The 118,342-nt window shown below is 45.4% G+C and overlaps 6 protein-coding genes and 1 pseudogene across 7 annotated transcripts; 5 read left to right on the forward strand and 2 right to left on the reverse strand.

Moving 5' to 3' along the window:
- The first annotated feature begins 7,086 nt into the window (after window positions 1-7,086).
- On the forward strand, window positions 7,087-29,653 carry ANKDD1A (ankyrin repeat and death domain containing 1A). Its single transcript, XM_066635885.1, has 15 exons — window positions 7,087-7,152; window positions 10,871-10,978; window positions 12,306-12,400; window positions 13,483-13,581; window positions 16,802-16,906; window positions 18,037-18,135; window positions 19,158-19,256; window positions 19,923-20,021; window positions 20,794-20,892; window positions 21,811-21,909; window positions 22,736-22,834; window positions 23,581-23,676; window positions 24,959-25,160; window positions 25,993-26,124; window positions 26,819-29,653. The coding sequence occupies exons 1-15, from the start codon at window positions 7,119-7,121 to the stop codon at window positions 26,878-26,880; spliced, it is 1,527 nt and encodes a 508-aa protein (XP_066491982.1). The 5' UTR covers window positions 7,087-7,118; the 3' UTR covers window positions 26,881-29,653.
- Window positions 29,654-30,651: 998 nt separating this feature from the next.
- SPG21 (SPG21 abhydrolase domain containing, maspardin) lies at window positions 30,652-50,796 on the reverse strand. Its single transcript, XM_066635979.1, has 9 exons — window positions 50,660-50,796; window positions 45,426-45,519; window positions 37,882-38,043; window positions 36,236-36,316; window positions 34,131-34,276; window positions 33,396-33,504; window positions 33,092-33,199; window positions 31,999-32,139; window positions 30,652-31,311 (listed from the first exon to the last, which is right to left on the reverse strand). The coding sequence occupies exons 2-9, from the start codon at window positions 45,486-45,488 to the stop codon at window positions 31,177-31,179; spliced, it is 945 nt and encodes a 314-aa protein (XP_066492076.1). The 5' UTR covers window positions 45,489-45,519; window positions 50,660-50,796; the 3' UTR covers window positions 30,652-31,176.
- A 1,617-nt stretch (window positions 50,797-52,413) lies between these two features.
- On the forward strand, window positions 52,414-82,101 carry CLPX (caseinolytic mitochondrial matrix peptidase chaperone subunit X). 2 transcript variants are annotated; one of them, XM_066635402.1, is made up of 14 exons: window positions 52,414-52,526; window positions 56,399-56,559; window positions 57,444-57,561; window positions 63,428-63,582; window positions 64,581-64,740; window positions 68,128-68,169; window positions 72,572-72,748; window positions 74,120-74,284; window positions 74,571-74,659; window positions 75,600-75,764; window positions 77,015-77,314; window positions 78,330-78,422; window positions 78,919-79,025; window positions 80,212-82,101. In XM_066635402.1, the coding sequence occupies exons 1-14, from the start codon at window positions 52,457-52,459 to the stop codon at window positions 80,300-80,302; spliced, it is 1,893 nt and encodes a 630-aa protein (XP_066491499.1). In that variant the 5' UTR covers window positions 52,414-52,456; the 3' UTR covers window positions 80,303-82,101. The 2 variants fall into 2 exon arrangements, with proteins under 2 accessions (XP_066491499.1, XP_066491500.1); XM_066635403.1 differs by lacking the exon at window positions 68,128-68,169.
- A 2,789-nt stretch (window positions 82,102-84,890) lies between these two features.
- PDCD7 (programmed cell death 7) lies at window positions 84,891-91,487 on the forward strand. Its single transcript, XM_066635316.1, has 5 exons — window positions 84,891-85,439; window positions 86,206-86,344; window positions 86,816-87,052; window positions 88,470-88,557; window positions 89,561-91,487. Exons 1-5 carry the CDS (start codon window positions 84,891-84,893, stop codon window positions 89,676-89,678), a joined length of 1,131 nt encoding a protein of 376 aa, XP_066491413.1. The 3' UTR covers window positions 89,679-91,487.
- Window positions 91,488-94,966: 3,479 nt separating this feature from the next.
- On the forward strand, window positions 94,967-105,153 carry UBAP1L (ubiquitin associated protein 1 like). The gene is made up of 5 exons (XM_066636679.1): window positions 94,967-95,098; window positions 97,548-98,303; window positions 100,925-101,134; window positions 103,210-103,311; window positions 105,019-105,153. The coding sequence occupies exons 1-5, from the start codon at window positions 94,967-94,969 to the stop codon at window positions 105,151-105,153; spliced, it is 1,335 nt and encodes a 444-aa protein (XP_066492776.1).
- Window positions 105,154-107,788: 2,635 nt separating this feature from the next.
- On the reverse strand, window positions 107,789-111,493 carry KBTBD13 (kelch repeat and BTB domain containing 13). The gene has a single exon (XM_066635996.1). It carries the CDS (start codon window positions 111,337-111,339, stop codon window positions 109,978-109,980), a length of 1,362 nt encoding a protein of 453 aa, XP_066492093.1. The 5' UTR covers window positions 111,340-111,493; the 3' UTR covers window positions 107,789-109,977.
- LOC136659545 (5S ribosomal RNA) lies at window positions 108,838-108,954 on the forward strand (annotated as a pseudogene).
- Window positions 111,494-118,342: the final 6,849 nt, after the last annotated feature.

The raw sequence follows: 118,342 nt of genomic DNA on the forward strand, positions 1-118,342 counted from the left end.
GTACTGATGATTATTGTGTATGTTTTTTTTAAATTGAATGATGCATGTTGTAATCTAGGGCCAATACCCTCATGTGTATCCTGTGTTGTACCAGCCCTAAGTATAACCCATTTTCCTTACCTGTATCTGAAACAAATAAATAAAATATTTATTTAAAAAAAAAAATGTAAGGTCTCACTGCATCAGATGACTGCTCCTCAAGGTCCCACAGAAGCTCCCTAGATGCAACTGGGAAGCCCGCTAAAGGGGCAGGAAGGCAACTCCCTACCTCTGAATGCAGAGGCTCCATGTAGTCTTCCTGACTGGTGGCCAGCTGGCCAAACTGGAGCGCTCAAGAATGTAAGTAGCAACTGTTACCCTGCACATGCCTGATCTTGTCTGATCTCAGAACCTAAGCAGGGTCAGGCCTGGTTAGTACTTGGGTGGGAGACTGCCTGGGAATACCGGGTGCTGTAGGCTTATACCATAGTCTTTCGAGACTGAAGGTTGCCAACCATTAAGAATGTAAGAAAGATCTCACTGCATCAGGTGATTGTTCCTCAAGGTCCAGCACCGATTCCCCACAGAAGCCCCCTAGATGCAACTGGGAAGCCCGCTAAAGGGGCAGGAAGGCAACCCCCCACCTCTGAATGCAGAGGCTTCCTGACCGGTGGCCAATGAGGGACCCCCTCCTTACCCATGAATGTGTCTTGGAAGCCCTTGAAAAACCACCAAAGCCAGTAGCATCACATGCTGTGTTTGTTCAGCATTGCATGAAGGGCTTCCACTGGTCTGGCCAAAGGAATCTCCCACCAATCTGGCACACCCGTAGTTCTATTGTCCTGAGTGAGAAAGAGAAACCTCTCCCCACTTATCTACACTGGGTGCCACTCTGTAAGCCTCCATGGTGCGCCCCTCCCAGCCAGCTTTTCCAGAAACTGAGTCCCGAGCATGTTCTCTTTCCTTATCACAAGAACTTGGGGGGACAGAGAGGAGTTGCATGGGGGAGGGGGCTGCAGTCTGCTTCCCTGCCTAGTGGAGGCTTCCAGACTTTCTGCTGAGGAAGAGAAACTAATTAGGGGGTTTCCTCTTATTGACATGAGTCCAAATGCCTCTTTGGAGACCGTGACTTTCAAAGTAGAAAAGAAAAAGAAGAGGCGAGCTCCAGGCGTACCAGCTTTTGCCACACGTCAGCTGAAAAGAGGGCGATAATTAGAGCGAGAGCATGAGTCGGAAAGCGCACACACCATGCATATTTCATGGCCCTGCCAGGCCCGTCATTTACACCATCGCACAGTGCTGCTGTGCGATGCGTTAAATCCGGTGCAATGCCTCCCTCGGGGACTGCAGGCTGTGAGGGGCAGGTGGCTTGGGCTTAATTTGGGGGAGGGGAGAAGCTGCCTTTGATGAGCAGCCTGTCTATGCTGAAGACAGAGAGCCCAGAAATCGGTGCTTGGGCTCAGGACAAGAGGTGCGCACTATGGAGGGCCCCAGGAGACCACTGGCTGAGGATTCGTTGGCCTTACTCCACCCCTTGGCATTCAACCAGCAGGGTCAAAGTGTTGTTTGTCGCAGTTTTCTCACCCTTTAGGTATCTATTTTTGAGGAGCTAATTGGCTTCAGAGATTTTAAGCGCAGGAGCACTACAAGGTGGGTCTCCTGGACCAAGCAACATGGAATACAAGGGAAGGACCTTTGGACTCGCCCCCAAGCAAAACAAAGCCTCAGCCTATGTCACTTGCATCTTTCACATTTATAGAAATACAAATGTCAGAATCAGGAGGGACCTTGGAGGTCACTTAGTCCTCCCCCCTGCCCAGTTCAGGCAACTGCTACCACATGCCTGACAGATGGCCATCTGGCCTTGGCTTACGAACCTCCAATGAGGTAGGCTGTTCCAGTGTCACACAGCTTTCAGAAATTTATTCCTCATGCCTGGCCTAAACCTATTTCCCTGTAGTTTCAACCCCTTGAGTTGAAACTTTGTGACTTTGGGTCCTCATGTTTGGTAACAGGGAAGAAACAAGGATCCAAGCAGTGCTCCTGGTGTATATAGCAGCATCTTTCTTCCCTAAAGTCAAGGTTCAATAGCAGGCTCCTTGGGGCAGAGAGCCACCTATAACCACCATGTACACTGACAGTGCTATGTTAACAAGGCTGCGGATAACCTGAAGCACAGATGCTGCAACCAGATCTTCTCTGGTTCTGTTCTTCTCAAGGACTGTTCTGTCCTTGAACAGTGAAAAGGCTTGCAGTCTGGAAGGGGGCAGGGTGAATATGTAATGTGTAGCCAGGCAGTCAGCAGTCAGAGGAGTGGGGGGGGGGGGGAGAGTTGCTCAGACAACAGTCCAGTGGGATCTGGGCTCTTGCAGGGAGGATATGTGACCCCAGAATAATGCCATGTGACAAAAATGATAGAAGCACAGCCCCAGTGCTTTTTTTTTTTTTAATGCAAGCCATCCTGAGATCCTTTTTGGGTCAAAAAGTGGGATAGAAATCTAATAGAGACTTCTGCTGGTTTGCTATGAGAAAGAGGAGTGGTTTTCAAAGGACGTTGTATAGCAGCTCCACATGTGAGACAGCACAGTTGTCTGGGCTTTGCTCATTTGCATGTGTTAATTCATTTCTAAAGAAGGAAGAGATTTCAAATCAACAGTTATACTGACTCAGGCATTCAGAACAAGAAGACCCACCCAAGACAGCCTGAAAAGAAAAGGAGAGTTGTCTATTGAGTTGCTGTTTCCAGCTGTTGTGTCTTCTTTCTTTCTTACACTTGGTTAGAATTGATTAAATAAGCAGTCATTCACTGGGTCCACAATTACCATGTCACCATGATATGCAATTACTCTGATTGGCCTCCTCCCTGCCTCCTGCTCCTTGGCCGGCAGCAACCAGTCCACAAAGTCTGCCATCAGCACACTAGCTGCAGTGCAGATGTCGGGTAGAGAGATTTTTCTCCAAAGAAATATATGTGCTGCAGCAGGAGAGACCCAAGACAGAACAGAAGGCAGGAAGTGAAGCTGCTTCCTGAACAGCAGCACCCCCTAGAGGCAGCAAAGAGGAACATCACTAAGAATCCATGAAACTGGGGCCTTTTTGGGCCAACCGTGCGTGAATCTCTTTAAAACCCTTTTTGCCCGGCTGACAGGTGTACACATTTGATCCCTGTTGCATACATTGGGCAGAAATAGCTTGAGCAGGCTTTGTACTCTCTCCCTCTGTGCGTACATGCGACAGGGTAAATGTATGTCATTTTATAGTACACTGCTGCATTATTTATAATTTAATTCAAAAGTGTTCTGAGTGATTCTCTGTCAAATGCTCAGGTCAAAGGACAGGAAGATACTGTAACTCAAAAAGACAGGCGGTTACTAATTTAGCTGGTCTTTTGGTATGTTTGCCTCCAGTATACCAGTATCACAGTGGTTCTCAAACACTTTAAGCACCAGGATGCAATTTTTAGAATGACAGTATGTCGGGACCCACCGGAAGTGATGTCATTAACCTGGAAGTGAGGTCATGACCAAAAGTGGTCTCATCAGTTTAGTCTTCAAACCTCAGCAGCCATCAGCCAAAGGTTCCCTTACTCAGTGTGCTCCTGTTGTCATTTTGCATAACCCTCAGAATTCAAACATTCTAGCTCAGAAGTCAAAGCAGAAGGCAGACTTGGATCCTTCTCCAGCCAAGAATCCTCTGCTCTCTCCAAAGGCCCCTGGACAGGGGTGGGGGACACTTGATAGGGGGGCAGCAATCTGTCATCCTGGCCCCAGGCAGCTCAGGAGCCAAATCACCAGTGGCAAAGAAAGCCAGTGCTTGCAGGATCCGAAATCTGGCCCTGCAGTTCCTGTTGCTCAAGATGCTCTGAGTGTAAGAAAAATCATTAAAGAAATGGGTTCATAGCTGACTCAGAGCAGAAAATGCTGAGTTTGGAGCATGGCGGCAGCTGGGAGCCAAGTCAGCAGACATTTCCACCTCCCTCTGAGAGGGAGGTCTTCCATTCTCCTGATTCCATATATGCTGGGCTGGGTAGCATTTTCAGGATAAATCTCTTGTTTTAAGGACATTGTGTAATATTAGCTGAAAATTCATCCATTTTTGTCTCAACAAACACGAATAATTTCATATTTTATTTTACATTTTGAGACGGCAGTCAGGAAAAAGAACACCTTACTTTGGGGAAAATAATGGAACCTGGGATGCTCAGGAATCAAATCTGAGGCTGACCCCATTCCAGAGTTCTTTGGCAGACCATAGCTCAGTGGTAGGTGCCCATTTTGCATGTGCTGGGTCCCAGGTTCTCAGCACCTTAAAAGGTTTAGTATTGAGTGACAAAGGGAAGGACCCTTCTTGGCTTAAGTGCTACTCGTCCTGGGGGCTTAAATTCATTTACAGCAATGATTTTCTCTTTTTCTTCTTCTAATGACACCCTGACCTTTGTGGTCTTCTTAGTGGACTTTGTTTCTTGTGATGTCACTTCCAGTTTCCAGATTTTTCCAAGGTCTGTGGCTCTGTTTTTAGGACAACTGTCTGTAGTAACAAATTGTCCCTCTTCCTCTGCCGATGGGACAGAGAATTTGTTATTACAGACAGTTACCTTAAAATAGAGCCACAGAAACTAGAAGAGTTTTTCAGTGATTTTCAGCCACTGTGCTCTAAACTTCCGTGGCACACCAATGAACTTTTCACAGCTCACCAATGTGTAGGGGTGTGGTTTTTTGGTGATTTCCCCCCCCACACACACAAAATTTCTTGATTAAAATAGCAAATTGTGGTGTTATGTGTTTTTATTCCAAGGGCACATTTTAATAACTATAAATTATACCCACTTTTAAAATGTACTAGGTAGGTGATATTGGTGATATAGTGTCAGCAGGAGCTGCCACAGTATTATTTCTAACTCGAAAAATAATCTATTTTAATTTCTACAGAACATCTTAAACGCCAAAATGCAATGTTTTGTGCTTTATTTGAATATTTTAACACCAAAAAGGCAATGTTTAAATGCGTTTTTAACACAAAAAAACCAAAACCCACCGCTTTCCTACCAATGAACCACTGCACACTGATTGAAATCACTAATTTACAGTATCTACTTGTTCCCTTCCCAACTCTTGACCTATTTGAGTCATGATGCCCCTGTTTCTCATAAATCCAATGGTTGTTAAGTTGGGCCGCCTTCCCCCCTTATGAGAGAAGACACAGACAAATCTTAATGAAGCCACCTTGGCTTCTCTCTGCCTCCCATCTTCCTTCCCCATGCAACAGGCCTTCTGCTTCCTTGAACTTCCTCTTCTTTCGAACATAGCCAAAAAGCCCTTTTTAGTGTCTTCGACATCCCTTAGCAGCCTCAGTTCATTCTGTGCTTTGGCCTTCTTGACCTTATCCCTTCGAGTGTGAGCTACACTTGTGTGAGTTCCTTGCTTAACTGACCCCGCGCTTCCCCTTCTTGTACATGTTTCACTTGCTTCTCAGTTTTGCAGAAAGCTCTTCATGCAGCCACACTAGTTTCCTTAGATATTCCTTAGAATATCCTGTTAAGAGTGGGCTGATTCTTGTGTGGCTTTAGCAGATGCCATCTGTGAACTCAGGTGCCCTATACAGAAAAAAAAAAAAAGTAATTTAAGAGTCGGTATCTGCAGTGAACAGGTTGTGAAAATTCTGGTACATGTTGAGAATTGCTGAAAGGTTCCCTGGGTCTATGGGGGTGGGGGATTAATTTTGGTTAGCCAATTGAGGGAAAGAGATTTGTATTGGAAATGTGAGTCTTTTTGCATTTGTGGCTGCAAATCTCTGGTAACATTTAGATGTTCGAGTGGGTCATTGCTTTTATGACCACGGAATGACCCAGTTTAGATGTAACACTTGTTCAACATTAAGGAAATGTGTTACAGTGAACCTGGGGCTCATGTGCTCTCCCCTTCACTCTTCAGTTGCAGGCAATTAGACACTTCATTTATGGTTGAAAACCAATTGTAGTTCCCTGTTTTATCCAAATATAGGAAATCCTAGTCTGATACCCTAATTTCCTGCATCTGGATGAAAGATAAAACAGTGATTTGTAGCGAACTGTCAACAAATGATTCTGGGACTCATACCCTCCATTTTGCTCCCACCGCCCAGAATGATTCTGAAGGGGAGGGGCCACTGATACAGCACATTCAGGCACCTGCAAAACTTACTGCAGTGGTTCCCAACCTGGGGTACATGTACCCCCAGGGGTACTTGCCAAAGAATTCAGTAAAGGCAGGTCTGTATCAGAATGCCTTGTGGGGCTGGCAAGGCAGGAAAGATGGCAGCTAGTTAGCTAGCTGCAAAAGCCCCACCAAGTGCTAGTTTTTGGTAATCAATTGGTATATTATCAGATATGAATCAGTGGTTGAAAACATCAATTTGAAAGAATAGCAGCTATATTAATTACTAACATTGCACTCATATGAGGGGTACAATTTAGAGTCAATGGGGCTTACTCCCAGGAAAGAGTGGATAGGATTGGACCCTATCCAGTTTTTCAATGCAGCCGTGCCAATGAGCCTTGCGCTGCATCCTGTGGTGGGGTCACAGGGTCCTCCTCAAGGTATGGGAACTTGTAGAGCCCAATCCTATGCGTGTCTACACAGAAGTAAGTCCACATGGGGCTTACTCCCAAGAAAGTGTGGCTAGGATTGCCGCCTGCTTCCCTTACCTTGGGGCTGGATTGCGGCTGCACGGGAGCTGGAAAGTTGGAGAGGATTGGACCCTGAGGCTACAGCCCTGTCCACACTTTCCTGGAAGCAAGCCCCATTGACTCTAATGGGACTTACTTCTGAGTAGACATGCCTAGGCTGGGGCTGTGGGTGCTTTGCGCCCCCTCTCGCTACGCCACTGCGCCAGGGGCGAGGCTGCGACCCCCCTTCAGCAGTGCACGTGTCTGTGTGTGCACACACCCGCCTGGGGGCTCCGCGCCCAGCAGCCTGCTGCCCAGGCTATTCTTAGCAGATTTCCCACAAGCCCGGCTGGGGGGAGGAGGAAGAGGATGGCGGAGTGACGTGCCGGCGCCTTCGCCGCAGCCTGCGCGGGGCGGCGGCCAGGTGGGGAAGGGAGCGCGTTCGAATCCTGCGGGCGGAGCCGGGCGCTGCGGGGATGCTCCTCCGGCAGTGAGCATGGAGGACGACCTGGCTTCCGAGGACGACACCTGTAAGTGGGGGGGGGGCCCCGGCTGCCGAGGGGGGAGCATCGCTGCTGGGGCTGGGCTGCGCCAAAGCCAGGCATCTGGCTCGGTCCCCTTCGGCGCCCGGGAGGTGCACCAGCGGCACCTCCCCGGGCTTGGGGGGGGGACATGACCAAGGACCCAAAACCAGCCGGGTCAGAGGAGCTGTCCAGATCAGTGGCGTAGCTTGGGGGGGGGCGAAGCACTCAGCCCAGGATGGCTCCGAAGTGGAGGGACCGCTTGCACGCCTCCCTGCGAGACTGAGTGCTTTGCCCCCTTTGGCTACGCCACCGATCCAGATCGCCGTTCTGTCCTTTGTCAGTGGCGGAGCTGGAGGGGGTGCAAAGCTCCGAGGTTGCAATCCTAGCCACACTTCCCTGAGAGTAAGCCCGCTAGGACTTACTTCTGAGTAGACCTGGTTAGGATTGCGCCCTAAGCCTTGCAGAGAGCGCGATGTGCAAGTGACCCCTCCACCTCCCTTCAGAGCCATTCCGGGTGGGAGGAGCAGGTCGGAGCCATAAGGGCAGGTGCTGCTTCAGGCACCTGCCAAACTTAGTGCTTTGCACCCTCTCTGGCTAAGCCACTACTTGGACCCCCATCCTGCTGGCGGGACTTTCTCCAGAGTAGCCTTCATGCTGCGGCATAAGCTATTTCTCTTTCAGGTGGGATCATGCCCACCCTGGCCTCTACCCAAGTGCTCATGGAGCCATGGGTGCTCTCCACCCAGTGGAAACTTTTCCCATCCGAACTAGCATGCTTTGGAGGGAGGGGGGCAATTGAGCTCGAGCTTGTCTCTCTCAGCCTCAGCAACCTAACAGGGTCGTGGGCGAGAGTCACAAGTGAACAACAGCCCTGCAGTGATGGTGACGAAAAAATCTGGAGGGAAGAGATCAAACATCAAAATTGAACCGCTGGGGGGAAGTATTAAAGCCCCCACCCCTGCCTCAGTTTCAGCCTGTTTCATGTTCAGCTGTCCCGTGTGTTCGTACTCAAGAGTACCAAATTGAGAGCGGGGATGGTGGAGTGGTTTGGAAGTTGGACTGAGACCTGGAAGAGCCAGGTTCATAATCCCACTCAGCCACAAAGCCTCCAGGATGACCTTGGGTCTTGTCAAATTCTCAGCCTTGTCAAATTCACAGAGATGTTGTGAGGACGAAAGGAGGGAAGGAACCATGTACTGAGCTCCTTGGGGGAAGGGCGGTATAAAAATGTGAAAAATAACATAAATTCCCAAAGGTCACATGACATATTAGGTTCGTTTGACCCTTAAAGACTGACCAATTGCCTGGTCTTGTAAGAACCTTCTCTTGGATGCTTTTAAGCATTTGCAGGTTCTCTTGCAATGGACTCTGCTGCCTTCACCTGCTAGATGAGGACCACAGTTCATGCCTCTAGAGAAGTGGGCTGTGGACCACAAAACTTCTGCTGCAATAGTCTTTTCAGGGCCACCAGACCAGATTTTTTAAAAATTCAAATGTGCAATTTTAATTTTTTTTGCTGAGCAAAAAGCACCCCCCACCGCCATATGCCACTTCATGACTTCCTCTTGAAACTCCCATTGGTTGAATTTCCGCCTAACCCATACAAATGCCCCAAATTTAACAAGGAAATCAAGATGGAAACCATTTGTGTCCTGCTACGTAAATCCACTCAGATCAGTCCTCTGTCGGTGCTGTTATTTTTTCGGAAAAGTCTGTTTGTCCTACCTATCGTTTATGTTACGTATAAATGCTGATTGTGGGTCTTGTTAAAGGCAGTGTCAATAAGACCTCTCCTTTCTATGGCTGACAGGCACTTCCTTCTGTAGGCATTTAAGGTTGAATGAAGACTTACTGGAGAAGCGCAGAAGTGTGGAGCAAAAGTGGGTCATGCCCCAAATAACTGGGGACATCACCATTTAAACAAAATGTGAAGGATGCAATCCAGCAGAATCCATGGCACCTCCAAGCATGTAACCACCAAGAATCCATGTAACTGTCAAGACAGTGTCCACCCAGCATCTCAGCTCTGGTTTGAGAGAAATAGGAATGTCACTTTGATGTCACACCCACCCAGGGCTTTTTTTGTAGTGGAATGCACTGGAACTTTTTTTCCCCTCCTCCCTCCTCCCCGCCCCCACCCCGCACTGCTGGCTAGGGAGGGATTGGAACCAGTTCCAAAGCCTGCCTGGGATTGAACTTTGAGGAGTTTTGCAGCCTCAACTGGCCCCCCTTTTGGCAACTGGCAACCAACGTTTATATTTTGCAGCCACGGAGCACCTCCCCACCTAAAATAATAATAATAATAATAATAATAATAATAATAATTTATTCCTCATAGGGATTTGAACCCCTGACCTCTGGCTCCACAGACCAGCACTTTAGCAATTGAGCCATAAGAGCTCTTAGGCTCAAAGTGTTTGGAACTAATACATGAGGCGCTGATAGCCACCAGCTGAGCCCAAGACCTTGTATATTAGTTCTGAACACTTTAACTATAGGCTTTCCTATAGCCCAATGGAGAGAGTTTCCTATAGCCCAATGGAGCACCTCCCCGCCGAAAAAAAATGGGGTGTTTCACTCCAGCTGTGGCAGGAGTGCTTTTGCTATCAGCGAGCTCACACGGGATGGACATGTGTGTGTGTGTCGTTATTGACTACGTCTAGTTGTATCTTATTACTTATTTCTCTGATAAAAAATGGCTTATAAATAAATAAATAAATAAATAAAAGATTAACAAGTTGTGAGTTCCTGCACCTTTTTTTTTTTTTACAAAAAAACCACTGCACCCACCCATTATTTTTTTTCTTTAAAGCACTGAAAGGAGTCCTCTCCTTCCAATTTAGACAATTTAGAGACAATTTGTGGATAAATGAAGCCTGCTTAAGCTCCAGTCTTCTTTCATGTTGATGTTAACCTGACAAATATGCTTGGTTCCATGGGAGCGCATTTGAACATTATGTTCAGAGACCCTTCTTTCCAGCCCATCTCCATTAAAATATGGTTGGCAGGTGCCAGGGATGGGGCCTTCTTAGTAGTGGCACCGCAGTTCTGGAATTTCCTTCCTGAGAAAATCTGACAGGCTCCTTCTTTCTCTGCTTTTGGTGGACTGTGGAAGAAGAGAGACATTTGGGGTGTTGTGTTTGAACCTGCTGAATAGGTTAATGCTGCTGCAATCTGTCTGGTAATTCTAGAGTGATTTTTTTCAAGGTCTTTTAGTATTTTGTATGCCATTTGAAGTGCGTTTTTTGTCAAAAAGATTAAATAATTCAAGGCTCCGGTGAATTCAAGGCACCTGCCCATGAGGAAGCGGTCTGTTGCATCTCCACATGATGAGCATCTCTGCCTTTGCCTGCTGTCAATAAGCTTCTGCAAGGGGCAGAACATTTGGCTGTGATTGGATGCAACTGGGGGTACAAGCAGGTAGCTAAGTAACCTGCACACAGAGGTCCTGGTCTGGTGTTGTTTCTTCCAGTCGAGCTTTTGTTGGGGTAGCCGATCCTTCAGTCACTCCCGGTACAGGCACACAGCAGAATTACACACCCTGAAAGGATGACTGAAGGCTCCAAATGGACTGTGTCAGCCATCTGTTCCATCGGCACACGAACAAAAGCTTGTTGGGCTTTGTCACAGGCACGCAGATTTGAAGTCTGTCTTTTCTTTAGCAAATGGCCCCCTCAAATCCTTAACCCAGCCTTGTGTGTTTTTTATCTTTCCTTCCTCCCAGTGCTTCTTTCAGAAAAAGAGTTCCACGATGCAGCCAGGCGAAATGACACTGGGCGCATGGCTGAGCTGATCAAGAAGGGGGTGGATATCCAAGCCAAGAATAATGTAGGTACTTATTGGAGGGGCTTGTACTCCTACAACATGCCTCCACCTCCCGCAGTTTGAAATCCTTCCTCATAGTACACAAGGAATGGTGCAGTTCTGTGCATTTGGAGCAATAAACAGATTGGGGAAGGCACCCCTTCACACACCATGTCATCTGTTTTGTCAAGTTCTGCGCTGCAAGATGCAAGTTTGGCCTATGGGGATGAGACAGTTTCAGGGAGGAGGAACAGAGGGCTATCAGTAGCTATTAAGCACAAGGGTTGTGTGGACCCTCCATATTCAGATGCAGTCTGCCACCAGATTCCAATTCTTGTGGGACAGGAAGACAGCAGCAAGTGAGGGGATGGACAGAGTGGATAGAGAGATGCTCTTTACACTCTCACATAACACCAGAACCAGGGGACATCCACTAAAATTGAGTGTTGGGAGAGTTAGAACAGACAAAAGAAAATATTTCTTTACTCAGTGTGTGGTTGGTCTGTGGAACTCCTTGCCACAGGATGTGGTGATGGCATCTGGCCTGGACGCCTTTAAAAGGGGATTGGACAAGTTTCTGGAGGAAAACTCCATTACAGGTTACAAGCCATGATGTGTATGTGCAACCTCCTGATTTTAGAAATGGGCTATGTCAGAATGCCAGTGCAAGGGAGGGCACCAGAATGAGGTCTCTTGTTATCTGGTGTGCTCCCTGGGACATTTGGTGGGCCGCTATGAGACACAGGAAGCTGGACCAGATGGGCCTATGGCCTGCTCCAGTGGGGCTGTTCTTATGCTGGTGAGCTTTCCAGAGGCCTCTGGCTGGCCCCTGTGGAGCAACAGGATGCTGGACTCAGAGAAGCTCTGACCAGGTTCTCTGACAGGGCTGCCCCCTTTCATCCTGCCTCACAGGCTGTCTCTTTGCACAGGCCCAGTGAGGGTATTGCTGCTGGGAGCCTGACCATCCCATTCCTGAAAATCCTGGGAGTCCCATTCCTTTTGCTGGGGTCTGTGCTGTAGGCCGAGTGCCTGGACCCAAAGAGTTTCCTGAAGACTGGTACCACCCATGCCTTCCACAGGGTGAAGGTTGTCACTCAGCATAGGAGCACCTGTGTCACCTGCAGAAGAGCCCAGGCCAGTTCATCTCCTGTTGAAAGGAGCAGGCATCAGAAAAGACTTGGCCTGAATCCTGCAGTGCAGCTGCTTCTCAGCAGAGACTCTGGATTGAGCCGAGGGTGTCCAGTGGTCTGACTCTGGCTTGTTTATGCTCTGGCTAAAAAATGCACTGGAGGATATCCTGCTGCGGCTTGCCTTCCTCTTTGTTCTGCTTAATCTCTTCCTTCCCTTCCAGATAGACAGGACCGCTCTCCACTGGGCTGCTGGGGCTGGGCATGAGCAGGCAGTTCGGCTTCTCCTGGAGCATGATGCCTGCGTGAACGATGAGGACAGTGTAAGCGGGGGACGGGGGGACAACGACTGTGGTTGGAATTAATGGGAGACGTGGCTTGCATGTTGCCATTGCTGCCCGGAATGGCCCAAGGGCAGGTGGGAGGGGCCACTTACACGACGCATTGTGGTTTCTGCAGTACTTACCACACTTCCACCCCCGTAACTATGCCACTGACATGACCATCTTTTCATGAAGCAGCTAGTGACCAGAATACCCCAGAAACCAGCCGGTCCACATGAGCCTGCTTGGTTGCGGAGGCTGGCAGCAAAGCTTCCTGGTATACAAGATGGGCTGCCTTAGTGGATGGGCCAAGAGGATGGAGTTCTTCCTTGTTGAGAGCCACTTGGCCTTGCATCTAGTCAGTGGTGTAGCTTGAGGGGGTGCTAAGCACTAAGTTTTGCAGGGAGCCTCACCACATTGTATAAGCAGCCCCTCCCCCTCCTCTCTGGAGCCAGCCACTTGCCTCTGTTTTGCTCCCACTGTCTGGGATACGGAGGGGCCACTTGCATGCTAAGGTGAGGCTCTCAGCAGAACTTAGTGCTTTGCACCTCCTCTAGCTACACCACTGCCTCTGCTCATTGTTGGATGTCTTTTAGGCACTATACACACTTTCCTGGACACCAGGCAATTTCTTTATGAGTAGACAAGCATAGGATCGCGCTCTTAATAACCTTCCTGTTTTCGAGAGCTTTTAATGTACAGTATTGCTCAACATGCACTGCCACTTTTAGTGTGGTCATCTGCTTATTTATTTGCTGGTTGTTTCATTTTATTGCTGCTGCTGGCAGAATTTTATTATTATGTGTGATTTTATTGCATGTTTCTACAGAAAAGCAGGTAGGAATATTAATAATTAATAACAGTAGTAAGAATAGTGATAATAATACCTTCAATAATAATATTTTTTATTAACAGTTAAGCACATAAAATAAGTTTTAAATGTTTGTTTTCAGTCCCCAAATCTGCGGCTTCCTAGAAACGGCCCCTCTCCAGGGAAAAAGAAACAAGGACTTGTGTACTAATTGTCATTTTTTTCCAGAACCAAGATGATGCTTTTTTTCTGTTTTTCCCTGGCTACCCAGTTTGGGATGAACGCTCTTCTCCTGTCCGCCTGGTTTGGCCACCTGCGTATTCTTCAGATCCTCGTCAACTGTGGAGCCAAAATCAACTGTGCCAACAAGGTGGGATCATTTCTTTAGGTTCCTTTTTATGGCCCGCCTGCTGAGGTGTGACGAGGAAAGTTGAAACCTACCCATGTTCTATTTGTCTGCATTATTTCCTGGGCTGATTTTTCAGCTTCTTTCAAGAGCCTATACCTGTTTTAAAAAAACTGCTCTTAAGTGTATTCACCCAGCCTGGTGATTCTAATTGTGCAAATCTGTGGCAACTTCTTGGTCTGGGAGGCCCCCCAACCCTTTGGAGCACTGCAGAGTTTGTACTGCTCCTTTGTTGGCATCCATGACAGTTAAACAGGTTTGAAATGGGTCATGTTTGTAGTGTAGATTTAGCCTAGAATAAATGCAGGTGTGATGCCAATAAAGGTTGTTGTTGAAGTTGAAATCCAGGTGTGAGTCCCACCTGTGGGTGGGCGATATCCAGGTAATCCCTTTGGGACTGGTCTGCTTGACCATGGAGATTGTCCATCCATTTCAGACCATGCCAAGTTGGCTGTGTGGTGGCACAAACTGCCATGTGCTTTATTTAAGCATGTAATCCTCCCAATCCTCAAGGCTTAACAAAACAAAAGCAACATTCATTTATTTATTTATAGCCTTTTTTTCCAAGGAGCTCAGGACGGCATACATGGTCCCCTCTCATTTTTAACCCTCTGAGGCTTACAGAACAACCCTCTGAGGTAGGCATGGCTGAGAGGCTGACCTGGTAAGGTGTCTGACAGAGTGGGAATATGCATGTCGGTCCCCAGCGACACTCTGCCTCTCGCCAGTCGACTACGACAGCAGTGGAAGAGCGCCATCTACAGTAGCTGACTCCACAGGCCAGTCATGGCTCAGCAAGGCCTATAAAGCCTTGGCTTCAAATCTGGCCCATCAGTCTGAGTGTCACTGTGAATGGCAACTGCCACCACCTCAGGTGACTTGTAAGTATTGCAGGTGCTGCAACATGCCACGTAAGCAGCCCCTCCGACTCGCCGTCAGAGTCATTGGGACAGTGATGGCAACAAGCGCCTGCGCATTGCGATCACTGCCCCAGTGGCTCTGATGGTGAGCGGGAGGGGTTGTTTACCAGTGTATTACAGTGCCTGCAATATTTACCATATCATCCCCCCTTTGGCTATGCTACTGGTTCAGAGAGAGCCATCTTGTGATGCTTCCAGAAGTTTCTCCAGCTTGGTTTTAGAGACGTCCCAGCCAGGAATGAGTGAAACCCTTCAAGGACTCCCTGCAGTGTGTAGTCATGTCACCAGCTGCAAAAGTTCCCTAGTGCACAACTGCATCCACTACTAGAGAAAAGATGAACAATTCCTGGATCCTCAGTCCAAAAGCCAATCTGGTTAGGAGATCTAAAAAAGTGATGTGCAGGTGTGGCTGAAGCTGTTTGAGAACCTGCTTGTTCAACAAACTGCAGTGTGTCTCTCCCCCTCCCCCCGATGTTTGCAGTGGCACTGCAAAAAACCTAAACCCTTGTTCACTGCAGCAGGTACGAGCAAGGGATTTGGCAAGGTCTCAAACAGCTTGGGGACCACACTGGCAAGTCGGTCTCTGAGACATTCAGGAATGATAGTGTCTGTAGCCCCAGAGCTGTGGGGATCTTCAGTGTCGGCACTGACTAAGCAGGCAGTGTTTGTTCATGGGGTGAGCCTGCGGTTTGCAAACATTTGCACTACGATTAACGCAAGTCTATCTTATTTCTTATGTGTTATTCTTTAAGAAAGAAGACCTTCAATGATGACTGTAAATGATAAGCATGGACTTCCCCTCATAAGGAGTTTGCTGCACTCAGCCTGACTCTGATGGCTGCACAGGGCAGAGTCAGAAGGGAAGGGCTCGGATGTTCACTAGAAGGGCTCATGACTGCCCTGTTCCTGGAATCCCCATGTGAAATATGTTCATCATCTTCCCCTCCTTCCTCTTGGAAAAAAACGCCTTAAAATCGGGGCTGCTGATGCAATTTGTTTTTTTACTTGTCTGTCTGTCTTTTAATTGCTTTTTTGAAGCTATTGAAGGCAGGGCATTGTTTCAAGTAAAATAACTTATGACCCAGCAAGTCGTTTTGGTGGGCAAGGGGGAGAATCACATGGACAAGGGAGTGGAGGAGTGCTTCAGCCCTCCCCAGTGACTGACTGCTCCTTCCCATAGATGCTGCTCAGGCACCCAGTGAGCTCCAGTTGAGTGGGAGTCCACAGTTAAGTGGGGGCCCACAGTCCTAGTCGAACTATTATACTGCACTGGTTCTCTGAGTTTAGAACAGACCAAAGAACAGATTTATTTAGCCAGCTTATAATTGGTGGAACTCCCTGCCCACAGGATGTGGTGATGGCGCCTGGCCTAGATGCATTTAAAAGGGGATTGAATAAATTTATGGAGGAAATGTCCATCACATTTTACATGGTTACAGGCCATGATGACTATGTACAACCTGCAAGTTACGAAGATAGCCTGTCTCTGAATGCCAGGTGCAAGGGAGTGGCCGCAGGGATCTTGTTGTCGTGAGTGCTCCCTGAGATATCTGGTGGGCCACTGTGAGATACACAAAGCTGGACTAGATGGGCCTTTGGCCTGATCAAGCGGGGCTGTTCTTATGTTAGTTAGCAGTTAGTTAGTTAGCAGGTAGACCACAGCTGCGATACAAGGACATCTGCAAGAGGGATCTGAGGGCCTTAGGAATGGACCTCAACAAGTGGGAAACCCTGGCCTCTGAGCGGCCCGCTTGGAGGCAGGCTGTGCAGCATGGCCTTTCCCAGTTTGAAGAGACACTTGGCCAACAGTCTGAGGCAAAGAGGCAAAGAAGGAAGGCCAGGGAGACAGACCAGGGACAGACTGCACTTGCTTCCGGTGTGGAAGGGATTGTCATTCCCGGCTTGGCCTTTTCAGCCACACTAGACGCTATTCCAGAACCACCTTTCAGAGCGCGATACCATAGTCTTTCGAGACTGAAGGTTGCCAATACAATACAATAGCAGTTGCAGGGAGGGGCAGGTTGCATTATTCAGGGGCTAGATGAGAGCCAGGCAGCCATCAGTTGTTAATCACTGATTTCCAGTTAATAAGCAAAAGCTGATCCCTTTATTAACTACACTCAAAATACTCCTGCGATAAGAATGATCTTATCTAGTACAGCAAAAGCAAAGAGCGGTGGATTAAAGGGTTTCCAAAAGTCAACCTGTTTGGTCTGGGAACTGAATCCTGTCCCCATTTTTGCCTCTGTTTTGTTTTTCCCCAGAACGGTCGCAACCTGCTGCACTGTGCAGCCCAGAGAGGGCACATCAAAGTGATCGAATTCATCATGGAAGACCTGGAGGATGTGCGGCTGGATAAGAAAGACAAGGTGGGTGGGGCGGCAGCGCAGCCGAGGGCAGCATATGTTAAGATGAGGACTAGGGGTCCTGAGATTCTGGGCTCAATAGGGTCTGACCAGCAAGCAGTCAGGTCTTGGGTTAATAACCTAGCCAAGGATGGATAAGAAGCAGATCCAAAGCAGGTGGTGTTGGGCCTTCAGAGGTGGAGAGATCATGGCAGGCCAGGCGAAGAGTCTGTGGGAATATGAGGGAGGCAGGAGGGGGCAGCCTTTGTGAATGCTCAGCTTTCTCAAACTGAGGAACTAAACCTGAGGCAACAACCAGAGAAGGTGAGTAGGCCCCTCTTGGTTCTCCCCATCCCCTGACTGGGCTAATTAGAAGGAGCCTCTTTGGTCATTGCCAAGGAGGCCCTATGGCACAGCAACCATTCTTTCTGCCTGCCTGCCTCTCCAGGGGCTCAGAGAAGAGGCAAGAGGCTGTGGCTGCTGGGGGACCTTGGGTCGAGACAGCTCCCCAACCACAGCCTCACGTGAACTTCAGTACAGGTGAACAAGTTGTCAGTCCAGAGGCAGCAGGCAAGTGAGGCACACAATTCTAGGGGTCACCTACTTTGACAAATGACTTTGATGCCTGAGTCATGGAGTTATGCCTGAGGCAGGAGTTATGCCTGAGTTATGTTATGCTAAATCATGCCTGAGGCAGGAGTTATGTATGGGCAGCAGGGCCCCTGTGAGATGAGCTACAAAGCACAGTTGTAGTCAGTATCTGTATGGTACTAGATAGGAGTCAGAATCGGCCTAGTAGTTCCTCTAGCCTGAGAGACTAATGAGCCTCTGAGTTCTCCTGTGCAAGAAATGTGCACATTTTGCACTTCTCCTTAGTGGCTCAGAATGAATGTTGACTGTCAGTGGCAATCACGAGGGGTGCAGTCCCCCTCTCCAAGATTGGCTGGGAGTGTCCAGGAACCAGCACCAGTCTCCAGGTAACCACTGAGAGCAATCCAGGAGATTTCAACAAAGCCTCTAGGGAATTTCTGATATACATCATGTTAGGGAAACAAATCTTGAAAGAACAGTTTCACCTGGAGCTGGCTGCCCCAGCAGTTGTGGCATCGGTGGCTTTGCCTGCTGCACTTACCTGTGCCTTGTTTCTCTCCAAGATGGACAGGACCGCATTCCACCTGGCTGCAGAAAACGGGCAACTGGAGGTGGTGGAGTTCCTGATCCATTTAGGTTGTGTTCACAGCATCAAAGACAAGGTATGATGTGGAAGAGGGGTGGGTGCCCCCTTCTCTGTGGAATGGCTGCTGTTCCCAGGGTCTTCTGGACTCTGCCTCCACTTAGTCCTTCAGCCAGGCTGGCCTTAGATTAATGGTTCTTGGGCAGTCACCATCCCTAATTGCCCTGCCCACTGGGTCCCCACCAGTGGCGTAGCTAATGAACGTGTAGCCCGGTGCAGAGCTCAAAACGATGCCCCGGAAGTGTTGTCACAACCGGAAGTGACATCACGTCTGGGCTTTTTAAAAAGTGCAGATTGGGGGGGGGAACCTACCTCCTCCCCCCTGCAGTTCACCACTCACTTGATCTGCCACCTTCCCCCAGCCAGTGGCATAGCTAAGGTATCTATCTACTACCTGGGATCAAAGAAGATTTTGTACCCTCCCCAAAACAAAATCAAATTTAATTAAGTAGATAAATAAATAAAAAGTGTGCTCCTTATTGGTTAGAGACACTGTGTTGGAGTGATGAGGGACTGTTATTCCCTCCCTGCTAAATATAAGACAAGCACCACTTGAAAAAGTGCCTTTTTACCAGTTAGCAGGACTAGCTGTTTTATGATACATGGAAATGAGAGCTGGCTCTTATTAACACCATATTGGTTCCATGCTGTATCATAATAACATCTCATTGGCTTTCAGAACAATCAGTCTCTTAGGTCAGTTTTGAGTTAAAGAAATCCACGTTTTGTTCCTTAAGAGAGTTGTGTTTTTGTTTTCTGGTTAATTGACCATAACTTTTGATAGAATAGAGATATTCTAATGTGGTTTGTTTCATTGCATTCTGGGGTAAATTACCTTTCCAATGATATGAAACATGATGGTATTATTCATACATACCAAGATTTTCACAATTTTGGCCACTAGTGTCAAGCTCAGCTTGTTGCCCCCCTAAAGCTTGTTGTCCGGTGCAACTGCTACCCCCTGCACCCCCTTAGCTATGCCACTGGTCCCCACTGGGTCCTCTCTTTCCCTCTTCCTGATCCTGCCATGTTGCTTGGCAGGAAAAGAACACGGCCCTCCATTTAGCTGCCAAGAATGGTCACACAGAAGTGCTGCAGAGGCTGGTAGACATTGGAATGTCTCTTGAGGATAAAAATACAGTAAGTAGGAAAAAAAAGTCTGAAATTGTTTTCTCTTTGGGGAGCGCTTTAAGCTCCACCCCAGCCCTTTTGCCCTGAACAGGAACATCTACCACCACCTCTTGGCCACAGCAGGTGTTGATCACACAGCTGCACTTTCTGGCCTCTGGCCAATGCTAGACCCCCAACTCCAACTGTAACCATCTCTTTGCCAACACAGCCTCCCACAACTGTGGGAAAGTTTCCTGCTCTCCGAAGCAACTCTGCCTGGTCTCCCAACCCTGCCTGTCGTGTCTGGTGCTCCCTTCCAGAGAAGCTGCATGGTGCAATTTCCCCAGGAAACCTGGACTCACATCCTTTGGTCCCCAGTCCAACCCAAAATGAAATGAACTGCACTTCTTCACGTTCATCTCTTGTTCCTCTCCCTTCTTTGCTTCGCTATGGTCTTTATCCATACGATAAAGACATTTCCATGCACACACACACACTATCAACATTTATACTGCAAGCTCCTTGGGGCAGGAACCTCTTTCCTTGCCTGTGTCACTTTGTAAAGCGCCGTGTACATTGTTGGCCCAGTACTGGCACAGATCAGAAGCCAAGTCTTTCCTCTGCTCCCAGTGAGGCACCTTGTTGTTGCCCACAGAATGCAACAATGGGGGTCTCTTTCCCCTTCTGCCTCCTCAGGAAGGTTTGACTGCATTGCACTTGGCAGCTGAAGGGGGACATTGTGACTGTGTGAAGCTCCTCCTGGAAAGTGGCCATGGTGTGAATGCCCAAACTCAGGTAAGTGAGCTTTGTGGAAAGCTGTTGTTCATCTCCTTTGCTGTGTAGGAAAGGTGGCTAGGGAAACATTTGAAGTAGCTAATAAGAAACTAATTAGACATGTCTTGGTGCTTCTGTGTCTGGAACTCCCAGTGTCCTTTCTCCTGTTTAACCCCCCCCCCCCAAAAAAAAAACCACATTGGAGGTTAACTTAGATCAGGATCATGAGGCAGAGGAGGAAGCTGAAGCCTTTGTTCCTGTGCTGATTCCCTAATTTTACCCCTCCCAAGTTAGTATTATTAATTGTGGAGGGGGAAACCTATTGATCAATCTGCACTTGTTAAGTTTTCCCTTTCCAATTAATAGCAGCTTGGTAGAGGGGTGGATTTGAATCAGGGCTACAGTAGGGGGAAGGGCTATGACCCTCCCCCATTGCACTGCATCTTGATCCAAATTCTGGGCTGCACCACTGCTTTCTGAGGACATTGGGAGATGCCAGATACAAGGGAGGGCACCAGGATGAGGTCTCTTGTTATCTGGTGTGCTCCCTGGGGCATTTGGTGGGCCGCTGTGAGATACAGGAAGCTGGACTAGATGGGCCTATGGCCTGATCCAGTGGGGCTGTTCTTATGTTCTTATGGAGTTGGAGAAATCCCTCATCACATTTAGTCTGGCCCTTAACAATCCAGTTTTTTTGCTGATCTAGTTGGGGCTGCATGGATCGTTCCTGTATTATTGCCTGTTGAATGACAAACCACACTTCTTCACATTTTTCTCTCCCTCTCTCACACAGAAAAAGATGACCTGCCTTCATTATGCTGCACTGAATGGCTATGAAGACATGGCCAGAATCCTCCTTGAGGCAGGAATCCAGACAGATGCACTGAATTATGTAAGTGGCTCATTCAGTCAGTCCACACCTGGAACATTTTTGCACCTCTGGACAGAAGCAGGAGAACTGATCAATCCTGTCAAACTGGGCTGCCTTTGTATGTTAAGAAAGTCTGAAGACAGGCATTTGGCTACCTGATTCAAGTCGCTTTGTATAATTTCACCTCTGCTGTCCTTCAATGTCACCAGGGCCTTTGTGTTCCGTATTTCTGATTCTCTTGTTCTTGATTGACTATGAAGGGCCTGTAGTTCAGTGATGGGGCAGACTTGGTGGGCAAGCATTCTTGGGTTCAATTCTTGGCTGCTCTAGTTTTAAAAGTAGCAAGGCTGGAACCTGCGACCAGAGGACAGTGATGGCCCCAGAAAAAAAGATACCGAAGACATGGAAGGCACAAACCCCATTTTGGGGAGCAGCAGGTTTGGTCCCACGTGTTAGATTTCAAAAGAGTAAGGATTGTATAGTTCATATTAGCATTCCGTCCTAAAAATGTATCTTCCCTGAGGGAAATCCTATTGGAAATAATGGAGTTCTCCTCCCCACTCCAGTTCCATGAGTGATAGATTGCGTGATCCCACAGGGAACTGTTCTTGCTATATATTGATTGGGGATAATGGTTATTACCACTTTTCAACAACAGCAATAATAAAACAAAAAAGCACTCTGAGTATATAAAAAGTACCTTTCCTCCATATAACCACAGGGGCCAGCAATGGAAGGAGATGGCTAGGGGTGATCTCCCTCCTCTTTGCCTGTGTTCTGTCTCTGAGTTCTCAGTCCTGGCACCCATTTTTAGTGCCAGAGCACCGTATTGGAGCATTTTAAAGCCCCAGTGTACTGAGTGCTTCATATGCTTGAGGGAGAAACCTTAACACAGTACAGAATACAAAAGCATTTCATTAACCCTGCATCTTTCTGCAGCAAAACGCATCAGCTATGCATATCGCCGTCCTACAGAACTACCCGGCCATCGTTAAACTCCTCATTGACGCCGAATGCGACCTGGATGTCCCTGACAATGTAAGACTTTAGCTATGTTTACCAGCTACAGTACCAGCCCTGTACCTACTTGGATGTACAGCTCAAGTTGCTTTATGAAACGACTGCAGGGGCTGCATAAAAGGAGACACTAACTAGTAATGGAGAACTCTAATGTAATGTAATGTAATGGAGTTCTCTATGGAGAACTCGTGCAAGGAAAGCGCCCTACAGGTAGACCACAGCTGCGATACAAGGACATCTGCAAGAGGGATCTGAAGGCCCTAGGAGTTGACCTCAACAAGTGGGAAACCCTGGCCTCTGAGCGGCCCGCTTGGAGGCAGGCTGTGCAGCATGGCCTTTCCCAGTTTGAAGAGACACTTGGCCAACAGTCTGAGGCTAAGAGGCAAAGAAGGAAGGCCCATAGCCAGGGAGACAGACCAGGGACAGACTGCACTTGCTCCCAGTGTGGAAGGGATTGTCACTTCCGAATTGGCCTTTTCAGCCGCACTAGACGCTGTTCCAGAACCACCTTGCAGAGCGTGATACCATAGTCTTTCGAGACTGAAGGTTGCCAACAAACTAGTTATGTAATAGCAGGAGCAAAAACTATTATTGGCTAACAATGGAAAACATAGAAACATAAAATGTAAGATTTGGAAGGGACTTTGGAGGTCATTAGATCCTACCCATCTGGGATATTGGGGTGGGGAGATGAGAGAGTGGCTCGTCTGAGACCACCCACTGAGTTTGTGACAGGTACAGGTTTTGAACTGGAGGCTTCCTGCATGCACAACTTGTCCTACTGAATGACAGCCCTTCCCTCAAACTGTATCTGCTTGTTAATGCCGCCTCCCTCTTTTCCCAGAGGCAGCAATGCCCCCTCCACATTGCTGCAGAACATGGAAGACAGGACATTGCCGAGATGATCCTTATCGCTGGGGTCAACTTAAAATTAACTGACAAGGTAGATAATCCTATTGCAGAAATCCTGTGTATGTGTGCTTGCGTGTCTGTGTGTGGAGTGTACCTGGTTTTAAATCCTTCTCTTTGTCTGCCTGTGGTGAGGGGTTTTGAGAAAAAACTTTGGTCAGATTGGGTCACTCGTATGGTGACAAACAAGTACTGCATACATAAAAAAATGTCCTGGACCAGCAGACAGAGAGGCTCCCATCATATAGTATATACAGTACAGCTGCCTTCTTTGAAGTCAGACCAAGAGCCTCTGATTCATTGCTGCTTATGCTGGCTGCTGGTGGTTCCCTGGGGTTTGGGGCTGGGGAGTTCTTTCTGGGAGATGTTACTAGGGACTCAATTTGGGACCCTCTATATGCAGATTAGGGCTGTGCAACTGAGCTACAACCACTTTAGCTGCAGGGATTTCAGAAAGTGGTCCAGGAAATTCTCTCCCCTTTCCAAAATCATGCGAGAACCCCATTTTCATGCCTCTGCTCAAACAATGTTTTGGGAGCTCATTCCTGCAAGCTTCTCTCTCGTTGTATTAGTTGAAAAGCATCAGTTTTAGAAAACTGATTACAAAGCTGGGGAGATATTTTGTGCATCCCCCATCAGTGGTGAGCTGTGGGCACTCACGAGATGCCAAAAGTCAAATACTGTAATTACAGCACATTAATTTAAGAAGGAAGTGGTACATCCATTTTTCTAAACATGTGTGATCACGGTGTATATTCTCACTTTTCCTTTTGATTTCAGCAAGGAAAAACATCCCTGGCTCTCGCTGCCCGCAGCAACCACATCACCACAGCAGATATGATCATCAAAGCAGATAGATTTTACAAGTGGGAAAAGGTAGGTGGGCATCTTTACCTGCCATTCCAGATCTTTAAAGGCAGCCTTTAGTACAGTAGCGGGCAAAAAGTTGATCTTTTTGCCCGTTACCAGTTGACCTTTGAGTGATTTGCAAAGGGCTTCTAATTCCCAACTGTTTAACAAAGGCAAGTAAAATTGCAAGATGAACAACATTTTCTGCCAAGGCTGGCCTTGTGCTTGTTGTGCCACAGCTCCTCCCCACTGGGCCTTGTGCCCACTTAAGGCTGATTAGTTTCCCTTGTTAAACTCACAAGTGCAGCAAGCAAAAGTCAGAGTCAGGTCCCAGTCCAATAAATGCAGATTGCCAACTCACAGTCCAAAGTCAATATGCCGAGTCACAGTCCAAGGACAAAGTCCAAGTAAGCCAGGTCAGGTCTCCTCTGGGTCAGGTAGCCTCTCCCTCTGGGTCAGGGTAGCCTTTGGTCCTTCTGAAGCTGCCTTTTATCCTTGGATGTCTCATAATCCAAAATGCATCTCAGCTGTGAGCTACCTTGTTAAGTCCAAATTAGGCTCAGCTGTCCATTCAGAGTCCCATCAAGATCAAATGAAGCTCAGGTGTCCATCAGAGTCCCATTGGCCTTGATTGATTACAGCTGTGGAGCCAGCCCTGCCCTTCCCAGAGCTGTCAACCAGCTGTCAAAACATGGAATCACTGTCAACACATCATCCACCTGATGATCTTCTGATCTTCCATTACAGTGCTCATTGCTTCTCTCTCAGCCTCCTGTGAAACAGGAACATGAATTGCTCAAACCAGGTCTTTGGTTCGTTCTGCTGGCCAGTGTTGGAGTTTTGTGAGAGAATATCTGTAGTAACTTGAGTGTGGACCTGTACTTGTACGTACATGCCAGTACGTACATGCTGATTAGTTGCAAAACATTCAGTAACTGACTCTGCCCATGAGCTACCATTTTGGCTCTTCCCCCAACGCTTACATACCTACTTTGGGTTGGTGGGTCTGATTATCCTAGTTAAAAACAAGCAGATCTGACAAGTGTAACCATCTCTGCTCTAAAATTCTTTCCATAACTTCATCCAGAGCAGAAGCAAAGGATTGGAATATCAATACAATAAGAGCAGAATGAAGGGAATCTGTTCATCTTTATTTGTAATGTATGAATTGGTAATGAGAGAGCTCCCTGCAAAGAGAGTTCAAGTCCTCTGCCTTTACTAGAGTGATATTCAGATGGTACGAAGTTCTGTTAACAAAACAAAAATCAGTCTCTAGTTAGCAATGAAACAGACCATGACCTTTTTGCAGGATAATCTGAACAGTGATTCCGACTCTTGGGTAGCCAAGCACTTGACATTCAAGCAGGACCACCGAATGGAGACAGAGCACATCCGCTCTGTCATCTGGAGGCTTGCAACCAAATACCTCAAACCCAGTGAGTGGAAGAAGCTGGCACATTACTGGAAGTTCACGGAGGCACATATCAGGGCCATTGAACATCAGTGGGCAGGTAATAATAATAAATAATAATAATACAGGTATTTCTGTACCGCCTTTCTTGGTCCTCAGATTTCTCCTTAGACTTCATTCAAGGCGGTTTACATAGGCAGGCAAATTTAAATCCCCATAGGGATTTTTACAATTGAAAGAAGGCTCTATCTTTCAAGAGCTACAACAATTCAGATGTTTCGTTCTGATCTGGCCGCACATTCTGGCCTCTGGAAACAGCTCAGAGCAGATGGAATAACTCGGCTCAGCTTGTCAGCTGCTTCAAGGTCACACGGTGCCGGTGGCCTCGAACTGGCAACCTTCGGATGTTATCTTCAGGCAAACGGAGGCTCAACCCTCTAGACTAGATCTCCTGCCCTATGAGTCATGCTAAGGTATATGAGTCATGCTAAGCATCCTCTCACCCATTTCTGATTGCTGGAGATATTTCCCAGGACTGCATACCATTAGTGGCCAAGGGAGCTTCCTAGGTAGTTGTCAGTCATCCATAGCTGCAGGGTTTGACATGCGAGGGGGTTGGGAGTATAGAGCCAAATGCCCTTTGTGTTCTGCTGCTGTTTGTTCTAGAACAGTAGTTCCCAAACTACATGCCTGAAAAGGATTGCATGGATTCTGTTAGTTATACTGTTGCAACTCCTGACCACTTTTCATTTTAAAAAATAGTAGCCTAGCAGGGGAGGGTGTTGTTTACTGCTTGGATCAGAGCTTCAGCAAGGGGAGTTAACCTTTTCTTTTCGTGCCTGTTCCCCAATTTAAACCCCTCTAGCCCCTAGTGCACCTGCCATGAGGTGAAATGATGCTCTCCTGTCTGTGTCCCATGTTCCCATTTCCAGGCACTAAAAGCTACCGAGAACATGGTCATAGGATGCTGCTCATTTGGCTTCATGGTGTGATCATGGCAGGAGAAAATCCAATCAAAGGACTGTATGAAGGCCTGGTGGGCATTGGGAGGAGAGATTTAGCAGGTGAGAAGCCTACCTCCATAGTTATTTGAGTCAATCACTTGTAGTCATCCTCCTTCCAGCTACAGCAGCTCCCACACATCTGTGTCAGTTTAATAACCTCCTGCAATCTTGAGCAAAGAAAGTTAATCCTGCTTAGGTCCCACTGATTGCAACCTTGCCACACTTACCTGTGGTCTGATCACATCAAGGTTCATTTATTGTCATGTGGGACACACGTGCTCAGACTGCTCTGATAGATCTATCAATCCTACATACAGTAGCAAGGCTGACTAGGGGGTCTCACAAGGTAAACACGTTACATATAATGCAAAATCCTCACTGACTTCTCGTAGTGTGTTTTCAAGTGCAGTTCACAGTGCTAGCTTGCATCCTGTGAAACCCTGAATGACCTGGCCCTGCTTCTTCCTGTGTGAACCTGCCTGTTTACTTAGTTTGACTCAGGATACTCTTCTTCAGATCTGCCTCACCCAGTTAGGTGACGAGGCTTTGTCTCACTTCTGGAATTTCCTGGGCCAAGAACCACTCAATGCCAGCTTTTAGGCACGAAGAGAAAACCACCTATTCCTGGTATCTTTGCTTCCTTCTTAGTTTCTTGTATATATTTATACCCCTCTTTCCCCCCACCCTCCCTTAAGTTTGGCTAATGAGGGTGGCTCTCAAGACAATAAATCTACAATTTTTATTTTAAAAACAGAAAGCATCAGGAAGCAAGCAAATGCAGACCCTGGTTCTCCAAGAAGATGTACTGCAATGTGATCCTTGAAAAAGGACAGAAGCCCCATGTGTGCTGCTGCTTCAGAAGCCACCCAGGAACTAAAGGATTTGAAACTATTGGCCAAAAGGTCTCTATGATTCTCTTTAAGGGCTCCTAGTCATCTCAAATGGCAATATTTTCCACTCCAGATCAGGTAAACGCAAGACGTTCAACCACCAGTCCTAGTCACAGAAATGCACTCTTACAGAAAAGTGGCTACTTGCTTTTCTGTTTCCTCAAACATGGATACCAGGAAGGGAAACATACATCTTGTTATTTTTTTAGATGAAGGCTGCAGTCTTATACTTACTAATACTGAAATCAACAGAACTTACTTCTGAATATATGTGGTTAGGAGCAGACTAAAGGGCAAGTATTTACCATGTTTCTAAAAACAGGAAAATCTCACTGTGAAGTCAGGAACCGCTGCAGTTCTTTTGTGGCTACCTGTTCCTCCAGTATGGTAGCCCAGATGCAACCACAGGAAAAAGGTCATACCTGGAAGGAATCTCCTGATTGCATCTCATGTTTCATTATGGACGAGTGCATTTATGAAGACTTTTTGTAAACTGTGCAAAAACAGATATCGCCAACCAGAGTCCCATGATCCATGTTTACAGTGTAACTTGTTTACATCACATGTCTGTACCTGCTCTTACTTTTCTAATGGTTTTTATTTATGAACTGGTTGAAGGTGCATGCTTTACCCAGTCCACCCAATCCTCTCCTCATCCTGCCTACCCACCCAAGCAGGATTCCTAGCTCACCACCTTCCTTTTTCTACAAAACACCATGGGTCCAACCTAGCCACATTTTAAACTTTTTTAAGCATACAGGCTGTTGCAATGCATTGTGCATAGGGCTGCCCTGGAAGACTACCCAGAAATTGCAGCTTGTTCAAAACACAGGTGCTCGGCTTCTCAGTGGGGCTGGTTGAATGGGAAAAGCTCTTGCCCCTGTCAAAACAGCTCCATTGGCTCCCAGGGCATTTCCAAACACAATTCGAGGCACTGGTGCTGACTTTTCAAGTCCTACACAACTCAGGGCCTAGGTAGCTGAAAGGGTGGTCACTTTCCTGCTCATGAACTTGCCCTTCCACAGTCCTTGTCCAGGTGCTCCTAACCTCAGGTGGCAGGTAGGTGACAACTGGAGAGAGGGGCTGTTCTCAATGGTGGCAGCTGTTTATCAACACTCTTCCCCAGGGAATCTTTGATGTCAGCACACTTTTCTTCTCCCAAAGCCTTTAAACCAAAATTTCAAATGCTTAATCCCTGGTTTAACACTGCTCTTTCTGTTCTTGTCCTGGTCTTGTTTTATCCATGTTAAACACAAGAAAAGAGAACTTTGATCAGTTCCTTCTCTGCAGAGGCATGGAGGGAATCTTGGAATCACTTGCTTTTTAAATCTTCATTGACTCCAAAGGTGATTGACAGCAGTCTCCTGAGCTAGGTAATGGGGTGCTCCCCTTCCACTGGTGTTTACTGCTCCGGCAACATGTGAAACTGCATGCTGCTGGAGTGCCAGCAGGAAGGCCAGAGCTTTCCCTCACACAATGCAGCAGCAGAAAAATGGACATAAGGTGACTGGGGGAAAGCAGATTGAGTCCAGGAAGGGGGCAGCAGAAGCAGCTACTGAATCCTAACCCCTTCCTAGACCAGATCCCATGGCACAGGTCCATGTGGACCAGAACCAGCTATTTAGCTAGCACAGGTCTGAGTAGACCCTCCTCCCACCCCACACTGGTGGGAGGAGGAAGCAATAGGCTTGGGCTCTGAGTCAAGCTTGAACTTAAAGGTGCTTATCATCTGGTTGGATCATGATCTAGATTTTTAGCTGCATTTGACCATTTCCCTTTAGCTAGACTTTTGTAACTGCAGAAATGATGCAGCAAGACACCCTTCGGCACAAGATGCCCTTCCAGTGGTGCAGGAACAGACTCTAGCTGGAATCCTATACACACTTACTTGGGAGTATGTCTTATGGAATTCAAAGGAACTTAATTCCGAATAGACATGCAGAAGATTGTGCTCTAAGTCGGGGGTCTCCAAACTTTTTGGCCAGAGGGTGCATCAAATATCTGGTGTGGTGTGGAGGGCCAGAAAAAAAATTTAAATATAAAATTTAAATAAATAAGAAATGGAACTTAGATGAGTGAATAAAAGGGCTCATTTATTCAACCTCTCTGGCCCTCAGAACACCCTCCAGAATGTTCAGTTGAGTGGGCCAGAGGCTTTCAGGTACAAGAGGTTGGCCGCGGGCCGGAAAGAGGCTTGCTGCAGGCCACATCTGGCCCCCAGGCCAGGGTTTGGAGACCCCTGCTCTAAGTCATCAGCAACTTTTCTGAAATGCGTGAAGCAGCTGATGTAACAACTCACTTCCCCACATGAGAATGGAGATTTCAGGTAAACTACCAGGTTGCTACTGTTGTGGTTATATTAATTCTTGATTAGTTAAATGGACCATGTTTCTGGAGGGGCAGCTAACTTAACCCTTACAAAATCGTGGGGGGGGGGGAGGTATTTGAGGTAATACTGTACTGCATACCACGTTGAAGAAAAAAACTGTTTTACAATCAAGCCAGTATTTTTGTAATTCATGCTAACCTCTTATTTTATACACCTTAGCTACGCACCTGGAGATACGTAGCCTTTCTTCCTCAGCATAAAGATAGCTAAAAGGGATGGAGATAAAACCGATGCTATATGGACAGGCAGTCTTGGCTTCAAGGCTGCCATGTTGACTTTGGTCAACTGTTGTCATAGTCACCTGTTTGTATTGACTGACAAAGTTCATTTTTCTTAAATTTGGCATTGTTTTTGTATTTTTTAAAAATCTGTTCTCAAATAAACTACTTTTCCCTTAAGTAATTTGTTTTAATTGAGTAAAACCTTTGTGTCACCAGATCCTGGTATCAAAGTGAAAGACTTGGGGATGTCCAATGATCCAAATCACTGTAGAACAGTGGTTCCCAAAATATGGGTTGCCAAACGGTGATGGAAAAGTTCAGGGAACTAATTGCCTCAAGCCCTGAAGTTACTGAAAAATCAGATGCAGTACTGTAGCTGCTAACTGCCCTACAAGGAGCTGAGCTCCTGAAGTTTGCAAGTGTGTGTGTATGTGTGCACACGCACGCGTGCGCGTATATATATATGGAGATAAATATTTGAGGGTCTTTTCTGGTTATTACTTATAAATAACATTTCTTTCAAGATCTCCCTTTTTTAAAGTCTGGTAAACCTAGGTGGGTTCCAATCGAATGTTTTAAAAAGTGGGTCCCAGTGCTTAAAAGTTTGGGAACCACTGCTGTAGAATATTGTGGATGAGCTGCAGTGTGTATCCCCCTTCTCTTCCTCCTCACTGCATGGGGGAAGAACAGCTTCTTCTTTGGGTTTTGAATAATCGGCAGTTTCCTATTGAGTCACTAATTTGGGAAAGATTCTTCTATTCCAAATGTAGTTAGTTAATAAACTAGAATCTGCCACCATGGTTTATTCTAAACAATTAGAACAAACCAGCATTTCCCTCAAGTTCAGATTTAACAGGAAATTGGTTTATTCAAAACAAAAAATGGAAGGCTTTCAATCCCCCTTTGAAAATGAAGGGGAGGAAAATGGACAAGCTTGTTCTGGCTCATTCGCAATCTAAAACATGGTTTTGGTGTTTTGCTAAACGTACATTATATTGGAGGTTTAATTCATGTATACAGCTACAAAGGCTGACCAGTCACCATATGCACTCTAGCTGATATCAGAGAAGCCTGTTTTCATCTGAAATTTAATTCAAAAATTTTTATTTGGATAGCAAGGCAGTTTTACAAAAATGAATGTTCAAATGAAATCACTAACTGCAAATGTAAAAGAAAAAAGAATAGCAACAGTGGCACCTTTAAACTAAATATTCAAATCAAAATTATAAAAGTTTCAGACATACGTGATTTGCTCATGATATAAACACATACATACACACACACCCAGCTCAATAACGTGGATATTATTTAAAAATAAAAAGATTATTCTCTTTAAGAAAACAATCGTGAAGGCTTTGGTAGCAAAAGTTGTCTTGGATTCATTTTTTACTGAGTCTTCCACAGCTGCATTCTTAGCTTATCACCCACCTTTAGCTATGTCAGCCAGAATCCACAGTTGTATTTCATTTAATGAAATTAGTCCAGCTCACTTTAAGGACATGGTTCTAACTGATTAAGAAATGAGGAGGCAGATTGCAAAGCTGCGATTGTAAAGGAAGACTGCAAAAAAACCCAAGACTTCCTGGATGAAGTGACACTGCGAGTCCAAGAACTACGACAACTGTGGTGGTATCTCCTGCTCACTGCTGGCTTGGAGGTTGGCTTTCTGGATTTCAAGTTCTTCTGCACTGACCATGGAGGGATCAATTGCAGCGTACCTGGTACCGTGGAACTGAAGTAAGTGTATCTGCAGGACAGAAGAACAGGCAGGGTGGTACCTACTCACACTTCTCCAAACCCTCAGGAGTCCACACAGCATTCAAAATATTTCTACTGTGATAAGGTGTAGGTGTCACTCAACCCAGAGGCACCAGTGTGAGGCTGCAGCTGACAGCAGCATCCTGGGCTTTTCAGGAAGTGCTGCAGTGCCCAATGAGGAGCCTATGTTGTGATCTAAGACAGCAGGAACCTCTCCAGAAACGCCTCCACAATGTAGCTGAGCACATTCTAGACACACGTGGTGTGTTTAGAGATCCTTGAACAGCTTCTGAATGTAAAGTGGAGATGGGTAAGTCTTATGGAGAGTGTTTTGTTACCATTACTGCTGGGAGGAGGAGGACACAAAAATGTCAGTATTTCTTAAAACTCTCCCACTTCTCAGGCAGCCCCAAGTTAACTTCAGGGAACTGTGGCATCAAAAGCCCTCTGTCACACCCTCCTTTATGCAACTCATGTCTGTCCCTAGCAGTAGGTCATGGTGGGAGTTCACCCTCTCCTATTCCTGTTTACGCATCTGATACTTCGACAATGCAACACCAGCATGCAACATGCACTACTGCTGGGACCAAGCCCATTTTCCTGACAATGCAGGCAAAACTCTGGCTTTTCAAGCAACTGTCCAACACAAGGCCAGAAGGCAGAGATGTAAACTCACTTGGATATAGAGGTTGACTTCAGCACTTCTGCAAAGATAAGGGAAATTGCCTCCTGTCTTGAGGTGGGCTCTTCTGGCGTTGGGATACAGCTTATACATTTCTTCCTTCGCTTCAGTGGAAAGAGCGCTCTGGTCAAACACCTAGAAGCAAGCAGTGGGTCAGCTCTAACAGTTGTCTGCAAGTATCACAGGATCTGGGGCAAAGTCTGGGCATTTTGGAGTTTGACACCAGGCTACTACAGTCTCCCAAAGGTTGTTTGATTGGGAAAGTCTGCCTGTGGTCCCTCCTTCATAGCTTCCAAGTTCCCCCCTAAAAAGGTTTGCAGCATGACCAAGAGGTTCGGTCAGGGCACTTGATGCTTGGCCCTTCTGCATGTTCTAATTCCAGCAGCAGTTCTGTGGGCGATGGTGCCAGGGAGGGCCTTCTCCACGGCAGGAGCCTTGCCTCCTCTTCTATCTGTACTCCAACAGCATCTATTTATTTTCTTTAGCTTTAGGAGGTTCAGTTTAGTCTTTGCTGCCCTAACACAATTGCTCAGTTCTCTGCTGCTCTGATGTTATATCCACTGCTTGGGTTGTTTTAGTTTTGGTTCCTGTTTTAAGATTTTTGCTGTATTTTAATTTTTTTTAAGACGTTTGTCAGCAGCCTTGGGCACCTTCTAGATGGGGGAAGAGTGGGATGTGAATTGCTTTAAATTGTGTCCACAGGCACTACAAATTGCTCAGTGGGCCAAATGTTGCCCACACCTTACCCTAAACCCTCCTCTGTACTACCTTTAAGTGTGTGACAACATTAACGCTGCAGGGCAATACGCTCTTCAAAATATTTGTTAATTGCTGCAGTCAGCTGGCTTGCTGATTGCCATAGCTGATGTGGCTGAAATGAATCTACCTCAACAGCATCTGGTGCTGAGAAGTCCTATTTCCTGACCTCGTATAACTGAGGAAAGGCAGGTCAGGTGGCAACACTGCCCTAACCTTTTCACATTTTGTTCCTCTCATGGAACTAGGCATCTTCTCAGGAGAAAGAGCACCTGCTGTGCTAATCCAGTCCCACAGCACCAGAGTGAGAAATCTGAGTGAGATCACTTACATCCATGATAGTGACAGGAATGTCTCGGATTTTGTGTGGTTCCACATATGAATTTTGGCAATTGAGAGTAAGTCTTGAAGCAAGCTCACTTTGACCCAGGCTTTCCAACTGTCAGAGAACAGAGAAAACACAACAGTCCCCAGCATTATGAATTCTGTTTCACTTGTCAAGAGACGGCAACAAAACAAGAGCTGCCCACAGCGTACAATAGCACTTGCTTCTCCAGCCCTTTAGAGTCTGAGTATGCAAGCTATATCCCCAAATCACAGAGATGTCTTTCATTGCAACATTTCAGAATCCTTACCCTGTCAACCATGAAATCAATTCCATCAGCCATTTCTGGGTCTACAGGACCAGAAGCAAAGTTCCCAAGAACTATTTTCTTCAGCATAAAGGCAGGTAGTAGCCAAAAGCTGCAAGAGATCAGAGGCATTGAAGGTGACTTAGGTACATTTCCCCTGCCTCCAGGAAACTGCCATACAACATACTGCGTACAACATACTGGGCCATACAACATCACTGTTATGAAGGTGCAACCAGACTCTAGTAACTCTGTAGCCCAGTTTGGGTAATCTAATAAGTGGTAAGCAATTTGTTGGACTGGGAATGGGCTATGAATGCATGTGGTGCACTCTTCCAACTTCCCCTTGTGCACCTGGTTGAATTCAAGGTTTCTTTATTTCAGTTAAAGCACAGTTTTCAAACCCAGAAACTGTGGTTTCAACATTCCCTACAAACCAAATTGCAAAGTAGGATCACAATGGGCAAGCCGCAGTTTAACAAAGAAAGAAGCTCTGAATTTAGCCCCAAACAAAAGGGGGGAGTGGAAAGGGAAGGGGGAAGCTTATTGGATATATTTCATGCTGAATCAGGCTTTTGTGCTAATGTGACTAAATATTTTTTAAAGACAGTTTTACAAAGGCCAATAAATACTTGCTACTAATTCAAGGTTCACAGGCAACTGACAAGGAATGGTCTTTACACTCATTTAACTTCACTATGTGAAGCCCAAGCCCTATACGCTTTGTCTGATTCTTACCTGTTTGCTGTCCATGTCTGGTTGAAAATCGAGGTGTCACTGAAAGCATTGCACAGAACCAGAGACTGAACTCTGGGTGATTTATGGGTGTATTCAGCAAACTTCTGAGCAAGGAAGCCTCCCAAAGAAGCACCAAAGAGGTGGACCTAATTTAGAAGACAAAAAGATGCCTCCAAAGTGATGTTGTGCATATTTTAGCAGTAACAGTAATCGCCACCTTTTTATTTATCATTTATATTGTCTTTAGAGCAGAGGGGGGAAGAAAGGAGATCAGGATCCCAGAGTTATTTGCAGTAGATCAGCAAGTCTCTACTTCCAGGTTGTTTAACAGAAAAAACAGCCAAAAACAAAACAAAAAACAGCACCCCCCTCCCCAAACCATGAGACTCCTAAAATAGCAGAACAAGGAGTGGGGGGGGGGGGGGAAGGAAAACAGATTGGCATTTTGTGAGAAAAGATGACCAGCTCAGTTCTGCACAGCAAACAAATTCCTGGGCTGAGCATATGCTCAGAGGCAGCCTGTGCCTCAGTCCCACGCCCACCCCACCCTCTGAGCTGCTATGTTGCACCTGGCCACAGCTGGTGGACCTCAATATCCCAGCAAAAAACAAGGGACACCCCAAAAAGCTTCAAGTCCACCTAGTATTGCATTTAAATGTTTCACAAATGTCATCTTGCTGGAATTCTTACTGTTACCCTGCAAAAGAGGCTCACAACACTGTCCCCCTATCGGCCAAGAGAGACCAACTTGCCTAAGGCACTTCACAGGTTCTTGGCAGAGGCAAGATTCAAGCCAGAGGCTTCAACAGCCAGGGTTCATTTTCAAACCATTCCCATCCTTCACCACCTAATATTTTCTGATCATCACCAAATTATTCATGTTAAAAAAAATGATTTCCCCCACAGCCATAATAAGGGGTCATTTTGAGATGAATGCATGCATTCATAACTACAGTACTTACATCAGCTATAATGAAACAACTATTACAATCCATTTTACATAATAGCTTTGTCAAAGATTTGTTACAGTTAAGCTCCCTCAAATTACTACCAAGAAACAGAACCAAAATCAGTTCCTTAAAGCCAGGGGTGCCCAAACCCCGGCCCAGGGGCCACTTGTGGCCCTTGAGGCCTCTCAATGCGGCCCTCAGGTAGCCCCCAGTCTCTAATGAGCCTCTGGCCCTCTGGAGATTGGTTGGAGCCCACACTGGCCTGACGCAACTGCTCTCAGTGTGAGGGCGACTGTTTGGCCTCTCATGTGAGCTGTGGGATGTGGGCTCCCTCCACTGCTTGTTGTTTCACGTCTGTGATGCAGTAGCAGCAGCAAAGGAAAGGCCAGCCTTGCTTTGTGCAGGGCCTTTTATAAGCCTTGAGCTATTTCAAGACCTTCATTCATTCATATAAGTTTATCTTTAATATATTCATTTATGTAAACTTATGTAAATTTATTCAAATTTAAATGTAAATTAATTCTTCTTTCCCCCGCCCCCCCCAACACAGTGTCAGGCAGATGATGTGGCCCTCCTGCCAAAAACTTTGGACACCCCTGCTTAAAGCGGTGGCAACCCTTGCTCCTGTGTCACCCAGGGCCAGGACCCCAGAATGCAGCACTCCCTGAGGAAAACGCCCCCCCCCACACTGGGTAGGGGCCTTCTAATGTAATTTAATGTAACTTCCTAAGAAAACCACAAGTGACATTTTAAGGCCCCCCAAAGGTCTTCTGAGGGCTAGGCCTTTTAAGGCCTCCAGAAGGCTGTCTAACGTCACTTCCAGAAAACAGAAATGATATTTTAAAGCCCTATGAAGGGCTATGAGAGACTGCAGGGCAAAGAAGGCAACCAAGGGAGGGGCCTGAATGGTTTCACAGCCCCTGCAGGCATGGTACAGTGGGGTATTTGCCCCCCTTGCTCCCCCCTGGTACACAGTACCTTAAAGTAGTCCTAAGAACAGTGGCAAAGGTTAATCCAAAGAGAACAGCAGCAGTGGTTTTTTCCCCTTTGCTGGAGGACTTTATGTTTTTTTTTTTTCCTGAATGAACTCCATAGACTTTTTACCTAACACTTTTATTGCAAGCACAGTCTATTTGTCAATCTCAGAGCACTAACTTTGTCCAGCTGTAGATGATCTAATAACTTTCTGAATCCATCGCAGAACTCAAGAATATCCCAGTAAACTGGATACTGCAACTAAAACGAAGAGAAAAGAAAGGTTAACACCAGGAAAGATCAAAATACAGACACATATCAACAGAAAAGCTGCCTTCTGCTGAGTCAGACAATTAGCCCACATAGCTCAGTATTGTTGACATGACTGGCAACAGCTCTCTGTTGTTTCAGACAACCGTACCCCGAAACACTGTCAGGGACTGAACCTGGAACCTTTTGCATGCAAAGCAAGTGGTCCAACACTGAGTTATGTGCTTTTCTCTCACTCATCCCAGATATTAAATATCTGTTTTAGCATCCATTCTTAGGTCTGCAATAGCAACAAACAGTTTATGAACCAGCCGGCAACCTGAAGAAGAGATACACTCATATTCTAAAAACGGGGTGAGGGGTGTAAAAACATGGAAGGCCAAACAGACCGTTGATGAGCATTTCAGCATTTTACAATGCAAGTACTTTTCACATTTCATTTCTCCTAAATAACCACTTCATTGCAACAGGACGATCATGGATTTCAATGTTTTGTTAATTACAGTTCTCCCTACTAGACCCTAAAAGGTCACCCTAGTTTTGTATGGAATGGCAACAAACATTGTAAACCACTGTACAGATCTCTTAGAGAGAGAGCACAAATCATCTGAAGAAATAAACTTAACCCCTAGTGAAAGGAAGATTCAGGAGCCTTGCCCTGCTTGCTCTTGCAGGAAAGGAGTGTTTGAATAGTATTGAGAGGCTGTCCTCAATCCATCACTGTGGACCAAGGGGAAGGAAGTGGGTTTAAAAGGCATGTATAACTCAAATTGTTATGCTTCACTTTGATGAAAAGCAGACCCTCCCCCCATATCCACTGTCAGAATCAGCAAAAGGGTTGATGTGGTGCTGACAATACAGAAAAATGATTTCCCATTGGAAAACACACACCAGTTTGAAAACTTTTGGTATCAAATCCAAACGTTAACCCATGCACAAGCACATCAGGAAACTCGAGACAGTGTTCAAGGGGAGGGACCTGGAGACCCTGAGTAGAAAGCTAGCATGACTCAGAACAGGGGTGTCCAAACTTTTTGTCAGAAGGGCCACATCATCTCTCTGACTGTGTGTTGGGGGCTGAATTAATTTACATTTCAAATTTGAATAAATTTACATAAATGAATATATTAGAGATGGAATTTGTATGCATGAATGAAGTTCTTGCAGTAACTCAACGCCTATAAAAGGCCTTGCGCAAAGCAAGGCTGGCCTTTCCTTCGCTGCCGCTGCTGCATCACAGACATGAAACAGCAAGCAGTGGAGGGAACCCTCATCCCACAGCTCATGTGAGAGGTCAAACAGTCATCTTCACACAGCAGTTGCATTGGGCCAGCAAGGGCTCCAGCAAGTCTCCGAAGGGTAAGAGGCTCACTGGAAACTGAGGGCTCCCCGTGGGCCAGACTGTGAGTCCCTGAGGGCCGCAAGTGGCCCCCGGGCCACGGTTTGGGCACCCCGACTCAGAAGATCATAAGAACGCATGGGGGCGGAATATGGTTTTTGTTGCTTGGCAATGGTTCAAACACTGAAAATGTTAAGATTGCGCTGAAGATACTCACAGCAATGACTCTGTAGCCCCATCCAGACAGGGCCAGAATCTGTTGAAAGAAGACATCTGCAGTTCCACTGACAGGTGGGAGAAATATCAGGGGGCACCGGATATTCCGGGGTCCTGCATCGTAGAGCGACCAAACTTTACTGTCATCATCATCGACTATAATCTGGAAGACAATTCAGAAAAGGCCAGGGAATCATTTTCCAGTGTATAACTACTTTGGATACAAGTGGTAGACATTTTCCAGTACATAAGATTCTCCTTGAAGCAAGCCCATTCTCAAAAGTCTTTTCGGCAATTATTCCTCCAAAGTTTTATCGCAGCAGGAGGGTTTGCCATTCCACAAAAGAAAATCCTGTTGGGCGTGTCCAAAGTTGGTCTTTGAATCCCAGTCCATATTCTTTTCCCAAATACTACAAGTGGCTCTGAGTGAGGCACACTACATTTTTGCAATATTCAGCTTCCTCACCAACAGACCTGAACAACAGTCAGATTTTTGTGCTTTCAAAATGGGAGAACAGTCACTTTACTTGTCCCAGCAGTTCTTGGCACAACTGGGAATCTCTTTTCCACCTAGTAGAGTTTAATCCAACTAACACAGCGCAAAAGTTCCTACACTCCATCGGAAGACTGTTGCAAACTGCAGGCTTCAACACCACACTCACCCTTTTCTTCCCGTCTTTTACTTAAAATTCAGCCTCAATAAGAGTTCTGAGAAACTTTGCTATGTTTTATTTGGTCCTACTAAAAGGTATGACCCTTCTGTGGCTTTTGGATTTGTTTCAAATGGATTAACACAGCTGTTGTGTGTATTTCTACACAATGATCACTTAGATACTGTGGTTGAAAGGTACTGTGAAAGAGACCACGATAATATGATCCTGTCTAACCAATGTCAAGACCCTGGCTCACCCCATCCTGGAAATCTCCTGAGGAGAGCAAGATCTCCAACATGGTGATCTTATCCAGAGCTGGAATGTTCACAGGACAGCAGTCTCCAAACCAACACAACACCCCCCACCAAATGAGAATTTATGGAAACTTCATAACACCACAACCAAGTCAGGGCACAATGCAAACACATTTAGTAAAATGTTGCCTTTCACTCTATTTGTGCATGTCTAAGACACCTGCCAGCTGACACCAGTTGATGGAACATACCAAGATCCAGGTCTACAGAGCTTGCGTCCTGAGTACTCTTCTGTACTGCAGCGAGTCATGGACTCTTCGCTCACAACAGGAGAGGAAACCGAACGCTTTCCACATGCGCTGCCTCTAACGCATCCTCAGCATCACCTGGCAGGACAAAGTTCCAAACAACACAGTCCTGGAACGAGCTGGAATCCCTAGCATGTATGTACTCCTGAAACAGAGACGCCTGCATTGGCTCGGTCATGTTGTGAGAATGGATGATGGCCGGATCCCAAAGGATCTCCTCTATGGTGAACTCGTGCAAGGAAAGCGCCCTACAGATAGACCACAACTGCGATACAAGGACATCTGCAAGAGGGATCTGAAGGCCTTAGGAGTGGACCTCAACAGGTGGGAAACCCTGGTCTCTGAGTGGCCCGCTAGGAGGCAGGCTGTGCAGCACGGCCTTTCCCAGTTTGAAGAGACACTTGGCCAACAGTCTGAGGCTAAGAGGCAAAGAAGGAAGGCCCATAGCCAGGGAGACAGACCAGGGACAGACTGCACTTGCTCCCAGTGTGGAAGGGATTGTCACTCCCGAATCGGCCTTTTCAGCCACACTAGACGCTGTTCCAGAACCACCTTTCAGAGTGCGATACCATAGTCTTTCGAGACTGAAGGTTGCCAACATGGAAGACACCTGCCCACATTTTACCTTCAAAGACTGCTAGTGATTTGCTGCTACTAGAAAGGAGATAAGCTCTTCTCTATTTTATTTGGAAACAGAACAGACCTGTAAAGTACAGCCTCACCACAAGCCTTCTGATGTTTACACTGCCTGCCTACACAAACCGGGAGGCAAACAGTTGTGAAATCTAATCGGCTGCTTTTCTGTCGGAAACCAGCTCCATAACTAAAGCCACACAGTTTATCAACACAAGATATTATGCCCCAACACAAAGTCTCATATTTTGCAAGAGCCTACACTGCAGAAAAGCAAGATAGTTATGAAGGGGGAGGGATGAGGCAGGGCACTGGATCCGGCCCTTGGGCCAGAGTCTGGAGAGCAATGGGATAGACAAATCACTAGTTAAATGAATACAGCACTCTTAATCAGCCACATGGTAGGTTCTCCTCTGAAAACCATTCTGGACAGAACACTTTCTTTGATTATTTTGGGTGACTCCTCTTATAATGTTCTATTGAGACACCATTTGATTCTGACAACAGAGCATAATATTAAAAAGTGGTACAGATAACATTAGAAGCTGTTTTGGTTCTTCTCAGTACACTAAAGTGGATTCTTCTCTGCTTTCTCAAACTGAGCAGAGCAAGAAACTCCACTTGACAGAACATTCCAGTTAGCCGAAGCAGCAGTTCAGATAGCCTTTAAAAATATGTTCAGCATTTACTCTCGGCAAGAGCAACATACAATACTTGCTGAAACAGGAATAATGGTAAGTAAAGGGTGCAATTCTCATCCTCTATTGAATTCAGTGACAATATCCACAGTGGTGTCAATGGCGGCCCAAGATCTGCTTGCACATATAAATGTTTACTTTATTCACTCTTTAGCCCTCAGAACTTTTAGAGCTCTGAAAACAGCAGCAAAGATTCCGCTTTTCCTCTGCTTCAGTCACACAAGTCCTCTGCTGACATTTAAAAGGAAAACATCTCATAAATCCTTAGAGATGGTTGGCTAGACAATTGCAGTTTACAAAAAAGTTGCACTTGAGAAAGCATGTGAAAGATCACATGGTCCTGAAAAATCTTGTGCACAGAGACACCCCCCCCCCCAGCGCTCTCCAAATCCTAAACAAGGGGTACATGCCAGGAATTCAACGTTTCTCAGCATACAAAAAATAACCACTAGTCACACTGTACAATTATAAAAGAAAGCAAAAAGCCAGCGTAGGCTACTAACAGATGACCTACCACAAGAACCCCCCACAACAAAATGCTGCAACTCCCCAGGCCTAACACCAACCATCTCCATCATAACCAGCCAATCCCAGGACACTTGCACTCTGAAAGTGCAAGCAGGATTGTATTGAAGAGAAAGGCAATGTCCTGGCAATCACAAATATTGGCTTGGCTAATACAGCTAGACCCCTGCTACAGTTTTAGGAATGCTTCTCATACCTGAACCCCAAACTCCCTGGCTCAAGAGGTGGATTGAAAAAAAAAAAAGAACTAAACATTTCACAGAATTGGTGACCAACATACAACATGGAAAACCACACAGCACGCTTCCCAGACTCCATAGATTTCTGACCTCCCACAGTTCCTTAAAGCACATGGACACATGCGCCTTGTTTCCTCGGCAGAAATAATTGATTAGTTCACATTCAGATGGCATTAACCCAGTAGCCCATGGATACTCCCAAGACTACCACAGCCTTAGTAACAACTACAACTTTGCTATTGTGGCTGCATTACTTACCAGTTTGCTTCTGGGAACAATTCAAGTTGATGGTTTAGGGCAGGAGTGTCAAACATGCAGCCCGCAGGCTGGACATGGTCCCAGGAAGCAATTTCTCTGGCCCCTATGATAACTACATTCCCCCAGCAGGATAATTAGGCTCTCTTGTATCTTGAAATTAGGAACAAGATTTGCACATTTGCTCTTCTGCCATATGCAGCTAATGAGTTTCTATATGAGAACAAAGTGCTCATTCTGGCCACCACCTGCTTAATGGTGTCACTTCCTGCTTAATGACATCACTTCCAGCCCTCCATGTGTGCTATTCAGCCCATTATATGAAATAAGTTTGACACCCCAGTTTAGGGCTTTAGAGTGCTAAAAAGCTTAGACTCAAAATACCTGAAAGACAATCTTCTTCCATAAAAGTCTCTTTCTACCCCAAGATCTGGGGAAGACCCTTTTACATGTCCTACCACTGTCTGAAGTGCAGGTTGTAGAGACACATGAAATGGCCTGCCCAGCAGTGCCACCCTCCCTATAGAATTTCTTCCCACAGGAAGTTTGGTTTGTTTCTTTTCTCCCAATTTTCTAGAGAAGGCTAAAGAAGCATTTGTTCCAGCAGATCTTCTCTAATGATTTTTGATTACTTCTGTATTTTTACTTTTATCTCTCTCCACTTTTTCTTGATTTTGATATTTTTGACCATTTACATAAGAACATAACATAAGAACAGCCCCACTGGATCAGGCCATAGGCCCATCTAGTCCAGCTTCCTGTATCTCACAGCGGCCCACCAAATGCCCCAGGGAGCACACCAGATAACAAGAGACCTCATCCTGGTGCCCTCCCCTACATCTGGCATTCTGACTTAACCCATTCCTAAAATCAGGAGGTTGCGCATACACATCATGGCTTGTACCCCATAATGGATTTTTCCTCCAGAAACTTGTCCAATCCCCTTTTAAAGGTGTCTAGGCTAGACACCAGCACCACATCCTGTGGCAAGGAGTTCCACAGACCGACCACACGCTGAGTAAAGAAATATTTTCTTTTGTCTGTCCTAACCCGCCCAACACTCAATTTTAGTGGATGTCCCCTGGTTCTGGTATTATGTGAGAGTGTAAAGAGCATCTCCCTATCCACTCTGTCCATTCCCTGCATCATTTTGTATGTCTCGATCATGTCCCCCCTCAAGCGTCTCTTTTCTAGGCTGAAGAGGCCCAAACGCCGTAGCCTTTCCTCATAAGGAAGGTGCCCCAGCCCCGTAATCATCTTAGTCGCTCTCTTTTGCACCTTTTCCATTTCCACTATGTCTTTTTTGAGATGCGGCGGCCAGAACTGGACACAATACTCCAGGTGTGGCCTTACCATAGATTTGTACAACGGCACTATAATACTAGCCGTTTTGTTCTCAATACCCTTCCTAATGATCCCAAGCATAGAATTGGCCTTCTTCACTGCCGCCGCACATTGGGTCGACACTTTCATCGACCTGTCCACCACCACCCCAAGATCTCTCTCCTGATCTGTCACAGACAGCTCAGAACCCATCAGCCTATATCTAAAGTTTTGATTTTTTGCCCCAATGTGCATGACTTTACACTTACTGACATTGAAGCGCATCTGCCATTTTGCTGCCCATTCTGCCAGTCTGGAGAGATCCTTCTGGAGCTCCTCACAATCACTTCTGGTCTTTACCACTCGGAAAAGTTTGGTGTCGTCTGCAAACTTAGCCACTTCACTGCTCAACCCTGTCTCCAGGTCATTTATGAAGAGGTTGAAAAGCACCGGTCCCAGGACAGATCCTTGGGGCACACCGCTTTTCACCTCTCTCCATTGTGAAAATTGCCCATTGACACCCACTCTCTGCTTCCTAGCCTCTCCAACCAGTTCTCAATCCACGAGAGGACCTGTCCTCTAATTCCCTGATTGTGGAGTTTTTTCAGTAGCCTTTGGTGAGGGACCGTGTCAAACGCCTTCTGAAAGTCCAGATATATAATGTCCATGGGTTCTCCCGCATCCACATGCCTGTTGACCTTTTCAAAGAATCAGGTCAATTTACAGTAGATTGCTGCTTCTGTACTGACAGTTTTATATTTTAAATCTTTTACTGTGAGCCACCCAGGATCTTTGGAGAAAGATAAAATATAAACAAGACAGCCAGGATCCTAAGAGAATTTTCCTTTCTCCTCTCCCTAATCACTTGAGAAACATATTCAGATTGGATCCCAAAGCTCAGTCCAGTTCAAGTGATCCAGTCATTTTAAGCACCTTCTGGCTGTGTTCCTGGAGCTGAAGACAAAGAGGCCAAAGAACAGGGACTGGGACAGAGGGGACTTCACAGCTAATTAGGCAGAGAGGTCACCAGGGGCAGAGGTAAGAAAAGGAAATGCATTTCTAAGATTCTTTTAGAAACAGGAGGCCTAAAAGAGTTTATTTTTAATGCTACAGTAGGATTCTTTAGCACAGTGTAAAAATTAAGGGCATTGCCCTGATATGCTCTAAATAAATGAATCTTGAGATTACAGTGAAGAAAGTGCATTCAAGTTGCTATTCACAGATGCCTTTCTGTATTCCACTTTCCTAGGTCAGGTTTGCTAATGGTACTAAGTCAATTTTCCATCCAGAAGCACAATCTTCCCTTTGGCAAAGACAAACAGGCTGATTTCTCTCCCATTCAAAGCAGAAGGAAGCATGGACCATGTGGGGCCTACTCGGGTGCCTTGCTGAAAAGAGTTTCTTCTTCCAAACAAGGTGAAAACTTGTTACTGTATGCAATAACTTCATAGAGCAGCTGCTGGGCCCAAATGTGGGCAGTAGTCATATGATACTTATTCAACACACTTCACTGCAATGAACTTTTCTACCCAGATTGCAAAAAAAACACAAAAACCACAATCAGGAAGAACGTTGGCCACATGGCTGTTGTTCAGCTGCGTAGGAATTCTTTGCATTACTGTAAAGCAGGCTGATCAGCAGCTGCTTAAGGAGGAAGCCAGAACTTCACAGCAGAACAAAGTGAGAGGTGTGTGGGTGAATTCGTTCAATAGTAAGCTGAGGACCACTGCCGTCTGCAGAAGCAGCTGTAGAGCCTGCCATGTGATTTACTCCAGGCACTGTTCCTCTTCTGGGCACAGAACTTCACTCCAGTTGGCAAGCCCACACTTTCTCTGGGCATGGGACAAAACTCTTTTCACAGAAGGCAAGCTTACACATGTCTATTTGCACAACCTCCTTTTGTGTGGGTGCCATGCTGTATACAGAGGAAGCATTAACCAAGACAAATTGCAACCACCTATAGGTGCTGCTTTGTAGAAGGCGCCCACATTTCTTTGCATATGTGCACCAGAGAATTTCATCAGCAGATCTGGGGTCCACCACACTGCTATCTTGCAGTGAGTGGGACTGCAACTCCTCCAATCCTATGTATGTCTATTCAGAAGCAAGTCCCATCATAGTCAGTGGGCTGACTCCCAGGTAAGTGCGGATAGGATAGAAGTCTAAATTCTGCAACATCATACTTAAAACTTTAGTAGGCCTCAAATGCTTCATGTGGCACAGAACTATGACCCAAAGGAAGAGCATGAAGGAAATTAAACAGTCTGGTTTGGGCTGCAGGAAGAACATGCAATCCCGGAAAGACAAACTTTCAATATCATTCACAACTTCCTCCACCTCTGAGTAGCACAACCTTCCTGAAACAGGAGCAAATGGGTTTGCTGAGAGTCCTTGCTCCAATGCCTAAAATGGTACAAATCTATAATTCACATGAAAAGGTTAAGAGACTTCATAGGGCCTGCACAGATTCTACACATCACATCAAAACATTGAACAGAACTCCACACGTGTAAAATAAGATGGGAATAAAAAATTCTTTCAGCTCTCGAATCCTGATTTAGAGCAAAGCTGCTGAATAAGCAGCACCAGAAGCTCCCCCATATGCAAGATGCCACAGGACTGACTCCTTGTTCAGGCAAATTGAAAGTAGAGCTTACCTTTTTAAGAGGAACTGTACTTCTGAACCAGTTATAATCTGGAGAGATTTTAATCTCTCCCATGATGGTAAGATGAACCCAAAATAAGGAAAACCTGAAACACAAAGGGATAATGTTTCAGACACAGAAGGCAACCTCTCAATTTTAAAAAGCAATATGCAAAGGATTATTCCAGCTTCCATCTGTTGATTATAGTTCCTCTTCTAATTGTTTTTTTAACCTATCCCAGTTCATAAATGATGTAAAAATATTCAAGGGGAGGGGGGGAGAGGAAAAAATGATACCTGTTTAGACCGGAAGTGATTTATCACTTGGTTTCTAGCCCAAACAGGGCTGCTGAGAGCCCACACAGCGCCTTTGTGTGAATTAGGAAAAGGCACCCCCTTCTTCACTGTGCTTGACAGCGGAAACAATGTTCCACTGACGACATCCTCCTGTCTACAACATGAATGACGCCCCCTTACGTGTAGCACCTTTGTGCAGTGCACAACCATACATAGTGGCCCTGAGCCTGATACTACAAGGTAGCACAGACACCAAACACCTTTGCGCTATAACGTGCCACCTACATAACTGCTAGAGAAAGGGAAACTGTAAGAGAAAGCAGACAACTGTTGCTGCTCTCCCTGTAACAAAGAATTTAGTCAAAGCTATGAAGCACACTGTGGTTATGATAGTTAACAGTAAGAAAATGGCACTCCAAAATCTTAATGTGAAACCAGTAATATTGTATATTGCAATTGGAGCTGTACTCGTGGGTCAGTCCTCCCTGAGCAAGAACTGGAACAGTGCATCTGAACCAGATCTTGGATTCCTGAGAATTCAGCCCAATACTCCCCTTGGCAAATAATCTAATTTCAATGGTGGGAAACAGCATTTTAAAACTACATAGGAAGTCTCATTAAAGCCTCCAGTGCTGATGGAGGTGACACTTCCACAGATATGCTTCTCCCACAGCCTCTAGGTTCCCCTCACTTCTTCTGATCAGACTCAACAAACCCAGAAAACACTTCTACAGATTCTGCAAACATTGAAATCAAAGCCAGAATCCAGAATGCAAATTCTTCTTTTTAGGGACCGTTTTGGAAAATACAGAGCATAGAAATGGAGACCAAACTTTTTGGACATGGGACCTTAGGTTTTCAAGCAAGTTCAAGGTTAACCATGTTCATATGTGTGTTACAGTAACTTAAAGGTTGCTTAAGGGGAAAAGAGAGTCCTAGTGACATCAGGAAGTTCTTCAGAAAGAGGGTGTATCTGCTTTGCCTTCTCCAGTCTAATAGGCACAGTAAAGAGCTACTCTACTTTCAACCCCATCTTTCTCTATAGCAGTGGTTCTCACACATTTAGCACTAGGACTCACTTTTTAGAAAGAGAATCTGTCAAGACCCACCAGAAGTGATGTCATAACCAGAAGTGACATAATCAAGCAGGAAAATTTTTAACTATCCTAGGCTGCAATCCTACCCACACTTACCCAGGAGTAAGTCCTATTTACTATCATTGTTAAAAGCACATATAGAATAGCTTGTTAAAAGTACAGGTCTGTAACATTTCCCCAAATGCAGTCACATACCATAGTACCATCAAGTCTAATATATTAAAAACAAAACATTGAAATAAATGAGGACCCACCTGAAATTGGCTCACGACCCACTTAGTGGGTCCCAATCCACAGTTTGAGAAACACTGCTCTATAGACATGCCTTGAACCAACTCAATAATCAATCCTGAACATTAATCTGAGCTCTGGGAAGTATACAACCAGCAGTGTTATGTCAGACACTGTCAGACAACCTTCAGAACCAAACAAGCAGGTTCTTAAATGGGACCTTGATCTCAAACAATTTGGGAAAGACAACATCTTAAGTAAACCACCAATGAGATCCCAAACACCACTTTCCATCAGATCAAGTGTGCTGACTTGAGCTAGAAAATATCCAGAAAAAAACCATTTCAGGAATGCAGTACAGGATTGCTTTTTTCCTGGTGATAAATCCTATTCAATCGCCTAAGTATGGAGTGAAGCAAAGTCAGCTATTTGTCTCACGATTAATTATACATGCCATGCTAATAACTTTCATTTTTACCAGTCAGACTTGTTTGGGCTTTACTCCCAAAAAAGGATATCTCCAGCTCCCACCAGGAAGGAACTTCTTGCGTTGACTGCATTCTAACCATTTTCAGAAATTCAATATTAAAGCAAAAGGTTTAACCTGGAGGCACAGGTACTACCTGGATAGGACCCTGCCCTGAGGAATTTATAATTTAAATACTGACACAAGAGATACAGAAGAAGGCATAGACTGGAAAAAAAAAACATGCAGTTGTTTCAGATATAAGTATTTAGTTTAGCTACAGTAAGAGATCTTAACATGAAGAGCCAAACATTTTGTGAAAAAATAGGTTATAAGAAGGGATTTGAAAGAAACAAGAAGGGAAGCATCCAGCAGGTGTTTTGCAATTTCAGATACTCTTCCTGAAGTGCTTGGCACAAAATCTTTGGAACCACCAATTCCCATCATTGTACTCCTCCCCCTCACTCTTGTAATCCCTAATCTAATAGTCCCAGGCACTGCCCCATTCAAGTTTTGCCACCTTCCACCCTTGATAACTTCCCAGATTTATCTCCACTTTACCCCCAAAGCTTTGCACCCTTCCCACTACAGGACATCTAGTGAATTTACTCACTCCTGCCACATGTACACAGATCAGTTTTGGTTGTTGGATGCCCAAAACACTTTTTTTGGGGGGGAGGGGGGGAATCTGAGAGAATTAGATTTCAGAGTGTGAACTTTCAGAACAAGGATCACTCTGGTTTTTTCACTTTGTGTAAAGGACCACAAAGATAGTACTGCATACATAAATAAGAAGCAGGGTGTCCTGAAGCCTTTTCTATTTAAAAACAAAATTTATTAATAAGCTGTAAGCCAGGGGTGCTCACACTTTTTTGGCTCGAGAGCTACTTTGAAACCCAGCAAGGCCCGGAGATCTACCAGGGGGGAAGGAAGCGTCTGACAGACACCCCCTTTAATGTATGGAGCCCCTGCTGGAGTCTAGTCAGTTTCGTCAGTTTTGTTGCTGCATGCTTGAAGAGCAGCTAAAGTGTCAGTTTAGCTAAATATGTCAGTTTCGTCTAGTCACTAGATGAAACTGACATATTAACAGTTTGGAGAGACAGGGCTCCGCGATCTACTCATTTTGCCTTGCGATCTACCGGTAGATCGCGATCCACTGGTAGATCACGATCCACCTATTGAGCACCCCTGCTGTAAGCAAAAGGGCCTTGCACAAGTAGAAAGGGACATGTGAAGGCAGCCTTCAATTATTCTGTCAGTCTCCCCTTCCTGCTACTGCAGTCCACAACAGCCCCTCCTGCAGCAGATATTTAACAAGTGCATAGGGAGAAACAGTGGGGGGGGGGGAAGGGGGAGACACCCTTTCTGCATGATGCTCTCAAAGCAACCCAACAGTAACTTTAAGAAATTTCAACATCTGTGCGTTTCATTGTACTGCATAATTCATTGGTGGGGTGCAAAACACAGGGAATAAACCCCTGCTAACTTTGCAAACAAGGGAGAACAACTGTCCCTTCTCATCCCAGCACAGCATTTTTTCTAGTGGCTGCTTGCAAGATGTTCCTTCCACATCTTTTTAGACAGTGGTGAGCCCTTTGAGGACTGGAAACCATTTATTTATTGTCTTTGCTACATAAAACACTTTCAAAAAATTTTTTTAAAACAAGTACACTGAATATTTGTTTGAGAGATTTCTATCTTGCCTTTCCCATGCTGAAGCAAGTACCCAAGGCGGCTTACAAAGTACAAAATATCATAATAGGTAAGGAAAAAAAACACCAAACAAAGCATTAAAAACATTAATTTTTACATTAGACAATGAAACATAAAACAAAAACAAAACAAAACTGAACACAAATCGTTGCACCACTGGGAGAACAAACAAGGCCAGGGAGGCAATGAAGTCACCACAGTATTTCAGAGGTGCAGAGGGCAAGGTCTGCTCAGCAGCCAAATGCCAGATGAAATGGGTATGTTTTGAGCCTTTGCTTCAAAGCTATGAGGGAGGGAGGAGCTCTCAGTTCTCCAGGAAGGGAATGCTGTAATTCTGGTGCCCAGAGAATTACTTTGTCCCCAGAGAAGGCTTTGTCCCCAGGTTGCCACCCCCTCACTTGGGCAGAGGCAGCACTTATAGAAGAGCCCCCACTTCTACAAGTATACAATATTCTTATTATTGTTATTAATATGCTTTTAAATTTTAACATTAACTTATATTCTAAAAACTAATTTTTGAATTCTCTGTTAAGGATTTCACAACCTATTTTAGGAAACTGCACAACAACCACCAGGTTAAACAACAACTTAAATACTAAAATAGCATAATTATTTTGTCATAATTGGTGATAGAAGATCCCAAATAACATTTGTGACAGCCTTTTATATACAAACACACACCCAAAATGGCAGTTGATACCATAGAATACTGCACTGCTCTATAGAATTTATAATAGCCATTTTTTAAAATAATAAGAGCACTCAAAGCCACCCAATTAATAGATGCTTATAGCAACACTCTTGCTGTCTTTCAACAGGAGGAGGTGTGGAGGGGGCTTCCAGATCTCCCTGACCCTGCCAGACTCCCCCCGGTTACATCTCATACAGGGTCACCCTTTTTACATGCATGTCATATGCATTGAGACACATGTGTAAAGAATGTAAACATACATGTAGCCACATGTAAACACACATGTCGCACACATGTAAAGACATAAACATACATGTAACCACACATGTCACGCACATACAAAGACATGAAATCTCATGTGACCACACACAAATGCACATACCAGAGACGTGCAGACGTGTAAACACCATGCGATGTGCATGTAAACATGCATGTCACATGCATGTCCAGATATGTGTAGCTACATGTAAGCACGTCGCACGCATGTAAAGAGACATGAACATGCATGCAGCCACACGTCACACACGTGTAAAGACATGTAATAATGTAAACACACATGCCACAGACATGTGAGAAAAGCATGTGGCTACATGTAAACACACATGTCACACACATGTAAACACGTGCAACCACATGTGAACACACGTCTCACACACATACAGAGCAGGGGGCAGGCAGCCTCCTTCTCCCTCAGGGAGGTGGGGGGCGCCTGCCTGCCTGCCTGCCTGCCCCTCCCCTCACTCCTTCCTTACCGGCTTTCCCTCACTCAGTCACCGGGGGGGGGGGGAGGCCGGTCTCGGCACACTCCGCCCCACCTCAGCGGTACCTGCCCAACCGCCGTCGCTTCCCCGTCTCGCGGCACAGACCAAGCCTCGCCCCGCCTTCTTTCCTCGTGACGTCACACTGCAGGAGGCGGGCTCCCTGGACGGGGATTGACGGGCGTCACGAGGCGGAAGAGACCGGAGACGCCGAACGCCCGCTAGAGTGACACAGCCCAAGTCTCTACGGGGCACTTCCGGGTTTGCATCAGGAAACTCTGCAGGTGTGCGAAGGCGGGCTAGAATTAAGTCCAATAATAGTGTGCGGAAGCGGTGGATGGAGGGCGTTCTTTTCCCTCTCGCGCTGCACCAGAACCAGAGGACACCCACTCAAATGCAGTGGTTCGGGCAGACAAAAGAAAGCATTTCTTTTTCCAGTGTGTAGTTTGCCTGTGGAACTCCCTGCCACAGAATCTGGCCTAGATACCTTTAAAAAGGGACTGGATGGCTTTCTGGGGCAACAGTCCATCACAAGCCATGATGGGTTATGTGCCACCTCCTGGCTTCAGAAGTAGAATGCCAGTTGCCAGGGAGGGCATCAGGCTTGGAGGTCTTCTGTTTTCTGGTGTGCTCCTGGAGGCATCTGGAGGGCCACTCAGAGATACAGGAAGCTCAACTGGATGGGCCTTTGGCTTGAACCAGCAGGGTTTAGTAATTCTGCAGTTTTACCGTGTAATGCCCAATACATAATAATAACACTAATTAAACCATCACTTCCACCTGGTGGTGTCTCTGAAGATAGTTGGGTGGTGCCACTCTCAGCTCAGACTGGTCACAGAAAATAAACTGCCCTGGGGGGGCGGGGGTGAAGCTGGCAAGGAAGGTGTCTCACACACACGCTTTCTCAGCCTTGTTGTGTTGCGATGTTTTTTATAGACACGGTTATTTTCTGTGCTTTCATTGTGTATGAAACGTACAGTATATGAACCAATTGAATCAGTTAGAAAACTGGAGAGTTGGGAAAAATGGTGATGACCGTGAGCCAAAACTGAGCATAAAGTTTTAGTAATTTGACTCCATAATGACTGCAAACAGCTTTCTCTAGTCCTGGTCTCCTGGTTTCGGTGAGGACACTATGGGATTAAAGAGCCTACGTGAAAACTGTCCTCATGCACTGATTGCAGTCAGGTTTCTTTTGAGCCCTGGATGTGGCTGCCACCCAGAGGAAAAGATGGTGCATGTATTAAAATGCATGTATTAAAATCACACTTTTATTTTGTTGTGTCCTCCATTTATCTGGGACCCACATTTTGGGGTGCCTGGTTCTCTTTTGGGGTTATGACACCTGGTCACCCTGCCTGGAGAGCCACCCCCCAGTCTGGGTCCACCAGGGTAGGTGGGAGAGGAGCAGCAGTAGCTTAAGTGCCTCTAGGAAGAAGTAACCTGAACTACATTTCCCAGCAGGCACTTGTGCTCCACGCGCACTACAAGTCCCATCAGGCCTGGGAGACGCTATATTGGTCCCTTCCAATGCCCACGCCACAGCCCTCAGAACTACGCATCCCAGCACCCAACGCGCGCTCTCCATCATGCCCAGGCGCCGCAGTCGGGGCGTGGAGCATGCTGGGAGGTGTAGTTCTGGGCGTCCTGAGGGCGTGGCGGAGTGCCTGTGACGCCTCCCTGAGCGTCGAGTGCTGAGATGCCTGAGTGACTGGCGGGCGGGCGGGCGGACGGACGGTGGGCCCGGGGGGGCGGGCGACTGAGGGAGAACGAAGCGGGAGCAGCACGGCTATGGCCGCCTGTCACACCTGCGCAGCGGCCGCGCGGCTGCTCAGCTCCTCGCTGCCCTCAGCGCGCAGAGGTGAGTCCCGGCCCGCGCTCCCCCCTCGCCGCGGGCCAGGCCTCGTCTCCCGCCAGGCCTTTGCCACGCCCCTCGAGGGCCAGGGTGACCCCTCCCCCACCCCAGGCCCCACTCCCAGGCCAGGCCCCAGGTGTCCCCCCGCTTGGGGGGGCTCCTTCAACACCCCCTCCCCACGCCATGAACTCACAGGGTCGCTACAGGCACCTCCCCACAGGGGGCGACAGTGGTCATCCTCCCACTGGCCTACCTTGCAGGGTTGGTTTTTTAAATACTACTGTAATAACCCACTTTGCTGCTCAGAAGTGGGTGAAATAAGGCTGCCATCCTATCCACACTTACCTGGGAGTAAGCCCCCTGACTCTAATGGGACTTACTTCTGAGTAGTCATGCCTAGGGGGCTGCGCAAGAGGGAGGGAAAGGGGGGACACACTTGGCGTCTCTAGTGGCAAGGAGTTCCACACACCTCATGTCAGGGCTGGATTCCATTTGTGGTTAGGCTCTTTGTTTATGTAAGGCTTCAGTCCTATCCGCACTTACATAGGAGTAAACTCCATTGACTCTAATGGGGCTTACTTCTTTGCAGACATGCATAGGGTTGAGCTGTCAGCTGAGGTTTATAAAAAAAAGTGTGTGTGTTGTTTGTGTAGTCCAAGTCTTTACACCCAGACTGCTTCCTCTGATGGGTCACGACCTGATTTTTCACTCTGTGTACAGAAGCTTTATATAGTGGGGTGTTGGGGTGGACAGAGTGCTTCATAGTATATAATACTATATATACTATACTTTATACTATATAATACTATATATATATACTTTATATAGTATTTAGTGTTGGGGTGGACAGAGTGCCTTCCCCAAACTTTGCCGCTGTTTGGCACAATACCAGTGCAATCCTGTGTATGTTCACACAGAAGTTCTACTGAGCTGGGACTTATTCCCCAGTAAATGTGTTTAAGTCTGCAGTTTTCATAGGCCAGGGCTGTGGGATTTCTCTTCTTGAATTTTCTGTGTAACTCCTGCTGAGCTCCATTCTGTCTGCATACAGTTCCTTACAGTGCAAAAAATGTGTAGATTCTTTACTCATTGCAGAGATGAGTAACTTGAAAATTCAACTCTGGTGTCTTTCTCCACCCCTCAATCTAACAAGAAAACTCTGTTATTGCTTAAGAGAATTCTTACTTCAACATCCTGTTCCAACAGCCACAAAGACCCGCAATTTGGAAACTATTGTAACGCATCATGGAAGAAATCAAAATACTAGACTACAAAATAAAACAGTGACCCAAATATTTGATATTGAATTATTATCCAAATAAATTAGTATTTCTGAGTTGTCTTTGGTACCTGAACCGAAAGTGACCAATGCTCCTCTCCAGGTTACATACTGGAAAATATTATTCCCTAATTTCCTCCCTAACCTGTGTCGGCACTGGATCAAACACTGATATTATATCTATAATAATGTATCACTAGATATGCCATAATTTTATACTAGTCAGTGTACTTATCATCCTAGCTGTTGCTCATAAATGCAGTTTAAATGTAATCGTGCACACACCAAGTTACTGAACAAACCATTCCAGCTGACTTGGAAGTTGGTGATTCACTATGACCTCTGCCTCTAGGGCCAAAGCATGATTTTATTAAAGTCTGAATTCTGCTATTATGTTCAACTTCTGCACACCTTTTTAGACAAAATTGTAAATGATTCTGATAAATACAGGTTGTATTCTGTTCCAGAACCCCCAGTGGATTAAAAAAAAGTGGATACCAAATCAGTAGGAAAATAACTTTAAAAGACCCATTTCCAGATTTCTTGCTCCTCCATTGTCAACCCAGAATGCATTGGTATAGCTAGTGGTTCCCCAACTGGTGGGTTGCAACCCACCAACCAGGGAGTGGGGGAAGGCAGCAATGCAATCTTCAGAATTGCGCTGCTGCCGGGGTTGGGAGGAGGATTTTCACTCACCTGCAGTCTGCGCTGCAATCCTGGATATCGAGGTCCTGTAAAAGCTGAAACATCCTAAGTACCGTAACACATTTTGTGCATGGGTCATCTGTCTTCTATTACTAGTTTCTCAATATGAAATGTATAGTGTGCTTTCTGATATTACCAATAAAATGAAATCAACCTTAAGGTACTACACCTAATGAATGATTGTGCAGGTTGTGGAAAAAATTATTCATTAGCATAGTGTGGTGTTGTAGATATGTTGCCATCACTTGCAAACTCTAACATATGTTGCACGTTTTGAACGTGGCTTGGATTCTCTGTTGAAGGCAAGCAAAATTCGTTACTACCCTATTCAGATGTAGCAGCAAACTATAATTTGTACTAAAGAGGAAGTTAATTTCCTGAATCTAAACATGCTAGGAAGAAGTGTGTGAGCCTGGGATTCACTCATGTGCTGCCAAACCATGGTTTGCCATTAGCAATGAACCAGTCCTTTGGCTGATTTTGAGTTGTAGCGAGAAGCTAAAATAGCTAATTCTTGATATTGTCTCCTGTCACTGAGGATGGATGAACTTTGGAATACCCTGTCAGAGTTTGGACAGGTCAAGATTTCCCAACGTTGCTGTTAAACACTATTTTGGGTAGCCACCAGTTAGTAAGGTCAGGGTTAGACTTGCATGCCTTTCATCAGTCCGTCTCTTGTTTTCTTTTCCTTGAACCAGTCATCTGGGATACCCTTAGGAGTAAAAGTGAGAACTTTATTTAAAATGCCATTCATAATTGTTATGAATTGCCTAGCATTATGCCAAGAATAATTATTTTGAAAATTTAAAATAATTATTGTGGTGGTCAGTGAACTGCTTCTAATATGAATAGGAGTTCTAGTGCATTAACAGTGACAGCAACTTTGAATGTCTGCTTTTAACAAGCAATTTTTAGGAGTATTGGAAAATACAGTATAGCAGTATTAGAAGTTTGTTTTCAAACGTGGTTGTTTTGGCCTCTTGTGTAATGTGGTAGAATGTAATTAATGAGAATTTGCTTTCTTTGTTTAGTTTTTAGTATTCTAATAATGTAACCATCCTAAGCACGCATATTTGTCTACCCGTTTTATGTCTTGTTACTCTTCCAAACCCTTCCCCCATTGTATATGCTTTTAAAGTACTTACAGAATTTCTCCAGTTCTGCGTGTAGAACTCAATAATTAGTTTTTAAAATAGTGTTTAAAGAGACCTTTAATTTTCCACCCTCTCAGCCTTATCTTCATTCAGTTAAGCCATTTCTGCCCAACGTCACATATACGCAACAGGGATCAAATGTGTACACCTGTGGGCTGAGCACAAATGTTAATTATACTAAAGTTTTAGAATCTAAAAAGTTCCAGGAGTTAGCATGATCCTTTGCCCAAACAGGCATTGGTTCCTGGTGCAAAAGCTCCCTCCACTCAAAACAGTCTCCCTTTCATTTCAGCAGAAAGAGCTAGTTCTCATCACATTCCTTGCTGTGTGTGGCTTGACTCTCCTCATCAAGATGAATGTTTCCATCAGTGTTATTGCCGTGTCACACTTTGAAACGCTGTGGTGGCATTGTTCACCACCCTGTATTTATGCACTCTGTGCTGCAGGCTTTATATTATGGCAGTAATTGTTCAAATTCAGCTATTCAGCGTATGTCCAGCTCTGAAAGTAGTGGGACCATCCAGTGGAGAAGTTCCATGCACCAAATGCTTGCCGTGGAGATGGAAAGAGTCCTCTGTGGGGGGTTGGATGATAACCCCCTTGGTGGAAATAACATTAAGTGGCTTTGTTGCAATTAAGTTCCATCTAAGTGGCCTTAGCCTGGTGGTGGCGGCATTGTTTCTAATGCAGGTTTGGTGAGTTTGTTGTGCAAAATACAAAGATGTTTGTTTTTTCCTCAGGTATTACATGTGGTCGCTCTCATCTCCCTGCTTTAGGAATAATTGGGACTATTGAAACTCGATCTCTAAGACTTGTTCCCATGAGAACATTTTTTGAAACGCCAGCATATTTTGCTGCAAAAGATGGCTCAGGCAAAGACGGTTCAGCAGATGGTGGCAAGGTACGTGAGCATTTTCAGAAACCTTTGGGTCTCGTGGAGAACGTTCTCTTTTTAGAAACATAGAGCGTCTGAAGTTTGTAGATCTTGACCATAAAAGGGTTCAGCATGGTTGATGTGTATATTTAGTAATATCCTTTGAATCAATTTGCGGGAATTACTTCTACAGGTACCAAGCACAGAAACACTGGGGTTCACATCATGCTAAGGAAAACACATTCAGTGAAGGAAAACTTAGCTGTTCTTTAGCATGATATTGTGTGAATTGACAAACCATATTTCTGGTCTCACTCCACCTCCAGTGGCTGCTGCACCATGGAGGTGAGAAGGACCTTCAGTGATCTTATGAAGCTGAGTGTTGGGAAGGTGGAGGAGGCAAACAGCTTTAAGCCATAGTTTGCCTGTGGTACATTTACATGCTCAGACTATGGTTGGCTCAAACTGAGCTCCTAGTCAGGCCAGGAAGTTTAGCTATAAAGCCACAAAAATGGATGCCCCTCTAATTTTAAACACCTGAGTGCTTTTTTGTCAGAGTTGTAACTCTTAGTTTTGTTATGTGAATTGGAGCATTCATTGCAGACCTGTAAAACTCCTGTGATTGGGGTGTGAGTGTGGGTGTCATTTATGAGAAACTTCTTTAGATGAACGATTACTTCCAGTTTTTCAGTGGGCAAGCAGATGAGGATTCTTCTCTGTGAGCATTTGATTCCTCTGCTTGGTTGGAAACAACACGAAGGAGAGAGGGGAACAAAGCAGAGACAACTCCCTTCTGTTTCTAGTGGATCAGCCTGTTGATGGAGTGAGGTGGAAGAAAAATATTAAGTGCAGCATTTAAGAAATATTTTGCCTATTGAGAATCAAACTCCTTTGTTGTTTGTTCTACTTAGAAATCTGTCGGTGAAGGCAGCGGTAAAAAATCAAGTTCTGGAAGCTCCGGCAAAGGTGGAAACCAGCTCCGTTGCCCAAAGTGTGGTGACTTGTGCACACATGTGGAGACCTTTGTGTGTAAGTTGTAGCAGGGGACTCCTTTTCAGATTGACTTGTCACTCTTCCTGTGAAATTGTTTATTTAAATTATTTTTGTTTTGTCTTTTTATATCATTACTTCCTGGAGGATGAGTTGCATTCTGATTGCAAGTAAATGTGAAAATTGATTCTGGAACAGGTAGAAGGTAACTTTCTAGGAAATTGAATGAATCTGTCACAGTAAAATACAGAGTTGATACAGGGCTTTCTCACCTGGTATGATGGTTCAATTCTGTATGCTTTGACATTGGTCCTGTATCAGTGACCAGTGGTGTGCAGCAGAAATAATTTGCTGCTAGAAATAGCTGTAGTGCAGTTCAGCAGTAGTGAACCAGTAGTGGATGATTACTATATTTGCAGGTTTTTACCCTGCACATCCCTGATCTTGTCTGATCTTGTGAAGCTAAGCAGGGTCAGGCCTGGTTAGTACTTGGATGGGAGACCGCCTGGGAATACCGGGTGCTGTAGGCCTATACCATAGTTTTTCGAGACTGAAGGTTGCCAACCAGGTTTTAAATGAATCACAAAATGGGATCCAGGAAGGCCTGCAGATTTCTATGGTATGCGAAGAGCATGGTCTGACCTCTTTCTGCTTTCTTACTGATTTCTTACTCTGTTCAACTTGCTTTGTATTATGAGCACCTCTCCTTGTGTGTACGGTTCTGTGTTGCTGTGAGAGGCAGTCTTTGTTGCATAATTGCTAGGAGATTACTGGATTCTCATCCTTGACACCCTCTTCTTTTGCAGCATTTGAAATGTTTTGGGCGGGTGTGAGTATTTCTTCCATCCAGGGGTGGAGTGTTCAACAATTGTTTTGGTGATATGCAGAGCAGCAAAAGTCGAACCTTATCTCTGCAAATACTGACTCAGCAGTCATTCTTGCAACAAGCAGCTTTCAACATGCCTAGAAGCCTGAGTCACATTGTAGCTTTTTTTAAAACTCACCATAATTGCATCATAAATACAGGGTGTCTCAAGAAAACGTACATACGCTCCATCATGTCAAATTTATTTTGTAGTATATGGTATATAAAGAAGCAGTTGCTTGACCTAGTTAATTAGTTAATAAATTAAATAAAGTGCTCACAATGTTCCCCATTAACATCTATACACTGCTGACATAGTTGACTAACAACCCAATCCTATTCTTCACTGGAACAGGTAGGCTGACTGGCCTGCACTATATCAAGCGCCGGGTAGGAGGTGGCTGCCACCAACTCAGAGTAAGGGTATTTATTTACCCTTGCCCTGTGTAGCATGGCAGCCACCTCCAGCCATTTTGCTGGCGCAGATCCAAGTACCCCAGTGTAGCGCCAGGCTGCTTGGGAGGGGGTTTAGGATATGGTCTAGGTCGGTGTCCTCGCACCAACCTCTCTGGCTTACAGGGAGGCACAAATGGCATGTTTGCGACATTCCTGGGCTGGCGCAAGGGATTTGTACTGGCCAATCGAGCACTTTGGATTGCACTCTAAGGAATCTGCAGACATCCACCAACGCTTGTGCTGGGATGATTCCATGCATCTTTTCAATAACTTCCCTGGTGTTCAAGTGTTGCAAGTTTTCTACAAGGAAGTTCGTTTGAATTAGAGCTTATTAAAATGTGTATAATTTTTTTAGACACCATATAGTTAGCAGTAGGAATGGTTGGAAAGAGACCATTCAAATCATTTGAAAGAGGGTGTCTGTGTAGCACTCTTATGCTTGCTTTGAGGAACAGGAGACTCAGGGCTAGGTTGCCATGTTATGATTGCTTACTTAATTTTTCTGCTTGAATTTATATTCTGTCTTTCTTACAACATGCTTAAAATGTATGTACCACATGGGGACTATCTCATTTATACTCATTTTAATAGTAAATAAATAATAAACTTTATTTATATCCCGCCCTTCTCCCTAAAGGGACCCAGGGCGGCTAAAATTCCATTTTAGCCTTGTGGAATTGTTAAGTGCAGGTCTTGCCCAGTCTGTTCATTATTTAGTAAACTACTTGTAACCAGTCTTTCAACTAAAAGTTTCCTAGGTAGCCAACAAGACCTATCAAAAATATTAATATTAAAGCATGTCAAATGTAAAAATGTCTGCCCACTGGCCCACTCATCTTGAAATACCTCTGCTCTGCCTTTGCCCTGCACCAGTCTCCTGAAGCTGGCACTTACGAACTGTAGGGCTGGATATGGCTCTGGGAGCCAGTGCACATCTATGCACTAGCTCAGTTGGCTCTCTGGTCATCGTGGACATACCTTACAGCCTTAAAGGGATTTGTGCAGTCCCAAAGAATGCTCTGGATTGCGCTCTAGGTCAGTGTTCCGCATAGTTTGTCCCCTGGTGTCCCCTGGACATCATCACCAGTTACTTCTGGTTGGGAGGCTAGATATGGCACAACAAACACTAGTAAGAGGCTCAGCATGGATGAGGGGGCTTTTTTGAGCATGAGAGAAGCATGCTTTGGAGCTCTGTTCATCAAGCCAAACCTCCTACTGCTGTTATGTCACGTCACTGGTCTTTCTTCTGCGGTTTCCGGCAGGCTTCCAGGAATCTCACAAGTACCAGGAGAAGGGCAGGAGGTCTGGTCTAGAGGGTAGGGCCTCTGTTTGCTTGAAGATAACATCTGAAGGTTGCCAGTTCGAGGCCACCGGCACGGTGAATGGTGAGACCTTGAAGCAGCTGACAAGTCTAGCTGAGTTATTCCACCTGCTCTTTGGCCGCCCTTCAAGTGAGATATGAAGGAGCTGCTTGTCAGCCTGCATGGGTGGAAACCGGAGGCCAGAATGTGATACCAGATCATCAAAGATCCATCTGAAATGTTGTGGTTCTTGAAAGACAGAACCTTCTTCAATTGTAAAAATCCCTACAGGGATTTAGAGCAGCCTGCCTATGTAAACCGCCTTGAATTAAAGTCTGAGGAGAAATCTGATGACCAAGAAAGACGGTATATAAATACCTGTATTATTATTATTATTATTACCACCAGATAAAATCCTCAAGTACCACCAGAGGTACCTGTACCTCGGGTTGAGAAACACTGTTCTAGGTCTTGTCAGAGTCTGAGATGTGGGTCTGAAATTGGAATGTGGGTTTCTAGAAAAATCTGTGAGCAGGGTTCTTGGTTTCAGCTGACAGAACTGTCCCCTTACAGAACTGTCTTTAGAAACACCCTATGGGCTAAGAAAGTGACATTTCTCATGTTGTTATGCTGGGTTCACAGTTTTGTACAAGACCTGGCAGCACAAAGCTGATGTTGCTGTTAAGATACAGAAATGGTTTTCAAGCCTTGCATCTATGTGTTCTGCTTCCATAGAAGAATAATTTCCACAGCGTGCCTGTGGAGACGGGTTCCAGCAACAGTCCCAGGAGTGAACAGCTTCTGCACATTTTGCTCTTGTCATTGCTGAAGCCAGTTGTATTTATTGTGGTGTGAGAAATGGCATGCAAATATATCTGCTTAAGTGACTTGTTCTGATTGCTCTGGTTCCAGGTCTTCTACTGAGCTGTTAATTTCTTTGTTTACCTGTGAATTTACTTGAATGCAGAGTTGTTGAAATGGCCAAATATAGCAGCATTTCAGCAATCTGTTTACACCTACAAACATAGGTGGGGTCATCCCATTGACCAAGAATCTCCCAGTGTCCATGGCATAAGCTTGCATAAATAATTGACATGTGACTTGCTATAGGTCCAAAGTAAGCTGTAAAGTAAGTGGTATTTGACTGTGTACTCTGTTTTCACAATAGCCTTTAACGGTGCAAAGGTCTGAAATGACTATTTTCATGTGACTAACCTGTTATGCAGAGGACACCAGAGCATTCAAGGACAATGGTAGAAACTGAAACTGTCCTGCTGGAGCTTTGTTCTGTATGTTAGCAGTGCTTGTTCTGTGGAATTTTATCACATATGTTCTGAAAAGAGGAACAATAGTTTTAGCACACTATTTTTTTATCTTACTGCTTTGTCTTTGGAGTGCCTTTTGTCACTTGAATCCTCTCAGCAGGGATGGACAATCTGCAACCAAATTTACACAGTGTCTGCTGCAACCTCCTGCTGCTTCTCTTCTGAAAAGCAGCTGACTGAGCTGTGGAATTATCATGCTTTGTAATGGAACACTGAGGCACACGATTCTGGCAGTATAAAGAGTCATGTACCTTGGGGTGAAATATGCCTGTTGGGGGCAAAACCCGTTCCTTGGATCCCTGGCTATAGGCTTTGGTTGCGGACATACAGTTGACTAGTTCGTGTTTGTTGCAGCAGGAGGTTGCAGCAGACACTGTGTTAATTTGAAACAATTCAAAACAGTACTAATAGCAATCCTTCATTAGAAGAACAAATTTAAAGTAAGCAAGAGATTACCTTTGGCTGCATCCACAATTCTTTGGCCACATGTGCACAACCAGACACCTTCAGTGGATTTGTCTGTACATCTGAACATAGTACATATTGGCATTTCACTAGAAAGTAGTGTGAACCTTTGAGGAGAGTTGGGGGTTGAGCAAGATACAAAGGGGCAACAATTTATTCACATTTCTGCCCAAGCCATGTATAAAGCATAGGGGTGGGATCCAATTAATATAAGCCTACATATGGACGAGATGAGCTGAATCTGCTATTAGTACTGTTTTGAATCAATTGTTTTTTACAATTTAATTTCATTGTTATATTATTTTTGCTTTACATCTGTTGCTGTGATAGTAAATAAAAACTAGAAAATGTAATTTTTAATTAGTGTTTCTTAAAACAAAAAGTCAGCAATCTTTAGATGTTCTTGCAGATATTTCTGTGCCTTTGGAATTTGAAAATGTATATTTTCAGATTTGGAATTTGAAAATGTATAAAGAACCTCGGTTTTGCCACAGGAAAACTGTGAAATTAAACCATGGTTGTATGTTTAGTTTGGGCAACGTATTTGAAATAATCTTGGAAAACAACAAAGAGTCTACTGGTACTTTAAAAACTGATCAGTTGATGTTACTTAACTCTTGTATTTGCTGCAGCAGACTAATACAGCTACTCCTTTGAAGGTTCCTAGTAAATAAGACATTGAAAAGTCTGCTTGGTAAATGCACACATTGAAACTGTGTTGCTGAATGACAGCCCAGTCCTATCCAAATTTCCAGCACTGATGTAGCCATGCCAACAGGGTGCATGTTGCATCCTACAGTGTGGGGCAGTCATAGAAGCCTCCTCAAGGTAAGGAGACATTTGTTCCCTTACTTCGGGGCTGCATTGTGTCTGCACTGGTGCTGGAAAGTTGGGTAGGATTGAGCCCTAATATTCTATGGGAATGTCCCTGGACCCCAGCAAGCACTTTCCACAAACAAATTAGTTCTGTATTGGGAGGCACACATGTAGGGCTGGTGTAAGATTTCTTCTTGGAAAGTAGAAAGCAATTGCTGTCCTCCTCCTGTTAGAGGCTTTGTACTTGTGGATCCTGTTACACTTCTGCTCAAAACATTTTCCATTATGTTAAGTGCCTTTGGAGCCTATTTGAGCCAGTTGCATACTCCCTGTTCTAGATCTGGCATGCACCATTACAAGAGTATTTGCTACTTGGGTCATGATGAACACTTACCAGGGAAGGAGGTTTTCCTCTGTTGACTGAGACTACAATGCACAAACATGAGTTAACAAGTTAGAGCCTAGATTAATTCATGTTGGCCAGTTTAGGGTGCCTGCTAAATAGCTTTCTACCTCTTCTTTCCTTTGTTAAAGCCCACCCCCTCCGAGCCATTTAGGGAGGAGTAATCTGGTGTTGATCCTTAGTTCTGGTTCAGATGGGAGATGTTCAGGATGCATCAGTTGTCACCAGGCAGCTTTAAACTTGTGTGTGTGTGTTTTTTTTCTGGTCTGTGCAGCTTCCACCCGCTTTGTGAAATGTGAAAAATGCCATCACTTCTTCGTTGTGCTGTCGGAGGCAGACTCCAAGAAGAGCATCATTAAAGAGCCAGAGTCAGCTGCTGAAGCCGTGAAGTTGGCCTTCCAGCAAAAACCACCACCTCCACCCAAAAAAGTACAGTGTCTCTACTTGACCTGGGTTTGACTGCCTTGTATTATGGCTCTCTTGTTTAGCTGATGGAGTTCACTTCATAAACCCAGAGATGACAAAAGTTATAGATCTGCCACTCAGTTTGTTAAATGCCCAACAAAATTCTCCTTTTGTTTGTGAATCCCACAGTTCCTTATGAACAAAGTGAAGAGAATGAACAGTGCTTAATTGCTTAATGAACAATGTGAAGAGAAATATTTGGAATGCTACCAATAGCAGCGAGTCCTCAATGCAATCATTCTAAACTATAAAATTCAATTTTTGAATATGTTCCTTATAACAGAAATCTTGGTTTTAGGTTCACATGGCTTAATGCTGCCCTCTGCAATATTGGGTGTGCGCTTACTTGAGAATAAGCCACATTGAATTCAGTGGGAATTGCTTACAAATAGACATGGTTCCTAAATCAGGATCTGCACTTCTCTGCAAGTCCAGAAACTTGTGAATATGACCTTCTGTGAACTGTGCTGCTGATTTATTGCAGTGTAATTTGTCTAGCCTGGGGAGGGAAGTAGCTTTCTCACGCCAAGACATCAACAGATCTCAATTAGGCAGTATGTCATGTAACATTAGGGCTATAAAGTCTGAGAACCCCCCCCCCCCCCAATGCAGTTAGTATAGAGAACAGCCTTTCCAGTTATTCGGGAATTGTTTTTCTCCAAAAATGTTTGTGGGCAACCTGTTTTTTGCACAGATTTTTTTTCAACCAGTACTACACATGAACCCACAACCACTAGTTTCTGAGCTTATAGGACTAAAGTGCTCCCAAGACAGGGGGACTAATCCTAGGAGCTTACTGCATCCTTACCAGAGAGATATGGAGGAGGAGACTGTGTCTCTTGATGTTGGCTCACCTATAAACACTATAGTAGGCCCTTAGCAAGGGGGATTATCACCATCCCACTGAAAGTGACTTTTAATTGGTCATCTGAATTACCTGTGTGATCCTTCCTCCCCCCCAGATTTATAACTACCTCGACAAGTATGTTGTTGGCCAGTCTTTTGCCAAGAAGGTGCTTTCAGTTGCTGTATACAATCATTACAAGAGAATCTACAACAATATCCCTGCCAATCTGAGACAACAAGCTGAAGTTGAAAAACAAACATCACTAACTCCAAGAGGTTTGTATAACGTTTTGGGTTGTATGTGCAAGTTTCTTGGCACCTTTGTTCATGTTGAGTCCTAGTGCAGTCTTCGCACAAGTGGTAACTGTTTAGTAGAAACCCTCTTGTTAGAGGTATGGTAGTTTGTGTGTGCAAGAAGCATAGAGTATTGGCACCAAAATGACTTTTTCATTGTTTTTGCCTGACCTGTGCATTTAACAGAATAAATACACTGTTTTGTTAATACCTATTGTTTAAAAGCTGGTTTTTACGTAGATGTGAGTACTCTGGTCGTACTTCAGTCTATCCTTTGTGTTAGTGAGAATTACCCCAAGTGTAGGAGCTTTGGATTGAGATCTTGAGTAAGTTCTTGTTCTTCGTTGGAATTATGTTTTGGTATAATCCAACAGTTGTAATTTCGAGGTACTGGGAAGATGTAGGCTTAAAGCAAGAAACTGAAGTTGTGTATCTGATGGTAGCTGGATTTTTATAGCACAGTATTGGAAGCAATTGGCAGTCTCAACAGTAGTGGTTGTGGATGTCAGTTTGGTTGTTGTTGAAGCATTTAAAACTCATTTTATGCACAGAAAGGAATATGCAGGAAATATGGAATGTGTGCAGTCTTCTTGGTTCTGAAGTAAGTGTAATTAAATGTGCATTAATAGTGGGTTGAATTTTTTGGCTAAATACAAGCACAATGCTATGCTTGCCTACTTGGAAATCCCATTGAGTTCAATGGTATTTTCTTCCTGGTAAGTGATTGTAGCTTTAGTTTGCAATCCTAAACACATGTACTGGGGCAGAACCCTCACTGAACATGTAGAGACTTAGAGCCCAATCCGGTGGTCTGTGCTGTGCCTCCACAGCACGGACCACAGTTGCAAACGTGCCGTAAGGCACGTTTGCGGGGCTCACCGCCGGGCTCCCACCGGAGGTGGCTCTGCTCCGGCCGGCGCTGAGTCACCACCCTACGGGCGCCCGCATTCCGCAGCTCGGCGGTGCCTACGCCCGCCGGGCTGCGGAACGGGGAATGGGGCGGAGACGGGAACGTTCCGGGGGGCGGGGAGGCCAACGTGATACAGGGAGGGGGCGGGGAGGCCGGCATGATGTGGGGAGGGGGGGGCGTGCCAGAGGCATGCCCGGGGGTGGGCAGGAGGAGGATCCGTGGAGCTCCGCGCCGCAAGATCCTAGGCGCTCGTGAAGGCTGCATGCCTTACACAAGGGCCTTTACTTTAGCAGCGCCCTTTGGGCACTGCTAAAAAGAGTAGCCCCATTGCAGGGCTGCCTCCCTTACCCCGGGGGAAGGGGAAGAACATCCCCTACTCCTGAGGCGCCTCCCGCAGTAGCGCGGGAGGCACTGGATTCGGTGGCAGCCCTTGTGGGTGCGCCCCGGGCAGCTCAGGATTGGGCTGCCCCTTAGGATTGGGCAGTTCGTGTGCAATCCTAACCAACTTTCCAGCACTGTCATAGCTGTGCCAGTGGGGCATGTGCTGCATCCTGCAGTTGGGGGGCAGTCATGGAGGCCTCTTCAAGGGAGGGCAATGTTTGTTCCTTTACCTTGGAGTTGCATTACCCTTATGTCAGTGCTGGAAAGTTGGTTAGGATTGCAGCCTTAATTTCCTATTCAGATGTGTAGGATTGAGTGCAAGACTATTTCAGGACGTTGCAGTGTATGCCAGTGGTTCCCAAATTTACCTGGGTCATGACACCCCCGCTGCCTGTTCTTCCTGGCTCAGCCAGGTGCTGCCATCTTGGGTCTTGCAAGATCTAAGATGGTGGCACCTGAAGGAACAGGTAGGAGCGGCAGCTGGGGGCATCCCATGGTGCCCCTACAAGTGTGCTGCGACGACCTACGGGAACCCCTGGTGTATGCCATACTTAATAAGTTATTTATTATATTTATATCCTCTTTCAAAATAGAAAGCAAGGCGGGTTGCATGAGGTTCCCATGTAGTCACCTATCCATGTACCAGACCTCGACTTCTTTTGCTTTAGAAAGGTTGCATTATATGCCTTCAGACTATGCCCTCAGACTCTAACCCTAGGCAATATCCAATATTTTATTTTATTTTTTTATTGGATTTACATGTTATCCAATTTTATTTTTATTTTTATTAAAATCTTGTATTTGCATGTGAACCAAAAGGTGACATTCTTTCAGTTAGTGGGTTTTAACAACTTACCCGTCAATGTCTCAAGTTTAGCTCAAAGATTCTATAAAATGGACTTGTGTATTCAAATTGGACAAACAGTTCATTTCAACTTTGCTTTAGCAATAGACCATAACAAAAACCACATCTAATTTAAAGCAGAGTCAAGAGGCCATTATCATCCTGATACAATTATTACAGTACTAGCAATCTTTTGAAATGTAAATCGTAATTTCCATGCATACTATACATTATTTAAAAATCAACAGCTCCCTTGTACTTGGGAGAAGAAAAACATACTTCGTTGTCAAGATGAATAAACTAATAACTCACTTTTTTAAAAAAGTGATAATTTGACAGTAGTAATAGTACAGGGGTACAACTATTGCGGCATGGCCTCAGGAGTCTCTGAAGAGTGCAGTATATGCTTTGTTGTAAGGTATATGCTGCACTCCTTACGCTGCCATGTTCCCTAACCTTTGAAACTCAGGGGAATTTCAAATGCGGTTACCATATGTCACATGACCTTTTTTTACATGGCAATAGAAACTCTTGATCTTGAGCAATAAATATCAGGTCATAAAACAAATGCCTTTTGATCCATTTAATTCTGTTCCATTTCAGCACAGTTATTTATTATACAGTTCTTGTCTCAAGCTGAGATGGAATAGTAGCCTCTGTTTGCTTTGTCCTTGAGACAGGATTAAACTATGTCTCTTAACTTATCCAAAACTTCGTGTTGGGTGTTATTTTTTTTTTTTAAGTTGCACTTCAAGTTTTGGGGTTTTAGGCATTGGCTCTTCAGAACCAGTCCCCATTTTAAAATTAAGTATGTTTAGATTACTAAGGGCGCAATCCTAACCAACTTTCCAGTACTGGCATAGCTGTGCCAGTGGGGTGTGTGCTGCATCCTGCAGTAGGGGGGCAGTCATGGAGGCCTCCTCAAGGTAAGGCAAAGTTTGTTCCCTTACCTCAGAGTTGCATTGTCCTTATGTCAGTTGGTTAGTTGGTCAGTTGGTCAGTTGGTCAGCTGGAAAGTTGGTTAGGACTGCGGCCTAATTCACTGATATAACTATTTTAATATGGAGGTGACTGTAAAACTACAAACATTTGCCAAAGTGGGGGCTTTCTTGTTGTCAATGAAACCCATTGATCCATAAACTTGTATTCAGAAGAGGGCAAGAGGTGAAGAAAATGTAATGATTTTTAATTTATATACATCTATCTGTAATACTGTTTTCATCCTCTCTCTTAGAATTAGAAATAAGAAGACGGGAGGATGAGTACAGATTTACAAGTAAGTGGGCTCTCCTCATGTCCTCCTCTAAATATCTTATTTGAATTTAACTATGAGCAACATTTTCACATCATCTCTGGAAAAACAGGACCAGCTAGATAGGTGGTGCTGAGGATCTCAATGCATGGATAAGATAGTGGTGTCAGGTGACAGGGTTTCAATTTGTTAGGTACTGCAGGACAGCTTGGGACAGTTCAAGCCTGTTACTAAAGGGACTGTCTCCTCTGGAACCAAAATGAAACTTATTGCTGGTGCATAACATCAAAAGCAGATTTTAAATTGACCTCTGGGGGAACACCTCATCCCTATGGGATGAGGGTATAAATGTGCTAGATCAGTGTTTCTCAAACTGTGGGTCAGGTCCCACTAGGTGGGTCATGAGCCAATTCCAGGTGGGTCCCCATTCATTTCAATATTCTATTTTTTAATATATTAGACTTGATGCTGCCCTGGTATGTGACTGCATCTTGGGAAATGTGACAGATCTGTACTTATAACAGGTTACTATGTATATGCTTTAACAGTGATACAAAATGGGACTTAAACCTAACCAGGTGTGGTTAGGTTTACAGCCTAAGATTGTTAAAAAAAAAATTTCTGCTTGATGAAGTCACTTCCGATCATGACGTCAGTTCCATTGGGTACTGACAGATTCTCTTTGTAAAAAGTGGGTCCTCATGCTAAAAGTTTGTGAATCACTGTTCTAGATCATCTGCAGGATACAGTTTGGAAACAGGCCATATGAGAAAAGGGGCATACTAACAAAATTTGGAAGAGGACACAGTATATGACTGCTTATAGTATATGTAAATACAGAAGCCTCTGAGCCAAGAGAGGAGATCTAATTGTACTTGGTTGCAAAGGAGAACATAGATAGATGTAGTGAGAATAGTGGAAACCTGGTGGAATGGAAAGAGCCAGTAAGATGTGACTATTCCAGAATACAAGCTCTATACAAAGTTTAGTAGGGATGGAATAGCACTGTACATCAAAAAGGACATGGAATCCAACACATTAGACAACTTAGGGGTATCAGACTTCTCCAGAGAATCATTGTGAGTGAATCAGATCCAAATAATAATTTAGTATTGGGGTCATGCTATTGCCATCTTGATCAAAATGCTGAGAGTAGTCTTCACTTGAGGAAATCAGGGAGGCATCTAAACTGTTGTGGTAATGGTGACTTTAATTGCCCTCACATAAGACAAGGCAAATTCATGTTCAAGCCATGGTACAAAGAGAGAAGAATTCTAGATACACCAAATGACTGTACAGGTGGTCTTGGCAATGGCCCTAGAGTCTAGACTTAATTCCATGGGACACCTAGGACTTCGTGTGAAAAGTAAATGTTTTTGAACTGATAGGGAACAGTGACCATAGCACTGTCCAGTTCAGCATTCTGTATATGTAGTTGGAAAAACTTAGAGGAGATCCAACACAGGCACACTGAACTTCAAGAAGAGGGCTTTCCAAAAATGAGGGTACCAGTAATAAGGAAACTAAAAGGAAGGGTTAAGATGATAAATCTGTCCAGAAAAAATGCATGTTATTTAAAACCACAATAACAGAAGCTCAGCTAGAATGTATACCACAGAGTTCAGAAGACACTACCAGGACTCGTGTGGAGTCAAGGAAGCTACAAAAGGCAAGAAGGCAAAATCCCATGTCTGAACTGACTTTCTCAGGTCAGGAGTCTGAACAACTGAATCATAAGGAAGTGGCAAGGGATGAGGTTTTAGAATGTTTTAACAAATTTAAATATTAACATATCACTGGGTCCAGATGATATCCACCCAAGAGTTCTTAAGGAACTCAAATTTGAAATTGTTGATCTTTTAACAAAAATATGTAACATGCCCTTTACATCAGCCCGCCATGCCAGTGGACTGGATGGAAGGTAGCCATTGTCAACAGACATGTGGCTAGAAGTGATCCAGTTGACATTATATACTTGGACTTTTCCAAAGTCCCACATGAAAGACTCTTGAGTAAACTTAGCAGTTATGGAATAAGAGGGCAGGTCCTTTTATTGGATTGGTTACCGAACAGGAAGAACAGGAAGCAGAAAGGAGGAGTAAATGGGCAATTTTCACAGTAGAATGAAGTATGGTCCCTCAAGGATTTGTTTTTAGACCAGTGGTTGTTAATGTTCATAAATGATGTGGAATTGAGGGTGAACAAAGTAACAAAGTTTGCAGATGACACCAAACTATTCAGAGTGGCAAAAACCAGAGCAAGTTGGGAAGTGCTTCAAAAGGAGCTCTCCAGGCTCAAAGACCAATTGATAAAAGCTACTCGTTGTCAAAGTGAATGCATATTGGGGCAAAAGGCCCTGACTTCACATACACAGTGATGGGATATGAGTTGTTGGTGACAAATCAGTAAAGAAATTTGGGGTTGTGGGGGATAGCTCAGTAAAAAATGTTTACCCAGTGTGCAGCATCTATGAAGAAGGCAAAGACCACACTAGGTTTATTAGGAAAGTGACTGAGGATAAGACTGCAGCAGCATAATGCAAATCTGTGGTTTGAGCACCTTTGGAATACTTTGTCCAGTTCTGGTCACCACAAGAAGGATATTGTCAAGCTGGAAACAGTGCAAGGAGGGCAACTAAAATGCCAGGATGGTGTAGTGATTCAGGAGTTGGACTTAGACCTGGAAGAAGATCCAGGTTCAAATCCCTGCTCAGTCATGAAGCTTTCTGGGTGACTTTGGGCCATTCGTTATCTCTCAGCCACACTAACTTCACAGGATTGTTGTGAGGACAAAAGGAAGTGAGGAATTATGTGCATCACCCTGAGTTCCTTGAAGAAAGGGTGGAATAAAATACGTGGAAAAAACTTGAAAATGATCAGAGGCCTGGAGCACTTTATGAGATAAGGCTACATTTTTTGAACCATTTTTGCTTTGCAAGGAAGGGTCATAATTGAGCATGGTAAAGGTAGATAAGGTTTTTCTGCCTCTTTTTGCAATATTAGGACCAGGCTGGGTCATCCAATGAACCTGATTAATGGGAGGTTCAGGAAGGGCAAAAGAATGTACATCTTCATATAATGTGTGATTTGTCTGAGAAATTCATTGCCACAGGTTATGGTGATGGCCACTAGCCTCGTGGCTTTAATTGGGGCCTGGACAAATTAATGGAGGACAAGTCTATTAATGGCCACAGTGTGGTTTGTGAGACTAAAAGAGAGGGGAGATAAAAACTGAGTGTGCCACCTTTTGCTCTCTGGAGGAAGGGTGGGATACAGTAAATAAAAAGAAAAAATATATGCACAGGTTGCATTAACAACACTACAGGGGGGAAATAACCAGTGAAATGTCCCTGCTTAAGGGATTTTTTGTTTGACTTATATCCTCCTCTGTTTTAATAGTTTAATGCATTCCATTAAACAGCAGGGGCTCACAGTCTGAAAAAGTAATGCCTTGAGGGAATAAAAGTAGCAAAATGAATTCAAACAACATTACAAACAACAAATACTTTAAAAAGCAAAGGGGGGCAAGAAAGAGTCAGTGCTTGCCGAACCACAATCTCTAGCCTCTGTCCAGGAACTGCTCACAGGAACCAAGAAAGCTCTTCCTTCGCTAATGGCTGCACCAGCTACCAATGGCAGCTGTTTGAAAAGATGCTGCAGACTGGGGTGCTGCTGGGTGAGAGCACCTCTAGGTGAGCTAGAGTCCCTAAGTTCTGTCTAGGAGGCAGGCAGATCCTAGGAACCTTGGATCCCACACTTCCTCCACTAGTTCTGTTCTTCCATCTGAAAAGGATTGATTAAAAAAAATATGGCCAGTATTATTCAACAATTAAGGCCCACATCCTAACGCACTTTTGAACTCTGGCATAGCTGTGTCAGTGGGGTGTGTGCTGCATCCTGCAGCTGGGTGGCAGTCATGGAGGCCTCCTCAAAGTAAGGGAATTTTGTTTCCTTACCTAGGAGCTGTATTGCCCTTACGTCGCTGCTGGAAAGTGGGTTAGGATTGCGCCCTAAGTCACGTTTGTATTGTCAGTGACAATTGTCCGTCTGTGTTAATTATCTGCCTTTAAAAGATTTTTAGATTTTTGTGTTTTGTGCATTATCATGGCACCTAGATTCTTCTTAGTCTCTAGAATAAATCATTTGATCTGTTTGCAGCTCATAAAATTTTGTGTGGAAACGCCAGTGTTTCACTCCTAGTTTCAAATAGTGAGTTTCTACACTGCTTCTTATTCTGAAATATTTATTAAAAGCTAAATCACCCATGACTTTGGCTTCGTTGCACTCCTGTCTTCTGTGTTGCAATTTCTTATGATTTGCAGGTTTCTTGGAAGTACATTAAAACTCTGTTAAAAAATATGCATGTTCTTCACCAAATTGGATTTAGTTAATTCGTTTCTCAGTTCAGGTTCCTTTGTAAATTTCAGAACTTCTCCAGATTGCCGGCATTAGTCCCCATGGCAATGCTTTAGGAGCATCCATGCAGCAGCAGGTGAATCAACAGATGCCCCAGGAGAAGCGAGGTGGAGAAGTCTTGGATTCAACACATGATGACATCAAGCTTGAAAAAAGTAATATTTTGCTGCTTGGACCAACTGGCTCAGGTACATATTGGGAACAGACTGCTTCTTGCATACAGTTCAGGTGAATTGTTAAATACCTTTGACAATTAAAATGTAAACCAAGCAAGTGGTATTTGAGACAGACTGTAGTAGTCAAATGCAAAGATTGCCCAGGTGCAACCTTAAGTGAGCCTAGCATGCTGACCAGGATACACAGCCCTCAAATTGAGCAGCAAAAAAATACAGAAAAGGCAACTGTTGTTTCGGCTTGGACAGAAGTCCTGAGCCACTCGAGTGCTTGCTATCTTTCCCTTCACAACTCTGCTCAGTGTAATAACATTGCCACAGTTCTGGGCCCCCTGTGCCTGGTTTGAAATGTAGTCACTTTATAAGCAAGGCAAACTGAGTGACGGCCCAGTCCTATCCAACTTTCCAGTGCTGATACAGCAGGGCCAACAGTGTGTGCGCTGCATCCTGTGGTGGGAATGGGCTGTCACAGAGGCTTCCTCAAGGTAAGGGAATATTTGTTCCCTTATTTCAGGGCTGCATTGGCGCTGGAAAGTTGGGTAGGCTTGGAACCTGAGATAGTTTAGACTGCAGCTTGCCAGTGCTGCCTACCCTTTTGAGTGGTGGCCCTGAATCCACCCTTGAAAAGACTGTTTTGTGCAGCGTTTTTCAGTTTCTGCTGACAACAGGCCACTTCGTTCAAAGCCTTCATTTTGAACACATCTTGTTCCTAGACCGAAATAGAATGTCTTCATCCAAGAACAGATTATGGATTTAATACACAGAGACCATGAACCATGCGACATGGGGATTTAAGCGTTTTCCAGTTAGTAATAAACGCGTGAGCCATGGCTGGAATCCAGAATGGCCGTGGTTGCTGAAATACAAATCATTTAAATGACAATATATGTTCCATCAAGTCTAACTTTGTATATATATATATATAAACTAGGTTTTGGTAATTCCTTAATCCACCTTTCAAATTTAGTGACAATAATGTGATGGATTATGTCGTCCCCTGTATATTGTCGAATGGATTTCAGTGGTCTGGCCTTTTATTTTATTTTGGCAAATTTCTTCTGGACTGTAAATATTCTTTTAATTTAACTGTTGTATTTGAGAAGTTGATGGAAAAAGTGTAATGAATGCACATTTGGAACACATACAGCTTGGATTCAAATAAATAGTAGCAGTGTTTAAATGCCTCTTTTAATAGACCTTGCATTCACTAGTATAGGAAATTCTTGTGAATTAAAAGCTGTTGACATCCAAGTGACCTGAAACAAAGCAAAGTGGTGGTAATGTCACTTTCTGGAGAAAAATTTTTAAATTAAATTTTAAAAAAAAATTTTTGTGAATAGTTAACATTCTGTTAATTTTAAACACGGTATTTTGTTTTAAACCTAGGTAAAACCCTGCTGGCCCAGACTCTAGCAAAATGCCTTGACGTCCCTTTTGCAATCTGTGATTGTACCACTTTGACTCAAGCAGGCTATGTGGGTGAAGATATTGAGTCTGTCATTGCAAAACTGCTGCAGGATGCAAACTACAGTGTAGACAAAGCTCAACAAGGTAAAGTTCTGTTTCCCCTCCCTCCTACAAAATGCAGCAACCAAACCTCATTTGTCACCCAGGCTGTTACAATCTAAGTGTTCATGCCTGTAGATAGCGTACTTTTCAATTGTTTCTTGGTAATGTTAGGGCTGTTCCTTTCAGATGCGGATTATGTAATAGGCAGCATTTCATAATACTGTCACAGGAAGTTTTTCTTTTTAAAAGGATTTCATTTACTGTGTGCAGATCGTATTGTGAAAGAGAAATACAAATGATCCCCACACCATTTGCCTCTGATTTACAGGCATTGTTTTCCTGGATGAAGTGGATAAGATTGGCAGTGTGCCAGGCATTCATCAGTTACGGGATGTGGGAGGAGAAGGCGTTCAGCAGGTGAGTGTTGGAAATGATCACACTCTAGCGACTGTCTTGCTTGGCTCTTTCAGATTGGAACCGACACTACTATACCACAGATGGGGGCTGCCCAGTTCATATATTCGTATATAAATATATTCTGATATTTTCTTCTAACTGAAAACCACAAAACATGTGGCCATTTTGTTGGTGCTGCCACATTTTTTACCTCAACAGTCCCGACAGAGGAGGCTGCCTTGTACCGAACCACACCACTGGACCACAGTTCCATTTTGACTGTAGCTCTCTGGTGCTTTAGAGAGAGATCTTTCCCAGTCCTGCCTCAGGCCATTGCCAGGGATTGAATCGGGGACCTTCTGCATGCAGAGCAGGGTCTCTGCTAATAAGCTACAGCCCTTCCCCCTCTTATACACACTTCCTCTCTTCTCGGCAGCCCCACAGCACCTGCTACTGTGTGCTTCTGTTCCTCTTAATGCCAACAGATTTTTCCCTCCCACTACAGCAATTTTACTTTCCAGTAGTCCCTGCATTACTCCTGCCTCTACAGATGTCAGCCGGTGCACCATTCCTCCTGTCCAAGCCTGCTGCACCCCCAGAGATCCCTTGCTTTAGCACCTCTGCAGTGGTAATGGTGCTGCTGCTTTATCTCCTTAACTTCCAAGTTGCTAACATGCCTCTGTAATATAATAGTATGCTATAGGCTCCTTCTTACTCTTCATCTGATCATATTTTTGACTCCATGTGGCAGTTGGTCAAGCCTGTTAAACCTGATATTTATCAGCTCTATCTGTTAATTTCAGTGAACTTGCAGCCACTTCGGATTGCGGGCTTACTTCACATAATTGCGCAGTAGTTGCCTAGTTGCGTAGTGTAGAGCATGCACAGGCTAAGCAGGGGTGTGCAGGTTATGCCATCTCATAAGTGTGAAACTGTTGCTCACTCTTTCATTTCTACTTAGGGCTTGTTAAAGCTATTGGAAGGCACAATCGTGAATGTTCCAGAAAAGAATTCCCGTAAGTTGCGTGGTGAGACTGTGCAAGTTGACACAACCAACATCCTCTTCGTAGCTTCTGGTGCTTTTAATGGTCTTGACAGAATCATCAGCAGGAGAAAAAATGAAAAGGTAGGAAGACAGAGTTAAATTGCACACTTTAGCTGCATAAGATACACGTTTTGTATTGACAACTGCTCTAGAAAGTTACAGGACTGTTATGCTGTGAAAGGTCCATTTTCTTTGCATCTAGAGAATCTTTGCAAAATTTACTCTCTTTTATCAACATGCTTTTTAAAAAAGATCTTTGAGTAACAGTGGACCATTTGGAAACGGAGAGGTTTAAGAACCACATGGAATGCATAAAAAGCAGTTGTTAAATGCAGAACAGGTATGCAAAAAGTAGATATTTGGGTAACTTACAGTAGGCAAACAAGGGTTTCTAATTTTCAATAGTTGCAGCAATAGTTTCAACTAAAAGATTTATTGTTTCTCTGATATGGCTGCTGAAATGAAGAGGGGGAGATCATGATTGGATTTTTAATGTGGAAGGCCTATGAGCTCTGAGCTTGTTCTCAGAGGTACCTTGTGCCTTAATTCCAACTGCATATCGGCTTCTCAAGCCGCCATTTTGTATCAGGCTCCTGGCAGTCACTGAAGGAGGCCACATTTTGACTTCCTCTTCTTTTAGTTTGTCCTCATGTTGATTACACCTTATTGGGAAAGCTGTACCTTATAGCAGTACAACAATTCTGTCATTCCCTGAAGGGTTAAAAAACACCATGCCATGTGGGTACTGCGACTAGTGTTTTGGCTGAATATGGGAAACCTGGGTCTCAATCCCACTGTGAAGCACATGGGCAAGCTACAGTCAACCTAAATTACTTCACAGGATTGTTGAGAGCCTAAAATGCCACACACAGCCCCTTGGAAAGAGAGCTGGCTAAATGTGTAAGCAATAATACATACGGAATGGCGTTTATGTTAATCAGTTACAGCTGTTCAGGAATTTCATTGTATATTGCTGTATCTGTCATTACATGCAGTGCACCATCATATATAAAGCAAAAATGTCAATTAGCTTTTATTAGTGACTTACCTACCATTTAGTAGACATTGTACATATATTTTTAAAACTGACACAGGACCTGCTTGCAGGTTTACAGTCTTAATAGGGGAAGCGGGAAAGGAAGGTGGAGGGAAGAGGAAAACAAACCGGTGCTGGTACCAAAACTTTTGAGCAGCACGATGATCAGGTGGAATGTCCTCTGCAGGAAGCAGTTCTGAGAGGAGGAACCAAAGAGTGTGTGGTCTCACTTTTCCCTCTCCTGCAGCCAGGAGGAATGGTTCTCCCTTTTCACTGCAGAATGTGTCTTTTTCAGTATCTCGGCTTTGGAACTCCATCTAACCTGGGGAAAGGCAGAAGAGCTGCTGCTGCGGCTGACCTGGCTAACCTCGGGGGAGAGTCCAGTACACAGCAAGACATGGAAGAGAAAGACCGTCTGCTCCGGCATGTGGAAGCACGAGATCTCATTGAATTTGGCATGATTCCCGAGTTCGTAGGACGCTTGCCAGTGGTGGTCCCCCTGCACAGCCTCGACGAGAGAACCCTTGTACGGATTCTTACTGAGCCCCGGAATGCTGTGATTCCTCAGTACCAAGCGCTCTTCAGCATGGACAAGGTTTGACTCTTCATTTGCTGCTTGATGCTGTTGTCTTCTTTCAGCATTAGTGTCCAAGGGAGCAGGAACTCCCCTGTCTGCTGAAATTTCAACCCATTTCAGCCTAGCCCAGAAGTTTACACATTTGATCCCTGTTGTGTATATGCAACATTGGGCAGAAATGGCTTAAAATAGCAAGTTGATTTTTGAGTAGCAGTCGTGTTTTCTGTTAAATTTTATGACTGTTAGTATTGTTAGCCTTGGGTACCCTCCAGGAAGAAAGGCAGATTACAAATCCAATAAATAAATAATAAATAAATAAAAATATGTGTATCCAGTCCCTCTTTATTGTAGAGAATCCTAAGGCAGCTAGCAAATATAAAATATCACAATTCATTTCTAAAATATCAGCAAAGCAAACATCAACAGAACACGATTCAGAAGCAGCAGCTTCGAATTTCTTCTCAAGTGTAGCACAGAGAACACTGGCAACGGGAAGTTGAGAGGCAAACCCAAGGACAAAGTAGCATGACAGGAAAGACCCGTTGCCTTGTTGCTCTCAACCTCACTTCAGCAGTTGGGGTTGCCCTATGAGCAGGGCCTCTGCAGAAGGAGAACTTAAAGATCAGGCAGGTTTTTGAGGGAAGAGGCTGTCTTTCAGGTACCCTAGTCCCAAACTTTGAAGGGGCCACACCACCCGTTAGAATTCTGCCAAAAAAGTAATCTGGAGTCAGTGTGGTGTCCAAGAAGCACTGTGGCTGCTATACTTTGCAGTAATGGTAATTTCTGAAAAATCTTCAAAGGCAGCCCCATGGAAAAGCACCTTGCCATAATCCAATCTCAGGACTCATTTGAGCACGTTGATATCTTAAACATGCATATGACAGTTACCTGACTCAAGAACAAAAGAATAAACAAGTTAGAATTTAAGCAAAAATCAGTCTTTCATATTTGCCAAATGTAATGCAACTTACCATGGGGAAACAAATACTGAAAGGTGGAACATCTAACATACTTGTAATGTTATGTTTTCCAGTGTGAATTAAACGTTAGTGAGGATGCCCTGAAGGCTATAGCCAGGCTGGCTCTGGATCGCAAGACTGGTGCTAGGGGCCTTCGCTCTATCATGGTAAGCATACACCGTACCTATCTTCACTGCTGTTAATTGCCTCAGGTGACCATTTTACCATCAGTTTTGCACATAAAACATACCATTCTCAGTAGTGGAAAAAAGTGTAATCCTAAATGTTATGTTGCATCCTCGAATCGTGACTTAAACTCAAGAATTTCCAGACAACTGTTTCTGGTGATCCTTATACTTTTCTTAAAACCCTCCCTGCAGTTAGAAAGCTCAAATCAGAGGAAATTTCTAGTTTCCTGTACTATTTTCCTATGTAACCATCTGCCTTGCCTCAGAAGGCAGGGACAAAGTTCTTAACAGCTGGGTTTGTTTGTGTGGGAGGAGGCAGTCCTTCAGATTCCCAACTGTGAAGAGCTTTATGTCCTGTTTAGGGACAGGAGTTCTCCTAGTATACTGTTGATTGCTAGGAGAGTCTTGGAACAGGAATTGTACAAACTTTGATGAACAAAATCTTAATTACTGTTTCTTTTCCCCTTGTCCTTAGGAAAAGTTATTGCTGGAACCAATGTTTGAAGTACCCAATTCTGACATTGTGTGTGTGGAGATTGACAAAGATGTTGTGGAAGGGAAAAAGGACCCGGGATACATCAGGTAACACTGAACTTCTGACACTAGGCTGGATTGATTGCTGAGGTAGACAAGACACTTGCCCCAGTTGAGACCTTTCAGAGACAATTGTTTTAGATTGCTTTTAATGTTTCGTATATGTGGATGATTCATGCTGTCATTCACAGCAAGTGGGCGCTAACTGTTTAATGCAGATTCTTTGTTTAGTGGCTACTAGTAAATATGCTCTTTTCTGTATTTCAAAATGTAAGTTAAACATGTGATATAACATACCCTGTCATGCAAAATGTGTGTGGGTGTTTAACATGTTGCATCCTACTTATGCTATTTATACTCATTAGTACAATCCAACAGGACCACCTCCTGTGTAAAATATGTAAGCAAGTAGAAGAAGCACAAAAGTGCATTTGCTTCAGCTGCAACTGCCACTTCCCAGTTTCTTTGACAGGTTGCTTATTTTTTTAGGGGTGTTTGATATTTATGTTTCTGCCACAGGATGTGGCAGTGCAAAGACTGGGCTTGTACATTTCCAAAGAACTTCAGTGGCCCACTGGAAGAAGCAGAACTAAACTCGACTAAAGCTATTTTTGTACCTTCAACTCCAATAATAGAAAGAGCCTTTCTAATTTGTAGCTGGAAGTGACCCTAAGAAATCATCCAGTCAATCCTTTAGGAACTGAGCCCATCTCAGATGTTAGCTGCTGGGATAAAGACTATGAAAAATGTATATTTATTTAGTATATTTATACCCTGCTTTTAGCAAAGATTATAATCGCCTCCAAAGCAGCATACAATTAAAATGTACACAAAGATACCATAACATTAGGAAATGTTAGTATATAGGGACATGGAACGATCTCTTCTCTCCCCTGGCAGTTGGCATCGTAATCCAGGTTCTGGTCTCTTCCCTGCAGCTGGGTGGAGCAGAAGGTGCTACAGGTGGACTCTGGGAACTAATTGTAAAGAGACCAGTTGACAGAAGCAGCCCTTCTGTTAATCTCCTAGCCCCTCGCAATTGGCAAACTCAGTTATGTGAACCAGGAACTGTAAAACAGAGTGAATCCATGGGGCCCCTGCATTTGGTCTTGAACAGCAGCTCACCTTGCCAAGTAGCCGACTGCTCTTGCTTCAGAAGCAACATTCATGTTTCTGCTATTCTGAGCTTCCTTCGTTTCTGAAAATATTTGACCCTTCCTGCTTTTAATTTTAGGGCTCCCACTAAAGATTCTTCGGAAGAAGAATATGACTCAGGAGTAGAAGAAGAAAGCTGGGCTCGCCAAGCAGATGCTGCAAACAATTAAATACTGTGAGAATGTTCCACAGAAAATGCACTCAATTATTTTTTCCGGTTTTTGAGACCGCACCTGGCTTTGCAGCCTGTTGATAACCTTGGATCGCTCCTGAATATAGTACATGGTCAGAAAACTTTTGACAACGCTAATGGAAATCGGATCATGTAGTTTGTGTAACATCACACTGATTTATTCAGCGGACTCTTGGACTTCAATGGTATAGTGTTCAGAAATGAACTGTATATTTTTGTTTGGTTATTAAAAACGCTTTTAGGGGGGTGAGTTAAAAGGGGTGTGTATGTTATGTGAACATCTCCCCCTGCAAAATGTGTCCCCTCCCTCTTTGGTTATGAGGGGGCTTTGGGGAAGTTTTTTTTTTCCAACTGAGGCAATAGAGAAAGCCCCCCCTGTCATAAGCAGCCTGCAGTCTTGTTCATCATCACTACCCATCTTTTTGCATTTAAGGAGCAGATCAGCAGCTCTCACTTTTTGGTTCAGGATGGCTCTGTCTTCCTGGTAACAGTGATGTAGTCATTGAGCCAGAATTGGCTTTATGATGTCATTGAGGGTAAATGAAAGTTCAAAGTGAGAGCAAAGAACTAGCTTTGTTTGCCTCATTACAAGGCCCAACTTGATTGGTTGTGAGACATCACTGTAACTAAGATGAATGGAGTTACTTCTCAGGCAAAAAAAAAAAAAAATAGTGTCTGGACTGAGAATAAGAATGAACCAGTGTGCAAAGGTAAGATTTTAGGGGTCTTTGGAGAAACCTTTGACCCCCCCCTTAAAGTTTTTTTTTTTTTGTGCTGAAAACGTTTTCGAGCTAATACTTTGCTCAGCCCTAGCTTCTCTTCTCCCACACCCATTCCAGAATGCAATGCAAATGTTGCCAATAGTTGAGACATTTTTGAATCACAGTTCTCTGCAGACTGGGGAGAAAATGGCATATATAAAAACAAGCATCAGCTGTTGTGAATATATCTCCCTCCTTCAGTTTAAAGATAATTCATTTCAGAAGTCAGTGTTAAATATCTCTTCAGGTTTAAGTGCAGTGGGGTGCTGGAGCAACTTTGTTACATTTATAATGAAAACTCCTCTTTTAAAAACTGGATTTCAAAGACAATTAAAAAATATACAGTACTCTCTGGTCCTCAGACTTTGAGAGTCATTCTTTTCAAGCCAACGGGAGTGCTCTAAAGAAAACAAGTTGTGAATTGAGACTATCTTTTAGAGCATCTTATGACACTTTACTAAATATAAAGCAATGAGTTAAATTGGATATAATGCCAAAGGTTCCATTAATATTTACTTACCTTTAATTAAATATCATATGTAGGTTTTGAAAAAAGTTGGATATTATGAGAACAGAGAAACCAGGAACTTGCTACACCTTTTGAAGGAATAAAGGTTTACAGGAAGAAATAGGACCATAGAATATTTAAAATTCTATGCCAATATTTTAATATAGTACATTTTACTGAACGTACTGGAACCATCATGCATCAATTCTTTGGTGGCAGATATTTTTTTCCCAGCCTACCTTCTTATAACATTAAGAGAAGTAAGAAAGTAACACATAATTGTATAATATTTTTCATGCAATCATTAGACACTGTTTGCACAAAATTTTTATTTAAGTTATAACCTTTAGAGGCTAGTCATGCATCTTGTTAATTTTAAATATTTTCAGCAAAAAAAGATCACCTTGTTTTACAGTTAACTTGATCCTTTAGTAAAGATCCATTTGTAAAAACACAAAAGGATTTGTGTTTTTGATTCATTTCTGAAATTAAAATCTGTACCAACCAGTTGAATGTCTTCATATTGAGATGTGTCCACAAGTTTTCGCGATTAAGGTTCCTACTAAAAACATTGATTTGTGAGTTATTTTAAAAGAGTGAAATGCCCTCCAAATGATTGTGCATAACTGTGTGGGTTGTTGCTGTTCTTAATACAGTGGTGCCTCGCATAGTGAAATTAATCCGTTCCGCGAGTCCTTTCGTTATGCGAGTTTTTCGTTTTGCGAAGCGCGTTTTCCCATAGGAATGCATTGAAATTTAATTAATGCGTTCCTATGGGCAAGAAAAGTCAGAACAAAGTCAAATTTGGTTTACAAAGTATTTATTAAGTGCTCTTTAAAGGCATACATACTGTACAGAGGATTTAAAAAATGGTGGAGGATGCTGAGTGGGGAGCTTGAAGGCTGTAATCCTGTGCACACTTTCCTGGGAGTAAGCACAATGGGACTTACTTCTGAGGAGACACGCACAGGATTGTGCTCTAAGCTGGGGAGGACACAGCAGCTGCATTCAATTGCTTGCTTTTGCCGTGATCATGGGGGGAAACCTAAAGGAAATGGGGCAGTGAGAGGGTGAATGAGCGATGGGGGGATGCTGAGTGGGGAGTTTGAAGGCTGTAATCCTGTGCACACTTTCCTGGGAGCAAGCTGACATGAAGATCCTCCCCTTACTAGGGTGGATGGGATCATAAAGTGACATGAAGATCCGCCCCTTACTAGGGTGGACGGGATCATAAAGGGACATGAAGATCCCCCCCTTAAGACAAACCAGGACAATTAAAAAAAAATTCGTTATGCAAAGCATAAGTCATAAAAATTCGTTATGCGAGGTACCACTGTATATCCATCTTGATTTTGTACCCTTTCTGGCCTTTTATAGGCTTAGATGGAATGGGTTGTCAGGCAATGTAGATATGGTATGTCTGAAATGAGACTGGGTATTGGTGTAAGGCTGGTGCCATCACAAAGACCCTGACAGCTTTCCAAAGCGAAGATGTTTCCATTATGGCAGTGGTTTTCAAACTCTCATGGAGAGTTTGAGCCACTGTAAGTGCTTGTGGGAGCAGGGGGGAGGCAGCAGGGGCGGGTGGAAGGCAGCGGCACGATCCCCAGGATTGTGCGGCTCAGGGGGCTGCAGGGGCTTGGGTGCACTTACCCAAGCCTCCTGGAGCCTCCCCAGAGTGCGGGGAGCCGGGTGCGAACTTTTGGCAGGGCTCCCTGCAGCAGTGAATGTAAAAGGAGCGATCACGACCTTGATGGTCAGGGTGGTTTGGCCTTGGAACAGACTGCTGAGGGAGCTGGTGGATTCTCCCTCTCTGGAGACATTCAAGCAGAGGCTCAACAGGCACCTGCTGCAGATACTATAGGAGGATTTTCTGCTACAGACGGGACAAATTAGATGACATAGCAGGTCCCTTCCAACTCTGTGAGTCTATGAAAATTTTTTATTTGTCTTTCATATTGTGATGCCAAAAGGAGCTCAGCCAACATATTTCCAAGAACCACATATTATATGTGAAAGAGCCACCATTTGGCCACCTTGATATATGCTGGTGGCCCTTTGATGTATACTCCTGATCTATCACCCTGATATATACTGTACTCAGCAGTGTTTCTCAAACTGTGAGTTGGGGCCCACAAGGTGGATCACGAGTCAATTTCAGGTGGGTCCCCATTCATTTTAATATTTTATTTTTATTAGACTTAATGGTATGTGATTGCATTTGGGGAAATGTTACAGACCTGTACTGAACAAGTTGCTATGTATATTATTTTAACAACTATAGTAAATGGGACTTACTCCTGGGTAAGTGTGGGTAGGATTGCAGCCTAGGATTGTTAAACGTTTTTCTGCTTGATGATGTCACTTCTGGTTATGACTTCACTTCCAGTGGGTCCTGACAGATTCTTATTCTAAAAAGTGGGTCCTGGTGCTAAATATGTGAGAACCACTGCTGTACCACTGGTGGAAGTGTCCTGGAAAAAGAGGGCGTCTGGTCACCCTGTACATTCGGTACTCCTGAAGCATCGCCCTTGTGCAGTGGTACTCAAACCGTTTAGCACTGGGACCCACTTTTTTAAATGACAGATCCGTTGGGACCCACCAGAAGTGATGTCATCATCATGGAAGTGCTGTCATGGCCAGAAGTGACACCAAGCAGGAAATTTTTTTAAACACTGCATGAAAACAGAATCAATTAAGTAAGTTTAAATTAAACTAAATATTAAATTAAAATAAGTTTAATTAAAGTTTACAATAAGTATAAGTTTAAAAATATATTTAAAATAAAGAACCTCCAACCCCCCCCAAGCAGTTGCTTAACGCAAGAGTCAGCCCCACTGACTATCACTGTTAAAAGCATATACATGGAGCACAATTGTAACCAGGTCTACTCAGAAGTAAGTCCTGTTTTGTTCAGTGGGGCTTGCTCTCAGGAAACTGCTTAGGACTGCAGCCATAGTCTGTTTCCCCAAATACAGTCACACGCACTGATAGCATCAACTCCAGCAGATGAACAATTAAATGCACATTGAAATGAATGGGGATCCACCTGAAAGGGGCTTGCGACCCACACTTTGAGAAACACTTTCCTGGGTGCAGTGCAGTGTGCGGGGGCTGGACCTTGACGAACCAGCGCAGCGTCAGTCCGCCTGCGGTTGTTCCTCCCGGGTGGCGCTGCACTGAAAGGGTGGGCTGCCTGCGGTGACTCCTCCAGCCTGTGGGTGGTGCTGCTGCACAGACACGCCCCCTTCGAAGCCGGAAGGCGCCGGAAGTGGTACCTGACAGGAGCCGGCGCCATGTCCCAACCGCCGTTTCGCTTCGCGGCGGCGCTGCCGCCCTGCGGCTTCCCGCCTCCCCCGGGCCCCTTCCGAGGGGGGCCGCTGCCCCCGCCGCCCTTCCCGCCGCCTTGGCCCGGGGCCGCGGCGCCGCGGCAGGAGCCCGAGCAGTGGCTGAGCCGCCTCCTGGCGCGCCGCCCGCCCGCCGCCGAGCCGCTCCCGCGCCGCCCCTCGCCGAGCCCCGGCCTGGCCGGACGCGTGGCGGCCGAGGCGCTGCGCCTGGTGGCCCCGCTGGCCGGGCGGTGCGCAGCTTGGCGGCGCGGCGAAGCCGGTGGCGAGGAGGAGGCTGGGGCCCTGCTGGCGGCGCTGCGCGCGCTCGTGCAACCCCTGCGGGGGGAGGCGCCCGGCCGCGGCCTGGCCCGGGCCGGCAGGAGCCGCCGGAAGCGGCTGCGGAGGAGGGAGGAGGCCCGCGCGGCCCGCGAGGAGGAGGAGGCCCGCCGGGCGGAGCGCCAGGCCCGCATCGACCGCTGGAGGGCCCGGCGCGCCCAGGAGGTGGAGGAGAAGCGCCGGGTAGGCTGCCTGGACGCGGTGGCGTAGCTGGAGGGGGCGGTGCACCCGGCCTAACGGGGGGCCTCAGCGGGGCGGGCAAGCGGCCGCTCCCTTCGGAGCCATTCCCGGCGGGGGGAGCAAAGCGGAGCCGTACGGCTGGGAATGGCTCCGAAGGGAGGGGCTGCTTGTACGCCACCGCCTGAACACCCATCTGCACTGGGCACCTGCAGCTGTGACACGGCCTGCGCCTGCAACAGAGTGGGGTGGGATAGGCCTGAGATGCAGGGAGGACTGTACCGCTTCCTGCTGAGAGGTGGCCTGCATCCACAGCACAATGGGATGGGCTAGACTGAGATGCAGGGAGGACTGCACCACTTCATGCTTCAGCTGAGAGCTGCCCTTTTTAAATGATATACCACAGCAGTGTTTCTCCACCACCAGTGGTACTTGAGGGGGTGTTTGGTGGTATGCACAGGACTTCTCGATCCCTGCCACCTGCCCTCCTGGCACAGGATCCCTGGATACTTGCTGCCCAGCAGCAAGACCAGGGACACAACACAACAAATAGTAGCAGGAAGCTCCAAAGCATGCTTTTCTGCTCTCAAAAAAGCCCTCCCATCCAACCTGAGCCTCTTAGGATGAGAGTTGTGGAACCGCTGTATTCAGTAACACTAGATGCTAACTGGTGGGGGGACTGTTGCCCTTGCACCCTACTTGCAAACCTCTGGGCAGCCATGATTGGGCACCGCTGGACGTAATGAACTTTAGTCATATCTCTTTGTTTTAGGAACAGGAACTTAAAGCTGCTGCAGACAGCGTATTGTCTGAAGTAAGGAAGAAGCAAGCAGACACAAAGCGAATGGCAGAAATCCTGCGAGGCTTAGAAAAGCTCAGGAAACTAAGAAAGGAAGCAGCAGGGAGGAAAGGTAAATTGTTTGGCTTTTGAGTTACTCAGAATTGTGAATTATTTTTCTGTACATACTGAAGCATAAATGGAAAACCATGAATGTCTGAGTGTCTATCCAACTTTCCAGCATTGAGGTAAGGGAACAAATTTTCCCTTATAGTGGGAAGACTTCTATGACTGCTTCCGCCCCCAACGGCATCATGCACCCCATTGGCCTGGCTACATCAGTACTGGAAAGTTGGATAGGATTGGGCCCTGATTTGTCTTGCTCACCTCTTCACTCTTACCACTAAAATGTGGGTTAACAATGAGTGGCATTGATCCTAGAAAGCTGACACTTGGAAAAAACATGGAATCTTGGCCCCAAAGTGGTGTGCATTTGTAGGGCACTGGGGCTATGACTTCTTTGAAGGTATGTTTTGTTTTGTTTGTTGAGCATTTGCATTCTGAATACCCAGAGTAACCAAAATCTGTTTTGTTTTTGGAACAGGCATTTTCCCTCCCCCCACTGCAGATGAAGCCTTTGAAAACGAAATCCAGAGCTTAAGGATCTCGATTAAAAAACGCACTGAACTCTATGAAGCCGAGGAATGGGCTCTGCGAGTTATGTTGGAAGGAGAACAGGAGGAGGAGAGAAAAAGAGAAACAGAGAAGAAACAGAAGAAGGAAAAGGAGAAACTTTTGCAGCAGAGACATGAAATGGAAGCCAAACTCTTTGGGGATCCAGGTAATTCTCAGCACATTCTTACTCTGATGTTTTTTTACGGGTTGTGGATCATGATCATGTTACATTTCAGATACGAACTATGAATCTACAGTGGTTAATACATTAAAGTATTTGTACACATATCTTGCTTTTAAATTACAAAAAAGACAATCTAAAATATAGAAGATTCCCATTTCTTCATTTATTTATTCATGATATTTATCTGTACTGACTAGCAGTAACTCTCCAGAGTCTCTTTCCCTCCTGTTCCTGGAGATGGCACTGATTGAATCTGAGACCTTCTTCATAGAAAACATTTATTCTGCACCTGAGCTACAGCCACTGTCCCTCACACTCCTTAGGTATCTCTGCTGTGCCAGTGTGCTCTAGATAGCTCACAAAACACTTCCAGTCTGCTGTCAGGATACTATATTACAATAGAGTGGTGCCTCGCATAACGAAATTAATCCGTTCCGCGAGTCCTTTCGTTATGCAAGTTTTTCGTTTTGTGAAGCGCGTTTTCCCATAGGAATGCATTGAAATTTAATTAATGCGTTCCTATGGGCAAGAAAAGTCAGAACAAAGTCAAATTTGGTTTACAAAGTGTTTATTAAGTGCTCTTTAAAGGCATACATACTGTACAGAGGATTTCAAAAACGGGGGAGGATGCTGAGTGGGGAGCTTGAAGGCTGTAATCCTGTGCACACTTTCCTGGGAGTAAGCACAATGGGACTTACTTCTGAGGAGACACGCACAGGATTGTGCTCTAAGCTGGGGAGGACACAGCAGCTGCACTCAATTGCTTGCTTTTGCCGTGATCATGGGGGGAAACCTAAAGGAAATGGGGCAGTGAGAGGGTGAGTGAGCGATGGGGGGATGCTGAGTGGGGAGTTTGAAGGCTGTAATCCTGTGCACACTTTCCTGGGAGCAAGCTGACATGAAGATCCTCCCCTTACTAGGGTGAACAGGATCATAAAGGGACATGAAGATCCGCCCCTTACTAGGGTGGACAGGATCATAAAGTGACATGAAGATCCGCCCCTTACTAGGGTGGATGGGATCATAAAGAGACATGAAGATCCGCCCCTTACTAGGGTGAACGGGATCATAAAGTGACATGAAGATCCCCCCCCTTAAGACAAACCAGGACAATTAAAAAAAAAAAATTCGTTATGCGAAGCATAAGTCATAAAAATTCGTTATGCGAGTTACCAAACTTCACACACTGCTTTCGTTCTGCGGGTTTTTCGCTGCTCGGGGCATTCGTTATGCGAGGTACCACTGTATTTGAGAATGAGCATTAGCATTTTAAGTGACTAATTACTTATAATCCCTATAATTGAAATCAGGGTAGAAGCACTGCCCTTAATTTTTGTGTCTTGTTGGCGGAGTTCTTGGTGTTGGTCTTTGTTGTTAATTATTGTCCTGTGTTTTACAGAGGAATTTCCTCTCAACCATGTCTTGGAGCCCTTCAGGAGATTTTATTTACAAGCTGAATATTCTGCACCAGCTCTCATCCAGATTCGGTAAGAGCGAGCAGCATTGTTGTAAATCTAGGTTAATGCAGTTTGTAGTATTTATATCACAGTTTTGTCAAATCCTGAAACTTGTTGGCTATGTTTGCTTAATGGCGCCATATGAATTCCCTGGGAGAAGGTCATTATTGTATTAGTGCTCTACTTTTAAAACACTGCCATTGGATCACTGTTGGTAGCACACAAACCTCTCTCTAGCCCAGACAGTGGAGTCACAAGAAGGAATAGACAGGTTTAGCACGTGCATACCCCTTGTTAAGGTAGGAAACTTGATATGTGTCCTGTTCGTGGAGCAGGGTGCATAGAAACCAGCAGAGTCTTTGAATTAGCTGTTATATATTTGAGCAAGGAGTCACACACACAGAGTAGTCAAAACCGTCCAGGTCATACACATAGAGTATAGCAGTCCAGCGTTACCTTATCCAAGTCAGTATCCACAAATCACAGTCAGTCTGTCAGTCCAAGGTTATTGGTCAAAGTCTCCGGCAGCAGTTTCACAGTTTACACCTACTGCACTGGTGGAGCCGAAGACTGAGGCTTAAGTAGTCTGAGCACCCAATCAGAGTCTGCTCAGTTAACTAGGGTGTGGCAGGCATAGGTGCTGTGTCATTCAGCTGACTCAGCTGCTTGTAACTTTCCGTGAACCAAATTGTTTGCTATGCCTCTGGCTTTACCTGAGCAGAAAGCTAACACTCCTTCTCCCATAACAACCATACACCCAATTCCATACTTCCTTTCCTATAAGTTAGTGGATGTCGTTCACTCCTACAGGGAAAAGTAGATGTTGCATTTAGAGATGTTGCAGTGGTAGGTTGTACTGAGAGAGATTTTTCAGGCAGCCACAGTGACTGAGTTTCTGCATCATATGGATTCCTCTCACAGACTTTAACATAGAACATTTATTTAATTTAAGTACCTACTACGAACAGAAGACTTCAAACATGAACTGAATGGGGTGCTCAGTATGTTGCCTAATGTTGCTTTTCTCCCAAAGGCATGAGTGGGATCAGTACTTGGTTCCAGCAGATCACCCTGAAGGAAGTTTCATCCCGCCAGGATGGGTTCTTCCAAGTCCCCCTTCCAGTGACATCTGGGCCACAGCTGTCGGGTGATGCTTCCAGAGTGCTGCGGAAGTCCAAAGGAATGGCAGCTCATGAGTGATAAAGCACATTTTGTGAATTCTTCTAGGCTTGAAACACCTCTTAAATTTCCCACCGTAAAGGCACAAGACAAGGTACCACAGCATGGAAATAACAGATGGTTCAGGAGACAGATATTGCTCCTGAGTAAATTATTTTTGGGAAACACAAAATGCTGATAGTTACAGCACCAACAGATTCTGTCACTTGTCTTTGGCTTGGAGAGATTTAATCTCTAGAGCACTGGCAGTGAATTCCTCCCATGTGTTTGCTGGTATCTTCATGCAGTTCATGCAGTATTGCTGCTTGTATTTAAAAATGGAAAGTGGCACTGCTGGTTGCAGAGTTAGCAATCCAGTGCCAGAAAGAGCGAAGTAAATTCGTCATAAGCCTATGAGACAGCAAAACCCAAATTGTTAAGAACTTGTGCCGTTAACTGTGTCTTCTACAGCCCTGTAACTTATCCAGGTGTTGTATATTATTGCATATGTTTTTAATATTCTGATAATTCATGGAAAATTAACACTAATCCAGAATCGGTATCAAAGACTGGCAGTGAACATTTTATATACCCAGTTCAGCTGTGTCTCTCTAGTAACTTTGTGTTTGTCCTTCCATTTTCAAAAATACCTCCATGGTTTCCTTGGCCTTGTATGCAGTAACTTAAGTGCATCAGCAGATGTGATTACTTGTCACCTCCTTTTAAGTTTCTCAGAATACTGGACAAAGTGGACTGAACACTGGAGCAGAGTGGAGAGCAATAAAAGCATTGGCATTTTATTAGTTCCAGTCATGTTTGTTTGTTGCTTTTCATGTGTAAAAGGAGGAATTTACATCATATTTCTGTACTCAGGAAACTTTCTGGCATCTTTGAAATCAGGAAAATTAACAAAGTGATACTAGTTGGGTATTGTCTGATTAATAGTCAAGGTTGGTTCCTCTGTAACCCTCATCGTGATTTTGCATTGCACAGTTGCATCCTCTGCTTGTGCACTTTCCTTGCACACTCTGCTCTGTGTGTTCTGCTTTCACATATTAACTGGCAAATTATAGTTTGCATAAGCCCTCCAGACCGGGATTGCAAATTGCAGGTTGATCTCAGTTTGGCTGGCTTGCACAAACTGTACTTTTCCAGTCTGGATGTCTCTGTAAACTCTGGTTTCTATGAAAAGAGGAGTAATTCACTCAAGCAGAGCATTCAAGCACAGGGCTTCCTAATGTAATGCTTGAACCATGGTTTGGCATTCTATGTGAACTCTTCCTAACTGTTCAAGAAATAAGCAACAAGTCTTAAATACCTGGTAAAATAAGTATAATAAAATAAGTAAGATAAGCACAGTTACACATTCTTTATGAATATAAGCTGAAGTATGTTGAAGGCTGTTACTTTTTGAAAAACAAGATCCTTTTTGATGTGCAGCCATGTATTATAATGACAAAATATCTACATAGTCTGGAAAGTTGAACTGTGGAAGCTATGTGCCATCTGTTGATATGAAAGTGTAAGTTGGGAGTGGCTGCCAAATTATTCTACATTCTTGTACTACCAATCTGTGCCAATGCTGTTCTTCAGTATAAATTGGTTATTATATTTATACTAAGTGCGTTGTTTCATTATATGAAATGTCTCAATCTTTACACTGTAAAGGCTTTGAAAAATATGTGGTATTTTTCACCCATATGTGGTGAAAACAGATTAATATTATTGTTTGTTTTGTGTTTTTTATTTAACACACCACTGGTAAGCTTGACTTGTTAGATCTAATAAAACTGTAAACCTGCCTGCAGTGTGACTGTTGGTGTTGACTTTTGTAAAAGGCCAGATATAGCTAAATCTCTGCTGTAAATCATAGCCTTTGCCAAACACTTGTGACCCCCCCCCTCCAATGGCAACTAGTCACACCAGAATTAGTAGTAAGTTACAAAAGTATTTCTCAGATTGCTATGAAACAGTGTAAAGGAACTATCCAGTGCCCAGAGCCAGGCTTGGGTGGATTGGTGGAGCTCTTTAAGGCACCTGGCAGTCCAGCAGCACAGTAACAGATGCAGCAAGCAAGGATCCTGACAAGGGAACAGGCCAGCCCAGGGTACCACAGCCCCAATGGAGTCGGTCAGAGGAGGAAGGTTCGACTTAGTTGTCCAAGCCAATAGGTATGCTGGCAGTTGGTGTTCTTGTGAGAAGGAGGGGCCTATTTAGCAACTAGGCAGGTTTGCTGACAATTTTACTTCCAGAGAGGAGCAAAGGAAGAACTGGGCACCTAATAACCTCCTCCCCATCTGAAGTGTGGTGTATAGCAGCCACAGAATGGAACATTTTCTTCCTCGTATGTTTTGACCCAAAATCGTATTGACCTTTTTTGGAGGTGGGGAGGTTCTAAGCCAAGGTAGAAAACTATTAGAATGGTTGAAATACTGAACTCAGTTTTTTATCTGAACAGTACAAGAATTAATTTCAAGTGTGGATAGTTGTCATTTTTGTGCATAGCAGTGGTGGTGTTTTGAATTATTTTTTTCCCTATAATCTCTTCAGGAATGGATAACTGGGAGCAGTAACTAAATTGGGAAATAATGCTTTGTGAAAGCTACCTTAAGATTTATTCCCTTCATTGCTATTGTCAAAATTATATTTTCTGTCATTTTAGCATACAGAAATGTGAGTGTATGAGAGAGCTGGAGCAGCTCTAGGGAATCAAGTCTTATACTTTGCATACTGCACATTGCTTGATTCGTAAAAATTAAACGGTGACCTCTTGACATAAGCGTTTAGGCGGCTTATTTTGTTGAAGGCTTGATACGAGCTAACCTCCTCAAGCAGCTCTCCTGATTAGCTTTAGAAATGTGAGCCAGGCATTCACCTGACTTCCAGCGTATGCATTTGGCAATCCAAGTTTGGGATAAATCATCACTGACCCTAGCAGGCAGGACGTCTCTCCCTTCTACACGACAAATAGCTGGAGAGTTCCTTTCGAAGGTAAGCATTGTCTTTTGCATGAGAGATACTGGCATGTAAGATGTGAAATGGAAAAGCCTCTATGGAACTGTAGAGAAAGAAATGAACTATGGAGTTCTAATCTTATATAAACAAATGAGAAAGGTCCATGATCCCTGCCATGAAGCACAGACCAAATCCTACCTATTTTTACCTGTGTGTAAAAATATGTCCTTTACCATCTTAGAGGTAAAAAGAAATGAAGAGCATTAAGTCTTTCAAGACTGATAATCCCTCAATTGGAGATTTAGTACATATTGTGGGTTACTTGGTGACTGCATCTATCTACTCTGCTAATGCTTATTCCAATGGTTGGTCCTGTTCTTTCTTTCTTTCTTTCTTTCTTTCTTTCTTTCTTTCTTTCTTTCTTTCTTTCTTTCTTTCTTTCTTTCTTTCTTTCTTTCTACAGTATGCATCGATAAATAGACACATATAATGTTTTTTGTGATTAGTCATGCTGAAAATCAAACTCAGGTGTCTGGTGTATTCTGCTAAAGTACAGTGTTTCCTAGTAGCAAGTATTTTATGCACACACATCACTGAGCAGGAGTCGTGTGGTTTATTTTAAAAGTAGATGCATTTCCTAGCTGTATCTAATGTTTCAATTTGTGTTTATAATTCAAGTTCTAGAACCTGAATAAGAATAACCTGAATAAAAGATGTCCCATCCCTTTCGGTTAACTGCTTCAAATCCAGCTTGGTATCAAACTGCTCAATTTTTGTAGTAATGCCTGAAATGTCCTCAGGGATTTTGCTGCCTCCTGCTGTCAAATTTAAAATTCGTCATTTGCACGTTATTAGGGATCTGCTATACACTTTTCTTCCATCAATCTTGTTTGTCAGTGCATAGAATCCTAAGTCCTAGGCATCTGGGAACAAGTTTGGCAGAGTGTTCAGTCCATAGCTTTGTTTGTTGCAGTTGCAAGTTGCTTCTGGAGTCTTAGATATCACACTATAGTTGAATTTCCTAAAGATTGCTTAAATGGGGATTGATCAGCTCAACACAGCTGGTTTTATACTGTGTGCATTTACACTTGGGTTGAGGTGGATGTGTAAGACTCAGTCTGGGCACTTACAGAGTACTGCTGTGGTTTCGTCTGTGCCTTCTCTTCCTGCTTCCTGCACAGGAGAAATTGTATCTTTCCCCTTGTGCTCTAGCCACAGTGTGTCATGGAACAGTGTGCTCACAAGGAAACAAACAGGGCATGAGATTGCCTATGTTGGGGGCCCTGAGATTGGACTGGGAACACCTAATCCTATAAGCTGGGAGCTGTGGATTTGATCAGAGTTGGCCATTCTAAAAAGAAGAGTGAAAAAGCCACAGAGAGACTTGTAACACCTAAAAAAAAACTAACCCATTTCAGCCTCAGCTTCTTTGAACTGCAGTCCACCTGGAAGATGGGGTTAAAGGGTAGAAGTGGTATGGTCAGCGACCCTAGCCTATAGTGAAAATTCACAGCCGCAATAGACCATAAGAATGGCCAGCTCTGCCTGGCCTTATTCCACCTTTTAGATCCAGAAGACTCATCTGGAAGGTGTTTTGTGTAAAATAGTAAAATAGCTTTAAAGCTGTAGAATCCACTAAACCTGCTGGTGAAGCCGCTCATGAACCACTAAACTGGACAAAGAAAGCAGGCCAGCATCCGGTATAGACAATAAGCTTACTCCTGCAAAGGCTGTGTGACAAACATGTTTTGTGCTTAGGCTGAGCTGCCTTTCATGTCTGGCAACAGATGGTCTCAGGGTTCCAAATGCCTGCATGTGGAACGCATTAGCAAGTGTACACGTGCAGCATACAGCAAAGCTGGTAAGTGTCCATCTGGCTTTCCCATTAGGAATGCAATCTTTGCGTTAGCCTTCCAGCAGTAACTCCTTCCTAGAGATTTGTAAACACAGTCTTGGTTCATGTGCATTTTGGAAGAATGGTCCATAGGAGAAACTGAAGGATGCACTGTAATGTAATGATGATTACAGACTTTTTGAAGTGTGTGTAGAATTTCAAGTAATGAATCAGTGCTCTAAGATGGACCCCAGAACCAAATCAATTCAAGCTATTGCCGGTATCAAATCTAAGCTAATTTACAAAATGAAAGCTGTAATGCTGTTTGTTAGAAATACACCAGCTTGTCCACTTTATGGGTTTATCAGGACGAAATTATCTGTCCAGCTGACAAGGAGTGTTGAGGTGGAGCTAGGACAGATGTCTTTAAATAAAGAAAATAAAATCTCTTTGCATTTATTTTTATTAGAGTTTAACGTAACAAGAATCAGCATGAATTGCTTGGAGGATGTGCCATTCAGGATGACTGCGAACCTTGTAGACGATTCTGTTGGGGGAACAAATTTTGTGCATGCACCTGAGTTTGAGATGCCCAACTGTGAAGAGGTTTTAATGTGTGCAATGGTAAACAAGTCAATATATTAACCTTTCAAAAAATGTTTTCATTGCTTTTATGATATATTATCACAAACAAAACACAAAGCACCTCCACTTTTGAAATAAAGTATATAGTCAATGTGTTTCTTATGTATGAACTAAAGCAGCATTTCTCAAACTGTGGGTCAGGACCCACTAGGTGGGTCGCAATCCAATTTCAGGTGGGTCCCCATTCATTTCAATATTTTATTTTTAATATATTGGATTTGATGCTACCATGACATGTGACTACATTGGAGGAAATGTAATAGTTTTGTACTTTCAACAGGCTACTCTATGTGCTTTTAATAATGACAGTAAATGGGACTTACTCTTGGGTAAGTGTGGGTAGGATTGCAGCCTAGGATTGTTAAAAAATTTCCGGTTTGATGATGTCACTTCTGGTCATGGCATCACTTCTGGTGGGTCCTGACAGATTCTTATTCTACAAAGCAGGTCCCGGTGCTAAAAGTGTGAGAATCACTGAAGAGTTGTCTTTCTTTAAATGCCATTGGTTATTCTTCCATGTTTCTGATTGTTTAGCAATTTCAGTTTCTCAACATACTTTCACAAAGTCTGGAAACTTTTTCTTTTAACAAAATGAAGGTGAGGCTTTTACCAAACCCTTGCAGGCTCCAGAAAAGGTGACTATGCTGTTGCCTATCCTGGAGCTTGAGAATGCCTTCTCTTTACTGATAGTAAAACACTTTTTCTGAATCAGCTCTGATTTAGCACTATGCAAATGCACCTTCTGGAGCCTCAGGCTTGCATACTGTCTCATCTCCCACCAGGCTTGCATACTGTCTCGTCCCCCCCCCCCCGCCCCGCAATTATTCCTTCCTTCATTGTTTGTGCTACCCTGCAAACCAAGGTTGGAAACCACAATCAAACTCAAGGGTGTCCTGTTGAATTCAAGCTCCATGCAGTAACTCATGTGATCTAACTTCCTGGAGAGTTTCAAAACAACAGACTGCAGGAGGGTTTTTCTTAGGCGGAGGGAACAGGGAGACAGTTTCACTTAATGAGAAAGTGACAGTCACTTCACAATATCCAAATACACAAAGCAAAAACTGCAGCTTGACTCTGGTATGTGGTCCTATTTCACAGGCATAAACCACAGTTTCACCAGTTTGGATGACATTGCAAATTATGGTTTGCCTCAAACTGAGAAAGAGTGGAGGGATTTGCCATTGGGGAGGAGGGCGCCTCTTAGGAGCCTTCACAATATGAAGGTTAATTCTCCGTCGCATCCGAACTGGTCCAAAGTGCACATGCACCAGCTGAAATACATGAGCTTGCGTGAGTGTAAGTAATGCTCATCCTCCTGGTGGCTGCTGTTTTCCCTGATGACTTCCAGTCCATCTGCGAAAAATTAGCTTCCCACCACCCCTATGAGATGTGTTTTGGTAACATTCAGCATACTATGGTTCCAGAATGGAATGCTTGCATATCCTCGATTATGTGTATTGCCAGCAGCACTTCAAACCCTTTTGTACTGTAGTCTGGAATCTCTTATGTTCTTATGTTCTCTTTGGTCTGGAAAACCAAAGCAACCCTCTTCTCTCCACCCAATACCGTAGTTCTCCGTAATCAATATGCGACCACCAGCAGGGAGCATCCTTGCGCTTTGCCATTTTGTACATGGTTCAGAAACTTAACAACTCTTCTGCTATTGTATTCAGGATTTGATAGGAGCAGATGAAACCAGTAGCATAGCCAGAGGGGGTGCAAAGCAGTAAGTTTTGCAGGAAGCCTCACCACATTGTGCAGCAACTTTCCCTTGAAGCCAGACGTACGCCTTCATTTTGCTCCCACTGCCTGGAATGGCTTCAAAGGGGAAGAGGAGGGGCTCCTTGTACACTGCAGTGCAGCTCCCTGCAAAACTGTGTTTTGCACCCCACTAGCTACACCACTGGATTAAACAGTTGTAACAAAGTGCTTCCTGATGTTTTCCCTTTTGAGGCATTTTCCGCTTGCATCTGTTTTGATACGAAGCAGGGGACATAATATTTTGGTGCGTGAAGTCCTTCTGGTGGAAGGTTGCACAAGTTTTTGAATCACACCCAAGTTCTGTGTGGGTCAAATGTCTGTGTTAACAACCCTGATGAAGTGGTCTCTCTAAAGGCCCAATCCTATCCAACTTTCTAGTGCCGATGCAGCTGCGAAACAGCCCTGAGGTAAGGGAGCAAACATTCCCTTACCATGAGGAGGCCTCTGTGACTGCTCCATCACCACATGATGCAGTGTGTGCCCTGTTAGCATGACTGCATCAGTGCTGGAAAATTGGATAGGATTGGTCAGGTGGAATTTGCCTGATATCCAGCAGGTATTTTTTATCTTTTCTTAGCAGGCAATACCTTGGGATAGCATATCTCTATTCAGTTCAAATGACCCATGCCGTTCAAGATTCCTGACTCCCAATTTTTCACTTTGACAGCATGATTTTTCACTTGAGAAGAAAGTGCTATATTGGATCGAATCCGCCTCTCACCAAGATACTCCCTGGTACAAAGTGACTACCGATGTCGTCCCAACAGCTCCCCCTTGCTGGCTTCTCCTGGTGGACCCAAAAGAAAACTTGGTTGCTAGCCAGGAGACTTCTGTCAACAAAGTCAAGGATATGACCCCTGTCCGGAGGTGCATGAGCCTGGCCACTGCCATTGAGAAAAGTAGCTCTTCCAAGGATAATGGTAGACGAACAGACAAGGTGAATGAGGACCGATACTCTGAAGAGGATGAATGCTCTGAAAATGAGGAGTCTTCCTCGGAAATCAGCGAAGAAAAGACCGCATCAGATGCAAAGCGCACTCCCGGCACCTTGCCCCGATTTCCAAGTCTTCCCCAGTGTAGACCAAAGACTTCACCAGGGCTGCTGGCTGCCCCTCCAGAGAACAGTTGCCCCAATCCACCTCTGCTGAAGCAGCGGCGGTCCGTCCTTCTGTTCAACAATATGAAGAACGAGTTAGAAGGAGCTAAGAGGAAGCTTGTAGAAGCCACATTGCCCTCCAGGGCTTTCTCTCTCCACCAGCGTTCCCGGAGTAGCAGGAACCTGAGATATCGGTCTACTTCGGATGTATCCATGGTGGGGGCACTAACCCCCACACCTCCACTGACCCGCTTCTGCAGTCCAAGGCCACTCACAAATGGCAGCTTGGTAGTTCCACCAATCCGAAAACACAAGCCCACCACTGCAGTAAGAAATTACTCTTCTCTGCCTCTCTTTTTTCTTTCCACAGTTTTATGGAATTGTAGCATTTATTTACTATTTTTATTTCCTAAATTTCTACCTCACTTTATCTCCCCAAAAGGCATTCAAAGAGGCTTTCAAGTTCAGACTTGTACTTAGTGTCTATAAATGTATACTCTGTATAAAACGCATTCCAGGGGTCTTACAATAAATAAAATAGAAAACAAAATATGCAATAAAATCATTATCAAGTGACCAAAATGAAGTAGAATAAAATAAACATTTTGTCTTTCATGCTGTTGAAGAAAGGGGAGGATGTAAACACAAATCATTAGTGAGGCATTAGTGAGGGGCTTGTTGATACACCTACAAGGTACGTATTTCTGCTGCACAGCAGCTGTTAAGTCTTAATTATTGAGCCATTATCCCTCCAGGCTGCTCAGAGCGCCCTTTCCTTGCGTCATAGGACTGTTCCTAAGACGTCCAAACAAGATAAGTCTGAGGCGTCAAGGAGGCCTGCTGTTTTGCTGACTTTTCCACTGACGTACCTATCTCTTGAAAAGAAGATCCGAAGCCAACTGGCCACCTGCCTTCTTTCCTTATTGACTGCAATATCTTTAGTCTGCTCTATCCTTCATGCAAGGGGCCTCTTCCAAAGAAGTTCCTAGAAGAAAGTGCTGGGATTGAGATGGTTAGCCTGTCAGGTGCCATTTCTCAGGATGCAGATTAATTTGCCCCAATCTGTGTCAAGCCATGCTTGTAGCTTCTGTCAAAGAACCCTAGGAACTATAGTCTTGTGTATCTGCTGAGCATCCATTTGGAGACCCCTAACTTACCCTAGTACAGCTGTTCAGATTCTTCAAGAGGGGAAATGCAATAGTTAAGGCGGTATGAATCTGTAGTAGTACAGACACATCTTGAGGGCCCAGTCTTTGTTGCACCAATAATGTGGCTTGAATTGATGTCTGTAGGGTTTTGCTGCTCAATCTGATCAGGAAAACCATGCTGTGTAGCTCGTGTTGGACTGTACCACTTTAGAAAATAGGGTTGAAGAGGGGTGTGTGTCAATTCTGTGAATAAATCACAGATTGATAGTTTAGTACAGGGGTGTCAAACATAAGGCCCACGGACCAGTTGTGGCCCCCAGAAGCAATTGATCTAGCCCCTGTTACAACTGAGTTCTCCCAGTGTGATAACCTGGGTCTTGAAAATATCCTGATATCTTAAAAATATCAACAAGATTTGCACATTTTCTCTTCTGTCATTTGCAGCTAATGAGTTTCTGTGTGAGAACAAAGTGCTTATTTCTGGTCATCACCTGCTTAATGATGTCACTTCTTGCTTAGTATGTCACTTCCGGTCCTCAGCAGGCACCATGAATGCCACCTTCAGCCCTCTATATGAAATGGGTTTGACATCTCTGGTTTAGTTGATGGGTCATGTCAGCTGTACAATCAGTGTAATATGTGGTTTTGAGATTATCTATAGAATTGCTCTGTATGTTGCTTTGAACAGTCAAGAAATCCTGTAGATAAGTAAGAAATAGAATTATGCAGCCCAATTCGTTTACTCAGAACTAAATCCCACTGTATCCAATGGGACTTACTTCCAGATGTCTGTAAAGAAGTGGTAGCCTAAATTATGTTTCTCTACATACCGGCTTGTGTGAGTGATTTTGAGTTCCCTACATACAGAAAACTGGCCTACTGGGGAGAAGATTAATCTTAGAGCCTTCTGACATTTCCTACAATTCAAGATGTTTTTATATGGGGAGAATTTGAACATAGAATTCCTTCCAGCTGTGTTTCAGCCCAGCAAGAGCTGCAAGATGGGACTGTAGCATTTATAAAACTCAGTGAAGCTCAGCTCTTGCCAGGGGGTTAGGCAACCACATAGTAGCTTGTCACTCCGTGTTGCTTTGAAAGACACTTCCAAGAGATTTGTGAAAGTGTGGAAACACATTTCAAGGTCCATGTTGGTGGAACACTGGCTGAAATGCTTCACCACAATTAGAACTCTGGGCAACAGAAAATACAAATGAACAGCACATCAGAGCACAATCCCTGACTGCTGCTAACAGCAGCAATATTGCATTTTGTATTTAAATGGCATGTTGTTCGTTTAGGTGCTGATCACAAGTTTCTAGTCTTCACTGTAGTCTTAGCAGCCAGTGTCATCTCCTTGGAAACGTAAGTTTTATTCCAAGCAAGAGTCACTCAAATTTGCAATAAACCTTCAGGAAGTCATTAGCACTGCGCTATCACTTTTCAGAGTAGTTTAGGTTTTCTCTGCCGTAAGATTCGTTCAGCGCATTCCCCTTTAAGAGTGCTTAGGACTGGCTAGAAAAACACAGGCTTAAAGGGGAAAAATACATGCATGAAACACCACATAGTCCCACCCACCTCTTCTTTGAAGGAGGGAACCAAAAGGGGAATTGTTTTGCCTATGGCAGTTTTCCTAACTTGTTTCACAGTCTACCTAGATTAATTTTAATAGGACTAAGACTTGAAGTGATGCTCCTGAGTGTCTTCCAGAGAAGGATCTTTCTAGAAATGGTGTTAAGTACCACACTCTGGCATGTTGCTTGCACACTAACCCTCATTTAGTGCTCTGTTTTGTTTTCTCAGTCCCTCAGCCCTTATTCCTGCCTCCCGCCCCCTCCCGGGGCCCAGCAATCTTCTGGTTCCCACAGAACTCATCCTGACTCAACAGCTGACCTGCTTTCAGCTCTTAGCCAAGAGGAGCGTGACCTCATCGAGCCTGTTTTAGCCTTGGGCTATCCAATACGCAGGGCAATCCTTGCTCTCCAGAAGACTGGGAGGCAAAGCTTGGGGCAGGTCAGTGCGGTTTCTTGTCCCTTCTTTTGTACAGCTGCAGAAGGACTTGGGGAGGCAAAGGAGAACCTTAACCGGCTGATCCTGAGCTGAGGTTGCACCAGTTCACCACAAGCACACATTGTAAGCAGCTCTATGTGTGGAACCATTCCGCTGCTTTAGAACAGCTGTGTTTGTTCAACTGTGGGCACAATCCTAACCAGATCTACTCATAATTAAGCCATATTTTATTCCACAGAAGTGACACTGAGCAGGCAGGGGGATTTAGTTTCCTAAGATCTGAGCTGCCTCGTTAAATACAATCAACTTTCTAGTCCTTATGATTGTGAAAGATAGAAAGATACTTACAGAAGTGTGTGAAGAAGAAATCTGAACTATAAGCCAAAGGTGATGGGTCTGAAGGCTTTTACTTGATGGAGGCCATCAGATCAGGGACGTGTGGTGGGGAGGCAGGTGAGGCAGAGTCTCCCCGTTGTAACCCTTTGAAAAGCACCGCCACTGTGAGAGGTGTGCAAGCACACACAACCCATGTGCTCCGCACACCTCCCACAGTGGTGGCGCTTTTCGAAGGACTATGGCGGGGAGGCTCTGCCTCACCTGCGCCCCCAATCACACACATCCCTGCATCAGGTGTAATTCTTGGCACCTCTCCATAGCTAGCAGAAGCAAATGCTTTATGCAGACAATCAATTATGCCAAATAAAGCAAAGCTTGCAAATGTTTGCTTGCTTTAGATAACGAACTCAAGTAACAAAATTTAGGGTTTCTTGGTGCAGCAGGTTTAATTACTCTGGCTTTTTTTTTTTAATTGAAATGAGTAGTGCACACAGCTCTGCCCTCAGCCGTCCTTCCACTTTCTTGTGCACAGGATTGGTTATAGTGGGATTTCAGAATTGTCTGTTGCAAAAAGAAGGAGCCCTCCCACATGCATGAACCCTTCAGGTCAGCCAAGAGAAGTGGGATGACATGAGGCAGTTTCTCTGCTTGTGGGCAAAAACATTGTCTACTATTTAGAAAACAGAAGTTGTGATGGAAACAAAATGCAGCCAAGTGAAGGATAAACAAGCCATGTTGCAATTTTTTGTCCTAAGTTACATCGGAGTTCTCAGCCAAACAGAGTCCTTTGAGGGCACTTTTATGACCTTTGGACCAAATGAATATATGCACGAAAGGAGAGCTTTATTGCCTTGGGCCAAAGATCCATCTAGTTCAGTGTTTTCTTGAGAAGCAATGAGCCAGATGCATGTCTCAGCAGAACTCACAAGCAGTGTTACAATAAGCCAAGTGTCAAATAGTGGGGCTCAGTACAAGCAGCTCAGTACAGAATGGTGACTCAGGAATGGAGCCAGGCAGCTACTTCACCCCATGCGCCACTGACTGGGAAAACCAGTGTCCTGAGGAGACCCCCCACCCCACACACTTGCATGCCTAAGATGCAGAAGACTGCAGATTGCCCAGACTTGGAAGAACTGAAATGCCTCCCCTGGTTCTGATCAGCTAAGTGGCATCACTGAAATGACAACTGACACATGGGACAGGTCAGAGGATCTGGATGAATATCTGTCCTTGGGCACAATTTTTTCTTCTCCCCACATCATACAGTCCGTGTTTGTGGCCACAATCTGAGATCCGTTGTGTATTCGGCTCTTCAGTGCTTGGTGATGTGCTCCTTTGGGGAGGACGGTTATGGTTTCGTCCTCAGGTCTGAAGTACCCAGGCCCTGCTAGAACCAGGACAAAGGATGTTTGTGAGTGACACATGGAGATGAGCCAGTTAAATGCCCCCTGTCTTGACTTAGTGGATACCCAGAGACTGACTTGCTCTGCCTAGGAGGAATTCCATCCCGCCCCATGTTATATTGGCGGAAATGGTGGGGAGAGGTTTTCCCCTCCGCTGCTGGACGTGGGTTGGCTGACTTGAATGAGCCATGAGTTCCAAAAGCACCATTCTTCCAGTCAAATGCTCCTTTCCTGGCATGTACAGGGATGGAATTGTGTGGGATGGTGGTCTGCAGATGGAACATCCTAAGTCAGATTCCAGTGGGGGGTGCTAATCCTTCCCTTGTTTTCCCTGCACAGTTTCTCAGTTACCTCAGTGCCTGCGACAAGCTGCTGAAACAAGGCTATGAAGAGGCACAGGTGGAGGAAGCCATGGAAATGTTCCAGAACTCAGAGAAGAAGGTCAGAGCTGTGGAGAAGGCTGTAGGGCCTCTCAGGGCTGCATCTGAGGCTCCTGGCCCTGTTCCAAGTGATGTAAGCAGGAAAGGCAGGGGCCTGCCCTGAGGAAGAGGCTCCATTTCTGCAATGGTGGAGGGCAAAGGACCCCAAGAGAGGAATGCCGGCCAAAGCAGGGGCTTGAGCTCAGGCTTTATTTTTTATTTTTTATTTTTTTTGGGGGGGGGGGGGAGGGAAACAGACAGTATTATTATCATGTATCCAGTGCCATCCATGTTGATGAGAAGGCAGGACCTAAGGGGCTGACAAACTAGAAAAGAGATACAAGGGAGAAGGGGGGGATAGAGAGGCTTGATGCACTCTGGAGAGGGACTTAGAGGAGTGGGCAAGAGAACACTCGACAGGCATTCCAAGTGGGAGTTCAAGGCATGGGATCAGGACAGAATGTCTGAAGTGAAAGTGGAGCACAGAAGGTGGAGAAGTTGGACAAACTCCTCTGAACGTGACCTGGAGACAATTTTAGATGTAACCTCCTTGAGGCAAGGACCTGCCTTGTCTTGTTTCACCAAGTGCCACAGGCTCTGGTAGCACTCGTAAAAAGAGTAAATAATGACAATGACTAGCTAGCAAATGGCAACCAACCACAGAACCAGTGGTTCTGTTGCTAGGATGCAAGGAAGTACTGTACACAATGCCCCATCACCCATCTGGAATGGGAAGCTCTGCTGGTTTCTAGACCCCATGGACCTAACTACAGTACTACTATTCATTTTCTGCAATTTCCCATGTTCCTTTTTGTCCTACTGAAGCAATCAGAAAAATAAGGTATACGATACATATTCCCACAGATCACTTATATTTCTGAGCTGTCTGTGATGGATCAGGAGAGAGACCTTGAGGTGCTGCTGGGAAGCTCAATGGATGTGTCGACCCAGTGTGCAGCAGTGGTGAAAAAGGCCAATTCCATGTTTGAGACTATTAATAAAGGGGTTGAGAATAACACATCAATATTATTTATGCCGGTGTACAAATCAATAGTAAGGCCACATCTGGAGTATGGTGTCCAGTTCTGGTCACCACATCTCAAAAAAGATACAGTGGAAATGGAAAATGTGCAGAAGAGAGTGACCAAAATGATTACTGGGCTGGGGCACTTCCCTACAAGGAAAGGCTACAGTGTTTGGGGCTCTTCAGTCTAGAAAGAAGGAGCCTGAGTGGGGATATGATTGAGACATTTAAAATTATGCATGGGATGGATAGAGTGCATAGAGGGAAGTTCTTTTTGCCTCTCACACAACACCAGAACCAGGGAATATCCATTAAAACAAAGTTGTGGGGGAATTAGAACAGAAAAAAAAGAAAATATTATTTACTCAGAGGGTAATCAATCTGTGAAACTCCTTGCCACAGGATGTGGTGATGGCACCTGAAGACCTAGATGTTTTTAAAAGGGGATTGGGCACACTGATGGAGGAAAAGTCTGCCACAGGTTACAAGCCATGATGACTACATGCAACCCCTGGATTTTAGAGATAGCCTATCTTTGAATGCCAAAGGTGTTGCAACAGGATGAAGGTTTCTTGTTGCCTTGTGTACGCCCTGAGGAATCTGGTGGGCCTCTGAGAGAGAGAGGAAGCTGGACTAGACGGGTCTTTGTCCTAATCCAGTGGGATGTTTCTTATGTTTTTAACTTTTGTTTCCTTTGAATTGCAGGCTGCAGAATTTCTTCATCTGCTAGCGCAGTTCAATGACATGGGTTTCCAGCAGGCTGACATAAAAGAGGTCCTTCTGCTGTGTGAAAACCACAGAGATAAGGCCCTTGAGGAGCTCATGACGCCAACCCAGTGAACGCCCTGCTAGTTTCAAAGCCATCCCTCTTCCATTCCAAGAAGGGGCAGCAGAACACGTCACAGCCTGCAGATGTGGAAGCATGCAGACTATGCTGCCTGGAGTCTGTCCAGTCGGGCACCTGGTTCACAATGCTGGTCTGCCAGACGCATCTGGGAAGGTGGGGAAGCATTCACTATCTCAGCTGGGCCTTTTCCCCAGCACCTGGTTCTCCAAGGCACACTGACTCTGATCATGGAGGCTCCACGCAATTACCTTTAAAAGACAACAAGAGACCAGTCTTCTGCGAATTCATATCAGCCCACCCTTTTCTTTCTTTCTGTAAAACTCCTAAACCAGTGAGCATCTCCACATCTTGTGGCTGAAAATGTTTGCAGAAGGAATCTATGCCTAAAGTCCTTCCATGGGCACAGCAGGCTGTGCTCACACTCAGGCAAGCCCACAGATTCAGCACATACCCAAACTGCATGATCTCAACTGTTACCCTGCACATACCTGATCTTGTCTGATCGCGGAAGCTAAGCAGGGTCAGGCCTGGTTAGTACTTGGATGGGAGACTGCCTGGGAATACTGGGTGCTGTACTGGCTTATACTATAGTCTTTCGAGACTGAAGGTTGCCAACCAGGCCAGGGGTGTCCAAAGTTTTTGGCAGGAGGGCCACATCATCTCTTTGACACTGTGTTGGGGGCCGGGGGGGAATAATTAATTAACACTTAAAATTTGAATAAATTTACATAAGTTTACATAAATTAATATACTAGAGGTGGAACTTATATGAATGAATGAAGGTTTTGCAATAGTTCAAGGCCTATAAAAGGTCTTGCACAAAGCAAGGCTGGCTCTTTCTTTGCTGCCGCTACTGCATCACAGACGTGAAACAGCAAGTAGTGGAGGGTGCCCTCATCCCACAGCTCATGCGAGAGGTCAAACAGTCGCCCTCACGCTGAGAGCAGTTGCGTTGGGCCATTGCGGGCTCCAGCAAGTTTCCGGAGGGCCAGAGGCTCATTGGAGGCTGGAGTCTCCCTGAGGGCCGCATTGGGAGTCCTCGAGGGCCGCAAGTGGCCCCAGGGCCAGGGTTTGGGCACCCCTGGTCTAGGCTGCACTTTGCATCGGTTTGCAAACGGGTCTGCAATATTTGCAACTAGAGCCTGCTTCAGATGCTCTCCTCTGCAACAGAGCACATTTCCTCGTAACGTGTACCATGACCGGTTTTATTGTCTAATGTTATTTTTATCTGCTGTAACATCACGGTACATGCACTGACTTATTTTGGCTGGAAGTTGGGGTTTTTCCTGGCCCTGGACTGAAAGATAGTTGAATAAAACAGCCCTGCAGGGTAATCACACAGGTATACTTAACTACACATCCAAGTTCCTGTTTCTTCCATGGTGTTGGACTTTTACTCTGTCACTGCTAAAAGGAGTTTTTGGACTTGGACTTTAAAAGTTTTTGCAAATTGCCAGCTTGCACTGGGAAATCAGAAACCAGCAGGAGCAACTGCAAAGCCTGGCTAAGCTCTCTCTCTGATACCAATGCAGAAGGAGATAGTGCTGCTAAGCTCCCTCTAGGAAGAAAAAGGTCAGGAATGTTATTACCCTGAATTGCTTCCAAAGTTTGGGTGTTTTATTGGGGGGGGGGAGGTTGCAGTACATTTGATAGGCCCCCAACTCCCCTTTTTATTTAACTGAAATCCACAGCTAACAGCAGATTTTCCTAGAATACGCCTAGTCCTTGCTGCCCCATCACCCAGCAGGAGTGACCAGGCTTGTAAGCAGAGCTTCCCCTGGGGGCTCAGCCTCCAAGGGACCCAGTTTTCCCTGTTGGTGGCAGTAGCAGGAGCTAGTCAGGGGTTGTGCCCTGAGCTGTCTTGAGGCACTGAGGTCTCAGCTGCTGGCCAGTGATGCTAACCCCTTATGCCAGCCTTGTACTCACTGGGATTCCTGGTTATATCAGACCCAGGAGATTAAATTCATGATCTGTGTTTGGAACACAGAGCATCTTATAGCCAGGCACACAAGATGTGTCTCAGAAACTACAGAAGGAATTCTTCCCTCCCTCTTCCCTCATCACACCATGAATGAGTCTACTGACTGCTCCGGAGACAGGAATATTTGATACCTGTTCGGCAGCTGTGTGTTTCGGCCAAATAAAAAGCTTTCACATTTCTCATTAAAGGAGGAAGGGAAAACAAGTATGATATTCGACCAAGTGTAGCAGACGAAAACAAGCATCCTTTGTGGTTGGTAGGCACCTGATACAGCATGTTTGTCTTTAGTAAAACACCTTATGCCCAGTCTGGTAGGTGCGTCTTCATATTTTGGTGGAAGATGCTTGGGAAGCCCAATGAAATACTTTACGTGTTATATAAGTACTAAATGTGCAGTCATCCCTGTCCTGGAGCTTGATGGAAAATCTAGAATGCAGCCCTGGGACAATGGACCAGAGTTCAGATGGGGGCAGTAGCATAGCTACAGGGGTGCAAAGCACTAAGTTTTGCAGGGCACCTCACCTTGGCAGACCCTCCCCTTCAGAGCCATTCAGGGTGGTGGGCGCAAAACAGAGGCATACGCCCCCTCTAGCTCACTATTGGGTAGGGGAGGCAATGGAGGCAAACATTAACATGTACTCATCATTCTGTTTTATTGTGGTATAGACTGACGTGAACCACCTGGAGCCGTTTTTGTAAAAATTTCTGTATCTTTAGAAATAAACAAAATGCAAACGTACATGACTTTTCTGCTAGTTTAACCTCTGTCTAGTGAGGTGCTGGGAGGGCTCCTAGCTCTTCCCATCACACCCTTGCTCCCTGGAGATCTTGGCTCTTCCCAGCACACAACACAGTTTCCCACAAAGAAGGAATGGCCGTTAAACCAGCTTATGCCTGTGACGTAAATGCTCCCCTAAGGTGAACATTGTCATTCATGGTAGCCAGCAAGAGTTAAAAGGGCAGTGCTCACAAACTGTGATCTAATGAGCCACAGTTAAGACCAAAGGCAGTCAAGCATGATGCTCTGTTTCTAGAACCCACCGCAAGAATGGCTTCAATCATAGCCCCTCAAAGAACCACTTGGTGGCTGCTGATGTGCAATCCCTCCTGCCCAATACTTTCCTTTTGCACATGTGCAGGAGTCATGGGGAGAAGATGTTTACAAGGGAGTGGCTTTTGTTTTCTTGCTTTGGAGGGAGGGGCTGTGCACTCCCTCAAACAGCACCATCTGGATGTCATTCAGAGCCGCTTCATGCAAGGGGAAGAAAACATTTTCTTTATGTGCCCAGTCCTGGAAATTTAAATGAGGATCTGAGCCAGGCAGTGTTTGTTATGGAGTTACTCACTCCCTGGTGAGTAGCTATTTATAGCCCATCTCGATTTGAATCGCTGGGAACGTAAAACTTCCAAGCACACACACACAACCCGCTTGCATCCTCCCAGGATACTGAGGCTCTGACCAATGTCACTGCCTGGGAGAGACCCAAGCGCCCTTCACAGGACAGGAGAGTGCTTTCCTCAGACTAGCATGGCCTAAATCCTTGAGTTCAGTGGGACTTGATGCTTAACAGTCTCTGGATCATGGCCAGATTTTCAACCATATGCATTTGCAATGAGATCTCTACAAATTATGAATATCGACATGCTTCGCTTTTCGAGAGCTCAAGCAAAGTGCTGAAAACCCCCCCCCCCCAATTATAGCAGCAACTGTTACCCTGCACATGCCCAATCTCGTCTGATCTTGGAAGCTAAGCAGGGTCAGGCCTGGTTAGTACTTGGATGGGAGACCGCCTGGGAATACCGGGTGCTGTACCAGCTTATACCAAAGTCTTTCGAGACTGAAGGTTGCCAACCATCTCCCTATACTGAACACTATCTCCCAATCTTGTCTGATCTCGGAAGCTAAGCAGGGTCAGGCCTGGTTAGTACTTGGATGGGAGACCGCCTGGGAATACTGGGTGCTGTAGGCTTATACCATAGTCTTTTGAGACTGAAGGTTGCCAACCATTATTTATTCAAAAAGCGACATACATGCCTATCACAGGGCTTTGCTGTCCAGAACTGGAGAACACTTAATCCTGAATCACCTTCAGATGAGGAGACTCGTGGAGACACGCATAGTGAGAGTAGACTGATCCCCCTGTCTGCCCAGGGTCTTAAAGGACCCTGTCTACCATCACTGCACTGAGCCCTGAACTCTGGTGCTCTTAAGGAGGCTGCAATGTTCCTCCCCCACATCGCAGCCCCTGCCTTCAGCTTGCTGCCTCCTGTCTTCTCTTTGGCCACTGCTGACAGCTGCCACAGTAGTCTGGTGAGCACCAAAACAAGGTGACCTTGCAAGTGCCCTCCTAATTACCATTGGTCACCTGTTGACAGATGGCTCCTCCTGTTTGCCCCTAGCTGTTGGCAGTGCCAAAGACCTACTTATGTGCCAACAGCCGAATGGATTCTCCACTCCAGGCAGGAGTCCATCTGCTGTAGCAGGAAGAGGAAGCCATGCCATAAGGGGACTGGCTGTAACTTTGTGGCAGGGTGCCTGCTTTGCATACAGAGGGTCTCAGGTGACCACATCTCCAGGGAGGAACTGGCAGAGACCCTCCTCTGTCTAAAACCCTGGAGAAGTGCAGCTGCCAGTTCTCAGGTCACATTGAGCTAGGTGGGCCACTGACTCAAGAGAGGACAGTTTCATACACCTGAGTGCCCCTCTTGAGATTCTGTTGCCCTAAAAAGATGCAGAAAATCAGACTACATTTGGCTGTACCCCAGGAAGCCTGAAAAGGTAGGCATCCAAGACTGGATGAGCCTGAAGTCTCCAAGGTGATGGGGATGGACTCAGTTACGTTGCAATGCTGTGGTCTGTTCTGGGAAGCCTGAGGAGGAAGGTCTGTAGAGAGCCGCTCCTCGGGAAACCAGCTCTCTCTTTCTTGAACTTCCACGTGTTATCCTCAATGGTGTACAGCAGGGTGAGCATCTTGTTGACCGTATAAACTGTATCCCCCCTGATGACAGCTGTGAAAAGGGCCCCTTTGCTGTTCATGTACTGCCCGGGCATAGAGGTCCACTGCCTAGTGGTCAAATTGAAGCAATCCATCACACAGCGCAGGAAGTCGTCAAAAGGCCCATTCCGCATGATGTACAGGTTGTCCCGGTGGGCCACCATGCTGTGGCCGTAGCTCTGCATCCTGTTGAGGGTGGAAATGGGAAGCCACTCGTCCTTCTGGGGCTCGTACTCGTAGATCATGGTGGTATCCAGAGGCTTCCACAAGCAGACAAAGATTCGGCCCATGGCCTGGGCACAAGGCACGGCCGCTGCCGGCTGAGGCAGGTCTGAGACAAAGCTCCAGGTGTTGGTGGACATGTCATACTTTTCCACCGACTTCAGGGAAGTCTTCTCAAACTCCCCACCAATGGCATAAAGATACCCTTCTTGGGCTGTCAATGTGATGTCGTAGCGGAGCTGCTGGGGTCCAGGGAACTCGCTCCAGCTATTGGTGGCCACATCATAGCAGAAGCTTTGATCCACAACCTGCTTGTTGTAGCCGTAGACCCCACCCACAATGTAAATCTTGTTGTCCAGGGTGGTTGTGCCGGCCAAGAATGTGCTGGCGGACAACGGTAAGCAGGAAAGTGTCCTCCAGGTGTTGCTCGTCTCCTCCAGGTAGCAAATGGTCCGCGAGAGGTCCTCCAGAAACTCGAACGTGGGCGTGTGAGCTCCCACGGCAGCAAACGTGCTGGGGATTAGGGACTCCACGTAATCCAGGAGTTCTGGGGAGAGGCAGTCCAGGTACTCCTCCAAGTCAGAGTAACTGTCCCGTATGTACAGCGCAGCGCTACGGAAGAGGTCCAGAAGGCCAAACATGGCAGCAGCTTGGTACAAGAGGATGCAGTTGTCGGAATTGAGGGAGCAGATCAAGAACTTGGCCAGGGATTTTACCTGCAGGAAGGCAGCGCACTCCACAGCTCTCAGATTCTCCTCGCAGCTCAGCAGAGGGTACTCCCCCCGCAGGATCTTCAGCATGATGAGGAATCCTGTGGCGGTCAGTTCTCGGATCTGGATCTCTTTTTGTGTGCTCTCCCGCATGCCAGACTGGAAGAGGGCACGGAAGTACTCGCTGTGCTCCACCAGAACAGCTTTCTCCACGGAGAAGAACTCATCTTCCACCTGGATCCGCACTCTCTCGGCAAGCTGGGACTGCATGGCCCAGTCCGGGGGAGGGGCTGCCTTCTCTGTGCCTCAGTGCACAGAGAAGCAGGGGCTAGAGGAACACCCTTTATTTACGCTGAGCGATCTTTGTCTTACTGTATCTGTCTGAAGCTGCAAACTTTGTAGCAGAAATGCCTCCATCTAAAGATAGCTGAGACCCATGTGACTAAGGAGCAGCCAGCCGCAAACTGATATCTGTGGCATTTGTCCATGTAGAGGAACTGCTGGGGGGGGGGGAGTCAGCGGGTCATTGGAGGTTGCCCTCAACTAGGTGAATATGTCCTAAGAGGAAAAGACTTCAAAGCCTCTAGGGAGCATCACTGGAGGTCGATCAAAAGTACCGAAAGCTCCTCCAGTCTGATAACCTGCCACCAGCTAGGACTTCATATGGCTTTGCCTTGTCTGGAGTGAGTGCATTCAACCTTACTATTGTCTGCTCCGGTTCTCTTGGAAGCTTCTGCATGGAAAACAGGGATCCTCTGCTGAGTGACAGACCCCCCCCCCCAAAAAAAAAAACCTTTCATGCAACATCCAACCTGGGGGGGACATGATTGAGACATACAAAATTATGCAGGGGATGGACAGAGTGGATAGGGAGATGCTCTTTACACTCTCACATAACACCAGAACCAGGGGACATCCACTCAAATTGAGTGTTGGGAGAGTTAAAACAGACAAAAGAAAATATTTCTCTACTCGGCGTGTGGTTGGTCTGTGGAACTCCTTGCCACAGGATGTGGTGATGGCGACTGGCCTGGACGCCTTTAAAAGGGGATTGGACAAGTTTCTGGAGGAAAAATCCATGACGGGGTACAAGCCATGAGGTGTATGCGCAACCTCCTGATTGTGGAAATGGGCTATGTCAGAATGCCAGGTGCAAGGGAGGGCACCAGGATGCAGGTCTCTTGTTTTCAGGTGTGCTCCCTGGGGCATTTGGTGGGCCGCTGTGAGATACAGGAAGCTGGACTAGATGGGCCTATGGCCTGATCCAGTAGGGCTGTTTTTTATGTTTATGTTTATGACTTCTTGCCTTCAGGGAATCCTCCATGTCCAATAGTCTGCCAGGGGAAGCCTGAATGTTACAAAGAGAGCAGGATTTGACAAGAGCCAGGCCTCACTGGTGCTCAGCACAAATTAAAACCATGAATGCTCCCCTGCTTGGTTCTGGAATGGAGCCCAGAAGAGGAATCCCAAATCAATGGTGTCATGCTGTACACCAGCACGTACACACCAGCAAAATGCCCCTCCAGCTTTTCTAAATGCTTGAGAGGAAGAATCAATCTGCTGGGTGGGGGCAGGGTGATCCAGCACGAGCCCCCCACCATCTCTGCAGCATTGGATTTCCTTCCTGGACCTGCCTTCCACGATGGAGGTCCCTGTCCCGCTCACAGCAAAGGTGGCAAGGTCTTCCTGCTGCCTCCTTCCTCTCTCACATAAGCAAGTTTTATGGTTGCAATTAGATGACACAACTGGGTAAATCTTCCAGTATTTTGTCTGCTGTAAGGAAGGTGGACAATGTCCAGCACTGGAGGGCCTTCCTGTCTGTTTTTGTGTGCGTTGCTTCTCTTTGATGAGAGCAGTGACAGGCCCAAGGTCAGCCACTCAGCTTTGTGGTTGAATGGGGACGTGAACCCAGCTCTTCCTGGCCCAAGTCCAACACTCTAACCATTCTCCAGGGTCTCCCCAGGATCTCAGGCAAGGATCTCTTCCATCACTTGTTACCTGATTCGTTTAACTGGAGGTGCTGCGACTGAATCCTTGACCTTCTGCAAGCAAAGCAGGTGCACCTTGCTGCTGAGTGATGGCTCCTCCCCAACCGAATCCAGCCAGGAGCCCTGCTCTCCATCTATGAATAGAAAACAAAACAGACCCAGCAGTCCAAAAGCACATATTTGCATGATGAAGGGACTGCTCTGGTTTACCTAACTAAACATTTATGCGCCTTTGCTTTGCAAATGTGTCTGCCCCTTGGCGACAGACGCCTTCTTCTTCTCTTGGGACTGTCGCCTGGGCTTTTCTTGCCTTGATTTATCTGTCCAAATAACTGGCAAGAGCTTGCTTGGAAAAATAAAATGGAGTGAAATAGAAGTGCTGATTGGCACTGATCTTGAATGCATTTTAAACACACACACACACAAGCTTCATGAGTCTACATCTATAGGTATTTATGGGAAATACAAACTAGGAAGTAAACCAGCTGCAACAGTGTTTCCCAAACTGTGGGTTGGGACCCACCAGTGGATTGTGACCTGATTGTTGGTGGGTCCTGAAACTGAGACTGACAAGCTAATAGCTAACAAGGAAAATGTATTGAGCCATATGGAAAGTGAAACTGAGCTGCATGCGCTTGTTTACTCCTGAGCAGGAGACCATAACTCAGTCCAATTCAAAGAGCAGGCTGAGAGGAACACACCACAGCCAAAATGGTCCTAATCTGATGAATGTAGACCCCGGAAAACACTCGAGAAGGAATTTTCCCCCTTCAAGCTGACAAGAAACTGTATTGAGCCCTATGGAAAGTGAAAATGAGCATTTACTCATAAGTAGGCAAGCATGCCTCAGCGCTTATGGAAGGCCAGGAGAAGGCCACCAGAATGGTCCTGATCTGAGGAATGTGGAGCTCAACAAATGCTGCAGAAGGCGGTCCCCCCCCCCCCCCCCGTCTCCATAAAAAAGGGATAAAAACAGATGCTTGGGCAGCTGGTGAGATGAAACAGGTTTTTTGTTTTTAGTCTCGTAAAGCTAGGTGGGTCCTGATAAGAGTGTCATTTTAAAAAGTGAGTCCTGGTGTTAAAAAAAATCTGGGAACCACTGAGCTACAACATGAAATGCAGGACAGACCAGAGAATGTTTATGGGGAGTTGGGGAGAGAGATGGAGGAACATCCCAGGTAGGAACAGCCTGGAACTGTGTCCAGTTCTGGTCGCCGCATCTCAAAAAGGACATAGTGGAAATGGAAAAGGTGCAAAAGAGAGCGACTAAGATGATTACTGGGCTGGGGCACCTTCCTTATGAGGAAAGGCTACGGCGTTTGGGCCTCTTCAGCCTAGAAAAGAGACGCCTGAGGGGGGACATGATTGAGACGTACAAAATTATGCAGGGGATGGACAGTGTGGATAGAGAGTTGCTCTATACACTCTCACATAACACCAGAAGCAGGGGACATCCACTAAAATTGAGTGTTGGGAGGGTTAGGACAGACAAAAGAAAATATTTCTTTACTCAGCGTGTGGTTGGTCTGTGGAACCCCTTGCCACAGGATGTGGTGACGGCATCTGGCCTGGATGCCTTTAAAAGGGGATTGGACAAGTTTCTGGAGGAAAAATCCATTATGGGTTACAAGCCATGATGTGCATGTACAACCTCCTGATTTTAGAAATGGGCTATGTCAGAAGGCCAGATGCAAGGGAGGGCACCAGGATGAGGTCTCTTGCTACCTGGTGTGCTCCCTGGGGCATTTGGTGGGCCGCTGTGAGATACAGGAAGCTGGACTAGATGGGCCTATGGCCTGATCCAGTGGGGCTGTTCTTATGTTCTTATAACTGGGACTGTATCATCCACTGCCCCAGACCAGAAGATGCTGCAGACTAGTGGAAAGTCTCACCTCTTTCCAGCAGCCAGGCTCCTGCCCCAAGAACCCTCACATGGGCTGGTAGCAGCCATGAGGTCTTTGGGCTGTCTTTGGGCCTCCTCTGGCCCACCTGCAGGTCTGGCCTGATGCACAACTCAACAGCGCTTGCCTCCAACCCAGGGCTGTAGCCGGCCTCCCTTGCTAGACTGGACAGCCCGTCTCCAGGGAAATTCTGGACTGGCCCACTGATGAAGCGCAGTGGTGAATGACAGGGAGAGCCCGTCCCTTCCAACCCTCCTGCTTCCTGCCTCCCCCCCTCCCCCCGCAGGCAGCAGGCACATCCAGCAGGGACAGCTGGCACCAATGGGCTTTTTTGGCACAGGACTGCCACACCTGGAGTAAAGCATTCCCTCCTTTGGAGTGCTGACGGCAGGGGCTCTGCTTGGAAGCGACAGTGTTATGAAACCTTGTTTTCTTTGGTCTGTTGGTTGCTATGCATCGAAGGAAAAGTTTGTCATTTTTCTTTTCCTTTCCCTTAAAAAAAACTTCCATAAATAATGGAAAGAAGAAAGATAATTAAGGCAGGAAGATCTGTCCTCTCCGCCCCCCTGCCCCTGGGCATCCTCTCTAACATTTTTTTCCCCTCCTCCAGCAGGCCAGGCCCCTGCCTCTCCTCCTGCCCCCCGGAGGATGGGAAACTGTGTCCACCAGAGGCCAAGAAGAGGCAGCAGCTTTCCTTACAAGGACTTTGGCTGGAGCTCAACTGGCAAAAGTGCCCGAGGACGGCAGCCTCTTCCTTCCCTGCCTCATTCATTCAAGCCGGATCTTTGAGACCCACAGCTCCCTGGACAACATGCCAGTCGCTGCCTGATCTGATTGGGGGTCTGGCAGGAGGGCAAGGGGAGCAGCCAGGGACACCTGGGGAGAAGTGGCTGAGCTCCTCCTCTGTTCACATGGACATTCCACTCCAATGTGAAGGTGAGGGGGGGTCTTTTCACTTCTTTTTCAGAGGGGGGTGCTCAAAATGAGGGGGGGCACCTGATGCACTAGGCAAGGGTTCTTGCATTCTGTTTTAAATGGTCTGGGCTGAAAGAAAGGACATGCCGTGGGGTGACTTCTGGTGAATGTAGGAGAAGAGGTGATCCGTCCTTTCATGTGAACAGTAGAAAGTAAGCCAGAGAGTACCTGATCACTGAATCTGATCTTCACCGACTGCCAGAGGCTGACCCAGTTCCAGGTGGGGTCTTTCCCAGCCCTACCTGGAGATGCTGTCAAAGAGAGCCCAGGACCTTCTGCCCAGAGCTGCACATGCTCACCTGTGTCTCTTGATGGTCAAACTCTTATCCTGCTCAAACAGGCTTTGGAAAGCCAGCTTGTGCCAAGTTGCTGCCACGTTTGGCCTGCTGGTTCTGCTTCCTGGTGCTGATAGCCACTGGCTTAGATGGCTTTAGAGCAGGATGAAGCCAATGCTGGGAGGAAGAGATTGCTGGTTATTGTTCAGGATGGCTATGTGGAACCTTCATGTTCAGAGGCAGTCTACCCCCAAATGCCAATTTTAGGGGAGGCAAAGGAGAAGAGGCTGTTGCTTTCCTATGCGTTGTTTCTGGGTTGCGTCTGTTGGCCTCTGTGCAGGGTGGAGGGGGCTGTAGCTCAGGGGTCGAGCCCCTGCTCTGCCTGCAGAGGGTCACATGTTTCAAGCCCTCACAGCTCCAGCAGGGCTGGGAAAGGACTCCTGCCTGAAACCCTGGAGGGCCTCTGTCAGTCAGTATTGACAGTGCTGAGCTTGATGAACTATGGGCGCAATCCTAACCAGGTCTACTCAGAAGTAAGTCCTATTTTGTTCAATGGGGCTTACTCTCAGGAAAGTGTGGCTAGGATTGCAGCCTAAGGGTCTGACTCCAGAGACGGCAGCTGCCAAGGGACAGGCTGGCTTTGCTCAGACAACTCTCAGCACTCTGGAAGCATTTAGCCCACCCACTCAGTCTCCAGAGTTGGGTAGTGGAGATGTGCCTGTAAGCCCCTTATTCAGGGGCAGTCTATCTGTGAGTACTGACCATCACTTTCACCCTGTGCTTGTGAGCATCTGGCTGGGCTTGGGAGATCCATCTTTCCCTGATCCAGCAGGGCAGCCGCTCATTCATTCTTCTCACCACCCATGTTCATGAGGCTTCACAAAGCACGAAAGAAGAATTCCCTGCCCCAAGGGGCTTACAGTTTACTTTCTTGATTAATATGAATGTACAGGTGGCTCAGCATTCCCTACTGGCCTTGCCTCATCTTTCCTGTCTTCTCAGTTTGCCTCTCCCCAAGCTGTTCTTGCAACTTAGTTCCCCCCTCCACTTTATTTTGTTAAGCACAGTAGACCCTGGGGGTTCTATAGAAATAAATAAATAATAAGGCTAGTAGTAAAAAGTAAAAAAAAAAAAACTTTGCAATTCAAAAGAGGGTGAAAAACTGTAAAGTCAGAGATGGACAGCTGAGTTGCCACTGGGTGTTTGTTTCAGCCTTGAGTTGCCAGGCTTGGAATTTGCTTTAGGTTCCAGGGCTTGAACACCATTGTATGTGAAATGATGACAAAGCAGAGAGTGCCACTGAGCATGTGCAGAATCCCATTGCCTCGCCATTGCCTCGCCTCCAGCCAGCCTCCCTCTCACACCCAGGCATAGGTGCAGGGCTTCCAAGCCATAGACCCTGTGACTTCTAACTGCAAAATGGACTGGCTCGCTGCTTGCCCTTTGAGGGGGGGAATGCAAGCAGAGTTCCCTTCCCTGCCTCAGTTTGCCAGGAAAGTGTTTCATGTATTTCAAGGGTGGAAAATAATAAACTCATCTTGGGAGGGCTGGAGAGAACCCTTGAATGAGTCAGGCCTGTCTTTTTGTGCCAGCCAGCCCCGATTCTGCAAACTTTCTCATGCTCTGCTGATGCGAGGGAGGGAGTTTCTTGCGCTGCCGAGTTTCTAGAGGATGGAGTGAAGCTTTGCCCCTTGTGGCTTGCACAGGTTTTCCTTTGGTCTGTCTCCCAGAACACCCGTGTCTCCTCTTTTCCCTCCTTCCAATCCCCACCTTCCCGTGAAGCCTTTCAATAACTCCCCCACATCCCCAAGCCTCACTGCAGTGCAACCACAAGTTGCATGGAACCAGGAGCATCTGGTGAGCATGTGTCCACTGCTCTTCCCCCCCCCCCCCCCGTATCACACTGCAGACTGTGCACTCCTTAGCAGGGCAGGCTCCAAGAGCATGGGGCCCAATGCATGGGGCCTGATGCCCCAACTCACCCTACAGCCACTGCGAGACGAGTAGAAGTGGTGCCACACACCAAGTGCAGCCCCCAGAAATAGTTGGTAGTGATGTGATGTTGTCACCACCAACTGCTTCTGAGAGGCCCATTTCAGGCTGATTGGAAACAGGAGTTGGGGGGGGGGCATCA

The sequence above is a fragment of the Tiliqua scincoides genome, chromosome 8, assembly GCF_035046505.1.
Source record: "Tiliqua scincoides isolate rTilSci1 chromosome 8, rTilSci1.hap2, whole genome shotgun sequence".
NCBI lineage: Eukaryota > Metazoa > Chordata > Lepidosauria > Squamata > Scincidae > Tiliqua > Tiliqua scincoides.

Excerpts from the sequence above, each read along its gene's own strand:
- UBAP1L (XM_066636679.1), top strand. The coding sequence starts at position 94,967 with ATGAATTGCTTGGAGGATGTGCCATTCAGGATGACTGCGAACCTTGTA. Across the intron at positions 95,099-97,547 it reads AGGTTTTAATGTGTGCAATG|CATGATTTTTCACTTGAGAA; the intron begins GTAAACAAGTCA and ends TCACTTTGACAG. Across the intron at positions 103,312-105,018 it reads TCCAGAACTCAGAGAAGAAG|GCTGCAGAATTTCTTCATCT; the intron begins GTCAGAGCTGTG and ends TTTGAATTGCAG.
- KBTBD13 (XM_066635996.1), bottom strand. The coding sequence starts at position 111,339 with ATGCAGTCCCAGCTTGCCGAGAGAGTGCGGATCCAGGTGGAAGATGAG.
- CLPX (XM_066635402.1), top strand. The coding sequence starts at position 52,457 with ATGGCCGCCTGTCACACCTGCGCAGCGGCCGCGCGGCTGCTCAGCTCC. Across the intron at positions 52,527-56,398 it reads GCTGCCCTCAGCGCGCAGAG|GTATTACATGTGGTCGCTCT; the intron begins GTGAGTCCCGGC and ends TTTTTTCCTCAG. Across the intron at positions 79,026-80,211 it reads AAGGACCCGGGATACATCAG|GGCTCCCACTAAAGATTCTT; the intron begins GTAACACTGAAC and ends TTTTAATTTTAG.
- SPG21 (XM_066635979.1), bottom strand. The coding sequence starts at position 45,488 with ATGGGAGAGATTAAAATCTCTCCAGATTATAACTGGTTCAGAAGTACA. Across the intron at positions 33,505-34,130 it reads CAGACATGGACAGCAAACAG|CTTTTGGCTACTACCTGCCT; the intron begins GTAAGAATCAGA and ends GATCTCTTGCAG. Across the intron at positions 33,200-33,395 it reads TTGATTTCATGGTTGACAGG|TTGGAAAGCCTGGGTCAAAG; the intron begins GTAAGGATTCTG and ends GTTCTCTGACAG.
- PDCD7 (XM_066635316.1), top strand. The coding sequence starts at position 84,891 with ATGTCCCAACCGCCGTTTCGCTTCGCGGCGGCGCTGCCGCCCTGCGGC. Across the intron at positions 86,345-86,815 it reads GGAAGCAGCAGGGAGGAAAG|GCATTTTCCCTCCCCCCACT; the intron begins GTAAATTGTTTG and ends TTTTTGGAACAG. Across the intron at positions 87,053-88,469 it reads CAAACTCTTTGGGGATCCAG|AGGAATTTCCTCTCAACCAT; the intron begins GTAATTCTCAGC and ends TGTGTTTTACAG.
- ANKDD1A (XM_066635885.1), top strand. The coding sequence starts at position 7,119 with ATGGAGGACGACCTGGCTTCCGAGGACGACACCT. Across the intron at positions 21,910-22,735 it reads ACCTGGATGTCCCTGACAAT|AGGCAGCAATGCCCCCTCCA; the intron begins GTAAGACTTTAG and ends CTCTTTTCCCAG. Across the intron at positions 26,125-26,818 it reads TGGGAGGAGAGATTTAGCAG|AAAGCATCAGGAAGCAAGCA; the intron begins GTGAGAAGCCTA and ends TTTTAAAAACAG.